The sequence below is a fragment of the Lepidochelys kempii genome, chromosome 4 (assembly GCF_965140285.1).
Source record: "Lepidochelys kempii isolate rLepKem1 chromosome 4, rLepKem1.hap1, whole genome shotgun sequence".
NCBI classification, from domain to species: domain Eukaryota; kingdom Metazoa; phylum Chordata; order Testudines; family Cheloniidae; genus Lepidochelys; species Lepidochelys kempii.
In genome coordinates, this window is record NC_136383.1 from 30,831,749 (window position 1) to 30,975,927 (window position 144,179).

Consider the following 144,179-nt stretch of genomic DNA (forward strand, 5'->3'; position numbering starts at 1 on the left):
TGGATTACTGGTTGTGAAAATACTTCCAACAGGCACCCAATATGAGAGGGAAACTTCCCTTGTAAAATTGACATAATGCTATACGTGACAAGAAAACAAATGACGGAAATGGCCCTTTTAAAAAACAGCAGTTCTCAGATTTCCACTCCCCATGGTGATCAGTGGTAAGAATAGAATTAATACTTGCTAATCAATCCAGCATTCTGTTGCCTTGAGCGGCACAGGTGCCCGAGATCTAGATGAAATGCAGAAATCATACGTGCTTTCAGAGGTTGTGGGTCCCCCCCTCTCCCCTGCGCCCCCAGTAATCTATAATACTCCTGGCTATAAATTGTTCCTTCCTAACAACCACATGCTATGATTTCACTGGCTATTTTTATTCATTAATACCAGCTGCTTAGCAGTGCCTGAAGGTAACAGAAAAATATGCATAGATGTTTTTACCATATGGTTTGTTAAAAGCTGATGAAGCCCTTTCATGTAAGCGTAGGTTTGTCCATTCATATTTGGTTAAATTTACTCCTGTACAGAGCATTAAGCACAAGACCTACTCACCGTTTGAGCCCTCGGTGGGTTATGATACTGTGAGCCAGACCCTCATCAGGCGTAAACTGGCATAGCTCCATTGATTTCAGTAGAGCTCCAATTTACATCAGCTGAGAATTTTGCCATTAAGAGGTACATTGGTCTTGTGCTGGCCCTCTGCATAAGAGCAAATTTCACCCACTGAGTTTGCAGTAGAAAACCTATCAAAGCTAGTGATGGATCATGCTGCAAAGTGACAAGTTCTTTTTGCCACCTTTAATTAATGATAGTCTTTGTACCACAGCAGTGAAGATGCCTACAGTGTTCCGATGCCATAATAAGCTTTGCTTTGAAATCACCCTACACATTATATGGAGACAAAGCGAAAATATGATGAGGTATTTGCTATGTTAAATATTTGAGTGAAGCTTGTTTTAACTTTGCAAAAGATTCTTTACACTTAAGATTTTGCCTTGGTTACCACTTTAAAAATAAAAGGTTTAACCAAAGCTTTTTGCATTTTTAAAAAATTGATTATTTATTAAATGTTTTCAATCTTTTTTTCTTTAACAAACCAAACAAATACTAGGTGCACACATATACAACAAAGTGCAGAAGTAGTATACATCAGAGAAGACCAAATATTTACACAATATTTGGATTTCCCATGTGTTCCCAGCACATGGGTTTTTATGGCACATATCAAAAACAAACAAATAAAATTAAGGAAACCAAGTCAACAGGGGAAGGTGTTGGGTGTGAATGGGCCACAAAGAAGAGAGGGGATGGGGAATGGAGCATGTGGATTTATCTTCTGCCTGTCATCAAGGCTTCCTACAGGGATCTTTAATTGGCCAGTTTTAGGCAACTGATCCAAATGGACTGAAATATTTCTGGGCTTTGCTGTCTACTGAATATGGTCCTTTTGTTCACAACCAGGTCAGCCAGCCCAGTTTTTTAATTATTTTGAATGTACAATGTTTCTATTGCATGACCTAAAATCCCTTCTATTGGCATAAGAGGCATTACAAAAAAAAAAAAGAGAGAGAGAACCTTGTGAGTTATTCATTCACCTCACCCCCCCCCTTTTTTTCTCCCACTCCCTTCCATTTTAAAAACGCTTCTTATTAATATGTCCAGCTATCAAGATCTGCTAAATCTCGAACATTCATTCATATTGTATCTTAATAATAAAAATCATCATAAACAAAAAATATGGGGTGGGGGGACAGGGGAGTAATGCCTTCAAATTTTCCAATGTCTCAACTTGAGAAAAACTAACTTTAAGGGTGGAATGCACATCAGTATTACTTGCAGCTAAGTTTTCCCAGAAGTCTTTACTAATGTCAAGAGGTAAATTCTACTCTATGTGGCACCAACTTCAGTTCTGCCAAGGGACTTAAATTCTATAAATACAGAAGAGTTAATTATGAACATTTTTTAGTATATTCCGCATAAATATGAAGCTAATTCAAACCATGATTTTTCTGTATTACATATTACTGAAGGAAAGAAATTAAAAACCTTTTTGAATTTAAAACAGGCTTTGTGAAAGCTGGAATAGTAATAAAAGCTTATTGCAATTAAAAATTTCTTTATCTTTGAGCTTACCAAGAAAACGTTACTAATCACAATTCTCCAGTATTAACTACTCTGTCTTTGCAGTTGGGTACACACAGAGTTTTTTCCAAGAAAAATCAATTAAAGTGAAGTATTGCAAAGCAGTATGTGCTGCCCTAGCTGGAGTGGACATCAGGCAGAATTCTAAGATGCTTTTCCTGGCAGTTTTATTAAGACAAATCAACTGGAAAAGAACAAGGATTCTGTAGGTTAGCACAAGTCCATGAAAAACATTGTTTTTCATTAACAATTCCTTATGTAATTACCAAATACAAGAATTAAAATATGCAGCATACTGTAGATATAGATCACATTTCCTTTAATGTTTTGTGTACCATCCTTGTGGTCCTTTACGTATAATTACAAGTGTGGAATGAGGAAAGGAAGAGAAGAATATGGAAAAGGAGGGAGAAAGAAGAACTTCTGTCTTCAAAGCTGCTGATTCTCAAACTACTGGTGCCATGAGAAAGTTAATTCTAGTTCAAGTTAAAAGATGGATTTATCTCTACAAGCACATGACAGCAACAATCTTTTTTTATGTTGACTTCAGGAATGTTACTAAAATCTGACGTACAACACAGGCCCCCATTAAATCTCAATCAAGGAGTCAACCCTGAAAAAGTGTCATTTCACCTTGTGGAAGCTTTCTATGTTTGTTCTCTTTCATTGATTTTCATACTGAAAGGAGTTCAATATACAAGCCAGAAGATTATTTTATTTTATTTTTATAATTGCTAGCACAGTAAACACAACCTGAGATCTGAAAAATCAGGTTCTGTTCTTTCTGTTTATAAAGATAGCACAATCAGAACATAGCTGGCTGTTCGATTAATAATGTAGAATGGAACATAGCTGGCTGTTCCAGAACTGTATTGATCTGCAGTGCCAACAGGAATAAACACTTGGTTTTGTTGCTAAAGAAAGCAGATGAGACTCAAAGGATGCACATCAGTTTGAGTAAGCAGATGCCATTAGACCAACTTAACATTGGCAGTAAAAGGTAGATCTAAATCTGATATGATTTGACATCACTGGTGCTCTGACTTAAATGGTGTTGCACCCAGTTTACCCTGGCATGAAATCGGTATCAAGCCTCAATTTTATTTGCCTACTCTTCTGATGCTAATAAATCTAATGTTTTGCTATTTTAGTCATTGCACAGAATCATAGAACTGGAAGGGACCTTGAGAAGTCATCTAGTCCAGTCCCCTGCACTCATGGCAGGACTAAATATTGTCTAGACCATTCCTGACAGGTGTTTGTCAAACCTGCTCTTAAAAATCTCCAATGATGGAGATTCCACAACCTCCTAGGTAATTTATTCCAGTGCTTAACCACCCTGACAGTTAGGAAGTTAGGATGTCCAGCCTAAACCTCCCTTGCTGCAATTAAAGCCCATTGCTTCTTGTCCTATCATCAGAGGTTAAGAAAAACAATTTATCTTCCTACTCCTTGTAACAACCTTTGACATACTTGAAAACTGTTATGTCCCCTCTCAGTCTTCTCTTTTCCAGACTAAACAAACCCATTTTTTTCAATCTTCCCGCACAGGTCATGTTTTCATGCAAGGAGATATATGGAATTTTGAAAATTTAGCTATAAGTTATGATCGTTCATATGAGCTGAGCTCTTAAAGAGAGAACTATATAAATTATTTTTATTACAGTAACACCTAGACACCCTGATCAAGTTCAGAATCCTATTGTGCTATGTACAGTACAAAAAGAGGCAGTCATAGCTTCTTCCCCCTAGGACTTACAATCTAAGGAATGGTAACTTTTATTCTAATTATTACAGGTATATTTTGATTTCTTTTATTACTGCACCATACTATGGACTTCAAACAGAAAAAAAATCAATGTTCGCAGCTTGGTCTTCAAGAGAAGCTGGATGACAGAAAAGGATAATGTTTCAAATGCTTTATTTAGTGTGCAATCTACAACTGTCTGCATAAAATGAAAACCCTAATTGCCCTGTAATCCTACTCAGTTCCTGCATTCTGATTTGGGCAAAAGATCAGAGTGAATGGAAATAAGTGTGTCACATATGAGTAGAAGGTCTGCTTAGTGTGCAATTATTGGAAAGACATTACAGTCCTGCTTGTTCAGCACAAAACTGTGTGGAGAGACTTTTATTCTTCCATGTAATATCGTTTATTGAGCATTTTATAGTTTTACAAAAACTACACAGAAAATAAGGCAAAGAAAAATTCAGCAAGAAAAAGAATGAAGACATTGCTGAGACTTTCAGGCAATATTCCAGCCTCATAGTTAACTCATTCCAATTTAGAAGAAAACAAAGCTTGTTTGGGAAAAGGTCAAGGATTGACTCTACCATTAGGACATTTTCCTCACATTTACAAAGTAGTAGCCTTTCCAGGGCCGGGGGCTAGATTCAGATGACTTTGCCAACATAGACTGCAGCAGACAACTCAAGTAGCTGAAAGTCCAAGAGGGATGAGTTTGTGGCAGCTGACGAGATTTGGGGGGGCCTGTGAGGAACAAATAAAACTCCCAAAATGCGAAGTGCTGAGAGGGAAGGGGCATGGCTGGTAGCTAGAGAATGCACTGATACAGCTATCGACAGAGCAGCTTCTGCCTATCAACTACTGGGCCTCATTAAAACCGAACATATCCGATTAATGCCTGCGGAAGGTACGGAGGATCAGGCTGGTACATGGGAAATTGACACTGCCCAGAAATGGCAGCAGCATTAGAGAAATAGAGAGGGGTGCTTTACACCACCTTTGCATATACACCTGCAGATCCAACCCTAAATTTGCAGACCAGGTTTAACACACTAGTTGTAGCGTAACACACCTTACTGCAAAATGTCCTACAGTTTTAGCCTGGTATAAAAACAAAAGGTAATTCAAAACAAAACCTTGGCAAAGAAATTCTCAGCCAAAACATAATTATTTTATTTTATTTACAGATTTAAGGGTGGGGGCAGGAGGAGAGAGGGAGACACACACACATACACACATACACAGTTTGGCTACTTTTAAGTCATACAAATGTTTAAAAAAGAAAAACCCCTTGCAAGTTTACCAGTTTCAGATGCATCCCCCCCAAATAAAATTTGACAGTGCTTAAACTAGAACTGAAAGCTAGTTTTAGAACAAGAAGTGGCAACACTCATGATATAAAAAAACAACAAAACAGACCCGCTCCTTCAGTCCTAATGTATGCAAAGTCTCGGTGGCAGTTTTGTCAGCGTGAGGCCCAATATTAGTCAAATAATTTAATTTGTTTTCTCTTTTATTGCATCTGGTATCAAATAGCCTTTAAGAAATTTTTAAAATATTTTGTCCCCCTTACTGACTTGGTATGTTTTCCGTCTGGAGCGCATTCTCCTTCCCTCTTTGTTTCTAATGAAGCTTGAAATGAAGATGGCTTTTTGATTACTTCCTGGTTTGTGCATCAGTTTCAAGGATGAGGTTAAAGCAGCTCTGGGAACATTTTGTCAATGAAGAGATGCTAGCAGGAGAATTAGCATATAACACATTGCTAATCCAGAGGATTTTCCCCACCACCATTATTATTATTTATACTTGAAGCCCCAAATCAAGGATCAGGGCTGCATTAGACTAGCACAGTACCAATAGGTAACATTGAAAATAGCCCCTGAACCAGAGAGCTCACAATCTAGGTATCAGACAGGACACAGTAGGGGGATGGTGGGGACGAGTTGGGAGGATGAGGCAACAATAAAATGAACAGAATTTAGTAGGAAAGCAAATGTCACAGCTAATCACCTGCCTAACCAAAACACCAGAAAGAATATGTTTAAAGTAGGTCCAGTTGAGAACTTCATCTGCTTCAGCATCCCTTAGACTTAGAAAAGCTGGTGCTGCTTTTCCTCAGCAAATCCAAGCTTTGAGGCCCACAGGAGCCTTTCTGATTTTTGGGACCAATAAATGACAAAGCTACATGCCAGGGTAGGAAGAAATGAAAGGACTTCTGCATTCTAATTCCAGCTCTAGCACCAACTCCTTCCTTGTACTACATTATTTAATGTTTAGATTATAACAGTGCCCCAAAGATCCCCAAAGGATCATGGCCTTATGGAGAGTGCGGGGAGCTACACAACCAGAGGTGGCCAAAGGCTCTGATTTGAAGAAATCACAATCAAAGATGAACAACACATGGAAGGCTGTGCAGAAGGAGATAGACAGATGTATACCATTTTTATATACTTACGCTGGTTTTACATAAATATTAACTAATTTTCTCCCCAAACTCTCAATCCGCCTATACTAGAGTGATGGGTTTCAGTGTACGAACCTGGGAAGAAAAGCCGTCATATGTCAGCTGTTTCTTGTAGATGTAGGAGAAGAAAAGGAGTCTGCGTTAAACAGAAATGTGTAATTAGCTGATGGATACTGCTTACTTCATCCACCTTCTGTCCTTCTTTATCTTTAATGTTTTCCCCTCTCTTTCTCTCTATTTTTATTTCTTCTACTGCACCAATTCCCTTCCCTAATTTTATATAGAAAGAACTCATAAACTGTTATTTAATAATAGTCTAGATGCCTCCACCAAGGTTAGAGCCCCAGTGTACTGTATTGTACCTGCACATAGTAAGAGACAGTCCTTGACCCTAAAAGCTCAAGATCTAAATAGACAAGACTGCTAAAAGGTGAAAGACAGGAAACGTTATCCCTGATTTACAGATAGGGAACTGCAGCACCAAGAAATGAAGCAATCTGCCCAAAGGCAGTCTGTGGCTGAGCTGCGAATTGAACATAGATCTCGTAAATCCCAGTTTAGAGCCTTAACCATGAAATCATCCTTCCTTTCATGAACTCCTCTCTTCCTGTCACCTACATTATTTTAATTCCCCTCTCCTAGGGTATGCCTATGCTGCAAGTAGATACCCGCGGCTGGCCTGTGCCTGCTGACTCAGGCTAGTGGGGCTCAGTCTAAAGGGCTGTTTAATTGAAGTGTAGATGTTTGGGCTCAGGCTGCTGCCCAACCTCTGGGACCCTCCCACTGTGCAGGGCTCTAGAGCCCAGGCTTTAGCCTGAGCCCAAATATCTAAACCATAGTTAAACAGCCCCTTAGCTAAGCCTCACAAGCCTGTGTCAGATGGCATGGGCCAGCCATGGCTATTTAATTGCAGTGTAGCCTTACCCTTACACTACATTTCCCCTATTTTTATAAACTGGGGAAATGTAGAGTAAGAGAGGAAAGTAGTCCCCTCCCTGCTGAGGCATTTTAAACTGTGCGGACAGTCTCTGTTTCCACTTACAGTTGGGTTTGATAATTACGTGGCTTTTTACAAGTTGTGAATCCATGATGAGAGAGACATAATTTGGTTGAGTTTTTCATAGTATACAGGATAAAACTCTAAACTGTGGTATTTTTCTTGCAGATATGTCCAAATTTAAGACGAACTTTCAGCCTGAAACAATAAAGGACTCTTTTATGAGAAAAGGAAGAGAGGATACAGGAGTGGAATGCCCCATGGGCACGTGTTTTATTAAAATTGCACATGGAGGTTGAATAAATATTAAAGATCCCACAGCAACCATAAAATGCACAGTGAATGTGTACAGTGTGGAGTCATCTTCAAAACAGGAATCCTTCACATTAAATGCATCTCCCCTGAGGAAATGAAGGCACAAAGAATTGTGGGATATGGTGGGCAACGGGACAAATTTTTGTTCATTTTGTGGGTCATGGACCAAAAAATTTAAAAAACCTAACGTAAATGGTATAGAAACTTCACTTAGCTATTTAAGCCAAGTTCATTACAATGAAGTTCCAAGCAATCTTGTCACAGTTCACAACTTGGTGGATTTTCCCATTTCCTGTCATCAAACAAACCCTGCATGATGCTAGCCCACTTTTAGTCACGTAAGAAGAGAACTAGCTCATTTGAGATGTTTTGCAGACACACTCAGTGAGTCAGAGTCACCGTTTGTCCGCAGCCAGCTAAATTTTTCTTTAAGCTGCCATTTTAAAGACTGAAGATAGCTGGTTGACTTCTTGCAAAATGTACTTCATAAAACTGGTGTGAGAAGGCTTCCTAAGCATCAATGTCAAATCTGTGTTCCAAAGATGTGACACTGGATGCAAGGTTTGAAGGTAGTTTGGGGAGAGAGAGAGAGATTACTATTGGTGGAGAGGCATGTGGAGGTTGCAGGATGAGAAAGGCAATGACTACCCGCATAAATAGACCAGAGACATTCATGCATTTCTCTCTTTTGGTTGCTTTTAAATTCACAAGAGAAACACACAAAAGAGTATTTGAGTGAAATGAGCAGCTTTTGGTTTGATCAAAGAGCTGTTGCAAGTGACGTCCATAGGTCAGTTCAGTGACAACATTCAGCAAATTCTCTCACTGATAATGATTCAACAGTTAGATGAGAGAAACAATGGAAGCCAGTAGCATCAAGGCTCATGTCCAAGTACAGCACAAGAGAGACCTGATCTAGTCTCAGTTATATGACTATTTTATGGGCTCTATAAAACACAACTTTTGCTGGGAAAAATGTCTTCTCCGGAGAATACTCAAAGGAGTAAAAGGAAGATTTTTCTATCAGGTATATATCCAAGAGACCAAAGGACATTAATTCTCCCTTTTTTTCCTGTTCAGTTAGAGATTGTTTTAAATCTAGAAATATGTATTTGTTTTGCCCTTGAAAATAAAAATCCTCCACAGGTAATTAAAACAGTGAGCTACAAACTATTTTCTTTGTGAAGATATAGCAAAAAAGTTCTGCATTACATGATGTGATCATTTCTTTAATTTATGATAGATTCTGTGTTTCACTGATTCAGTTTGAGGGTTTCACCCTCCCATCACACTTGCTTTTAAACAAGGCCAAAATCTTCTCTCCAGAGTATAGAACTGGTGTTTCACAAGAAGCAACTGCAACACAGAAAGTAAGAACACAGAAGGCACTGAGCTGAATACTTGTGTAAGAAGGAAATAATCAGACCACAACTGTTGACTAGTGGCTTCCATTTGAACAGTTTTCTGTATGCAAGCTAGCTATTCTCTGAATAAGATAGTTCGCCCTTCTAGAGAGAAAAATTATAAAACAAATGTAAAATGTGATCCAAGAGGGATGTTTAGTAATTGACAATGAAAAGTCTTAAATTGGTGCTATTGTTCACAAGAGCCTATTAATTTGGAGTTTAAGAATTAGCTATAAAAACCCTGCAGTTAGAAAAACTTGAAGCAGAACAGTAAACACGAGAGCTGAAAATAACTTTTAGCTAATTGCTACTCAACGTATCTTTAACTGTCCAGTAGATTGGCAATCTTCGGACTCAAGCATCTGTGCTTGTGGTTTAGAGAAATAACCAATAAAGCAATAGTAATAGAAGTTACTTATAAAGGCCTCTAAATAATTAACAATGATCATACAGAGCTTTTTTATAGTGCTTTTCCTGTTGGCATCGACGGCACATTCCACCAAAGGTGCCTCACTTCTACCCTGCTGGTGCTCTCAGCCAGTAAGCCAGGGAAGTTCCAGCCACAGAAGAGCTGCACAGTTGACCCACAGGCTCCTTCAGCTTTGGTTTTGGGTAACAACTACAGTGTAATAACTTGCATTCTTGCCTGGAAAGTAGGATTGAGTTGTATCTGGTCTATGAGGCCAAAGTATTGCTCAATTTCACAGCCTTCAAACTTCCACCTGGATGCCTTTTGGAGAGTAACATTTGCCCAACCTGACATTCACCCAGAAATTGTGTCTTAAAAGTAACTACAGACTTTGGGTGCTTCAGTTTCTAGGTGCTCAAAACTGACATTTAATGGGACCTCATTTCATAGTTCAGCCATTTCTGAGAGTCAGGTCTCTTTAGGGTGTCTCACATTAGGCACCCAAAAGCTGAGTCACCCAAAATCACTAGTCAATGAGCCTATGTCTGCACTCTGAGCTCGGGGTGTGATTCCCAGCTCACATACACACGCCTGAGCTAGCTCAGTGATAGCTAGTGTGAGGATAAATGTAGTGTAACCTCAGTGGCATGGACAACAGCAGCACAGCTCAGCAATGCCAAGTACACACCCACGGGGTTCAGGTAGGTTTGGATTCAATATGGCTCAACTGAGCTACCACTGCTCATGGTACCATGGCTACACTACTATTGATACTTGCACTAGCTGTCATTGAGCTAGCCCAAGTACGTGCACGGGAATCATACCCATCACTCATAACCTAGACATAGTCTGAAAGCGGAGAAGTTTTCACAAATCTTGGAGGGCAGATTCTGTTCACAGCTACACTAGTACAAATCTGAAGTAATTTCTTTAGTGCGTTAACTCCAGATTTACATCACTGAGTGTTTTGGATCAGTATCTGGCTACGCTTTCAAGTCATTCCGTGGAGTAAATGTTAATCTATGGAATAAAATTCACATTCCTAAAGTCTATGCCTGTTTTACAGTTAACTACTGTAGCCTGGTGCTCAGCACACAGATTTCTGGCACTTAAACTATTAAAACCAACACCTCCTTCTCAAGGTGCCTGATCCACAGCCCATTTGAAGTCACTGGGAGCATTTTCATTAGACTCAAACAGGCTTCAGTTCAGACTAAAAAAATATAAGGTAAGTTTAGTGGGCAAGTCCTGGAAGGCTTTATAGAGGAAGTTGTTAATGAAATATAAAATTAAATTGAATATAGAGTTATAGGGATCCTGGTCCATGACTAGGGCTCCTAGGCACTATGGTAATACAAATAAAATAATTATATATAGCAGAGTTCTCCTAATTTTTTGTAGTGGGAACCACATTTTATACGTCACTTCATGTGTGATTACATTTCATCCTTGTTGCAACTGCAGCAGATACTTAGATGGAAGAGTACGTACTGGATTCAGCAGCTAGAAATGAGGCAGAAAGGCAACACCATGTGACCAGCCATCTCTCAGCAGGCAACAAAGAAGTGCTCTATGTGTCACCAGACCTCCAGCTTATTTATAATGCAACAATGGATTTATGCAACACATTATACTTTGACTTCACAGTTCTCATCTGACATTTTAAGACCCCAGGGCTTGCTCTCATTAAAGCCAATGGGGGTTTTGCTATTGGCATCAATTGGTCATAAAGCCAATGGGGGTTTTGCCATTGGCATCAATTGGTCATAAAACCTGTGTGCTATTCACTTTCTCCATACCATTCATGATTTTATGGACCTCGATCATATCCCCCCCACCTTAGTCGTCACTTTTCAAAATTGAACAGTCCCAGTCTGTTTAATCTGTCCTTGTATGGAAGCTCTTCCATACCCCTAATCATTTTCATTGCCCTCTTCTGTGCCTTTTCCAATTCTAATATATCCTTTTTGAGATGGGGCAACCAGAACTGCACCTAATACTCAAGGTGTGGGTGTACCATGGATTTATATAGTGCCATTATGATATTTTCTGTTTTAACATCTATTTCTTTCCTATTTCCTAACTTTGTTAGCTTTTTTGACTGCCACTGTAGATTGAGCAGATGTTTTCACAGAACCATCCACAATGACTCCAAGAATCTTTATTGAGTGGTATGTATAGTTGGGATTATTTTTTCCAGCTTGCATTACTCTGCACTTATCAACACTGAATTTCATCTTCCATTTTGTTGCCCAGTCACCCAGTTTTGTGAGTTCTTTTTGTAACCCTTCAAAGGCAGATTTGGCCCTAACTATCTGGAGTAATTCCATATTGTCTGCAATCTTTGCCACCTCATTGTTTATCCCCTTTCCCAGATCATTTATGAATATTTTGAACAGCACAGGTCCCAGTACAGATTCTTGAGAGACCCTGCTATTTACCTCTTTCCATTGTGAAAACTGACCATTTATTCCTACCCTTTGTTTGCTATTTTTAACCAGTTACTGATCCATGAGAGGACTCTCTCATCCCATAACTGCTTACTTTGCTTAAGAACCTTTGGTGTGGGACTTTTATCAATGGCTTTCTGAAAATCCAAGTATGTTACGTCAACTGAATCATTCTTGTTCATATTCCTGTTGACCCCCTCAAAGAATTCTAATAGATTGGTGTGGCATGATTTCCCTTTACAAAAATTGTGTTGACCCTTTCCCAACTAAGTGTTTATTTACGTCTGATAATTCTGCTCTTTACTATACTTTCAATGAATTAATCCCAGCCAACCAGTAACCCTCAGGAAATGGCCCAGCAAGATGTTATAACTGCTGTTCTAATATGAAATGGGAAGAATGAAATAAGAGTATGGGCATTTTTAATGAGAAATGAAATTTCAAGTGGGATGTTTAGGATATGAAATTCCCTTGAGTGCAGAATAGCACAAGGCCTATGCACCACTTATGTCCCACTGGGATTTATGTTGAATAAGATGCCATTTTATATAAAGGTAGCCTTTGGACTACAACCACTCTGCATATAAATATTTTGAAAGAGGGAATCCTTTGACTGAATCTAAGTCTCATGGAATTTTATGGCACACCTCTGTACTCCGTTTTAACTTGGAACTATTTATTGTCTTTAAGAATCCCAGATGCACTTTAAAGCGCTGGTCTAGTTTTCAGTGATGCTGCCTTCCCCTTCAGCTTCAAAATGATATCAAGATGGTGTTTCCAGATCACTCAGTTCTGGTAAGGTCACAAGAGTGATACTGGTGCATGCGCACACATACTCCTACCCTCCCTCTCTATAAAGGCGCAAAATGTAACATTTTCATAAAAGCTAAATAATGAAAGGGACACATGTAAAAACCCCAAACATCATAAGGGCGGGCACGAGATTTGCAAGAGACTCAGAAACCTCATGTCCACTTTGAAGAATGTGTAAAAATCCAGCTTGTTTCATAATCAAAACAAAGTTTATTACGAAAGTAGAAAGCAAATTTAAAAGAGGCCCGCTATTTGAACCCTCAGGCTTTCTTCAAGGTAAAACAACACAGCTGTGCAGAAACTCTTACATGTTCCTCTCTCAAATCATGAGTTGACTAACAGCTGCTGCATTGTCAAGAGGTCTGTGGTATCTAACAGGCATACTGACAATAGGTTTACACTTTTAAAAATGCATGATACAGTCTAGTGACTTTTTTTTAACATTATACATTGGAATTAAAAGGGACAAATATCAAATATCAAATTAATCTTTTAAAGCACTCAGATTGAAAAACAAACAAACAACTTCAAATTCTGAAAAAAGAAAAAGGAGCACTTGTGGCACCTTAGAGACTAACAAATTTATTTGAGCACAAGCTTTCGTGAGCTACAGCTCACTTCATCGGGTGCATTCTGAGTAACTTCCAAGGGTGAATTCTTGTGCCAGGACAAAGTATTAGTTTTGAGCCAGCAGTTGCTCTCTCTTTCAAGCATCCATTAGAGTCAACGCACTCATGATCTTAAAGTGAATCACTTTCAGATTGAAATCTCCAGCTGCCTTATAGTTTTTAGCAAGATATTTTATTCTATTTATGAGTAGGTTGAACTCAATTTTTGCATACTCAGCCTCCAAGGATTTAACACTGCAGAGATGTTCAGATACTATGATGACCTCTATATAAGTGGATGGATGGATGCAGATTCAGACTGCATTGCATTTTTTGTGTGAATTTTCTGTATTGTTAACAGAGGAATGGTGCACATTGCCATGGCCCTTCCCCTCTTTATCTTTGGGGTTGGTGCCATGAGGCAGCTGTTTTCCCTTCTTCTGCTTGGAAAGGCTCATATCGACATGCAGAAGTAAGATTGTAGGCTCTTCAGGACACAGACTGTCTTTTTGTTCTGTGTTTGTACAGCACCTAGCACAATGGTGTCCCAGAGGTGCTAACAATATACAAATAATTAATGAAGACACAGTGACCTTATTTGCACACAAATCTCAGGAAGAACCTGAGGAGGGTAATTTATGCTTGAACTAGGGAGGAAGCAATGTTTTCTGAACAGTTCAGGGACCATCAATGGCACCCACATCCCAATACTTTGCCCACCAAAAGGGGCATGTGAGTTTGTGAATCAAAAAGGTTACTAATTCATTGTTCTGCAAGGCTTAGTGGACCTCAGAGGCAGATTCATGATTACCAAGACTGGAAACACAGGAAAGGTTCGTGATGCTAGAGTGCTGAGGAGATTGGGATTGTACCTCTGGGGTGGAAATGGGAATTTATTTCCCAAACATGACATGATTTTCTATGGTAGTCTGTGACAATGGTTATTTTGGGGGACCAGACACACTAGCTCCTAATTTGGATCATGAAATGGTACCCCAACATCCATGATCCAGGAAAACGTGATTTCAGCTACATACTGAGTAGTTGCAGAATGGTCATGGAGTCGGAAGCTGAAAGCTCATTGGCATCCAGACAGGTGTGTAGGCCTCACGAATGTGGCCAACACAATTTGCATAATCATGACCTGCTTTGCCCTCCACAACATATGCAATGGTGAAGGGGAGTATTTCTGCACAGAGTGGGCACAAGGCGGGATTGGTTTACAAAGCCTTTTCAGATAGCTAGATCCCACCCATGTGCACACTAGTGCTGGATTCCAGCAGACAAGGAAAATCTCGGATGCCACATGTACACACATCCTGGAACAGCAGGAAGACAGAGGGTGATTACTGCCTGTGCCAATGGGATACCATCACACCATATGCAGAGGCTGGAACAGCACAAGAGAGAACATTGGTACATAGTGTGCCAACATACCTTTGTGAAGGTTTTGTTCCCCTGTAGCCGATGTTTCTATAACCATGTGATTAGCCATCCATTTCTGTAACTACTGACTCCTGGTAGGGCATCTCCACGGGGTTAACACCTCAGAGCTTGGCTTTTGTGTTGCTGAGGGTGTTGATCCAGTTCTATTGGGATCATTGTGGAATGCTTTTGTGTTAATTCAAACAAGTGTTAACATTAACAATTTCAGGAGCACTCAATCAGTTTCAATGACCAAAATGTTGTTTAAAGGTCCTGAAGAACTTCAGAAATTCTCTCTTGACTGAGTGTGGTGATAACAGCACTCATCAGCTATTATGCTTGACTACAACCAAAGTTGAAACAGGTCAAATTTTGGTGGGGGTGAGGGGCCATTTAATCACTGTTCAGTGCCTGATGTCTTTACTGTTACATTAATTTAATTGCGTTTCCTGGTTCTGTATGTAACTTCTGCCAGGTTGAGTCATCAGCCATGAGGGCCGGGTTCAGTATCTAGGAGGTTCCTCTAACAATACAAAACAGAACCGGCTTGACCCGCAATAACTAATCTGGGAAAGTTAAACACCACCCCAGGGTGCCTCTAAGAGGCAATTCTTCCCTTCTTGCAAGGACTGAGTCTGTATGTAACAAAGAAAACTTTTAATAAAAAGGAAAAAGGAAGCCAGCTTTAATTTGAGGAAACACCACAACTATGATTCAAAAGCATATACCATGAGAAAAACACCCACCCCAGAGTATTTAGGGTAGTGTCCTTTGCCTCAGTTTCTCATCTTGCGGTGCGAAAGTCCAACAAACAAAAGTTCCTTTAATATGCCACTCCCCTCCCCCTCCACTGCACCCCATAGTTGCCGTCCTTTGTCAGCGAGAACCCAGAGTTCAGAGGAGCATTCACTTGTGTTCGTCAAGACCTCAGCTGCTGTGGCCACTGCTGCAACTGTCTGACAGCTGCCATTGTTCACTTTGCATTGCTGCCCACCGCTGCCACCATTGCCTGCTGCACTGTCATACTCTCCACTGTGCCTTTACTTCTTTGCTGCACCTGCCTCTCTGCTGCACCCCCTGTGATGCCACATCTTGAGGTCCCACCACTTAACGGAGCTCTCCATGATTTCACCAGTTAGTGGGGAACCTCACTGCTAGAGTGCAGGCTGTACAGTGTCTTTCATTAAAACGTTGTCCCACGCCAGGTCTAAAGCTTGGCTCTCAGACCTAGTTACAAGTGATTTCAGTTCTAATAATCACTAAACAAAAGGAAGGACTCGCAATTGAGTCTAATTAGCTCAGTCATTAAACAATGGAGAAAGAGAGAGTTAAATAGTGTCTAGGATATGTTAGGCATAGCCTACACCACCGGGTAGGAACAGCTGTCCCACCCTCTCTCTCTTTCACTGGGATTTGGCATCCCAACCACCTGATTAGCAAGTGAGATTCAGTTGAGGGTGACCCATTCAATAAGGGCAGAATAAGTACAGTTCTGCTGCCCATTACTCATACAATCAGGATAACATTTCATTACACCAGGAAAACTGATCACTTTAGCAAAGCAGTTCCCTCTGCTGAATTCCTAGGCAGAGTAGCTATGTTTATGCAAATACGGTCTGTTCCTGAAATCTTTTCCCCCAGCTCATCACTAGATGTTGAGGGAGTGGGGCGGGAAAGCTCATTCAGATCCTGCTTACGTGTATATGAACCAAGCCATAAATAAGTTTATTTAACCTTTCTCTGTTTTGTGACTTCTGCTTATGTTAAAACTACCTGTGCATTATGAGCACATTTCACTTTCCCCATCCTTCTGGTGTGTTCTTTGGAATTTGGATATTTATGGTCATGGGGGAGAGGGGGAGAAGTGGTTGGGAGGGAAAAATTATTATTTGCAGTGTGCTGACACCACAGAGTGTTACACAAATCAAAGTAAAAAGCTTTGAATAGGGGACCCTATACCAAAACAGAAAAAATGTCCCATTCAGGCAGGAGAGTCCACACGCAAGTCAAGGAAACTGTAACATTTATTAAATATGACACATGTAAGATAAAGGTGAAACTTTTAAAAGAGGAACTGCATGTCAAAACACAATAGGTGTCTCACTCCCTGAGCACCATACACTTATTATCATGTGAACCTGTATCCTTACCCTCCCCCTCCCACTCCCCCTGACATGAGGAGAAATGGCTACAGAAAACTGTTTGGGGGTGGGAGGAGGGAACAACTAGGGATGTCTACTGAATAGGGTTACCAACTTTCTAATTTCTGAAAACCGAACACCCTTGCTCCGCCTCTTCTCCTGAGGCTCAGGCCCCCCGCTCAGTCCTCTCCCCCCTCCCTCCCTCCTCTCCTGGGACTCACCTGCTGCCTGCAGAGCCAGGCTGGGAGGAGCTGACGTGGAACCTGCCCACCTGCTCAACTGGGGCACAGCGGAGCTCGGTCCCTGGAGCAAGGGGTTAGGGCAGGGAGGGGTCGGATTGTTCTGAGGCCCAAAGCTGCTCCCTGCCCGGGGTCTCCCGGCCCGAGCCTTGTGAACAGAGCCCATCGACTGCACAGTTTGGACTTTGCGCCACAGCATAGTGTCGCCACAGAGAAGGGCCTAGCAGCCTAACACTGCACACTGGAGGTGCCTGGAGCCACCGGCCCAGCCATGAGCATGCCCCGTGGCCTGTCTGTGAGAAGGCATCTTGCAGACCCCTCACCCCTGGGCTCAGGGCTTTGTCAGTTCAGCTGGGTGGCCGATATTGAAGTGAAAAACAGAACCCCACAGCTCGCATTCTATCAGCCGCGTAGTGAACACTGAGGCCTGACAGAGAGGGAGACCGATCATTCATTCGCGCACAGAGGCATTACATACACACACATGATTTTTGGAGCAATTGTTTGTGCAAAAAAGGCACACTCACAATTATGGCAGTTGCATGTTCAAATAATCAATTTGCATGCTTGTCCATGATAATTGCAATTGAGATATTGCTCTCTCCTCTCCCTCTTTTACAAGTAGAAAGCTACTGTCCTTGCTGTTTAGCTCTGAGCATTGCAGGCTGAGCGATGCAAGCACAGGGCTGATTACTACCTGGAACTCATAAGTGCAGTCAACTGCAACCAGGAACCTTGGGTTCTTTCAGGATGAGGCGTGAGCGGGGTACCCAGACTGCAAGGAGAAGGTGAGGAGCAGCTGCAGCCTGGGAGCAGGACCCAGGGAGGAACGGGGTCACTCAAGCAGTTTGACCCTCTGCGGAGTCTTCAGGGAGAGGCAGCCTGACTTGGAGGGAGTTGCTGCATGCCGATGCTGGGATGGGATGGAGTTGGAGGCTACTGTGGATGACCGGATGCTTCCAGCTTCCCTTTTTGACTGGATGTTCAGGTCAAAAACCGGACACCTGGCAACCCTACTCCTGGACAGGGTTTAGAGGCTGAACTCTTACTGGGCTTCAGGGACTGCCTCAGGCTCATCATTCCCCCATTGCACACTCAGGGGGGTTCCTTTATGAGGGCATTCAGGTGCTGATGGAGGGGTGTTTGTATAAAGAGTCATGCAGGCTCCTCCCAGTCACTCCGGGGGGTTGGGTCATCCACATCAGCACCCTAGACTGCAGCTGGAGGAGGTGGTGATGCCAGTTCCCACAGAGGAGCAGTGTTCATGGCAGCATGCAGGCTTCGAATTCTTTCAGCCACCAGTTGTATGAGTGGCCATCAGGGCATGCTCCCATTTTTGGGGGGCAAGCACTCATTCCCAGTGGCGTGCATCATGCTCCAGGAACTGGTTCATCAGTATCTCTTCCTGCTAAAGAGACCGATCCTCCTGTGCTCTGAGGAACTGAAACTGCTTCTGGTTCCTAGTCTCCATATCAATGAGCAGGTTCTCCAGGATCCTTCTCCCTCTGCCTCTGCTGTCTTTGGGGTGCTGCTCCTGGCCTCTTGGTGGAATTGTTCCCCTCTCTACAGCCAAAGGTCCTTCAGATTCAAAGACAAGGATAGCAATTTATTTTCAATTTTTTGGACAAAGCTAAAAATCCCCCACACATAATTTTGCTGTTGAAGGCCACATTATCAATACTTTTGAGCATTTTAGGAATGCACTTATTAGACTATCTTTGCTTCTCAGACAACTTTTGCAGTCCCCCAGGAGCAGAGGCTAATAATGGTAAGACACATATAGCAATACTTTTAAAAAAATATAATTCTTAGTGTCTCAAGTGGGAAGTTGGGATGGGGTTCAAGTCCTTCAAGGGACTACATTACCAACTGCCAATTTCTTCTTTAAAGGCTGGCCAGCATTTGGAGAACAAAGTAGTTTTCAAGGTACCAGAATGGAAAAAAGAGATGTGGCTTTCCAGTCCCATGGAGATGATTCGTCAATCAATGCCAGAGAGATGTTTCTGTTAATGATTAACCCTCTACGTATTGCTGAATGGATGGTTTTGGTCAGCTATGAAGGTGAACCACATTTGCATTGCCGCTGAACCTCAGGAACCAGCTGGAATTTCTGCTACCCCAGAAATTTGCTGAAATATGCATATGCGCGTGGGCGGGAATTTGACAGGAAATTGATTATATTCCATGCTAGCAGATGGAGTTTCCATGAAAGGAGAGAAGCAAACCACTATGAACATTCACCCATCCCCAACTGCCCCTTCATCACCAGAAAATCTGGCCCCTGTGTCCAGCGAACAGTAGTGAAAGAGGCAGGGAAGGAAAGAGACACACCACAACTTTATTTTGTCCCTGAACTTTGTGATCGACACTGCAAGCTACTCACCTTTCCACGGCAAAGGAACACTGCATTGTGTTTGTACAATTGCTGAAGCAGATACTGCACCCACCCCACACCTCTACTGGCTTCTGCAATAGAGCTAGGAGCAGGGAGAAGCCAACAGGGACTGGGAAGGGTTAAAAAACCTGTCAATCTTCAAAGGGAGAAAGAACTGCTATGACATTCCTTGGACAACCAAAGGATTCCCTTTCCCTTCCCATATCTAACCAACCCTGCACCCTCTTAGCCCCCCAGTTTCGTTCAACTTTCATTTGTAAGAGGACAGTAAGACAGGGCATGGAGGGGGAAGTGTTAATTCAGGTAAATCATTCAAAACTTTTTTGTAATCTTCACAGGAGACAAAGACAGCTGTAACTGTGGACAACCATTAGTTTTCAACAACTATCCTATCCCCAACCAGGCATTTTCCAAACCCATCCCTTCTCTTGGTCTGCATGGCCCCAGGACTATCGCTGACAGCACGCTGGCCAAGAAATGCACAGACACAAGGCCACATTGATAGTCTGCTAATAATCTGTTTTATAGCTTCAGGTCAGGAGCTAACGAACAGGAGCAGCAAAGAGGGGAGTTTCATGAGGGAGTTCTCCAGGTGAAGGAGGAGAGACTATGTGACCATTGGGGTGAGTTTGTCTGTTAATTTGTTTGTTTGCTGCATGCAAACTATAGTGTGGTCTCTTCTGGGGGCTGTGTGCTAAGACAAAGGGCCAGCAAGGCTGGGCTGAGAGTTTACTAATGAGGCTCTAGCCTGCCATCCTGCAATCCCTTGACTGGGGTGGGGCTAACTCAGAAGAACAGGAGTTTAAAAAGCCAGGAGCAGCAAACAAGGGAGTTTTGCAAGGGAGTGTGAGAAGCAAATACACCTAACAAACATACTCTAAACTTAGGCCAGTAACCCCACCCCCCAAAAGAACTGCAGGAGTACAAACAAAGCAGGCAGAAGTCCAGCAGCAGAGTGAGGGCTACCCAATTCATTGCACTAAATGCAGCATGTGCAATTATCTGCATTTTGCAATTGTGAACAGGTGGCATGGGACAAGCAGCTCATGGCCCTCTGATAATATAGGCTCTTGAGGCCAGAGTGGCTGAACTGGAGGAGCTAAGGGAGACAGAGGTACAAAAGGAGACTTTAAGGGACACAGTAGAGCAATCCCACCACCAGTCTGCCAGCCTCTATGCTGTTAAAGAGGATGAAAATCTCAGAGAAAGAGAACATCAAGCTGTAGCAGAGGGAAACAATCCCATAGTTTCAGAGTAGCAGCCGTGTTAGTCTGTATCTGCAAAAAGAACAGGAGTACTTGTGGCACCTTAGAGACTAACAAATTTATTAGAGCATAAGCTTTCATGGGCTACAGTCCACTTCATTGGATGCATAGAATGGAACATATAGTAAGAAGATATATATCTATACACATACAGAGAAGGTGGAAGTTGCCATACAAACTGTAAGAGGCTAATTAATTAAGATGAGCTATTATCAGCAGGAGAAAAAAACTTTTGTAGTGATAATCAAGATGGCCCATAGTTGGGACCCGCCTTCCAGATGTCACATGGTATCCTCTCGCACTAAGGATACCTCTCCCAAGGACGGAATCCCATTTACTAGGGAGAGCCAGGCACGAGTAATGGATTTGTGACAATCAGGAGAATCGCATGGTAAATTGTCTGCTGGGTGCAGAGGCTGCATATCTCACAAAACATCTAGACAGACTTATGTGCAGTACTAGAGAGGAGTGGTCATGGTACATGTAGGTACCAGAGACATAAGGAAAGATAGGAGAAAGGTCCTGAAAGCCAAATTTACAGTGTTAAGAGATTAAAGTCCAGGATCTTCATAGTAGCATTTTCTGAAAGGCTTCCAGTTCCTCGCACAGGGTCAGTTAACCAGGCAGAACTGAAGAGTCTTAATGCAGTGAAAGGGCCAGCCAATGGTGTAGGGAACAGGGTTTTAGGTTTATTAGGAACTGAGGAGCCTTTTGGGAAAGGAGAAGCCTATGCAGGAAAGATGTGTTTGTATGTGTATAAAATCATGTTCTGCCAAATACATAATAGTGCTTCATGGGAATTCAGTAAAATGGTTGATTTACAGCCATGTCTTGCTTGGGGACATTCTGGAGTAGAGTGGAGCAGGGGCTGGGTTTAAAAACCAGACATTTAGCACCAGAGCATGAGGGGATATTGGCAGGAAAAGGCAGGGGTGGGTCTATTGTAACTTACTAGCCTTTGGTACTTATTTCTGCCTTGGCTCAGGGTCCTCCCCAGGCTCATCAGTGGGTGCTTGCTCAGCTGTCTCCTCTAGGAGCAAAGTGACATGCTCTTCTTCCTCTGGGACTTCTGGGGTTTCCTCCACAGTCCCTGCTGCCTCCTTACCCTGACCCTCATTGGCATCCCAAAGGATGAGGAGGCTGTCAGGGTTTAGGGGAGGGGGTCATTAGCCACTCCAGGCTCTACACTGGGAACCTTAGATTCACTGTGTCCAGTTTATCATAGAATGGGCATGTATGATGATCCCTCCCAGAGTGACTGTTTTGATCTCCAGTACAGGTGCCTCAGGTGTTTCCAGCACTGGGATGGAGTCCAACAAATGCCCACCTCCTGCAGCCTTTGTGAAGTTTCCCAGTATAGATGAAAGTTCTCGCAGCTCTGGGAGAAATCGTGGAGGACGGGTGTATTCCAACTACACATTGACCACGCCCATGTGTGCTTGGTGAACTAGGCAGCTGCTCTCAGAACATGATCCATGTTCACATGTATTGATCAAAATAGTGCAGCGGAAAACACATTCTCAGTTGGTCAGCACAGTTTGCTACCCCCAGTGACAAGGGGAAGACAGGGACCTTTATAGATTGGATCAGAAAGGGGTTGGAGAACTACTGAAATTTAGCACCTGGTATTGGCCCATAGAATGGGTATGTGACTGCTAGTGTGAGGTGTGTATATACCCACACTCCTCAAGTGTGCTGGCTTACATGCCCTGTATTCACCTTCAGACACAGGTTTCAGGGGTCTAGATGTGGAAAAGAGGGGCGTTATGGCACAACCATGTGCATTGACATGTGTACAGTTGTTAGTGTAGATGTACCTTAATTCACATTCCATTAGGAATAGAGGGCCAAAACTTCCTGGTTAGCATTTCCTAAGTTACAAACACTAGGGTCTAGGGTATATTTTTCTTTTAGCTCATTAAAAGTCATTGGACCTGATCCTGCAAGGGGCTCCACTCATGGAACTCTCACTGAAGTCAATGAATTAGGGAAAAACTGAAGTCCATGGACGGGCCAGATACAAAGCACATGGAGGACTGGCCCAACAGCAATTAAGATCCACTTTAAGATCTATGATCACTCAAATCCTTTTATTCCCCATCCAAAACATTCAGTATATTTGATTCTTGCTGATTTTTATTGAAGAATTATTCCAGATGTAGAAGTTTGGGTTATCTCCAGGCTTTATGCAACCTATTCCACATTTTCCATGTCTGGAATATTACTGAGTTGTTAAGTGTTTAGATCCCTTATTGAAAAATACAGATAGGAGCCACTATCCTCAGTCTTTGTTGGCTGCTTTTCCATCACAAACCAGGGCATCTGATTTGGAACATTATCCCACACAATTTACACTGACAAGCAGTTTGGTGTAACCTTAAAATAGGCAACCTGAGTCCTCCATTCTATGCTTCCTTGTGACTCTACAGGAAAACTCATACAATTTTCTCAAGTTGCTCAATGCATGTTGCTGGAATTGGCATCATCTGGAATAAATAATGTCACTGAGGAGCTGTAATCATTTTGTAACACTTATTCAACCCCAAAAGACCAGGACTTGGTAAACTCCATCCACCTCATTAACTCTTACGTTTTGGAAAGCTGGGTCCAGTTTGTCCTTGCATCATTGATACAGCGTTTTAAAATCAGCAGGAAAGGGGTTTAGTTTTTTGGTGTTTTATTACTTTTTTAAGCCATTATACTCAATATGTCAGAATGATTTGATAGTGGTGAGTAAGAGTTCCAGAGATCTGCAAAAAATATGGGAGAACAGCCATATGGTCCCCCTGTGTAAGATCAGAATGGGAGGCCACTGCCCATTTGTAAGGATTTTAGCCAGAGAGTGAGAGCGGAAAAAAAGTCACCTTGAAATGTATATCTAATCCAAATTCTTTGAGTCAGAATCAACTCTGGTCCGTTATACTTCAGGAAGATGATCTTCAAAAAGAAGAACTTTGGATGGGTGCTCTTTTATGGTCAAGTAATAAACATCTCAGTAAATACATCTTTATCTTTTTGCAATTCAGAATTACATCAGTATTTCCAAAAAGTTGTTAATTTCACTTGTTCCTGAGATAAATAGTTCCTGTTAGCCTTTAACACCCTGGTCAGTCTTCAGTTACGTGAGGTGCCAAAAGCTATGTGGATAGGTCTGGGATAAATTTACCTCTGTAATTCATTAGTCCTGCTACTGCCTGTGTAAGGCACTTATTGCTAGTTTTTCCATAAGGCTCTCAAAGTTATGGCCCCCTGGTAGGTAGCACCCACTGTAAAGAAAAGGATGTCAGCGCCAGGCAGTTAAGGACACTGAGAAGCTCCTCTAGTTAAGCTTGAGAGCAGCTATAGAAAAGGTTCTGAATCACTGTATAGTCATGAATGTGACACCACAGAGGAGCCTGCAGCAAGGAGCAGCATTTCTGTTGTATGCTTCTTTACACAGAAAAAGCCTTCTGAAGAGACAGTTTGTCTACAGAGGAAAAGCAGAATTAATCACTCAGTTTCATTACTGGGAGGGGGAAAAAGAAAATTAAGGTACAGCCAAAGTGTCCCAGTCACAGTAAAATAGCCCCATGGGAATGTCCCAGTCACAGTTAAATTGCCCCCCTGCGGTCCCCTGAAAAAGCACCAACATTGTATATCGCTGACACCTATATAGGCATATGCATGGGAAAGTATTTTGGGAGGGGTTGAAGGTGTGAGTGTGGAGCGAAAGATTCCTTTGCAGGTTGCGAGAGGCCAAAGGGGGAGGAAGGAAGAAAGGAACGGGTTAACTCGACAATCCAGCTAGGTCCTAAAATAAGAAGCTGACTCCAGCCGCCCAAGGCCATCGCACCCAAGCAAACTTTCTGATGCCAAAAAAGACGGGGCCTGAATTCCAACCCCAACCAGCCGTGAGAATAGAGCAGCAAACTAAACAAAACGGCCGGGGATTGCAAAAATTAGTGAGACGGTGAAGGCCAGCGAGGGGGAAAACAGTTTTGCGTCCCTGAAGCTGGTGTGTTTTGGGAAAGCTGAGGAAGCCACGGAAGGCTGGTTCAGACTGGTACAAAGAGCACAGGGTACAGAGGTCCCTGAACAAAACGCCACACACAAATCCCAAGACTTAAAACCCTCCTGAAAGCTAAAGCAAGTCGGAGATGAACAGCAGACCCTGGACGGCCTGTGCACAGGACAGAATTCTTGTCCACCCTTCCCCCTCTTCTTCTTACTTTACACCCAGGCTTGGCCAGCCTCGGGTCGTGCGTGTGTGAGTATGAAAGTGGATTAGGGCTGGGGCACTAACGCTTCTTTCCTTCCTCTGAATGACGTGGTGAGCACCCCGCTTTAAAACTTAGTCACTTGGTGTGCTCCTTCATCTCCCCCCGTAAAGATCCTGTGGCCTCAGCCTGATCGCCTGACGCCCCAGGCAGATTGATAACATAAATCTGTCACAGTTTTGGTGAAAATGCGGGGGGTGGGGGAAGGGGGGAAAGAGCGACCGGCCCTGCAGAGTGCACCAACTGGTCTTCCCTTGGTATTTCATGTTTGCTCTGACCAGCACGGTTGGTATTTCATGTTGAGGATTTTATGATTAAAGGTGTGCCCCACCCTCAGCCGTAGCATGACTGAGCAGAAGAGAATTTAGAGTTTTTCGCTCTGCCCTGCCGGGGGGGGGGGGCGGGGGGGTTGGTATTTGGTGTATGAACCCTTTGCGGTAGAGGCCGAGTAATACAGAGGGAGGCTTAGCGTCCCTCCCTCTGGCCCACACTCACCGTTGTTATTTTATCAATAAAGCTTTAAAACTTAGTCACTTTGTGTGATCTTTCATCTCCCCCTCCTAAAGATCCTGCAGCAGAAAGTAAGTGTTTGTATTTCACTCTTCTGAGAATTTGCTTTTTGTAATTTTTGCAATAAATATTGTTTTGGATGCTGAATTTAACTAGTTAAATATTTTTTCTGGACCTCTGAAATGTGTGGGGCTTCATCGTTTACGCAAACTGGGAAGTTCTAGAAAAAAGGCTAGATTTTACTTCGCATCAAAAACTCTTGAAAAGATGGAAATAGGGAGTTCATATGTTGGGCTAAATTCTCTCATGAGACATGTATTTATATTGCAATAGTAGCCAAGACTTGAAGATTTTTTTTGGTGAGAATGAACTCTCTGCCTAAGAACATACACAGAAATATAAGTAACTAGAAAAATGGATGCAGGATTTCTGACATTTTTTTTAAAAAAAGTATTAAGGTCATGAGACAATAAGTGGCACCAAATATTGAGAAGACTTAAAATCCAACTAGATAAAATATTCCCACTAAGTACATATTACACCATTGGCAACAAGCAAATAAAAGAAATTCAACCACCACCCTAAACCTCTGGGATAAGCATTACATATAATTAATAGTAAAGCCTATATTTTTCTCTGTTCATGAGTTATGCATTTCTCTCACTTTGCTGCTCCAGTGCAGAAGTACAAAATAAAATAATAAACTCCGAAATGTAATACAGAAAGCAAAAAAGTTTAATTGAGCTTCATAAAGAAGTTTTCTCTGAGATTACATATAACAAGAACTTAAAGTTACAATGCTTCTGTGATCACTAGTTGACAGAAAAAGTATTGAGTACAGTTTTAAAATATTTCATTTACTTCCATAGTTCTAATCATTACTTTTATCCTGCAAACCATGGAATTAAAAACTACCAGACTGCTTAAATAGTGTATGAAAAAAATTTGCATCGATGTAACAGCTGCAGAGTTCATAGGACAGAGGCATAAAAATAATATTAAAAAAGACAAGAGTTAAAAATCCTACTGCAAGAGTATAGACTGTAATAAAAGAGAAGACATTAAAACCAGCAGTTTGTTAGGTGCCAATACATAATAGAACCCATAAGACAAGCAACGAATGATGCTAAGTTCGAGAGAAAGAGTCTGTTTCCAGGGAAGAACTTCCTGACAGACACCACAACAAAGCAGCATGAATGGTGACTGTGTGGTCCCCTTCTTGGTAATAAATCAAGCGTCAAAGATTGATCTGCAGTTAATAAGAGGCCTAAGCCTTCTCCAAGGATTTGTAGTACTCTGTCAGCACAGTCCAGGCTTTGGGAGCCATGAAACCTTCAGGAGGGTTTTGTCCTTCCCGAGCCAACTTGCGCATGCGGGTTCCTGATATAAACTCAAAGTCTTCATGGCTAAAAAAGTAAATAAAAAGAGAATGTAAATTGAAAAGATGGAAGTTATAGCTGAGACTGATCTTACCTCCTCCTTTTTTTGACAATGACTTTATACTACTTTGAGAACACAACTGTGGTTTCAGACATGCTGCTAATGAAGAGTACCAGAAAATCCTGAAAGTATATACACCCTATAGAATATATATATATATATATATATATATATATATATATATTCTTAAGATAAATTAGGGGTATGTGTGTATGTCCGCACATGCTCAAGATAGTTTCATCCTGGTCCACTGCCTATCTTCCTACAGCTATAATTCCTAAAGATAAAATTCAGGAGGAGAGATGGAAAATTGAGGGCAATCAGGATTATCTATCATCAGCTACTCAAGTTCAACATCCAACACAGTTGAAAACAAAGACACAATGTAAGAAAATCCACCAAGTGTTCCTAAGCAAAAGTGATTTATTGTTAAATTAAATATAGCAATTTTACTTACTTCATTTGTTCAACTTGCAACATGTATTTGTTACTCATTCTTCCCTAGTCTGTTTGAAATAAAAGCCAAATACTGACCTCACATGCACATGGTTCAGACTGAAACAAATGAGAACCAAGTGTGTGCATCAGAGGGCAGAGTTTAACTTTAAGTGCTAAACCATGCTCAGTATGAGCTGGAGGTTAGCAAGCTATAGAAAGAAAAGGAGGACTTGTGGCACCTTAGAGACTAACAAATTTATCTGAGCATGAGTACTCAAGTCCTCCTTTTCTTTTTGTGGATACAGACTAACACGGCTGCAACTCTGGAAAGTACAGAAAGCATTCCACAGTCCCCTTTCACAATGCATACCATACAAGCGGTTAGCAACACAGCTTTTTGATTTGAATTGTAGTCCGGTGCAGAACAGTAAAGCCTAGAATGAGCTTCCTGCTCTCAGTAGTGTGGATGCCCAGATTGCGGAAACAAAGGAGAAATATATATAAACGTACTTCAACTACACAGAATATATAACACCCATCAGATAAGAAACCTTAACTGAACTATTTTTTTAAAGGGAGGGTACTGGAATGGAGAAGAGCTGTGCTCTGAATTGGACTGAAAAATAGGGAACATTCATCAAGTTTCTTCCCCAGCATAGATAGGACTCTGGTGTCTATCAACCTCTCAATAACTGTGTTGGAAAGAGTTTTGTCCTATCTACACAAGCAGCTGTTTTCTCCAATAGTTTGTTGGAGGTGGCACCCAGATTAATTTCCTAGTGTGAATAAGATAGTACAGAGTTTACAGATTAAGATAGCTGTAAGAATGGACTCCCCACATTCTACTCTGTGGGGTGTTAATTCTGAAGCTCGCATACAATTTGTGTGTCAACACTTAGCTGTTTATAGGCAGGGAATGGGGTGGGAATTTGAACAGAGGCTCAGGTTCCCAGAAGGGATCAGAAGAGGGTACCAGCCTTTGGATTTAAAGAGACTCAGATATGCTATTTAAGTGCATCTCCATCAATGCATGGTCTATTTGACCTCTCCCTGGCCCTGTTTGTATAACAGCATCCCTAAGGAGCAGCCACATAGAGCACAGACCTGAAGATTTCAAGCAAGATGTGTCAGATGGCTAAGAAACTCCAATTAGAGAATTATGGGGAATATTATAAAGAAGTCTAGGGGTCCATTGCCGCATTAAAAAGTTCTAATTTTTTTAAGAAACTGGAAGAACTTTTACTATCTAAAAAAGATTTACACAAATCTTCATAAAATTAAATTTTGATTTGGTCAAGGAGTTATTTCTACTCTTCCTCACTTTTCTTTTTTCCTCCAGCAAACATTTTCTTTTATAATGCATGGCTTTCCTTAAATGCAGTGGGCCAGATTCTCAGCAGCTGGCATAAATAAGTTTAGCTAAACTGAAATGAAACTATTCCAATTTAAACCTGCTACTGATCTGGTCCAATAGTGTTTGCTTAGTCCTTGCATAGGCCTTGGTTTGAAGTTGTATGTGTTGCCAGAACGTTTTCCATTTTAAAACGGAAAATACTATAAAAGTAGCTTTAATTGTTCAACCACTCACAATTTGACATATTTATTAATGATAAAGATCATAATGCCATTGAGTATTAGCAATGGAGGATGTAACTAGCAAGAAAAGGAAGCCTTACCCAATACCATTACTGAAACTATGATTCAATAGGACCCAGCATTCTTTTGAAAAAACACATATTGGTAAACGTAGTTTGCTTCCAGTTGAAAAGGTGCTACTTGAGAAAAATAAATATCTTAAACAACGCAGATCAAGGAGGACTGCTAAGGAGGACTCCTGAATGCGTTAGGAATTCTTGTGCTCATTACTCGGTGGAATGGGAAGCTGGGCAGGAATAAAATGGGGCGACGAAAGGGACAGAAAGACACCTTTACCATAAGAGTAACGTTGATGTTGGGTAGACATTTCAAGGGCACATAAGTCTCATTTCCAAAAAAGACTTAGGCACTTAGAAACTTAAAGCTCAGTTAAATTAAGGGAATTCAGGCTCCTAAGTACTTAAATCACTTTTTAAAATAGGACTTAGGCACTCTGAAAATTATTTCTATGGGATGGAATTAGTTTCGGCTGAGCCAAATTATATTACTGTATATGCTTCCACAAGTTATTTAAAATTATTTTCCTGCCAGTTGTGTTTCAGACTGTAGCACTGATGTGATGGAGTACCTTTCACAAGAATAAAGGTTACTCACAGCCTTTTAGAAGTGGCCAACAACAAAAAAAGAAAGAGTGTGTCCTTAGTTTATTTCCCCCTTAGCCTGGTAACATTTAAATTATTTTGTTTTGGGGAGCAGCTATATGGATTGGTTGGTACAGCAGGGAATTTCATGAAGGATCTGCACAAGGATTAACAACTCCACTTAAATTTTACAATTTGTGGAGCAACAGCAATTAAACACACATTCCAAAAAGACAGGAATAAATTAGCTGTGAAAACTGTCAACGTGGCGTGGGAAACAGAAAACTTGATCTTCAAAATATGCACCAGTGAGATGATGAAAGTTTCTCCAAAGCATACTGTATTGCAGCTCTGTTATACTGAAGCTGTAAAATCACTCCATGAGAGTGCTATGAAATATGTTTTGTGAGTGGGCATTGAAGTTTGGGTTAGATTGCTCTATTAAACCCATAGCAGGGGTGGGGACGAGGGAGGGAGAAGAAAGAGCTCCATAGTATTCCTCATGCCTCCTCTGTAGCTGAAAGGGCATTTGAAGGTCAATAATGCTGCAGATTTATAGCCTGGTGTAAGCCTGAGACCCAAAAACAAGTACAGTCTGTTGCAGCTCAGTTCTAAAGAGCTAGGCAGTTGAATAAGGGGGAAATGGCAATAAGTCAATTAAAAAGACAAGATGGATAGAGAGAGAAAGAGCATTTTACATGTGGAAACCTATATTCTATTAGGATGCAAACAGAGAACAATTTGGTGCTGTCCACTTGGTCTTCACATTACTCACGTTGTATATCAGTAACACAACTGGACTATACCACTAATCACGATATAAAAATCAAACAAAGTATGTGATAATTGACAAACCAGACAAAATAGATTAACAGTTCATTATTTTCTTTCATTTTTCAAGACCAGAGTTCTTATCACTCCAGTAAAATGGGCTTCTCTCTCTCTTTAAAGATTACAAGTTTAACCATTCAATATTTTTTGAATTATAGTGGTACCAAGAGGCCCCAGCAGAAACCAGGGTCAACATCATGCCCTGCTATGAGCTTTACATACAAAAAATAGGAAGACAGTCACTAACCCAAATAGCTTACAGTCCACAGAGGGAAGACAAAGGGTAAGAGGAAGGAAATATTACCTCTGTTTTGAGATGGGGAATTGAGGCATGGAAATTAAGGGACTTGGCCACGGTCACATAGGAAGTCTGTGGCACAGGCAGGAACTGAACCCAACTCTCCTGAGTCTCAGTCTCTGTCTGGTGCCTTAACCTCCAGGAAAGTGTCTGCTCATGGCAGAATGATAGCAGGCTACTGAGAAAAGTGCAATGTTTAGTTTAAACAAATTGAAGTTTCCCCCCACACTTTTAAAGTAAGTGTTTAACATTTTAAGTTTCCTATTTTCCACTGGCAACACCAAAACCCATTATCAGGGCCAACAGAAGGAGCTAAAGAAGCATCACTCCTTGCATATGTAGATAGATTAGCTTCAAGCACATTTTAGAGGGAGGACAAACAGCCTGCTCTGGTAGCTGTATTTATGGGCTTCCTTTAGCTAAGAGGATCTCACAGCGTTCTCCGTCAAGACAGAATTATTATTTTTTCCAAAGATTGCTGTGGTTTCTTTCGATTATTAAACAAATTTCCTTTCTTAATAGAGTTTCTTCTCAGCAGCAGTCTGTGGCTGAATTTTACAGGAAAGTCTTCTTGCAAAGACTTGGGAATCTGTCCTCTCCCAAACAATTACTGTTATTTAGCTGCCAACTCCAGCCTTGCAAAGTTACACCTGACTGAAGTAACTAACTGTGTAACAGCTGCCTTTTCATGGTTATCATAGTATATTTTTGGCTAGCAAGCAAATTTTGCACCCACCTAGTGCACTGAATGATTACAATTCATTTGGAAGTTTTCTCCAAACCTCTTGCTTGTATTAATGTTAACTGATTCAGTTATCAATGGGTAAGTATGATCAAATTTTACATTAAAAGTTAGGGTTAGCACAGGACCATAGTACTGTACCATCTTGGTTTCTGCATGTAATAGTTCAGTGAAGTAGAATGTAGTCTTGTGAGGAAATTCTACAAAAGTTCAGCTTTGAGCAAAAATGCTCAAGTTTTCCTGCGGAAATGTAGGTGAGATCAGCTATCCAGCAATACAAAGAAATGGTAACACAGCACGCTAGACAATTCTGCTTTGATCATTTGACAAAAGGAAAAGCACAGAACACATTTAAGTCTGTTTTCCCTTCGCAATGCCAAGTTCTCTGAGTCCCAGGTGGTTGGCTTGCATTCCCTTTGTAAAAGGATTTAAAATTCTGCTTCCTAAGCACCTCTTTTTCTGAGAGTGCTTCACCCTACAAACTTTCTCCATCACATGAAATGGGAGTTCTGCTGTCACATTTCAGTTTTGCTGTCTGTTGCTGGTTCCCTTCCACTACAACTAAAGAAAACATTTCTCAGTTGCTTAATTCTCTAGTTCCTAGCCCCAACATTTACATTACCCTTTCCATGAACACTCCTCTTGACTTGCCCAATGTTTGGTTGGATAAGATGCTCAATATTAACTGCTACTGTATCTATTGCAAGGACCCTTAAATAGCAGGTTAATCTAATGGCCATGCCTGCATATTCATTCAATGCACTAGCAGTGACAGTACCTTATCAGTATAATATATGGATAGTCTCCCCAGGCACTATCCCATGTTACAAGTGGGTAGACTCAATGGATTTAACTTTCTTGCCATTGCTAACATTGCTGATTTAGGACTACATAGAACATGATATCACGATACAGGGACATCTTCAAGTAACAATATATTCATTCTTGTTAAACCCTGGATTTGTGCTGGAAATGGCCCACCTTGATTATCATACACATTGTAAGGAGAGTGGTCACTTTAGATGAGCTATTACCAGCAGGAGAGTGGGTTTGTGTGTGTGTGTGTGTTGGGGGGGGGGGGTGAGAAAACCTGGATTTGGGCTGGAAATTATCTTGATTATCATTCACATTGTAAGGAGAGTGACCACTTTAGATAAGCTATTGCCAGCAGGAGAGTGGGGTGGGGGGAGGTATTTTTTCATGCTTTGTGTGCATAAAAGATCTTCTACACTTTCCACAGTATGCATCCGATGAAGTGAGCTGTAGCTCACGAAAGCTTATGCTCAAATAAATTGGTTAGTCTCTAAGGTGCCACAAGTACTCCTTTTCTTTTTGCAAATACAGACTAACACGGCTGTTACTCTGAAATATATTCATGTCATTAGTTTGACTTTACTATAAAGCTTGTAGTTTATTTTATATAAATACAGAAATATTTAGGTGCTGTTAGTAACTTTTCAATATTAAGTAGTTCTACTGCTCTCAGTTATTATAAACAGCACCAGTCCAAACTATGCACATAATCCCTGTCTCTAATCCCAGGTTAGCATTTAAAATTAAGCCTTTTTTAAAAATAAACGGTGGTAAAAATTTACAAGAGGGATTAAGTCCCACCAGTTCAAAAATTGCTTAGACACTTAGGCGTCTAAGTGAAGAACCACTTACTACAGTGACAGAAGGGGTTCTTTCATCTACCTCTCTGAGAGTCAGTAGTGAGGTCGATGGAAGCATTCTTCCATCAACCTAAAATTGTCTACACTGGGGCTTAGACTGGCTTAATTACATCACACAGGGCATGACATTTTTCCCAGCACTGAGCCATGTAAATAAGCACGCCTAACTCTGCAGCATAGACCAGCCCTTAGTCTCACTGAAAGTCAGTGGGACTTGGGCGCCTTAGCACCTACAGCACTTTTGAAAATTACTCCACCTCAGTAGACACCCAAAACTACGTAACCATCCCAAATTGTTAATTAAGCATCATACAGGGCCCAGGTACAACATGGTTATACGGGCTGTCCAAATGCCTGCATAATTTCCCTCTGTAAATTTGCCATCTAATCCTTGTCGGCATTGCACAAGTACTCTCCCTGCTGCGAGGCTGAACATAACAGGTCTGTCTACCTTTTCCTCATCCCCACCCATAAGTTCAGCCAGCTAGCGTGAAGGGGATGGGAACACCTGCTCAACTCTACAAGAGTGAAAGCCATGGTCCTATGGAGTTATTTAGCTCCAGAAAAAACACAGCTTCGGTCACTTTCAGTTTTGCAGAGTTTAGGAGTTCTTCAGAATATCATCTTAAATCCTCCCTACTTCCATCTGGCCTCACTCCTCCAGTAAAAAAACCATTTAACCTCTCTCGTCTTACCAGCTGCCTGGGCTTGCAAGCACTAGCCTCAAACAAATGGTAGGAGGGAAAAAGAGTACTGGCCTTTTTATACGGCCCTCATCACCATGGGATCTGGGTGCCTCAAATCACTGATCGATTTTATCTTCACAGTATACCCCTGGATGGTAGGGAAGTATTATTCCCATTTTACAGAAGGGGAGCTGAGGCATGAGGTAGATTGAGTGACTTGCCCAAGGTCACACAGGAAATTCGTGGCTGAGCTGGTAACTGAACTCAGGTTCCTGAGTCCCAGTCCACTGCCCTGTTCCCTAGACCACCCTTCCTACCCTATAGAAAAATCCCAAGGGAGGGATCCTGCAACTTCAGCAATAGGCGCATAGTGGTCACATGCGCAGGCCCTACAGCACAGCCACATTTTTTCTATTGCCTGAACTGGACGGCAACAAGAGTTAGGGGTGGCTGTATGTGTACACAGAAAAAAGTTAGACCTGCTCATAGATCAGGTCAGTATCCAGAAGGGACAGGAAGCTCTCACAGAGGCCCGCCACTGGGGGAAAAGCAGCAGTGCCACACAACACCCCTCAGCAGGCCATGTGATACAGGCAGCTTGCTTGCCCTGATAAACCACATAGCACGTAGATGTAGGCCAGGGCTGGCCAGCCTGAGGAGGAGCCAGAATTGACCAATGTACATTGCCAAAGAGCCACAGTAATATGCCAGCAGCCCCCCCCCCCCCCCCGCATCAGTTCCTCTCCCAGCGCCTCCCTCTCCCTCCCCCTGATCAGCAAGGGAGTGGCAAACTCAGGGGAGGGGATGGGAAGGGGTGGAGTGGGGGCAGGGCCTGTGGCAGAGCCAGGGGTTGAGCAATGGGCACTCCCCCCAGCCCATTGGAAAGCTGGCGCCTGTAGCTCCAGCCCCGGAGTCGGTGCCTATACAAGGAGCCGCATATTAACTTCTGAAGAGCCGCATGTGGCTCCGGAGCCTCAGGGTGGCCAACCCAATGTATGCTATAGACATAACGTACCTAATTTATGCTCTCTTTTTGGAAAGACATCTACCCTTACAGCTTGTCAGCGATATCAACTAGTATAAAATGAAAGCAGTTGTGTTTTAAACTCCTGAAGAAAGTGGTTTGAAATGAAATGGTAAATGATCTCCACCTACAGTGGCACTGCACTGGTAAGCACCACAGTAATATATATAGAAACTGTTTTGGGACACACAGAGTGAAGAACAACCTCAAAAGAGGTGGAGGTTAAAATAATTTCTTCTATACGAAGATAAAAAACAAGTTAAGAACTGGTTTCAGAGTAACAGCCGTGTTAGTCTGTATTCGCAAAAAGAAAAGGAGGACTTGTGGCACCTTAGAAACTAACCAATTTATTTGAGCATGAGCTTTCGTGAGCTACAGCTCACTACATCGGATGCATCCGATGAAGTGAGCTGTAGCTCACGCTCAAATAAATTCGTTAGTCTCTAAGTTAAGAACTGTGAACTGAGACTAAGTGTTCCCAAACCAAACTGTCTGATCTCCGAGAAGCTTCTATTTAATCAAAAACTAGGTGATAAATTATGAAAGACTTAACAAAAATACAACCCAAACCTCACACATTACTCAGAAACAACTTACTGTTCAGAGTCATAATAATCCATGCCCTTCTTTTTCTTATTGTAAGCTGCAACTCTGAAGGGTACAATTTCCAATGTTTTGAGGCCTGGAGCCATAGTCAGCACTTTTGCACCATGGGTTGGTTCATAGAGATCTTTCCCAGTCTCAGGGTGTGGCATGCCTGCTGGATCCCGTCCCACGATGTAGAAATTAGCTCCTGCTACCATCCGTGACCTGCAATGCCACTGAACCTGGAACACAATTTGAGAAAAACAAACGAACAGGAGACAAAGAGAAGTTGTGGGAGGTAAGTGGGAGGACCAACAACGCTATTGCTACCGCTAAACTAACACTATTGCCTATAACGTAGAACTAGGCTCTGGTGTCTCATGTCCCAAGAAAATAAATAAAATGTGCATCAGTGTATATATTATTGTTATTCTACAGTAAAAATATAAAACAAGAGTTTTCTTGAAAGCAATATTACATACCAGTTTGTTAAGCAGTTCGCAAGCCATAAATCAGTGAGGGTTCAACAGAGCACTTGCTATTAGGTTCATGAAGACCTGACTGGTCACAGTGCTGGTTTTCCATTTCCAGCTGCTAAGTTTCATTAAAAGACAGTCAGGCTACAATGAATACTTTCCTCTTACTTTTCCATGTAACCAATTACTGTAGTTGCCCTAGGGATGTCATGTTAAGATGTAGGGAGAAGCTTCTGTAGGAGAGTAATAGGATGACACAACTTGGAAAGAATATGTTGACATGACGAATGAATGGAATGAATAATGAATAGAATGGTCAGCTGGGACCTCTAAATTTAAAGGAACTAAATAAAAAAAAAAATCTATAAGGGCAAACGCTAAGTAATATAATTAGCCTATGCAACTCCCTTGTGTAGGATAGCGTGGAAGTAAATAGCTCAGTAGGATTTAAAACAGATTAGTTATTCACGTGGATAAGAGTATTGTAGTTGTATTAACAACAATGAAGTTAAAAGAGGTGTCCTGTTTCAGCCTTCTAAACACAAGCTTATGAGTTAGGGAAGAAAGTTTCCCCTAGAGGTGAAAAATTACAGTGTTAATGTAGATATATTTCAGAGATTTTTTGACACCTTCCTCTGAAACATGTGGTATTGCCCACTATAAAAAGACAAGAGACTACAACAAAGAGACCTAATGTGTAAATCACTATGTTTTTAATGTTTAACAGCAGTGTCAAAATTAACCTGCCTGTAGAGAGCAATGCAGAAATGCTGTTCGGATAAGCCTACAAAATCAAGAAATGTAACTGAACTAACATGCTGTGACGTTGCACTCTGTATGATTTTATAAAAATATGCTAATGAGTGTGAATATAATGTAACTGTAATATGCTTCATGCAAGAGGTCTCTTGTAAGGTATCATTACAAACCTTATAATCTACTGAGTGTGGTCATCCTATTTTGTATAAATGTATCACTCTTGCATCTGAAACTAGAAATATGAAATATAACTCTGAGGTCCTATTGTAGTTATGCAAAGTGTGGGCCATTAATGGTGGTCTGGAATCTTAATGGCTCCCATTAACCAGGACAATTACCTGTAGATGGCTCTTTTTTACTTGTAAGTCTTCCTGTATACCTGTGGGCTGGCAAGTGGGTAATGAAGTCTTGCAGTGACATGTGATCATGTCACCTGAACTGGAATCCATCTTTAACCTTGTCTTTTTCCATTGAGAAGGGGGGTGGGAACCCAGAGGGACAAAGGATTCCCGCCTTATGCAAAAGATATATAAGTGGGTGGAAGAGAACAAAGGAAGTGGCCATCATGAGAAATCCCCAGCTACCACCTGAGCTGGAACAATGGCTGTACCCAGGGAAAGGATTGTGCCCAGACTAGGAAGGTGTCCAGTCTGTGAAAGAAACTTATAGAAACATCTGTGAGGGTGAGATCTTATTTGTATTCAGTGTTATTACTGTACTAGGCTTAGACTTGTGTGTTTTATTTTATTTTGCTTGGTAATTCACTTTGTTCTGTCTGCTATTACTTGGAACCACTTGAATCCTACTTTCTGTATTTAATAAAATCACTTTTCACTTATTAATTAACCCAGAGTATGTATTAATACCTGGGGGGGAGGAGGGGGAACAGCTGTGCATCTCTCTCTGTCAGTGTTATAGAGGGTAAACAATTTATGAGTTTATCCTGTATAAGATTTAAACAGGGTAAAATAGATTTATTTGGGGTTTGGACCCCATTGTGAGTTGGGAATCTTAGTGTCAAAGACAGGAACATTTCTTAAACTGCTTTCAGTTAAGTCTGCAGCTTTGGGGTGCATGGATCAGACCCTGGGTCTGTGTTGGAGCAGACTGGCATGTCTGGCTCAACAAGACAGGGTGCTGGAGTCCCAAACTGGCAGGGAAAGCAGGGGCAGAAGTAGTCTTGGCACATCAGTTGGCAGTTCCCAAGGGGGTTTCTGTGATCCAACCAGTCACACATGCCGTGTCAGAAGAGTGTCTCACACCCTCAAACAGTGGATGACCATAGGTAGGTAGCCTCTGATTGATAATACAGAAATGACTTCCACATCCTAATCTAAACAAACACACAAACACAAGTTTTTCCTCAAATATTTAAATATGTAAATATAAGCCTTCATCTAGACCTATCCTAAAATTAAAGTGGTTTTCTGCATCATTTTTATATGTATTGCCCATACAAGTGGTGCTTTATCTCCAGGCAATCCAATGACATCTAAGATTTCCTTGGGTCTTCTACATATTTAAGATACAGTAATTTTAGTATAGTGTTTGGAACACTGATCTGAGACATGAGGGAGCACATATCCTGGAGTATTCTTGAGGATACTAAAATAAACGATAGCAATAGTTTAGACCCAAGCACACACTATTTCTCCATTCCATAATATTACAATTTCTAGGCACAATCCTCAATACTCCCCCCAAAATTTAAAAGTTAATCTGATAGAGTAAAATGCACTTCCCTAAAAGATTATGCATTCTCTCACAACGTTGCTTTACAACAGCAAAATTTGGAAATGCATATTTAAAAGTGCACCTGTGTTCAAATAACTATGCTTCTTATTTGGTACTAAAAGACAGGGAGCGGGGAAATGATCCATAAGCTGAATATACAGTGTCCCAACAAAATGTTAAAAAGCAGGTAAGGTTGCTCAACTGCATATATCACCAATACAACAATTATTTAAAAAAAAAAAAAAAAAAAAAAAAGCCACCACAGGAAATCCCTAACTCAATGTTCACCCATCCACCATAGTTTTGCCATATGTATATTACCTCACCCAGACACGCCCACCATAATGCACATCTTTCCTCTTCATCTCTGCATAAAATGTGCAACACTTATCTCCAACCATAAATGCCAATTATTGAAAAAACAGTTATGCATAAACCACCACATCACTTAAGTAACATGGACAGGCAATAGTTTCCCATATTAATACACTACAACCTATTGCTACATAAAAAACTCCCTTTATTAACAATCACCCAATACAACATACTGAAACATAAACCATTAATTAAAATCTACAGGATTCACACATTAGCCATCTACTTCAATAAATCAATTCAACACTCCAACCAGTAAGAAGGTGGCTATTTCTAACACAGTTGGAGTAAACGTTGCACTGTTTTGCATGGAAGTAGGGAACTCTTAGTGCACAGATGGCTCAAGCACTCTGCACCCCTGGCACTCTTGCTTGGTTCGCTGAGACAAAGCCGGAGTGGAGGTGGCTACGAGCACCTCTGATGAGATTCTGGGCCCCCTGCTCCCAACACCTCTGCATATCACTGCTAAATCCAAAGCTCCCCAAAGCTTCTCTCACTCAGAAATCAATCGGAGTTAGGTGCCTAACCCGCTCAGGTGTTTTTGAAAACTCACTAGGTGATAATCTACATCTCTCAGCACCTAAATACCTTTGAAAATTGGGTCCTTAGGCACTTTTGAAAATACCACCTGCAAATCCTAATAGACTCTATATTAATTCTGGGGGGAGGGAGGGCTGAGGTGGGGAAAAGGGTTGTTCATTTGTGTTTAACGTGGTTGGGAAGAAAAATACGCAACCTTTAATTTTTTTAATCCTTTTTGGGAACACTTAGTTTCTCTGAAAATGTTTTATTTTTCCTTTTTTTTTGGCCTACAGTATAATGACAGATTAATACAAAGGAAGTCTTTCCATCAGTGAAATGCGATCTGGCTCCACATTTCCATTTTAAAATTAAATACGTTCCTCCTCTAAAAGAAATGCAGACCAGTAATTCCCTGCCAAAAATCCCATCAGAGCAATAAAAAATTACATATATAAACATTTTAATTGCAAGCATTACTATAGGTTAATCAGTACTATGAAATAAATATTTACTCACTTTCAGCAGTTTTACTTTTGCCAAACTGAAGTCAAACTAAAAACAACTTTCCATCTGCATTTCCCTGGCCTTCCAAACTACACTGGGTGGCCATAGTAGATCAGGAGGCATCTGGCATCTTGAAGACAGTTTGATCAATTAGCAAGTTCTGCAAGATGGCAAGAGACTAAAGAGACTGTGGAAGGCAGAGTGCCAAAGGACTGCATATTCCCCACTGTCCTCTTCTTTTATCATAAGGCATTTTCACAGTAGAATAAGTAAGCAAATGTCAAGAATTGAGCAATTAAATAGAAAAATGTTAACTTCTGATTAATGACTTTTAGGTCATAATCAAAGTTATACTGGAATGAGCAATTTCTTACCGATAATTTTCTGTTAACAGCTTCTCTCCTCATGCATCACTACTGGGTTAATATCATTTACCTAAGAAATTTGGAGGCAATCCAGTGTTGCTGTAGGCTCCAGCACTAAGTCCCACCCTGCAGCTCAGGCCACCAGAAGAGTTCTTCCAAAACTGTAAAAATCCTCCAGCAATGGATTAGCATTAAAATAATAACTTGATTTATATATAACAACCTTAAATCAATTAAATGGTCAAGTCTTTTTAGGGAAAAAAAATTTCAATTTGTTACAAATTGCATTCTAGTCATTTACCAGACCACCAGGGTAGGTTGAATAAGGAGAGAATCTGCTAACAAAGAGAATTACCAGGTCACAAATTTCTCATTCTGTTGCACAGCTTTTCTCCTCTTTCATCACTAATGGGAAGTAGTGTACCACAGAACGAGGGAGTGAAAGGAAAAGAAGAGAGTTTTAACTACTGTAATAGAATAACAGGCAGAAACAGACATTCACCCCATATACAGCAAGAGATTTGTAATTTAAAGGAATTATTTGGGAACCAACCCAGTAGCACCTCCTACGAGTAGATACCTCCGCAGGGGAATGGAAACCTACTTTGCAAATCTTCCGCAGATGAAGCTTCCCGCAAGGCCACTAGAAACACTGTAGAGGGAGCTGTGAATCTTTCTTCATGAACAGTTTTTCAGATGCCTAGCATTCCAACTGGTGCAGGATTTTAACATCTTGTCTGCAGCAACTCTGAAGACCTAGGCCAGGGGTGGGCAAACTTTTTGGCCCAAGGGCCACATTGGGATGCGAAACTGTATGGAGGGCCAGGTAAGGAAGGCTGTGCTCCACAAACAGCCTGGCCCCAGCCCCCATCCAACCCCTCCCACTTCCCGTTCCCTGACTGCCCCCCTCAGAACCCGCGACCCATCCAACACCCCCTGCTCCTTGTTCCCTGACCACCACCTCCCAGGACCCTCCGCCCCTACTGAAGTGCTATTTTGTTATACCACTAGATGCAGAAGATCTGGTGGCCTGATCTGAAGGGCAAGGCTTAGTCCTGGAGACTCCACGAATAACAACGGATCACATCCAAAATTCCACAGGTAGCATTACCCATTAGTGATGAAGGAGGAGAGTAGCTCTGCAGCAGAAAGGAGATGAACTCTCAATTTTTCAGGGCTGAAGACAGATTAGGGATTAGGATGAGACTTTCATGGGGCCAGATTACCCCATATCAACCTATCAAGAAGTTGCTTGCAGCTTTCTAGTGCTATCCACTAATGGAGATAGGATACTGAACTAAACAGACCTTGGGTCTGATCCCGTACGGCTATTCCTGTGTAAAAAGCAGCTCTCACCAAGAACTACTTCAAGATATACAGCAGAGCCCAAACTGACAAACACAGGCAAGGGAATGAACAGTTTTTCCATTTGGCATGCAAGTGGCCTATACTAGAACTGGAAAAGATTCAGAAAAGGGCAACAAAAATTATTAGGGGTATGGAACAGCTTGCGTATGAGGAGATATTAATAAGACTGGGACTTTTCAGCTTGGAAAAGAGAGACGGTTAAGAGGGGATATGACTGAGGTCTATAAAATCATGACTAGTGTGGAGAAAATAAATAAGGAAGTGTTATTTACTCCTTCTCATAACACATCTAGAGGTCACCAAATAAAATTAAGAGGCAGCAGATTTAAAACAAACAAAAGGAAGTCTTTCTTCACACAACGCACAGTCAACCTGTGGAACTCTTTGCCAGAGGATGTTGTGAAGGCCAAGACTATAACAGGATTCAAAAAAGAACTAAATAAATTCATGGAGATTAGGTCCATCGATGGCTATTAGCCAAGATGGGAAGGGATGGTGTCCCCAACCTCGGTTTGCCAGAAGCTGGGAATAAGTGACAGGGAATGGATCACGTGATGATTACCTGTTCTGTTCATTCCTTCCAGGGCAGCTGGCACTGGCCACTGTCGGAAGACAGGATACTTGGCTAGATGGACCTTTGGTCTGACCCATTATGGCCTTTCTTATAAAGATCCAGAAGATGTAGGGACACCATGTCGGAAGTGTTCAGTACTCAAAACTGGGGCTATTTGTTCTACAAACTCAGCACCTATTCAGGTACCTCAATGAAGTGACAAGATTTTCAAGAGTGTTCAGTACCCAGCAGCTCCCATTAGTCTCAACAGATGCTGAGCACAAATGAAAAATCTGTCCACTTTGTTTAGGTGTTTAAACAGGAGCTATTGCATGCAGGGTTCTTTTGAAAATCTGTCCCTTACAGTCTTAGAAGATGGGTATTCCTTATGTCACATAGACAAAGGAACAGTATTTCTCGTGTATTTCCAAAGTCACTGCTATTTCTGTTAGCAATATATTCAGGCAGACTAGGTTGTCAACACAAAGATTCCGGAACTTAAAAGAATAGAACATTACTACAATTACTTCCCCTACATCAAGAAAAATAGTTTTAAGACTGCAAATCTCAACAGTCAGAAAATGTGAAAGTTACAGTTCCCACAGCAATTTTAAACACGGCCAAACTGCATCTGTGCACTATTTCTGATTACTTGTCAGACTGAAATATATCCTGAATGAAAAAGGTAGGAAATAACACTTATTAGAAACTTTACCTTTGCATTCCTGACTTTTTGTTAAAATTTCAAATCTTAAAGCAGCATTTAAATATTAAAACATATTTCAGGGTTTGTTTGTTTTTAATATGCACTTATATACACTCACACATTTTAAAAACTGAGACATGCCAACATTTTTTTCCTACATTACTTTTTGTAAAGTTCATAGTTACAAGCTTCACTCATTCCATCAGCTCAACTTTGCCATTTTTTCCCCCTCTTGCTAAGCTATTTATTGAAGGCAGAAATTTTTTTCTTTAAAAAGCAAATTCTGTGTAGACTATGCCACATTGAACAGAACTGACATTCTTCTACAGCCAAACACAGAGAACTGTTTTTAGAGAAGTGAGGAACTTGTTTAATGTCTGTCTGTAGATAATCCTCATTAAAATAATAGGTGGATAGAAAGATTGCAAGTAATACTCACTAGATTCCAAAGTGTAACATATCGTGTGATTCCATGTATGTTTTAGATATTTTCCTAATATTCAAAATAAGCCTAAGGGATTTAGGCATCCAAATCCCACTGAATTTCACTGCAAGTTGAGCACCTAATTCCCTCACCTTTGAAATCCCAATCTAAGAGTAAGAGTAATGTTAAGAGTAAAACCACTTGGAGTCTTTTTATGATGTAATCTCTGATAGGACAAAGTAACACCTTTCGATTCATTATCTTCGGCTCTTATGGAACTAGATTTTTTTGTAACCAAGCAGCAGTTCTGTGGCTTCTAGTATAACCAGTTATACAATTAGTTCTTAAGCAAATTTTCTTCTTTCATTGTTAGTTGTAATATTTTCAGTGTGTGGCTTAGCTGTACACTATATAGTAAGTAATTGACTGAAAATGATAGAGAAGTTCAGCGGATATCAATTTATCCCCTTAACAGGAAATATTCTCATGTTTGTCAACCTTCACACTTTTTGATGGGAACGGGGGGTGGGGGGGGGAATTAAATACAGCTTAACAAGTACAGCACCTTGTGCATGTGCATGTTTTCATTCAGTGTACAATCCTGATGCCTTAAAATTCTACCTATCTTGAGGAAGAGTGGGTCTTTTATAGGAAATCAATAGAATTCACCCTGCAAGTTAGAAAATTCCCTGCAGGGCAGGTGACCTTTTAAGACTCCAAGGGTGTAGCCTACAGAATATTGCACTTGATAGTGTGAACACAAAATTTTTAAAACTATATTCTTATCCTCTCATAAAAATAACTATAAACTAACATACATAACATAAAATAGACACACTGAGTTAGACAGTAATTAAAATGTCTTAAAAGAAAAATACCAGGCAACCACTGAGAAAAAAAAGTGATACAGAAGATCAGAGTGAGACTGTTATGTTACTGTGACATTAGAAACATGCAACTTTAGAAATAAAAATTGCGTCAGCAAAAAGTTAGGTTTAAACAGACTTCTGCAGACACCTATAATCATCTTCCTATTCCAAACATTTACATGCAAAAATGTAAATTCGCATTTTTACAGTTTTAAGAGTCAAAGGCCTGCTTCTGCAGCTGCTTCATACACAGATCTCCTATTGAAAGATGAATATCCTGTGTGTTAGGTAACTATGCATGACACTGTATTCTGCATTAAATTATACTGCAAGTGTTAACATGGCAAGAAACACAGGATTTAACGTTTAAGAGGGGAGCTCATATAGTATCAAAGTACTGTGCAAATACTGGAACCAGGAACTAATTACAGAATTACCACTGTACAACTGGTATGAATTTTCACCTTGACCACAGCTAGACAGCACATGTACCGGATTCCACTGCTGATGAGAGCTATGGGTACAAACAAAGCATCTGAAGTCTATTTTACACATTTGCACCATGAACACACCATCACTTACACAAGCAACATGCAGATGGGCCACTATAGCTGTTGGGCTTTTCCTGATCTCTAAAGGAAAATTTTATGTTTTATACCAAGGGTGGCCAATCTGTGGCTCCGGAGCCACATGGGGCTCTTCAGAAGTTAATATGCGGCTCCTTGTATATTCCAGGACAGCAGCTACAGGCGCCAACTTTCCAAAGTGCCGGGCGGGGGAGGAGGGGTGCTCACTGCTCAACCCCTGGCTCTGCCCCCCCCCCCCCATTCACATCCCCTCCCCCGAGTTTGCCATGCCCTCGCTCCCCCGAGCCTCCTACACTCCACAAAACAGCTCATTAGGAGGTGGGGGAGGGAGAGGGAGGCGCTGATCGGCGGGGAACTGATGCGGGGCTGCTGACATATTACTGTGGATCTTTGGCAATGTACATTGGTAAATTCTGGTTCCTTCTCAGGCTCAGGTTGGCCACCCCTGTTTTGTACTATCATACTGCTAACAACAACCAAGAAATCTCAGCCACAATGAGACCTGGTGGAGGATACAACTGATGTTTCATTAGAATAATTTCAAAAAGCTTTAGAATCATATAAAGTGTAAGCGTGAGAGCCAAGAACATAATCAGCAACTATTGTCCAAGTGTGATGCATTCATATTCCTTGACAATGTGCTCATCTTCCCCAGTGGTTGAAGCAGTTAAGGTTTTTATATGGCATTTGCCCTTTTTGGAGTTGATTCTTTTTCTTCAGAGATAACTGTCAGGACTGCAAATATAGTTTCCTAGCTGGTTACCCAACACACCATAAAAAGAGGTTTTTAAAGTACAAAAATGTTAAATTGAGGCCTACAAAACATGCCCATTAAATCTTTACAGACTGGAAAACCATGTACATCCTGTTGATAACCATACTGGCTTAACAGCTGCCTGTTGTTCTGTAAATCATTTGCGCTAAAGAAACAAATCTGGTACCAATGTCTTCTAAATGACCTACAGAAAATGATTAAAGGAAGAGTGTTTTTTTTTCCCTTAGCTGGTTACAATACATTACTGGCAGGCTGCTTTCTGAGGTCATTGGAAATGCTGCATAAATTAGGGGATGTTTCTTATTTTATTCAGTATCACGACTGAAGGTTGTGGGTAGAGTTTTGTTCAAATCCCTCTTACACACTCAAGATTTTCACTTGGAAAACATGGAAACAGGGACACTGTATTCATAAGCGACTTAATTTACAGGTGTTTGGTTTTCTTAAACCACAACAGAGTACAAGTAGCAGCCAAAAGCAATAACATTGTTAATGTCAAAAGAGAGAATTTTTTTAAACTGCATGAATCTAGTTTTAGTGAAAGGTGGCAACATATCCACTGTAAGCAACAGCACAAGCTTCCCATAGTGCCTAGCTAACACGTCTCAACTGTGATCTGGAGCTACCTTTCTCTGTGGGTGAAAAGGCAGCTCAGTCTCCATAACTACCTTGCCTGCCAACGAGAGGTAACCGAACATTAAATGTGACTGCTGATTTTTGCTATGTGGACTCCCTGTCTACAGTAACTAGACTAAGTCCATCACAACGCCATCAGATGGTTAATTTTCAGTTACTATGAACCTAGTCAGGATCTGAACTTCCCATGGCCCGAAGGAAAAAAAAAATGGTAATGAGATATAGAACCAATGTCCCCTGAGCCAAATAATCTCCCCCAAATGTCAACATTTAATTCTCTTCACTGTATCCCACAACCTCTAGAGGGTTCAATTTGAATGCAAACCTCTAAATAAAATCTTGCCAAAAGTTATTTCATAGTCATTTTTATGTAACGCCGTAAAGCAATTCTCCCTAGATTAAGTTTGCCAAAGACACACACTCATCCACCCACCCCACTGTCCCAATTTTAATTGGGACATAAAACTAGGATCTCTAAAATCCCTGTTTTTTGGCAATTATTCAATATGTTAAAAGACTTTATAACTTCATCTAAAAAGAAAAGGTGAAGAGATATGTATCATCATGTCTTTTTAACAGAAAAAAGGAAACAGCATCTAAAAATTTGACACTGCTCTGTCTCCCATCTCCCACTTTAAACCCATTACTGCATAGAAACAGATATTTGCCTGAATAGGAAAGAGATTTCTGTGGTGCTGTTTGCTAAGGAAGAGAAGATTATTATTAAAGGCTCAACTGCCAGTTTAAAAAAAAAATACACAGCGCAATAATACAAAGCATTACAGAGTAACACTGGCATTGTTTTTATACTCTCACAATTTATCTACCTCCGTTGGTCCAGCATACATCATGGGAGATGGAAATATGGCCACCACTGTTGTTTCTGGATTCAATATTCCTTCCTCCAGTACTGCCGCATGTTGCTTCATACGCCACATCAGAGGAACATCATCCTCCTTTGTCCAGCCACCAAGTGGATGCAAGAGCAGAACTGGACGCCGGTAGCCCCGTTCTAGAAGCTGCTTATGGGTATCCTGCATTAACAGAGCATGGCCATTGTGCACTGGGTTGCGCAACTGGAATGCAAAGACAGCATCTATGGGAAGAAAAAAGGGCCAAAATGGTTAGAGTTACTATTTGTGAAGTTCAGACCATGAGCAGTAGACTGCATGATTCAACAATGTTAAATTGTGATCACTGCTTTATGTACTTTATCAGCATTTTCGAACTAGCCAATCAGCATGGATTCACACCTTACTCACAAGGCAGAAGCAAAAAATAACTCCAGGTTTTGGTTATCGAGTTGTGTCAATAATGGATTGCCTATACAATGACGTTAATCACTCAGAAAATTAGACTACTGCAATGAGCTCTACACAGCGCTACTCCCCATTAAATATATTCAGAAAAATAGACTGAAAAACAAGTCTGCTTACTGAGTGGGGCATCTCTCCAAGAGCACATTGCAGCTGTGATCCATGATCTGTACTGGTTACCAAGAGGTTCTCAAACCAGGGTCCATAGAAAGCTGGCTGGTCCCATGGTCCCTCCCACGCAGTGGTCTACATCTCCTGTCTGGGAGCGTGCTAGCCACTTGCATATACTAGCATGACCAGGGACAGCTCGCCCAGTGGGTAGGGCTAGGGGCGGTACAGCCATGCCAGAGGAGCTGCCCAGGCTCAGCACTCACAGAATATCAGAGTTGGAAGGGACCTCAGGAGGTCATCTAGTCCAACCCCCTGCTCAAAGCAGGGCCAATCCCCAGTTTTTGCCCCAGATCCCTAAATGGCCCCCTCAATGATTGAACTCACAACCCTGGGTTTAGCAGGCCAATGTTCAAACCACTGAGCTATCCTTCCCCCCTGGCTCCTGCAAGTGGCAGCTGACTTGATGCTGCAGTTCCTGTCACGGTTGCTGGCCATGGCCCTGCTGGACTTGCTCATTTACAGGTAGAGCCCTGCAACTCCGCAGATATCCGCGGATATAAATTTTGTATCTGCTCAAGGCTCTACCGATTGGATTCTGGATGAAATTTAAGATACTGGTTTTGGTTTAGGTATACATAATATCCACAGAAGAAAATGTTATGTAATACAGGAACCAATGCACCCCTATTATCTAGAATGCACAAACTTTTCTCCATAAGCAACAGCAATGGCATTTGTTGAACATAAAGCTGCCAGAGTGATCCAAATCTAGTAGCTTGCTGCTGAACTCTACCAAACAGGCATCACATTAGCAGTGATCCCAGAACACGAAAGTTCTTTGGACACGGAGGTCTTAATGAACTAGTCTACAGAATAACCAGATCACAAACCTGAGGCAGCACACAGTCTACAGGCTATCTGAGATGTCAGCAGAATTCTTTTAATATCCCCTCTCGTTTCCTGCCTCTTCCCTCCCTTCCTCCTGCCCCCACTATAAAAGGAATGTAGCCTACCTTTTACAAGGGGATTTGACACAACCTAATAGGTCTCTTCCACCTTTAATCACCATAGTAGAGTTTATGCAGTGTAAGCAGCTGACATAGGTAGACTACAGTTAATATTACCTTAAAGTCATTTCAACAATACATCAAACCAAAAAAACCACAGTGTTTTTCCTTCCACTGAAAATCAATGAAGGACATGAGGATCATGCATGACTGCACAGTAGCACCACCACCTCGTTATAAGGAAATAATGAAGCCAGGATAACAGGTTTTTCAGATGTCAGACAACTGTTTGTCTGCTCACTGGATAACTAAGACTTAAAGTAAGGATTCTATATCTCAAACTCTGTATAGCTGATTTGGGTTCCATCTTTTACCTCCCTCTCCCACACCTTACAGTGCTTTCTTAGCAGCCCGTTTGTTGTGGCTCCGCTAGAAGAGCAAAGAACAAACAACTTTACTGCCAAGCCATTACCACTTGGTCTGTTACTTATTTATCTAACAGGAACCTCTAAAAACGGAAAACAAATAAACTAACACAATGGTTACTTTTCTCTGATGTGAAGCTAGTAATTGGATCCCAAATACTTCTAAAAAAGTTCCAATACCTTTTGTTATGCTAGTTTCCTTGCAAGGCTCATGTGTTTTGTTCCCAAAGAGCAGCATGGAATAGATTTTAATTAAAAGAGTGTAAAAGGCAATGAAGATAATATGTAAGGAAAAACACTATAAAAGCATTCCAAAGAATTACAGAACACCAATAATATTTAGCTCATTTAAAAGGCAGTCATCAAAGGCGACCTGAAAAAAAAACTATACTTGTGCTTTTGGGGGGGTGAGAGGGAGGGCGGGTTCTTTATGATGTACAGAGGAGTCTGAAAGATTTTATTTTTAAGAAAGGGTTTGGTTTTTTTTGCCCTTCAAGCCATCAGAAATACCAATTGTCTTCCCTGGTTTTGCTGGAGGACTTCTTTGAGGACTTGGGAACTGAAGAGGGAGCATTCTTGGCATTCAACTGAAGGATCAGGGATGTCAAATCTTTCACAGAAAAAAGCCACGTACCCAACCTCCAACCCACCAAGAGTTTGTCAGGAGTCTGAGTTTCACAGGTATTAACACACCCACACAGCTAAATTTAGACAGCCTGACACAACATGGCTTCCTCTCCAACTAGTTCAGATTTCAGTCTTTAGTTAGTCAAGCTAATCCAGTCCTCTAAGGGTGGGTGTGTGTGTGGACACACATTATTTCTAACAAACAAAAACAAAGTTTTCAAAACAGTCAGGCTCTCTTTTACATCTGGAAGGAGAAAAAAGGCACTTGCTTGTTGTTGAAGATTACGTTTCTGGCTCAATATTGCAATGGCTTAGTGAATTCTTTCTGAAGAACTGAATTAAATCAATCAATCAGACTTGCACTCTTTTATCCAGCTGGGAACACACTGGGGAGAGGTTTAGTGTACATCTTCCTTATGATCATTTAAAATCATGCTGCACCACAAGCCAATGTTATCTCTTCTTTTCCTGAGTTGTAGAATGTAGTTGTGGAGCAGCCGTCTAGTGGTTTCTGAAGGGTACTGGGAAGACAGGTCTTCAATGGTCACTGACTTGCTATGATACCTTGGGCAAGTAACAGCTCACCCAAATTTTAAAGAATATGTCTGCCCATTTTTCATCTAGAAGACAGAATTTCAAGTTTTCCAAGATACTGAAAACATTTTCAAAATACATGTCCCACAAATGATGTTTGTCCCTCCTGGGCAAGAAGCCCATCCAGTCTTGCAGCAGTAAGCTTCTGGATAATATGGAGAATACTAGGATACAGCTACAAAAGTGACTCACCAGCATTCATTTCTTTGAATTTCTGCTTTAGTTCAGCAGGAGTGAGACGGTATTGATCAAGACCATCATTCCAATAAATACGGTCAAGGACTTGTAGATCTCCACCAATAAGCCAGTCCCCTTGCTCCATCACCATCTAGAAGAAAGAGTGGAAGAGGTTTTGTCAGCATATAAATTAAAACAAAAACACTTCAGTTACAGAAGACAGTTGTCAGCTGAACATCTAAAGGACTGCACTTCAATGCAATTGCTAAAATCTGTTTTGAGTTCATTCTATTTTATAGAGACTCTCTGAGTCTAAGTGGTAATTTTTAAAATCACTGAAATGTGATCTGAATCAGTTACATTGTAGGGCAAAGAAGGTGAGAATAACTAATCCGTGACTGGCACGTGTATTTCCCTTCAAAATGCTGCATAGAAATGAAAAGTAACTAACATCTTAACCAGTGTAATTATGCAACATCCACAGCCAAAAGGTGTAGATGCCTGGGAAGCTTCCTACTTCAGGACACATGCCATTTAATTGTTCAAACTTCTTACTCCCAGTATTGGAATGAAGCCTACAAAAGCTCTGGTCAACCCAAAATCAATAAGTAACAACAAGCATTTAGTAGCAAATAAAGAAATAAAGTTTTGATTGACTATTCATCCATTACAATGAATTACATTTGTGACTAAAACTGAAATCTTAAGGATTTTTAAAGTTTTTAGATTTATTTTGCCTTGACTTTTATTGATCTGTGTCATAACAGGTATTTACTTATTTATAACTTTTAAGAAGTAGTGTCATCTCATCCTTTATCACCAAATATTAATTTATGACAAATGTTAAGAAGACAGAGCAGAAGTGTATGCGTGGAAATCTAAGTATGAAATTCATATTCTTGAAAGGCTAGAGCTGCCTTTATGCAAGGATACACAAATGAGCAACTGAGCCAGTAACTGCCCAGTTGTTGTACAAAAGAGCAATTGTGTGAATAAATTTATCCTTAAATTCCAGCATTATGGAATTTGAAGAATACAAAATTTGTGCCACATCTGCATTCAAAATGTTACAATAAAGGATTTTTTTTTTTAAACCTACACAAATCAGGATATTGAAGTAACAAAGCCTAGAATATCTGCTCCAGCCAAGTTGCACCTGTTGGCAAATCTAACTTATATCGGGCTTCCAGTTCTCCAAAGGGACCATTCCAACAGCTAGGGATCACTACAGTTTAAGAATGCTAAAAAGCCTGCTGAAATGGAGGCCCAAGGGCAGAAAAAAAGGGGCATGTGAAAAACATAGGAACTGCTATACCAGCTCTGACACCTAGACAGTCCTCTTAACTAAGGGGAATTCTAAGGAGCCAGATCCACTGCTCTGGGCTGATAACATGGTGCAAAGCTGCTGAGCAGACATGAGAAGAGGGCTCATATTTCCTACACCAATCTTAACCAAGTCATATTGCGATTGGTGGCATACTATAAGGTGGCATTCACCTGTTGTATGCATTCCATTGTCTTGGATTTCTTTAACCGATATAATTGTCAGCTTTTACTGAACTTGCAATCTCACCATCCATCCGTCATATCCACCGGACCTGTCATTGTACAGGATGGAATGCATGATCATTGAAATAATTTTAGCAACAGCTAAATATGCAATATTCCAGATATAGTCATATTCCCGCAAGAATGTTCTATGGCACTATATTATTTAAAAGGTTAATGTAAAGTAGGGCAGTGTGCAGTTTTCAAATTTGTGCAAGTATTAGTTGTATAGATTTTTTAAATGTATCAATAACTTTTCCTTTTTTTAGGACAAACTCACAGTTAGTCTGAGTTTTTAAAAAATACATTGGTTTTGAGTCATCAGCATGCCAACAAGACTATTCAAAAAACATCTCAACTGGAGATAACCCAGGTAATCTTTAATGCAGTATCCACATAGAGCTTACAAACCCTAACGAACAGAGTTTACAAACCTTAAGACACAGTCACGAAGACTACTCAATGATCAGAACACGCATTGTGGTAGGCAGAGTGCAAGGAGACAGGAAAGTTAATTATCCCTATGAGAGGGAACACTAAATGTTTCAATACCTTCAAAACCATCCACTATATATTCAGGGAGGATAGATACACCCCATATGCACCATGTTCATCTGCTGCTTGAGTAGTTTTGATGACCCATCTGGGCCCACCTTAAACAGAAGGCTGCATTTCCAAAGTGTACCCAAGGAGAAAGTTCTCTTCTCTGATCTATTGCTGATTCTGTGGCACAGTCTATGCGTTTCACATGTAGATCATCCACTCATTTTAGAATGCCACACTAACAAGTGAAGAGTACGCAATAGAGATCAGCTGCATCGAACAGTAAAAGCTTTACTTCTGTCTAAAAATTAAACAGAAGAGCAAAGAATTTTTGGTCCAGGTAAACAGTTGCTGGTGTCAACTCTACTCCACTTGCAACTATAACTCTACAAAAAGGATAGTTTTAATTAGAGCTAGATAACACAGCTTTCAAACAACCTTGATGTAGGGATGTTCCTTGCATATTGTTCCCCACTGCCTGGCACAGCGTTCCTCTTTCCTGTGTTCATAAAACTCTGGGTTACGAAGAATGGCCACACGACGCCCCTCATACACCAGTGCAAGAGCTGTACATCCATCCAGTCTCTCTTTGTCTTCCTGGCTAGCTGTCAGCACTATAGGCACTGATAGGTTAATAACTCCTCCTGTAGGATAAAGAATACACACTTCACAAATGGTGACCAAATGGCATATGCAAACCCAATCTCCTCTTTCTAACAAGTTATAATACAAGCTATACATTCCATGACACATAGTTCAAGTAATTACACTTAACTGGTGCTAAAGGGGCAAATTTTAGAATAAAATACTTGAGATTGTGCTCCTCTATGAGATACAAGGTAGCTATACAGTAATTTAGGCACCAAGTCTTGAGAAGGAACCAGCGTGTTTAAAAATTGGTTGTGACACAATCAACATGTGCACTAATGAAAGTGGTACCAAAACCTTCTAATCTACACAGACAGAACTATCTGTCAAAAGATTGATACTAGACACAAATATTTGGAGTCTAAAGATAGTCCATGTTTTATGGCTGCCAGAACCGCCTTACATACTAGGGTATGTGGTTCCAAAACTGACATTCAGGGAGTAAAAGGAGGCTCTTCACTTCTTGTTCAATGTTGCCTTTTAAATCAGAAGATCATCTAAAAATCATTTGGGCACAAATCTGCATTTTAACCTCTGGTTCCCACTAACATTTTTGTTAGTTGTACTTCAGATGCTTGGGCAAGTTCAATGTGATGGAAAGTGGTCAAAAACGTCAAATCAGCTAGTGTATATTATTCAATTAATTCAAAAGTTAAGTTTTTACTACTATAATATTGAGAGAATCAACATATTTTCAGACTGAACTACCTGAACCCATATGTTTCAAAACAGATTGACAACTGAGTTGGTCAGACATTTAGCATATGTTTGTTTAGTTGCAATCTTATCAACTGTCAACTTCCCACAAAACTAGCCCAGAGCATGTCAATTCTAAAACTACATGTGAACTTCATTTTTAAAGATTTACTTCATTACCACATGCTGGAAGTCTTATTTTTCTTGACAACAATAAGGGAATTAGGTTATGAGAGACTAGTGGACTAGTTATTGTAAATTAACTGAAAAAGCTTGAAGTCTTAGTGTCATACTTACCATAATAATGAGAAACTCCAGGGTATTCACCTAGGGCAAAATCCTGTCCCCACTGAAGTCAACGGGAATTTGGCCAATGAATTCAGTGGGGTTAGGAATTCACCACTGGCCCTATGTAAACTCACATCTTTGGACAATACATTTTAGAAACCTTTCAAACCTGCCCCTAGAGTCAGAAAGTTAAAAATGATGAAGTTGGCTGGAAAAGAACATGCAATAATTTTTTATTCCCAGTCTCTCATATAATCTGAAATGAAAGGTGTGTCGCATACTTGCACTCAGAATTTAGTCTTAGTATCCAGATTCTTTGTTTTCCAAAGCAAACAAAGGATAAAATAGCACTTATTAAGCACTTAGTTGTACAAAAGAGAAACATTTACTGTGTTGCAAAAGCGTCAAACCTTTTATCAGCCAGTCTACTTGCCCACCACTAAGGTTTGGTTGCAAAAAAAAAAAAAACAAAAAAACCCCAAAAACACAATGTTAAATAATTAATATTTCACTTGACAGTCAAAAATTGCTAACCCTGATTTACTACAACTTTTCAAAATTGCATTAAAAAATGCATACAAACACCCTGGAAGTTAAGTAGCCTTTGGGCATAGTGGGGGCCGCACCCCAAAGATCCAGTGTAGCAGTGATAGAACCATGGGGTTCCACCTAGAGAGGTGAAGGCAGCATAGCCTGTTGCCTGAGGTGTGTACTCAAGAAGAACTGTAAAGGGGTCTAAAGCGCAGCTTGCTCTGTAACTATGACAAGTCTAGGGCTGCAAACTAAAGCCATGAAGGAAAAGTTTTGGGGCTACGGGCTTTGAAATTGCATTGTGCTGAAGTAAACTTTATTCGCACAAAGAATGGGGAAAATGGGGGAATGCATTTTGTTATTTGTTACAAAATAATTTTAGCTTGTAATTAACTGCTAATACACAAATGTAAGAAAAATGTAAGGAACAGAACAGGTGAACAGAAGAAGTGATTTGGGAAAAAGGCATGTTTCAAAATGAATACCACCAAACACACACTGCCGAATGGCTGCTATCACCTCCTTAGGCACTATATTTCCTCTCTACCTTCAATCTGAAAATTGACGTTTCTTTTCTTTTCTCACTGAAGGACCTGCCCTCAAATGACCATCTGTGATACTACAGGCCTCTGAAATGTTGAAAAATCTGTGATCAAAGGAAAGATTGTAGGTGTACTGACAGGGGTGCAGCTGTTTCTACCCCTCACCCCAACATCTTTCTTCCCACATGTTCCCTACATTGCTACTCTCTCCATGTGTCTGACCTAAATAAGAATCAAAGAAAGAAACAGAGGCAAAACTGAAAGCAGTTGCATTTACAGATACAACCAGACAAAAGAACAGAATTGCAGGACAGCTCTACACAGACAGAGATACATTCTGTTTCAAAAACAGTAACCAGATATTTTTCCAAAGAATATTAAAATACTCCACCATTTTAAAAAACTCTTTTCACTAAACTTTTTATCTGCATTTATAGTATCACTACAAAAGGATGTATGTTTTGTTAAACAGTACATTCAGTCATATACAAGATGCAAAAAGAAGCTGAAGTCTCTATACGAATGAGCTTTACAGGGCAGAGAGACAAAGAAATGGAATGGTATGGAAAGAAAGAAAGAAGTCTCAGAGGGTGGTGCAAACCTGAAGAGTATGAAATAATGGAATGGTGATAACATTTTATTATACAGGTTAGCATTTGAGAGATTTGTAAAAGAAATATGGGGATTTAAAAGAGGTATCTGGAACATTGGGATAAGACAGGAGTAACAATTGTTGGAGGCAGCATGGCAGACAAAGAATAACAGCAGGAAATGGTGAGACGGGAGTCAATTCTGTAGCAAAAGGGAGCTGTAAGAGGCAAAAGCAAAATCAGACAGGCTGGAGTCCAGCAGAGCTTCAAAGGGGACCAGAAGGGCCTGAACCTTCTTCTTGGTTTTGTCTGCCATGGCTCCAAGCCTCAGCAGAGAATCACTTTGCACTCTCTTCACTCTGGCACAGCCACAGAACATGTCTTTAGACAATCTTGGTCTAGAGCTACATACTAACAGTTATTTATCAGTAATCCTGAATACCAAAAATTAATGAGACTGGAGAAGGACAAAGTTTTTCAAAAGTGAATAGGAAAGTTTGAAAGACATATACACTGCTGAAGATAATTATTAATTGTGGAAGGTTTTCATTTATAAAACTAATCCAGTAACAAGAAGGCAGAAGCTAAAAGCAAGATATTATTTCATATTAAGTTTAATCATTTGCAAGTTTTGATTCTCTGTCCTCAGGAGAGGACACACATCTAATACAGTTCTCACATGGCAAATCAATGTACCACAACAAAGCTACAGAGCTGTGTGCTTCAGGTGGTTTTAAAAAGTATTTTTAAACTGAAATGCCTTACCATCCAGAAGGCAGTCAAAATGAAGGCATTGCAAGTATTCTCTCTCTCTCATAAAGCCATTAAGTGGTGTCGCCCAACCTTCTGCCAGTACTTGCACCCATTGCATATCCACCTGGTAAAGAGACAGACATACACATGCTGACACCAGTGAACTCCATGCACTGAGCCAAGTAACCTTCGAGAATTTTTTTTTCAGAATACAGATATATTCTCCATACTAAATCTGAAGTACAGATCAGCTTTTAATAGAGAGCATTAATCATCATTAGCACAGATCTCAGTCTCTTCACAGAAAAAAAATGCCTTTTTCCTCCTCACAATTTATAAATGAGCTACTTTTCACATTTCCAGCATCGTATTAGCTGAATTTCCAATGCTATGCTAGAAATAAATGAATTGCAATTAGTTTGCATACTGAAGGCCTTTAGTAGTTCAAATTAGCAGAATTCAGATAGTTCTGCAATGAACAAGACCATGTCTTATACATAGGGCTACTTACATTCTTAAGCAAGAGGATGAGGGAAACACATAAAACAGAAAAATAATCCTGGGCGTAACTGTTAAAAGTCTTTTAATCAATTAGAAGTGGTATTTTTATAGCAAAAAGCAGTTAAGACTCCGCCCCCTCCCGTCAGCCTCATAATAATCAGACTACCACTTATTTTAGTTTAAAAGACTGATATCAGTTTACAGGGAATTTCCTCCCTTAACACTTAGTAAAGGCCACACAGTGAGATGTATCACAACTGTTTTATTATTTCTGTATGCACATTAATGAGACTGAGTCAAGAGCTTTTCACAAGGAAGAGCTTGCTGAGCTTGGGCAGGTCCGTTGTGCAAGAGTGCATGTAATACAAGTACATGACTAATATTTACTACTTTGTTTACCTCATGTTGAGACAATTAAGATGCAGATTTCTCCCACAGCTTGTGCTGGTATTTAGTAACCAAAAAATAAAGGAGGGGGGGGATTTTTTTTCTAGATTGATCTATTTCTTACCAATAGAGAGAGGAAGCAATTTACAATACAAGACTAAGGAAGCTTGGTACTAGTGACCAATAAGCTACTTTAATTCAGAAAAGCAACAGATAACTTCACAGAAGGCAGCAGAGCAAGGAATCTAATAAACTGCAGTGAGAGGAAGTGTTAAAATCCACAGGTGTAGAAAAAAAAGACTGGAAATCTTAAGGCATCCTTCCAAGACAGATTGAGACCTTGATCCCACAAAGCACCTAAAGTTAAGCATATGCTTAAGCACTAGTAAGCTCATTAAAAAGTTAAAAGGAAAACTCATGTGCTTACAGTTAAGTCTGTGTTTAAGTGCTTTGCTGGCTCATGGCCCAATTCCTCTGAAAAAAAAGAAGAATACAAGGAACAAAAAGCAGCCAGTCTGTGTTTTCAAAAGACTGGCTCAAATATGAACTGGAAGAGTAGTAAATTAATCAAATAAGAACAGAGTAGGTCAAGGCATCCAGCAGGGAAGCCAAGAGGAGCGAAAAAGCAGCATGAGGTCATGATAGCTAAAAGCATAAAAGAAAAATAAGTGACAGGGAAAAAAAAATGTAACTTAGTTAATAAAAAGAAAAGGATGAAATTACAAAGAGTCACCTTCTATAGTATAAATCTGTCTTTAAGAAAAATAAAAAAGCCTGGACATTTGTAAAATAATTAAGAACTTGTACAAAAAGCTATCTATAAAAGGCAGGTAGGAGACTGCTTTGTTTAGGAAACTAGAAAACATATCATCCAGACCATCCGACTCATGTCACAGAGATGTTAAGGGAATTAACTAAATTTTTTTTAAATGCTAACAATTAGTTTTGAGGTCATGGAGACTCAAAGATAACAAAAGATCAGCAAAGCGGATGTTGTAGCAATCTTTAAAAAGTTACAGCGTGTAACTAGTTTAGGTACTGTGCTATACCTGCTGAATTGACAGATTAGACTCTGGCTTCAGCTTCAGAAATCAAATCACTGAAACACAATACCATTACTCCTCTACCTTATTTATTTCCAACGTTAGCAGAGTCTCTGCATCACTTTTGGCCAATTTCAGCTTGTTTTCTGGCACATACAGCTCTTTTACCTCATAAGAGGCATCCACCGGTACAATGTCCTACATAAAAAAAAAAAAAAGAATCATAATTCAGTACTCACTCAAAATGCTTTTCAGCTGCTGAACATATGGTCAAGGTAATATTTTATTGTTGCAGAATCTCTCTGAGCGGTATACATCTTAAATCATTTTTATTCAGTTGAAAACCAAATTTATTCTAAAAGTTTGATATATTGCTAGCCAACAAGTTGGCTAGAGGTATTAATTTTTGCATAGGTTAAGTGCCCTGATAAGGAACCTTTTTCTGAACTCTTATAATTATATAGTATGGTATAAACTCTAGCAACTACAGAGTAACTATTTATCACTGAACTGAATACAATTTTTCATTAGTACTGTATTTGTCATTTACAAATTTAGCTCGTGTCAGGGCATGTAAAATTTTTTTAAACTTTATTTACTTATGCAGAAAGAGAGAACATTCATTCATTTTGGAATTTAAGCAACTAATTGCACAGGAGACTTTAGCAAGGTTAACAAAGCAGTGCAAAATATGCTTCTCAAGCAAATTTGATTACCACAAAGCACTGGCACAAATTTAAATATTACATGTAAATAGTGGATAATACAAGTGCACCAATCCAAACGCTAACATGAAGTAGTTTTACACAAGAAGTTTTACTGAATTCAATGGAAACAAACAAACACTCTGTGCATACAGTTACACATGTATATAAGTGTTTGTAGGATTGGGACTTGAACTAAAGTCTTCACAAGAGAAAACTGCCCAAATGAAGAAATTTCAAGCTTCCTCTTCTGTTTCTTGGTATACTGATTGTCATCCTCCGTCTCCCCCTAGCCTTATCCTCCTTATTCCTCGTTCAAGATGTCTGACATGGCAGTCAGATAGCAACAATAAAAGTACTATGATAGACTTCTGCTATAACCCAAAATCCAAATCTACATCATTTAAAGTCTAAATAAAAATTAAATGTCTATTCCATGTCTCAGAGTAACAGCCGTGTTAGTCTGTATTCACAAAAAGAAAAGGAGTACTTGTGGCACCTTAGAGACTAACCAATTTATTTGGTTGGTTAGTCTCTAAGGTGCCACAAGTACTCCTTTTCTTATTCCATGTCTGTCTATTTTAAAAATGTATATTGTGTAACAGATTCCATGAGATGTACAGGACACACACAAGTGTCCATTCACCATCTTAGAGAAAAATGATAAATATTTAAAGGAGGAACACCATATAATTTCACTAGAAAATTAATTCCTCTCCAGTGATGGCTAGTTTCAGAATCCAACCAAGTGTTCCAGTCGTATTAGTAACTGAAGTCAGTGAAACATTCGTCAGTCAGCTATTATAATTTTTAGATTATGATGTCCCTTTTTGCAAAACTTTTAGCTGTGTTCTGTTTTTGACACAGGCAAAAAACTGGTGCAGACAGCTTTAAAATAAGTCATTTGCAAAAACATAGCATGAATATAAATCTATTCCTAAATTCTTCCATTTCCTGCAACTAATATACAGATTGGTGCTTCTGTAATTCGCTGACAGTTTGTTCTTAGTGTTTCAAAAAGGAATGTTCTCTGCATCTTATGCAACTGGCATCATTTGAGTAAACTGCATGACAGATCATAGGTATCATTTGCAGAAATCAAGGTGGGACAGAGAAGTGATAAAGCACCTGCAGTTATGGAAAAAAGGAGGAATGTCTGGCCAATTATTAGACAAGGAACTAATAAATCTCTATAGACAAGAGTGAAAATAATGCCATCTCTAAGAACTAGTTTACGTGAAAAGGAAGCTCAAACAAATATACATGGCACAAAAGCTGCTGGTTTTATTTGCTGTTCATTAAGATTTGCACAATACAAATACATGCCACTGCAGGAAAGAAGGCAAAATGAGCGTTCTCCTCCCCCACAAACGACCGAGCAGAATCATGGCTATGAGAGCTCTATTGCATAGTAAACCATCTTCTCAACCCAGACTGCACATCCTATACACCAGACTTAAGCATCGACTGATGTGAAGAGCAGTCTGCATACTTTGCTGACAAGGTCGACTGAATACATATGGGGCTACCTGGGAAAGAAGCTTCTAGCACTGACCAGATAGTATTATCCATTCCACTGCACCTGACTGAGTTTGGTCCCATCACACATGCCAAAGCTCAAGAAGCCCTGAAAAATACTGTAAGACACAAAAAAGAAAAAGGAGTACTTGTGGCACCTTAGAGACTAACATTTATTAGAGCATAAGCTTTCGTGAGCTACAGCTCACTTCATCGGATGCAGCTCACTTCATCGGATGTAGCTCACGAAAGCTTATGCGTTAATAAATTTGATAGTCTCTAAGGTGCCACAAGTACTCCTTTTCTTTTTACAAATACAGACTAACACGGCTGCTACTCTGAAAACTATAAGACACAGTATCCACATTCCACTGAAGGTACACAGCCACGATTCATCAATGTGGTAGAAAGCCTCAGGATACTTTGATGCCTCAGTAAGCTTGAATGAGCAGGAAACATCAGTTTCTAAAAAAATGTCTTCTTTCACCTCCAGCTCACAAGGAAACTTCATCCCTTCTTCCTGGATAATAAGCTGATCACAAGGGACCATGCATTTGTCACATCTAGGCTAGATTACAGCTGAATGTGAAGCCTTTGGGGTGAGGGATAGCTCAGTGGTTTGAGCATTGCCCTGCTAAACCTAGGGTTGTGAGTTCAAACCTTGAGGCCATTTAGGGATCTGGGGCAAAAAATTGGGGATTGGTCCTGCTTTGAATAGGGGGTTGGACTAGATGACCTCCTGAGGTCCCTTCCAACCCTGATATTCTGTGATTCTATGCACAAACTCCAGATGGTCCAGAAAGCATCTGCTAACCTTCTCCATGGCTTAGGCCACTGTGAGCATATCAGGCCCATGATCAAATCTCTCACCTGGCTCTCAGTCATCTTCTGATGGACAGTATAAAATGCTAGGGTATACAAGATTCAAGAGACATATGTTGACATTAGAAATACTGTGTTATCTTCCACTTGTCTAAAATGGTTCTTTATGCGCAATCTTGCTAAACCATGAGTCATTGACTAACCCAGGAACATAGCAGTAGTCCTCTATGCTTAAATCCAGGGTTTAACAAGAACGTCTGAGGAAGGGGGGGAGGAGGGGGGGTTAGAAAACAAGGGGAAATAGGCTTGAATAGAGACTGGGAGTGGCTAAGTCATTAATGCAAGGTAACCTAAGTTAATTGTATCCAATTTGCAAATGAATTCCAATTCAGCAGTCTCTCGCTGGACTCTGGTTTTGAAGTTTTTCTGTTGTAATATCGCAACTTTCACGTCTGTAATCGCGTGACCAGAGAGATTGGAGTGTTCTCCAACTGGTTTATGAATGTTATAATTCTTGATATCTGATTTGTGTCCATTTATTCTTTTACGTAGAGACTGTCCAGTTTGACCAATGTACATGGCAGAGGGGCATTGCTGGCACATGATGGCATATATCACATTGGTGGATGTGCAAGTGAACGAGCCTCTGATAGTGTGGCTGATGTTATTAGGCCCTGTGATGGTGTCCCCTGAATAGATATGTGGGCACAGTTGGTAACGGGCTTTGTTGCAAGGATAGGTTCCTGGGTTAGTGGTTCTGTTGTGTGGTATGTGGTTGCTGGTGAGTATTTGCTTCAGGTTGGGGGGCTGTCTGTAGGCAAGGACTGGCCTGTCTCCCAAGATTTGTGAGAGTGTTGGGTCACTGTAGTTGTAAGAATGCTTGATAGAGAGCTTGTAGGTGTTTGTCTCTGTCTGAGGGGTTGGAGCAAATGCGGTTGTATCGCAGAGCTTGGCTGTAGACAATGGATCGTGTGGTGTGGTCAGGGTGAAAGCTGGAGGCATGTAGGTAGGAATAGCGGTCAGTAGGTTTCCGGTATAGGGTGGTGTTTCTGTGACCATCGCTTATTAGCACTGTAGTGTCCAGGAAGTGGATCTCTTGTGTAGACTGGACCAGGCTGAGGTTGATGGTGGGATGGAAATTGTTGAAATCATGGTGGAATTCCTCAAGGGCTTCTTTTCCATGGGTCCAGATGATGAAGATGTCATCAATATAGCGTAAGCAGAGTAGGGGCGTTAGGGGACGAGAGCTGAGGAAGTGTTGTTCTAAGTCAGCCATAAAAATGTTGGCATACTGTGGGGCCATGCGGGTACCCATAGCAGTGCCGCTGATCTGAAGGTATACATTGTCCCCAAATGTGAAATAGTTAAGGGTAAGGACAAAGTCACAAAGTTCAGCCACCAGGTTTGCCGTGACATTATTGGGGATACTGTTCCTGACGGCTTGTAGTCCATCTTTGTGTGGAATGCTGGTGTAGAGGGCTTCTATATCCATAGTGGCCAGGATGATGTTATCAGGAAGATCACCGATGGATTGTAGTTTCCTCAGGAAGTCAGTGGTGTCTCGAAGGTAGCTGGGAGTGCTGGTAGCGTAGGGCCTGAGGAGGGAGTCTACATAGCCAGACAATCCTGCTGTCAGGGTGCCAATGCCTGAGATGATGGGGCGCCCAGGATTTCCAGGTTTATGGATCTTGGGTAGTAGATAGAATATCCCAGGTTGGGGTTCCAGGGGTGTGTCTGTCGGAGAACACTTCAATCTCTCTGGTCACGCGATTACAGACATGAAAGTTGCGATATTACAACAGAAAAACTTCAAATCCAGACTCCAGCGAGAGACTGTTGAATTGGAATTCATTTGCAAATTGGATACAATTAACTTAGGCTTGAATAGAGACTGGGAGTGGCTAAGTCATTATGCAAGATAACCTATTTCCCCTTGTTTTCCTAACCCACCCCCCTTCCTTCCTCAGATGTTCTTATTAAACCCTGGATTTGTGCTGGAAATGGCCCAATTTGATTATCATACACATTGTAAGGAGAGTGATCACTTTAGATAAGCTATTACCAGCAGGAGAGTGGGGTGGGGGAAGGTATTTTTTCCATGCTTTGTGTGTATAAAAACATCTTCTACACTTTCCACAGTATGCATGCAGACAGTTCCAGTTGAGCAAGATAGTACCTAAGAAATCTCCAGGGTCTATCTACTAATCCTTACAGTTTTCTAAACAAGATTACGAACTATAATAATCTGTTCATGGGAACAGTCTGGCATTTATTCTGTTATAAACCTGATGTGTTTGTACACATGAAAGAAATTAAATATTACATTCTTTATTGTTAATAAAAATCTTAAATTCCACAGCATGCAGCTTTGCAAAATCCATACATTTTTCTACCATAAAGTTTTTAGTAAAAATATTTTGTTTTAAAGTTGATCTACTGCAGATGCAGAATGCAAAACAAAAATGGAGATATTCAATTTTAATTATGTATATAATGAGAAAATACAGACTCAATTACATAGACCCAGCTAAGAATATGTCAATGATCTGTATCTATTATTGCTGCCAGATCTCTCATTATTAAAAATTAAATTTTGCAATGTTTATTTGGTCATCTTTCATACATCTTAATGCTTAGCCTCTGTTTTTATTTTAACTTCCATCACACGGCTATGAGAAAATTAAAGCTTCATTTAATGACAGAATTAAAACATTGCTCCCTCCCTCAAAATAATCAACAAACAAAAAAAAGCACAACTTTCAGTCTGCTCCATAAGCGTAAAAGGGAGGTGAAGGACACTTTTCCTTAAACATAAAAGCATTTTGGTATATTGTTAACAAAACACTGTGCTCTCACATAACAAAGTTATGACATTCCCCTCCCCCCTTTATTTTCTGCATCCAAATTTGCCTTTGAAAGTTAAACTTAGTCATATTTTATGTCTACTAAAAATCTCTATCTGAACTGTATAATGTGTATATTACACACACACGCACACGCGTGCGCGCACACACTCCCTCCCCCCATCCAAGGAGGTGCGCACTACCCAAAGATATATTTGACAGCACATTAAAATTTGTTTGTGAAAAAAACCTGTTTTTTTATGTGCAGTATAAAATTCACTTTGGAACATTAAACCATTTCACAAAGAGACAGACATTTAAATAACTTAAAGCATTAGTAAATCTAGTGTTCCTGGTAGATATAAAAACAGTATTTAAAACATCACTTTAGATTAAAAACAGCAGCAAGAAGAATCCATATGTCTTCAAACCATATGAAATTTCAGTAAAAAGGCTATGCTAGCAGGCCATCTAGTGACCACTTTAGGTTGATAAAGTTGCACTGAACATCCCTCAATGCTTATAAAGCATTTCCCTTTTATTTTTTTTGTACATTTATATAATTACATGTCAAACCAATACAAAAAAAAAAAAAAACCTAGGCATTTCAAGCAATTTATTAAGCACATCGGATAGTAGCGAAAAGCATACACTATTAGAGGAAGGAACAGTCAGTCTTCAGCTAATTTACACCAATAGATTGGCATTTGTAACACCAGTCATTCAACTAACATTGAGTTAAGCCCACAAAAACCAGATATTAAAAATACAGTAGTACAGACACCTGCTGTACTGCAATTACCATTAAAATTTTGATACTTTCAGCTTGGAATAGCATGTGCTGAAGTAGTTCAAGTACAGGGAAAACTGAGTCTCATGGACAAGGCCAGAATTGCATGCAACAACTGTCAAGATCCTAATGGTGACCACTATATATTCATATTAGTCACAAGCATTTTACAGTATTAAAAAGACATCAGTGTTCATTGGGTATTTTAAATGTTTTGGGGCCGACAGGTAGCAAGTTGGGTACATGACACTGATAATATTTTCTGCTTTAAATAGCCTTGGTGCACTTAGAGCCCTCTCCAATTATGGATCAACATTTTAAATACACTTTGTTTTTTTTGTGAAAATAATATTTAGACAAACAGTAAACATATTTTAGGTCAAAGCTGCAAACACAGTTAAAACCACAATGTATGCATATGTATAAACATGCATGTATATTTTACGGTTTTAATAGTTTTAAACATGTAATTATTTATTTTTTTAAATACACTGGGTTTAAATTAGGCACCTATGTTTTCAAAGTTACCCCATATTCTGTAAAACAAAGCAACTTAAGAGGAAGTGGAGGAGGGGAGGGGGCGTTTCGCTCCTACACCTTTTCTTTATTAGCAGTCCTCCCCTGATTCTTGTTTCTAGAAGTCATAGACAACATGACATAAATTGAAAGAATGTAGCAGTTGATAAAATAGAAACCACAGCACAACCTCATGAATGACTGGGAGATTCAGTGCAAGTTTTTAAATTAGCCAGTTAACTAACTCAAAACAATTATACCTGTATTTTATTGATTTGATCAACTATAGTTGTTTTAATTATACGAAACAGCTTACCCCATCAACACACTGTAGTATATTTCGTAAAGATAGAGAAAACTTATGCAACTTAAAATGTGCTGTTCAATTTTGCAGAGAGATATGGGAAAAGATCCACCTTTTGTGTTGACTATATGGTGTGAAGATTAGTGAAGTTTAATGTACACAAAAATTCCTCATCATACTTAATATTATGAGCACTTTTTATGATGATGCAGGCTTTTCTCTGCCCACAGTGTTGTGGAACATACTTACAATATGTGTTCAAATCTTCAGTTTAAAAGTATAAAAGTATAAAAATAATCATATTTTAGGAATTAAATAGAAGTCTCTTTAAACCAGTTCACCAGTGCTTTTCCCCTCATTTGTGTCAAAATATAGCTGTCATTCTTATGATGCAAAACAATATATTTCATTAAGATCAATATGTTAAACCATTCTCTCCCCCTTTTACTACTGAAACTGACTGCCAATCTTATTCTTACAAACTTACAAATCTCCTCAAGGTTACACCAACAGTGATCTTTTCTCCATTAGCTTATCTTTTTGATATCCGAGAATATGCAGCGCTGCACACACTGAAGATTTAGAAACAGGCTGCTCAATAGATTTCTTCCTGTGCATTACATTTTAATCCAGTAAGTCCTTCCCCCACCATTACAAATCTTTAACTCAGTTATCTTATGCTGAGCACTTTTTCTTATGACTCCAAAGAAGTCCCACCCAATCATCCTCTGTGATAGTTAGCTAAGAAAGGGTCTCAAGGATTCAATGGGGACTGCCTAGGAATACTACTAAGGACATTTGGGGGAGGGCATGAGAGACAGGAAAGAAGGTTTTAGGTAAAATAATTATTCAAAATTTACTAAAAGATGGGTATAATGAATTTTGTGTCAAATGCACTCTATTGCTTCCCTAATTTATATTAAAATGATGAAAATGCAGTAGATTCAAGATTTTGTATGCATGCTTTATGTTGATATTGAAAATATTAGGCTCCGATGCTTGAAATGGCCTAAGTTTCTCAATAAAAGAATACTGAAAGATGTATGTGGGCCTGTAATGATTCCATTTTATGACACAGGTGGCCATCCAGCATGCCCTTTACTCTTATTTTTCAATATCAAAGTACAGACATCAGATCACTAGCTCCAGGAACATACTGTGCTTCACATAACAGAATTCTATTTCTGTTACTCTAAACAGACAGGTACAAATCAAAAATATAGCACAGATAATACAGAATTTCTGTATATGTTTATGCATATTTACAACTGTGTATTTTTCAGGAGTCAAGTGAGAAACTGAGAGCCTGATCCTTCAGTTCCAGCAAAGTATCCCTATAGACCTCAGTAAGGGCTTCTACACATAAGGATTGGCTTTCGGGTTCCTATTTTCTTTATAAAGAAAGCCCTCCTGGGCGATGGCCACGCGTGACAATGTTTCACTGAGACAAGGCAGGCAGTTGTGCAGGGCCAACTTGTGTTGGTGGAAGGTACATGATTTAGAGCTACAAAAGGCTCCTCTTCAGTAGATCCAATAAAAGATATTACCTCACCTACATTGTCTCTCTTTTATCCTAGGACTAACATGACTACAACAACATTGCAAACAACTATGTTTCACTGGTTTAACATATATTAGCCAGTAAATTTTGCACCAACCAGTAGAATAAGTTCTATTTGTTAATATCTCTTTGGGGCTCCATGAGAGCAATAATCATTTCAACCAAGAATTCATTAAAAACCTGTCTGGTCTCAGATGGAGGATGGTCTTCCAATAGCAGATTTCTAATAAGATAAAGGCATCCAAAGATCCAACACAGACACTATATAAAGGGCCCCGTGACCGCTGCTTCCAGATGCAATGTGATCTATTAGCTCACCAAACTGACTTCAAGATATTTCTGGGTGCAGCAGCCACCCTGCTAATCTGGCTTCTTGGTATTCATATCCCCCTTAGTGTGCAGTCCACAGAGACAGGAAAGTTTGCTCTGCCCAAAACTGAAGAATCCCTTTCATAATAGCAGTGCAGAAAATTCTTTCAGACACATTGACTGTCATGATCAGAACAAGTCTTATCTATGGAAGGAGCAGTGCTCAGAGACCTCAATTAATCCTTGTGTTCCAGCAGGTGGATGCTAGGCTGAACTGGGTAGATGCCCCTTCAAAAAAATAAATAAATAAAAACCTGTTTCTTTGCATTCACCAGTTGTGGGAATGAAGACTATGCCAATGGATGAGATAGGATAATATGGGTGTAGAGTGGTGGGAGAAGAATACTGAGTTACTGGACAGATATATGTAACAGAGTTTTTTGACCCACTAAGGACCAATGGGCCTGGGGTCCAACCAGCCCTGTTCTGAGCCTATTAAGAACAGGTGTTTGTGTCTGGTACAGGGGATTATCAGATCCAGCTGGGATGTGTTAGGTGATTATAGGAATCAGGTGCTTATCAGGCAAAGACTGAAACTGCTCAGTTTCATGAGCAGGGGCTCCAGGATGCAGATTAACCCCTGTGACAGGAAGACGGGGAAGAGTTGCCAGGAACAGGGAATCTCTGGCAAGAAGCCCTGGAGTCAAAGGAAAGGTAGCTGTTTGACTTATGCTGAACTGTTTTATTTTGTGGTTTGCTGAAAGTTATCAATACAACGAATAAAAGGTGCCCTGAAGAAAAGGACTGAACAAACTGGGCATAGTATTTAACCCTAGGCTCCCTATACAATGAACGGGTACAGACAGGCACCTAAGAATGGGAACCACAAAAACTAGCACACTAGGCTGGGAGCCACCCAAGGTAGCCACTAGTAGATGCCAAGGAAAGGGGTGTGTCCTAAGCTCTGCCCCTTTCTGGGAGTTAGGCACCTGAGTCCAGGTTGTAGGTAGGTGCCTCCCTCTGCTTGGGATCCTCAGCTTCTCTCCTGGCGTTAGGCACCTAAGCTGTTTTTTGCAAGAAATGCCAGAGGAGGTGGTGGTGATTCCTCCCTTATTACTTCGAGCACTCACTCAGAAGGTGACACACCCAGGTTCAGTGCCTCCCTCAGCTGTAAGGAGAGAGGGTTTGAACAGGTGTCTCCCACTTCTAAGGACAGTGTGAGTGAGGGACGACAGCCTGATGGTTAGGACACTCTCCTGAGAGGTGAGGTCCAGTTGTCCTGCTCCAAGTGGCTTTAACAGCTTTAACAGGGGAGAGCAAGAGACCCACAGCAGAATACCCCATAGCTCAGTTTTAGGGCACTCTCCCAGTTGGTGGGAGACTCAAGTTCAAATACTTCCTCCCCATCAGGCAGTGGGGAGACTTGAGACGCAGGGAATACACACAAGATCAAACAGAAAATGATCTAAGTTGTGAGAAGAGGCTGTCATCCAGCTGCAAAACAGAATAGTCTGAGGACAGAAAATATGGGAATGCTTTAAACATAAGCCTTTGTTATGAAATTTTAGACGTTTCAGCGTCCTACTCTGCTTGTCCCTGGTTCTGAGGCTAGAAATAGGACGGGAAGCAGATCACAGTGCTCCAATCTTAAGTAGACGGCCTTCTGGTAGGTTGTTGAGACTAGGAATAGAACAACGCTGCTCCTGAAGTTCTTTCACATCTCTGCAACGTATCCCTCAAGACCGTGTCCAGGGACCTCAGATGACCAAAGCTACAGGTAGTCCTTTCTCTCCCAAACAGAGAGCTGGCACTAAGCAAGGGTCCAACTCCAGCTAAGGTGAGTTAAAAGATCTGTAGATTGCGCTAAGGTAAAAGAGAGCAACTTCTGGCCCTGATCTAGCAACTTGATCTAGCAATCACTTGCAAAGAGGTATTTTCTCCTGTTGTACTTCGGACTACTTCAAAAAATCCCTTTCTAGAACTGGCAGGGGTCAGGATTTTAAGTAGATTTTTCTAATGACTGAATAACCTCAGCTCTCCGTAAAGTCTCCTATTGTATCACACCAAGATAACTCAGAACTGATTGTTTGAGCACCTGATTTCAAGGACCAAAGCTCCATATATCTGCATAAAATACATCTGAATCCCATTCCCCCAACCTGCAAGACAGAAGCCCTTCGACTATGTGACTTTTCGACAGAGAGAGAGACAGACCATACTTGCAATACAGTCCATCCATGTTAGCGCTGCTTGTGAAAACATGTTGAGGCACATATTGTCAGAGGACAGTTAATATTTTTTATTAAATGGTTGCCACCTATGATTTTATGCTCAAATGAAAGGACAGAGAGTGCCTGCCTGGACTTGGCTGTCTACAAAGGGCCTGTATAGTGAAGATAAAATCTCCCCTTGCTGTTAAAAGATATCAAGTCCTTGACCACCATGGAAAACAGCCACATTTATCTTTACTACAGATACCAGGTTAAGTTTTTGACTGCACACACAAGAATCTTCTGGCCTTATACAATGGAGGCCAGGGTAGGAAAGAAATGGTAAGCAGTAAGGAAAGGGGAGTTAAGGGGACAATCTCTTCAAGAACCTAATGGACAAAGCTGGGAATTACACAGATATATTGAACTGAAATGTTAGTCTGAAAATTGGAAATGAAGTTCGGAATGGTCCTCAATAATGCTCTGCAACAGGAAGGTCCTGCTAAGCCATCGGCTGCTGCAGATACAGATAAAATTGTAGATTTCAGAAAGTGGGACATTCTCCTGTTGCCAGTAACTGACAGGTCTGGTTCTGCCCCCACGCTGCAGTACCTTTGTAATGGATCTGTGGACCTCAGCATGAAGAAAAATAGCTTTCAACCTACCTTAATATTGGTCTATCACAAAAAAATACTTCATTTTAGTACGTTAAACCATTTCTACCCTTAAAATAAATACAGCAGCAGGTTGGACACTGATCTATTATCCCTACATAAATGTCCCAGGGTGACTCTCTATGGCTTATTGGTGACTAGTGTTCCGCATCAAGTTAACAGAACGCACTGTTCAGTATTTCAGCAACACCCACAGGCTAAACACAGTGACACAAGGCAATTGTTTCTGTATTACAACTTAAACGTGTTCTATCCTGTAATAATCAGCCTTTTCCTGTATTTTTTTACCCCACACTGTGCATTCACAGTGACAGTTCGTGACACTCCAAAATAAATATTGAGTCAATACTGTTAAACAGTCTGTTTTGTTGTTTCACATTTGTATTTATGCTATAGAAGTCAGTGTCGTGCACATTCATATGTTATGTTTGTGGAAGGTTATTTGAGCAATTTTTAAAATGTATATCTTTGGATCTTTACCTTAAGAGGTATATAGCTCTACTGACTCCTTTGTGTAAAATTATAACATGCTGTACAGGATTAATAATTGCTTTGAACAAAAGCACCAGCTAAATGATTTGGTGGTGGTGATAATAATGATAATAGTAGCATTTGGCTCAGTTAGAATGCTGGCATGGTTCTGTTCCATGTTTAATATGTTTAAAGTCTAAAGACGTTCCTTACGGTAAATGAGACGTTTCTCAATTGAATAAAAAAAAAAAAAGATGGTTGTCTAAAACAAGTTGATTTTATCCACACTTTGCAATTCCCACTGTAAAAATCAGCCACTTATCAGAATTGAATCATCTGGGACAGTTCTAAAAGGAGTGCACTGTATGAGAATAGAACCAACACTAATCTGAACTCTAAGAGTTCACCCAGAGGTTTCCCTGGCATTTGTTTCAGTTTCAATATTAAACCTTCTGTCAACTATTTCTTAATACCACTATATTACTATAACTAAAAATAAATGAAATTATGTATTCTTTAATCAAAATTAACCCCTTGCATGCCATACATAGTTGTCCTTTATTTTGCTGAAAAAGGTGATCACTGCCCAAAGTGTGGCCTAATATCATCCTTTTCCAGCAGAAAAAGTGACACCACTGCAATTTAAATGTGTATTTTCTACATTTTATATACCAGCAGATTAATGGTTATTGTTTATAGAATGGGCAGCGTACGTTCTGCACGGTATTGCTGACCCAGAGGTGGCGAAACTATGATCAATAAGAAATTTGAGGGAGACCAAGAACCCTAGCGACAAATAGCTTCTTCTTAGAAACCCCACTGAGAAACTGGCTGGTGAGTAGCAATGAGGTTCTAAGCACCACAGCTTGTGTAAATTATAAGAAAGTAATTATCACCAAACTATGCTTTTCTGTATTTCCTCAAGAAGACAAGACTATTTTGCCACAAGACAAAATAAAGCCAGAAGTTATAGGTCCTGCTCTGTTACAACTCTTCGGATCAGGAGCCACTCCAGTAAATTTAATGACGTCACTCTAATTTTACAGTAATATGATAAAACCAAACTTATATTACAGGAGACGCAGAGCCATTTTTTAAAGCATCTCAAGGAAGTTGCTAGAGACAGAAGCTTTTCCTCTTGGTTACTGAATAGACAACCACAAAAAATGCATGTCTTTCAGACACAGAAGGTATATTATAAAACACTATTTCAGGCTATGCAAAACCAGAGCTAAATTTCAAGTGTGACAGCACTTTATCAATGCTGAATATGGGATGGGAGGAATTCTTCCTATTTGTAGCCAATAGAGAGTACCAATCTGTTGGCACGTATACTGACTTACACATTTTTGTTTAAAGGAGACCCTGACGTAAGTATCTTGACACTCAAGTGGATTGGAGAGTATGGGGCTTTGAGTTCTAAAGGCTCTTGTGATTTAGACTCTGCCCATATCTTTGTTTCTTTAGTTCACAGTTATTGTAATATTCTGAACCTCACAGCTACCATAGGTTTATTTGGGGGTTTTTGGGGGTGGTGGTTTGTTTTTGTTTTTTAATAAAGGCTAATACCTTTTTTGTTTGTCATGTCATAGAGCTCAGATAGTGCTTAGATCTTATTTGATTGATTTTGTCTTAATAGCTGTTCTTTGCTGTGAAATGTATAAAACACTACAGGGGATGGTGTTTCATACACAATGTGTTTTTTAAGACTGACAGAATCTAGGATGTCACATCCTGGAAAGTATGCCAGCTAGAAGGAGAACTTCCTCAGAACAGATTATGGGAACACGTGTAACTAAGCAAATGAAGGGAATGGAAAATAGTTAGCCCTAAACAATAAACAAAAGAAAAATAGCTAGCAACAATATTGCTGGTCAACTTAAGCACCCTTCAGGTATGTCTACACTACAATTAAAAACCTGCAGCTAGCCCATGGTAGCTGGCTCGGGCTAAGAGACTATTTAATTGTGGTGTACATGTTTGGACTCTGGCTGGAGCCCGGGCTCTAGGACCCATAGCTCGAATGGAAGCCTGAGCCAGAATATCAAAACTGCAGTTAAACAGCCCCTTAGCCTGAGCCCTGCAAGCCTGAGTCAGCTGGCACAGGCCAGCCACAGGTGTCTAATTGCAGTGTAGACATACCCTTAGAGAACAATTCAATACTTCTGGCTGTTCACATCACACACAGGCCAGTTCCCCTCCTGGTTTAACAATGAGAATATTAGTCTCTGAACCTTAGACAAAGAAGTTTGAGCAGTATGCTTTTTACTGATTGTTAAAACTGTATTACAGCAGAATGGATATTGGTAACGGGAGATCATATTATACTCTAGTTTGTCATTCAGGTTTCTTAATTTTAATATGTGGGGCAGTGGTGAGAAGGTTCTTTCTTTACAGGGTGCTTGAGGTTTTTTCAGCCACCAAACTAACTATAACCAAAAGAAACCCAAATTCCTACATTTCATCTGTGTCCTAACTCCTTTCTTTTCCTTGTCTCATCTCCTCTGCAGTAAGATTTCTCATCTCCTCTGCAGTAAGATTTCTTCAAAACCCCCTTTGATGTCTCACTTCTCTCCCGTACTGTCTTATTCTCTAGTCTCCCTCACTCCTTTTCTCCGAGGAGCCCATGGAGATATATTTTGTATCTTCTTCCCCCTCTACATGCACAGTCCCATTTCAGAGTCTATTTCTCATCAACTCTCCTTCCTGAATCCTACTGATGATATTTCTTCAGTTACTACAGCTGTATCACCAAAGAGAACATGAACCAAACCCAGCAAGAACTAACATCTTCCGCTATTTCACTACTACCTTCCATCTTTTTGTGCATCTCCGCAATTCAACTCTAAGTCTGAAACTCATCTTCTCCTTCTATTTGTAGCTCTCCATGCCCCCTAGTGGAGGACTGTACCAGTACTGATGTTGCTACATCCAGCACTTCTCCAGCCATGACAAGATTCACAGGAATCCAGACATGATTCAGTGCTCCAGAAACCTCCTCCTACTCCATTTCAAAAGCATGAGTGAAATGGAAGATGCAGGATTATGAGGAATCCCATACCAATTTAACACCTACTCCCCTAATTTGGGATTACATAACCCTTGGATAGCCATTAAACTACCAGCTTTTAGCACAGATTTCAGGAAGACATCAAAGCTGCTTGTTTCCCTTCAAAAAATTCAAGGAATACCAACATTTTGCATAAGGATTGCTCCATAACTATTTTAAACAAAATCAAATTTTTTAATCTTGTCTTCCCTCTGCTTTTCCTCTGCTAGTCCTAATAGATTGCTAAAAAAGAGAATCCACGTGCTTATTACAGGTAAAATACTACTCCTAATAGATTCTTAAAGCATACATAATTCACTTGAGACTAAGGCTATATCTACACTACAAATTACTTCAGTATAATTTACATCACTCAAGGGTGTGAATAGTCTACACCCTGAGTGACAAATTAAGCACTGGTGTAGACAGCACTATGTGAACGGGAGAGGCTCTTCTACCAACATAGGTACCGCCTCTCATGGAGGCAGTAGTTAAGCCGATGGGAGAGTTCTGTCCCATCAGCTTAGAGGGTCTTCCCCTGAAGCACTACTGATGCGCCACTGTAAACGATGTAGTGTAGACAGTCTCTGGCACATCCACACTCCCTTCTGGATTCACCCTCTTCGTCCTTCAGGGGAGGAATGGCAAGAAAGTCCCCCATGCCCTTCCCTGAATAGTTATTCACTCTCTCTCTTCTTAGTAAGTGCTACAGTATGGCCTAAGCAAGGGGCAGGGTAAACCGGTTTAATTGAGAAAAACGCCAAACCCTAGTCAGCATACCAGACCCAGTGCACTGAGCAAAGAACTGGAGACTCGTTACATGGGCTCACATGCTGCTGGTCTCTTGAATTATGAAGTTTTAGAACAGAGATGGCTTTTCCTAGTAGGAAGTGCAGAGATCCTGAGATCAAGTTATTAATAACATTCTATATATGGCAAGTAATGCTTCCCTGTATGTATTCCCTGTATATATTTAGACAATGATGGCCTATAGCTAGGGTGCTACCCTAGGACTTGAGACCTAGATTTAATTCCTTGCTCTGCCACAGTCACTTGGGGACCTGAGACACAGAGACTCTGTAAAATAAAGAGAATAGTACTGCCCCTACCTGACAGAGGTGCTGCAAGGATAAATACATTAAACATTGTGAGGTGCTCAGACGCTATAGTGACAGGGGTGGCTTTATGTGACATACTGGAGTAAAAGTCAGAACAGTGAGGGGCTGTGTCACCCTTGCCACATCACACCTAATCACATCATACCCCCAGTCCCAGATTCCCATCCCCTCCCCTAACCCCACCCCAAAATGTACGTCCTGTACTGCCCAGTTCTCTCTTGGACTGCTCAAATGTATTAACTCAATTATTCTTTTAAGGGAATAATATACCATCTTATCTTAAAAAGTTACCCAGACACTCAACTAAAACACACTGGATTAGACAAAACAAGTATATTAACTAAAAAGAGAGATTTTAAGTGAGTACAAGTAACGAGGCATAAAAGTCAAAAATGGTTACATGAAACATCAAGATAAAAAGCTTACTGGTGCTTAAACTATATTAGATTTAAGCAAAATTTCTCACCACACACTTCCAGAAAGATTACTAACCAAACTCTTCAGGTCAGGACCCACATCCCCTCCAGAGTCTAATGGCTGTTTTCCTCTGTCGTCTTAGGTGCCATGCCAGAGGCAGATGGGGGGGGGGGGGAGGTCCCTTGGGGTGTTTGCCCCTGTTCCTCTTTTAAAAGCTTTTCCAGTTGGAAACTAGAAGACTGCCAGTCTCAGGAAGAAAAAAATCTCCATGCTGTTTCTGTGCTAAAATGCAAGTCTTTGTCCCTGCACACCCTTTTTTGTAAATAATGGCCACTTGGTAGGTAATGGCTCATTAGCTTTGTTGACACCTGGCTGGGGCATTAACTTGCCCTTTGTCTTTGAGGAACTGGTTTAACCACTCCCCAGACTTAACTGGGAAATACTCTTCAGCCATGGATTTCAGTTGATGTTCATAACTTTATTTATAATGTTGCTATACGCACTATACCATGATATTACTGATGAACAAGTTGTGAGGTATCAGAAGAGCTCCTTACTTTTTGAGTCTCTCAGCTTAGACAACAAAAATGAATTAAGTTTCATTTTTGTTTGCAGTCTATTTCCCACTTTCAGGTTCTTACTGCTACAACATTTGTTTTTAAGACTCTGCAGGGTGAGTTTAAAGACAACTGTTCACAGTGGATTTTTTTTTTTTAATTGTGGAAAAGATTTTTATAGCTCTTTAGTTTCATAAAACTTATTTTTAAAAGAATTCAAATTTGGAGATAAATTTAAACCAAAACTTAAATCAATAGACAACACCACCACATCTCCTTACCCTTTCTTGAAGAAGTTCCACTACTTGTTGAATGCAGTCATTCACGTCACAGGAATCAGTTTTCAGCACTAGTTCTGGGGCCTCAGGCTTTTCATACTCCGAGTCAATACCAGTAAAACCTGCATGACAGAAGACAGAACTGAAAATTCCTCCATACTTCAGACATGCAGTATGGCAGAGTACTTAGTTTTAACTTCTTTGACACTATTTTGTATGGTGACTGACTTTTTAAATGAGGCCCTTTATTATCACTGTCCGATCTTTCTAAATGCACCCTTCTACAGTAAATAACAGAATATACCACGGATGAGGAAGGGAGTGTTGCAAAAGCACAATGTACAACAATCTGAAGTTACTAATTAGACACCCTTTTGGCTGTCCTTACTGTAATTGCTTTGATACGGAATGCATTGTTAAATCTTTATATATTTTGCTTATCCGCACTCAAGATTGATTAACAAGTTTTTGATTCAACATGCAGAACTCTAAAGGGCAAAACATCACAGCGGTTTTTCTAATACAGCTGAAAGTAGTTAAGTGAGTTGTTAAAGCCTGCTATACATGGCTATTACACTCCTAAAGACTGTATTTACATCCCAAATCAGACACCATATCATTTTCTCTGCCCTCTCTACTTAACATGCTACTCTGAAACAGAAGAGCTTCTAACCAATCATGCTATCATGCCTCTCCATCCAGGGAGGCAATCCCATTGTGAAGCTGCACTCCATATGATTTTATGAAAATATGCTAATGAGTGTGAATATAATTTAACTGGAATATGCTTCATATTCCCTTCATGCAAAAGGTCTCTTGTAAGATATCATTACAAAGCTTATAATCTACTGAGTGTGGTCATCTATTTGTATAAATGTATCGTTCTTGTATCAAACTAGAAATATGAAATATAACTAAGGCCCTATTGTAATTATGCAATGTGTGGGCCATTAATGGTGGTTTGGAATCCTGATGGCTCCCAACAACTAGGACAACTGGTTGTAAACGGCTGTGTTTACTTGCAAGCCTTCCTGTGAGTCAGGCTGGGAAGAATTAAAACTTGGGGTCTCACAGGACATGTGAGACCATGTCATCTGATACTGAAATCCATCTTAAACCTGGGGCTTTTTCATTTAGAAGGAGCCAGAGAGACAAAAGATTCCCACCTTGTGCCAAAGCTATATAAGGGGGTGGAACAGAACAAAAGAGGTTCCAGACATGAGAAATCCGCTACTTAACACCTGAGCTGGAGCTAACAAGAACTGTACCTGGGGAAAGGATTGGGCCCAGACTAGGAAGGAGTCGAGTCTGTGAAAGAAACTTATTGGAACATCTCTGAGGGTGCGATTTCATCTGTAATCAGTTTCTTAATGTATTAGGCTTAAACTTGCGTGTTTTGTTTTATTTTGCTTGGTAATTTATTTTCTTCTGTCTGTTATTACTTGGAACCACTTAAATCCTACTTTTTATACTTAATAAAATCACTTTTGCTTATTAATTAACCAGGAGTAAGTAATCAATACCTGGGGGAGCAAACAGCTATGCATATCTCTCTATCAGTGTGTGACATTATTGACATAAACTGTGACGGTATAGATCATTGTTGCAACCACTACTATATATTGTGACGGGGCAAGGCCAGATGGCTATGGAAAAGTAGTGGGAGATAGATATATTAGCTCCAGGCTAAACAAATTCCTAGTACCAGGATAAGTAAAATGGCAGCTGCTCCAGGTCAATTAAGACACCTGGGGCCAATTAAGAACTTTCCAGAAGGCAGGGAGAAGGCTAGGTTGATTGGGACACCTGAAACCAATCAGGGGCTGGCTGAAACTAGTTAAAAGCCTCCCAGTTAGGCTGGTGAGTGTGCATGTCAGGAGCTGTGGGAGGAAGTTGCGTTGGTGGAGAGGCTGAGTAGTACACACCATATTAGGCACAAGGCAGGAGGCCCTGAGGTAAGGGTGAAGTGGAGCTTGAGGAAGTGAGGGCTGCTGTGGGGGAAGTAGCCCAGGGAATTGTACATGTCATGTTTCTAAAAGGTCAGATACCATAGCTGATACTATTAGGGTCCCTGGGCTGGAGCCCGGAGTAGAGGGTGGGCCTGGGCTCCCCCGCACCTTTGCCCCCTGAGATAACAGAGACTGAGATCACTGAGATAACAGACTGTGCAAGGAAGGATAACTTCTCCTCACCTCCCTCGCTGGCTTATGATGAAAATGGCTCAGTAGACTGTGAGCCTTGTCTCTAGAGAGAGAAGGGTTACTTAGAGGGTCACAGTGAGCCTCTGAGGCTAGCAAAATCCACCAGGAAACGCAGGACCCACAGAGGCAAGGACAGAGTTTTGTCACAATATTTGCAGCAAATATCGTACAAAGGTTGTTGTGTGAGGTGTCTATGGAAAGGTTATGATTTGCTGGTTATGATTATACTGTGTGTGTATATCATTTTTGTAGCTGAAGTTATGAATATTGGCTATGTAGTTGTATCTCAATGTGTTTTGGATTTTAAGTAGCCTCAGTGAAGCATTTGGTCAGCTTCTTGAGAAAGGACTATTCTCAATAAGTGCCCAATCAAGAAACACTTAACCAACAATGCGCTTTGGGAGACGCCAATCCACATCTGAGCTTTCCTGGGAACGTTCAAACAAACATGTAAACAATGGCATTGGCCAGTAAATAACTGAGTCATGCATGGACATGTGACTTGCCTATGTGACTCCAAAACTCCATCTTGTAGCTGTGATTCTGCACAGGAGAACAAGAGGGTTTTCCTCCCACAAGAGAGAGAATATAAAAGGCCTTGGAAACCCCTCCATTTGGTCTTCAGCTGGCTCAGAAGATAGCCTCTCCACCCCAAAGAGATGCCCGAAAGAAACTGGAACAAAGGACAGTAAGTATGGGGATGTGAGTGATTGCTGGACCCAGACTAGGAAGGGGTCTAGTCTGTGAGAAACTTATTGGAACATCTCTGAGGGTGAGGTTTACCTGCATTTAGTTTCCTACTGAATTAGGCCTAGACTTGCGTGTTTTTGTTTTATTTTGCTTGGTAATTCACTTTGTTCGGTCAGTTGTTACTTGGAACCACTTAAATCCTAGTATTTATATTTAACCATTTTTTGCTTATTAATTAACCCAGAGCAGAGAAGCAAACAGCTGTGCATCTCTCTCTATCAGTGTTACAGAGGGCGAACAATTTTTGAGTTTACCTGTATAAGCTTTATACAGAGTAAAACAAATTGATTTGGGGTTTGGATCCTATTGGGAGCTGGGTGTCTGGGTGCTGGAGACAGGAGCACGTCTTAAGCTGTTTTCAGTTAAGTCTGCAGCTTTGGGGCACGTGGTTCAGACCCTGGGTCTGTGCTGGAGAAGACTGGCATGTCTGGCACAACAAGGCAGGGTTCTGGAGGCCCAAACTGGCAGAGAAAATGGGCTCAGAGGTAGTTTCACCACATCAGGTGACAGTCCCAAGGAGATTTCTATGATCGAACCTGTCACACCCACAATCGCTTCCACAGAAATCCAGATACGCATTAAGCGGTCTTTGATTCAGTAGCTTCATCATCTCTAGAGAAAAAGATGGCGGATTCTCTGTAACTTGAAGTCTTTAAATCAAGATTTCAGTAACTCAGCAAGAGATTATGGGCCTATTGCTGGTTTTGTGGCCTGCAACATGCAGGAGGTCAGATTAAACGATCATGATGGTCCCTTTTGCCCTTAAAGTCTATGAAATTGAGTAGCTGAAGCAGAAACTGTACAACACTGTTTTGCTTCCAAATACAGGCAGAATGACTATTGCCAATCACTACAAGTTGCAGGACTACTATCCAGCAAAAAGGCAGTTATGAGGTTATCCTTAAGCAAAATTGCTGACTGATTCCAATCCATTAGGATATTTTTTTCCAGCTTTTTAAATTTTTTCTAGCGGGGCAGTGGGTCTTATTTGGGGTATTAAAATGTAACAGAGCATCAGCACGCAACCACACCTTCTTCAGCACCACAAAAATAAATTTGTAAAACCGGTCTTCATGATGCAGCTTTACAGAAGGAAGGATTGCGAATGTACTACTTTTCCATTACTTTTTTGGCAGGCCATTATTAGCATTACAGTAGTGTCTACATATGGAAACTAGCTCAGGACCCCACAGTGGTTGGCACTGTACAGAGTGGAGAAACTGTTCCTGCTCCAAAGAGCTTATAATAGAGAAGACTGGTAAAGGGTGGGAGGAGAAACCGTCGAAGAGAGACAAAGCAACTTTCCCAAGGTTACACAGCAGGCTAGGGGCAGAGTACGGAATAGAAATCCAGTTGTTTGAGTCTCAGTCCAGTGTCAATTCACTGGACCATACTGCACCTTAATGAAACGTAGCCTGGAGTGTGCCCTTTTTTTATTTGTCCATTGAGCCAACCATTACAACAAGATCAAAGTTTAGCATGGAAAAAGATGTGACTATACTTAGATTCACCTTTAATTTCTCCAGCCCGGGCTTTTTTGTAGAGTCCTTTGACATCTCTCTTTTCACAGACATGCAGTGGAGCATCCACAAATACTTCAAAAAAAGGCAAACTTGCACCTTCATGAATTTGCCTGGCATTGCTCCGATCCTGAACAGGGAGGGGGGAAAGAATTAACAGATTTTAAATAGAATTTTGAAGCAGAAAAAATTAAAGAAGAATATTTGAAGGACATTAGCTTATTTAAGATTGCAATCACAAAATGGGCGGCGGCGGAGGGGGTGTAGGGGGAACATATGTTCCTTCCATGAAGTACAAACTACATATGATTAGTGGGTCTGCTGCTATCTGCATAGTAAAATGGACACCAAATTCAGAGGTAGTTTATACAGGACTGGATTTTTATACTCAAGTCATATGTACAATGGGATATTCTATTTCCCCCCCAAAAAAATATTAGGAGTAATACATCTACCCTATTTCATTGAAGCCATGAAGGGATGTCACTTACTGCCCATGAATCTTTCAACTCTTCTCAACCCTCCTCCCGACCTTTTTTTTTTTTTTGGCTTTCTGCTGAATATCAACTTTCCTTCTGCACACCTCAACCTGACTAGACTTGTGCAGCCCCAAATAACACACATACATTTTACAAATACAGTCCTGCTGAGAGCATACTATTAGTCACAAGATTCCCAATCATTAGCCATCATTAAAAAAGCAATTAATTAAAATATTAAATCTAGATTTCTTGATCTCTAAACAAATACACAATAGAGCATTTTTCTCATCTCTAGAACTTGTGGCCTGCTACAGGATCCTGAACTCTCCAAACTATTCTTTAAAGAATAGTTTGCAGAGCAACACCCAGAGAAATACTGAGGTAATTCTCACTTGGAAACTGTCACACTATAGACACCCTCCATAAAACCTATTTTGAAAGATGCTCCCTGGTGTCCATTCACCAGCTCTCTCCCCTTCATTCACTGAGTACATCTCCACAGACACAATGAAAAATTCTTAACAGTACAAAATGTACACACACATTTATGCTGTATTTCCAAAAAGCCACATCCAAATACACATGCAAAACTGCATGCAACAACAAACTGAACTAGTTGAACACAGTTACCCATTTTGCATGCTCAAGTGCATATTTTGCTTGCACAATTTAAGGAAGTAAAGACCATGCTGTATATTTGAGGTGGGTGGAAAAGAGGTTTTAACAGCTGAATTATGTTTTCCAGATGAAGCATATTCTCCATCTTCTCAGTATTTAAAAAACAAAGAAATCCAGATGGCTAACGTGGACAAGTGAAAAAACACACTGAAATTTTGGTTTGTTTTTTCCTTTTCCCCCCTTGTCCTAATGCCAAATTTGTTTTTCTCAGCTGACAAAATTACACTAAAAGACAGCTCCTATTTTAAATTTAGCAGACACAGGGACTGCACTAATACTGAAAAAAGTTCAACTGGGCTAGGAAATTCATGAGATGTCACCTACAGTTGTATCTCTAAGGCAACTCAAAGGAAATTCAAGCTTACATACCAAAAATGTATACTATATTTATCAGCTGAAGAGAGGCTAAATGGATGATTTCTAAAGCTTAAAAATTTTCCTTGAGAGACACTGACATATTTTGCATGTGTTTTCTCCAGTGAGACTGGTGATATGAACACATTTGTGGCACAGCAAAACCATTGCATCCTGTAGCACCATAAATATGTATCAAGGCAGTATGCTTACTTGGGTATAAGGAGAGATAAAACTAGCGATGCACACCAAACCAGCGTCTGCAAACAACTTAGCAACCTCAGCAATACGTCGAACGTTTTCTTCCCTGTCTTCCGGACTGAAGCCCAGATTCTTATTAAGGCCTTGGCGAATATTGTCACCATCCAATGTGTAGCATGGAATATCATGGCACACTAAATACTCCTCCAGTGCCATGCTAACTGTGGTCTTCCCAGCCCCAGACAGCCCTAAACAAGTCAAAAACAAAAAAGTTAGACCAATTAGACATTCAACATATACCACTTTAAGAAATGGGAGAAAAATTATGTTAAACTCCATCAGCTTCCTCTATTTATATTCAGTCACTCTCTCACACCCCCCCCTCAAATATTTTTAAGCAGATGAAGGAAATTTGAGCCAGAGATGCCATATGAATAGGAGCTCCATGGTCTACAATAAGAAGCTGCTTATTGCGCTGCTACTTTCTCCTTCCAGACTTCGACTACTGAATGAGAGAAATACCAGAGACAGATTAAGCAGTGCTCACACAAGTCTCTAGTGCAGTTGCCGTCTTCTGCAAACTAGATAGTAGTAGCACTGAACTCAGTGAAGACTGCTCATGAAGGCTCCAATCCATCAGAGAACTTAAGCACATGCTTAACTTTAAACTTAACTGAAGTCAGTAAGACTACTCATGTGCCTCAAGTTAAACATTTAAGTACTTTGCTGGATCAGGGCCTGTGACTGCGTGTTGTATGATTACGTAGATACACATGACAGATTCTTAAAGCAGACAAAGTCGGAGGGCCTGACTGAAAAGTAACTTGAGAAAACAAACAAGACAGCAACAGGGTGAAAAAATTTAAGAGTAACAGTCATCTCAAAGAGCAACCACTTGAGGGGGAAAAAAAAGACTAAAAAAATCTTAATCATTGACTCAGAAAATTCTTAGTTTTCAAAAAAGGGAGGCAGAGATCCTACAAAACAGAAGAGCAATACCTATTTGAGTGGTAGTGAACTCAGCGATATGACTTGCCTGACACTATTGATATGCTGGTTAATGTACTTCTTTAACATTCTGGACTGAGACCATAAGAAAGAACAAAGAGAATGGTACACTATCACATAACCCTGAAGAGGAACTATAATTTTCTGCAATTTACAAAGAGGGGGATATCAAGTGAAGGAACAAACACTGCAATTTAGAATCTTGACAAGTTGCAGATAAATCCATTAAAATATAAGAAAGAATCTCATACAGTAAGGGCCTGACCCAAAGACTACTGAAGTCAACCAAGAGAGTCAACCCATCAACTTCAGGGTAGTTAAGCTCAGGCCCTAAAACCTTGGGGGATGGGGGGGATGTAAACAGTACCTAGACACTTCATTGCTCAGAGAGCCCTAGTTTTTCCTCTTAGCCATTAATGGGCTACTTTGGACATCTGCCTGAAAGATTATGTTGAAAAGGTTGCCATGTAAGATGTAAACCTGGTGGTACAAAAAGAGATTAATTTTGAATAAAGAAGCCAAATTAAGATGATCCAGTAACCTAAGACTTTATTTGCTTTTCACTGCTCTGATCATGTGCTGTAGAACCTGTCTTTAATGGCTTTGATTCACTACTCTGCCTCTGAAGCACTTGACAACGTATTGATATCATCTATGGGATCCAACAAGACTTAGGTTTCCACTGTATTGCCCAAATGAGGGAGCTCATCATCTGCAGAACCTCTGAAATCATGTATCGTTTTGTGCACAGAGATATGCAAAAAAGTTTAAGGCTCTGTTATAGACTTTTAGTGGGATTTTCAAAAGCGATTATGCGCCTTAGGAGCACATGTCCCATGGAGAGTCTTGTGATCCTAAGTCACTTGCCACTTTTGAAAATCCCATCCTTTTGTAGTGCAGCTTCAAGGTTTTTCAGAAACAGCCGTTCCAACTCTCTACCTGGAGCCTAGACAGGCAATAAGGGGCCAATTTCATCCTGTGAATCCTGACAGAAATCAGTACTTTTACTTCTGGTTTTCCTCTAAGTCTGCTTACCAAGGTTCTTAGAATTTGCCATATTTATATTTGGAAGCAGCAGTGAGACTTAAATCAACAGTGCCATTTAAAATGATATTTGAAGGAAGTTCTTGATCCTGGCTGTTAGGATATAGATATTCAGGCTTGTCTGTAAAGGCCTATACTCTAAGAATTTAGATGTATTCTTACCACTTGGCTAGTTATAGAGGTATAAAGGAAAGAATCAAAATCACTGTCTGCCAGCATAAGGTCCTTCTCTTACTGTGACAGTCTGAGGCCCTGTTCTTAGGCTAAGGCCTTTGGCTAAGCAACAGAGACAGCCATAAGCTGGGAAGCGACCGGTCACATCCTCACATTCCAAACTAGTCACACTGAAATAAGGTGCTATTGGCCTGTTCGGAATACAATCCTGTCCTGATAATGCCTATCGCCTCCAGAGAAAGGGAAGTGCCTAGAAGATGTAAAAGGAAACTTAGTTTGATAGCATCCTGTCTGGCAAGAACTCACTTATCAATAGCTGGGATGTGAAATCCTCATTTCTGTGTTTGTTCTATCACTGTAGTCCCCATTTCCCCATTGTTTGTCTGTATAATCTCTGTCTGGTTCTGTGTTTGTTTCTGTCTTCTGTATAATTAATTTTGCTGGGTGTAAACTAATTAAGGTGGTGGGATATAATTGGTTAAATAATCATGTTACAATATGTTAGGATTGGTTAAATTTCAGTAAAACAATTGGTTACAGTATAGCTACGCAGAACTCAAGTTTTACTATATAGTCTGCAGTCAATCAGGAAGTGGGTGGGGGAACAGGGAATGGGGGTGGGGACAATCTCTACGTAAAAGGAATAAATGGACACAAATCAGATGTCAAGAATTATAACATTCATAAACCAGTCGGAGAACACTTCAATCTCTCTGGTCATGCAATCACAGACATGAAGGTCGCTATCTTAAAACAAAAAAACTTCAAATCCAGACTCCAGCGAGAAACTGCTGAATTGGAATTCATTTGCAAATTGGATACTATTAATTTAGGCTTAAATAGAGACTGGGAGTGGCTAAGTCATTATGCAAGGTAGCCTATTTCCCCTTGTTTTTTCCTACCTCCCCCCCCCCCCCCCCAGATGTTCTGGTTTAACTTGGATTTAAACTTGGAGAGTGGTCAGTTTGGATGAGCTATTACCAGCAGGAGAGTGAGTTTGTGTGTGTATGGGGGTGTGGGGGGTGTGAGAAAAACTGGATTTGTGCTGGAAATGGCCCACCTTGATTATCATGCACACTATAGGGAGAGTGGTCACTTTGGATGAGCTATTACCAGCAGGATAGTGAGTTTGTGTGTGTGGTTTTTGGGAGGGGGGTGAGAGAACCTGGATTTGTGCAGGAAATGGCCCAACTTGATTATCATGCACATTGTGTAAAGAGTTGTCACTTTGGATGGGCTATCACCAGCAGGAGAGTGAATTTGTGGGGGGGGGGGGGTGGAGGGTGAGAAAACCTGGATTTGTGCTGGAAATGGCCCAACCTGATGATCATTTTAGATAAGCTATTACCAGCAGGACAGTGGGGTGGGAGGAGGTATTGTTTCATATTCTCTGTGTGTATATAAAGTCTGTTGCAGTTTCCACGGTATGCATCCGATGAAGTGAGCTGTAGCTCACGAAAGCTCATGCTCAAATAAATTGGTTAGTCTCTAAGGTGCCACAAGTACTCCTTTTCTTATTGGAATCATGTTTGGCTAAGGGCAGGAATGGGAACAGAGACACAGGTGTAAGGCTCTCTGGATTCAGAGCTGGAAAGGGGAACACTAAGGAAGGAAACTGGAATCATGCTTACTGGAAGTTCACCCCAATAAACATCAAATTGTTTGCACCTTTGGACTTCGGGTATTGTTGCTCTCTGTTCATGCGAGAAGGACCAGGGAAGTAAGTGGGTGAAGGAATAAGCTCCCTAACACTGGCATGGTGCTGTCTTGTTTACACAAATGTAAGCCGATATTTGGCCTACTCAAAATCACGTTCAAAGCAGAAAGACCATTTTACTGTCTATCCTACAGTAATTTCCTGCAAGCCTGACCAGGATCCCACTGCACAGATTTAAAGAGAAACATTTGCTCGCCTACACAAAAACTTTGTATATTTTATGAGACCTGTGATTCTATAGAACACTTCCCTTTCCAAGAACCTCTCTTCAAAAAAAACAAAAAAAAAACACCACCACCCCCAACAAAGGACTGAATATCTCCTTTTACAGGCAACACTCAGCGCTCTCTCTAGGACATAAGCAAACTTTTCCCTACTCCATGACTGTGCAGTCAATAAACTAGCAGTAGCCCTGTAGCAGGGTGGTCACCCCTCCTGCCCTGAAGGGCTTAAAACAGCCCAGGAGAGGGCTGTGGCTGGGAGCCAGCAGTTCCCAGGCTGATTGGGGGAAGCAGGCTCAGCTGTGGCCACACCCCAATCAGGGCTCAGCTGGCCCTTATAAGAGGGCAGTGGGTCAGGAGCAGACTGAGCCTCCTCTAGTTGTGGAGGGAGTTGGACCTGGCTGCTAGGGAGCGTACGAGGGCTGGGGAAGGCCAGAGGAGCTGGGAGGCTCCAGACTGGAAAAGCCCCAGGATGCAGGCCTGGCAGACGGCCTAAGACAGGGTATTGGGGTTGCAACAGGGCAGCCCACGGGTAGGAAGAGGCAGCAGGTCCAAACCCCCCTTGCCTGTGATGATTGGCTTATACGCTGCAGTCCGCCCCAGTGTGCAGGCTCAATGGTGACTGGCAGTAGCCAAAGACTGAGGCGAGGTGGGGATAGTAGGTTGGGGTTCCCTGGGGAGGGGAGACCCAGAGACTGTGGGGGTACAAGGGGCACCGGGGTCCGGGAGGGACACGAGGGCCAGCGGCAAGAGGGACACCAGCCTCCAGAGGGCGCGCCGGAGGCTGGAAGAGCTAAGTCCCTGAGAGGCCAGCAGGAGGCGCCGCAGGGGCAAGTCTCGCACCGTGACAAGCCCCTTTGTTTTAATCTAAGCCTCATACCCACATTTAGCAAGAAAAAGTTGAAAAGAAGAAAAAAAAGATACAATGGGTAAACAAAAATGAAGAAAACCTTCATAAATCCATGCACAGGGTTTGACTGTACCTGTTAACCAGACTGTGCAGCCGCGAAAGCCACCTCTCGTCCCCACCACTTGGCCTCTCTTGTTCCTGCTGACATGGTGGGCTTGATAAGTGACATTGGTAGCTCTCTGCATTCCCTGTAGAAAGGAGAGTTAGTTAGGTTAAGTTATTCACACATACAAAGCGAGACTGGCAGGCAAACTAATAAAAGCAAAAGTTAACACTGAATAGATCAGCAGCTCCATAAAGCCAAAGGGTACAAAGGAAATTAAACAGACCACCTGCGTGAACCGCATACACTGAACTCCCCACTTTCCACCATAGGGATGGCTGGACTAGTCAATTATTGCATGCAAATCTGACTGGCTAAAAGTATGAGGTCAGATGCTAAAATGCCCTTATTTAGGTAATTAGAACACCAGTTAGATTTTTTTCAGCACTACTGTAAATTCTTTAGATTAAGGGGAAAACTATTCTCACAGGATTGTAACAAGGCTCCAGTTATAAGGCTTAATGCTCCTTTCTAAAATTCCCCAAAAGGGGTCCTTTCCCCTGTAAATTGTGCATGTCTGGTCCGATTTCCAGTTTTGCACTCAAACATCTAGACCACCCTGCCTGTAGGTAAATCTTCTTTCAACTTCTAAAATACCTTCAACTATCATTCCAATTCCTGACTATTCAGTTAGAGGAAAAGTTAGCAAAATGCTTTAAAAAACTATGAAAAGTTATTAAAAGGAATTAGGATTGTGTGTGTGTGGAGGAGGTGGGGGTCCCCCATCATCAAACAAATATAGTCTACTGAGGACCATTGCACCAGCCAGACTGCCAAGATCCTGACGAGGGCAGTCAGGACAAATAGTTGGAGCAAGGTCAAACCTGAGGCTGACAATAGTGGAGGAGTTCATAGTCAAATTCCAGGACAGGATCAATACCAAGGACCAGAGTCCAAGTCAGGTTTCAGGTCCAGGTCAAGAGCCAAGGTCTAAATCAAGCCAAGGTTGAAGCCAGGAGTTCAAAAGCAGACATCAGGAATAGTCACAGCAGCTACAGAAGATCCACACTGGATACTTCCTGGAATGCCCCTGGGTGTTATATGCGGTGGGGAGCCAATCAGGAGCCATGAGGTTACTACCCTATGAGGTGGGACTTCCCATGGTCTGTGTCTGCAGCAGGTGATGGGGAATGGAGCGTGAGCTGGCTACCGCTGCTGCTGGCTGCAACAGGGAGGTGTTTGCTGCCTAGCAGCTCTACAGGCCTGGGTTCGAGATCTGATGGGCCTTACACAGAGTGACTACCATTGGATGATGTTGCAGCTGTTGTGCAATGAAGTTCCCAGATATGGCTCAAAATCCAACAGTGTCTGAGGTGACCCCACAGGCAGCATCAGGTAGAGTCAAGACTATGCCTCCGTGGGTCACAACTGAGAATACCAAATTCAGGACAAACTGCTGAGAAATAGGGCAGACACACCCCAAAACTGGAGGTTATTCTCCCATGAGTTATACCAAACCAGCAACAAAAGTAAACTTATTAGCCAGTGTGGTGAAACAGAAGAAGTCAGAACAGCAGTTCCGGCCCTTGTATCACCACCAAAACCACTAAACTTAGAGATGGGTGGTTCTTTAAAACCAGTGTCATCAAATAAAAGGTGGTTCTCATCCCAAAGGACCAGCCACGCACACCCAGGTCAATATACAAGTCAGATCTTACCCAAAAAATCATGCTGTTTCCAATCTTTTAGTATCTAAAAAATCTAAAGGTTTATTTCTAAAATACATACAATAACTGTGAAGTTCTTGGTTCAGGCTTGTAGCTGTGATGGAATAAACTGCTGGCTTAAGTCAAGTCTCTGGTTGCTTCCAAATCATTGGAAGATCCTCAGTCCCTTGGTTAGAATGCGCCCATTAGTGTAAGTTCATAGTCCAGAGGCTTGAGCAGGAAAGAGGCAAATTGACACGTTTCCAGCACCTTTTATAGCTTCTGCCACGTGGAGAGAAATCCACTGTGTCAAACAAAGCCCTCAGCACAGCTAGTAGAAAATTACAGGTAAAAGATGGAGTTTGGAGTCACATGGGCAAATCACATGTCCATGCATAATTTCGCTTAGTCACAGAAAGAAAGTTCATTATCTGTAGATAGGCCTCTCCCATGGTCCACTGTGAGATAAGTGTTCCTTGATGAGCCACTTAATTTGAATAGTCCCCTCAAGATGTGCAGGCTAAATATCTTGTGGGTGTTACCCCAGGAGCAAACATTTGAAATCCAGGTATAAATACAATACTCATAACTTCAAATACAATAATGATACGTGCATACACATAGCATACTCATAACCTTACATGCCACATTTTGTACAAGATTTGTTGCAATTATATAACAGTGGTAGCAACAGTGATCTACATGGTCATACTTTATCAGATAACGACACAAAGGCATGCACCCCTTTGCATGTCAATGGGAAGTGTGACAGCACAGTGTGCTGGGATGTTTTTGTCTATCCTAGTGGCATTGGCAAAGAATATGCAATGAGGAGACCAGAATGCTGGAAGATTTTGACTGCACTAAATGTCATACCACTTTACGCTCAGGATCTGCCAATAGACCACATATGAAATGCCTCTAGGCGCTCCAAGCCCGCTTGTAAGAGGATCCAGGTTTCTGACCCATATTGCCATACAGGTAGCACACGGGGTTAACAGATCCTGAACTTTGCCTCAGGGAGACAAAAATGTCTTTGTGCTAAGTAAAACACAAACTTCACATAGAAGGCAGCAACTCTTTTTAGTCTAAATGTCCAGTTTGCTGCCATCATTTGAACTCTGTTTGCAACCTAGATAGATGAACTGGACAAGTTTTCTCCATGGTACTTGACTCCACCTGCACCAAGGATTCTGTAGGTCCAGCTACATCTCATGGCAGAAGACCAGTCAACTCCAAAGTGCTGGTGGTGTCTTGGAGACTTTGAGGGGCAGGGCTGAAATTCTCTGCCTTCTCCACAAGCAAGGAAATGTCAGTGGCATAGTCTTGATTAGTGGACGCTTCTTGGCCAGCCTTGATTCTAACATGTGGAGCGGCAAGTCCTAATATCCAGTCAGCTGCTCAACAGAAAAGTGATAGGGTTAGAATGCATCTCTGCTGCACACCTGAGATTGTGCTGAAACACAGCAAAAGCCATGAATCAAAGCACACTCCTCACACTAGTACTGGTGTGAAGATTGCGTGCCAGGTTTAGCAAAACATCTAGAATGCCAACTCCTTTCAGTGTGAGGAGTACTGACCTGTCAACCAAATTGAACACTGTTTTTATATCGACAAATACCACGTGAAGCAGGAGGTTAAATTCTTGGCACAGCTCAGCCAGGAGCTGGAGGATAGGGACAGCTTCCACTGTTAATCACCCATCAGTGAAACCTGATTGCTGTAGATGACAATGTCTGTTATGGAGCAGCTGCATCCTACTAAACAGAATGAGACCAAAGACCTTCCCAGACACTGACAACAATGAGATCAGCCTACAGTTGCCAGACTCGGTGTGAGATCCTTAGCCCTTGTACAGGGACACTATGATGCCAACTTTCCATTCTGGTGGTAAACTGTCTGATGACTGCACTTTTAAGAACAGTCGATGCAAGCTGATGCTCACTGATTCTCAGGCACTTTTGCGTAGCTCAGATGGAATACCATCAGGTCCAGCAGCACTGCCATTCTGCAACTTTGTCAGTGAGGAAGTATGAAAGGCTATCCCAGATGATCAGTGTTTTCCCCTAGGTCTGCACCCACATGATTTAGCAGATCACATAGCTCTGGACAGCTGTCAGCAGGTGTGTGGTTCAACACGCTTTCATAATATGTTTTCCATCTGTCTAGGACATTGTTCGTGGATGAGAAGGGATTACGGGAGATGGTTAATAGTTTTGGCCAAAACCTTTCATCCAGAATTATTTTATAATTAAAAAATTTAAAAATAACCTACTTATATAGCACTGTAAGCATGTGTGACACAATCTAGTCAAAAAAGAAGACATTCCTGTCATGGTGACCTTACAATCTAAGGCCCTAAACCAGCAGAGTGATCAGCATGGCAATCCCTTAGGCCTGGTCTACACTACGAGTTTGCCAGATTTAGCAGCGTTAAATCGAACTAACCCTGCACCCGTCCACACAACGAAGCCATTTTTTTCGGCATAAAGTGCTCTTAAAACCGATTTCTGTACTCCTCCACAATGAGGGGATTAGTGCTGAAATCGACATCGCCGTTTCAAATTAGGGTTAGTGTGGATGCAATTCAAACATATTGGCCTTCAGGAGCTATCCCACAGTGAACCATTGTGACCGCTCTGGACAGCACTTTGAATTCGGATGCACTGGCCAGATGTACAGGAAAAGCCCCAGAAACTTTTGAATCTCCTTTCCTGTTTGGTCAGACAAGCTCATCAGCACAGGTGACCATGCAGTCCCAGAATCGAAAAAGAGCTCCTGTATGGACCAAACAGGAGGTACTGGATCCGATCGCTGTATGGGGATAAGAATCCGTGCTACCAGAACTACATTCCAAAAAAATCTCCAAGGCCATGAGGGACAGAGGCTACAGCAGGGACGCAACACAGTGCTGTGCGAAACTTAAGGAGCTCAGACAAGCGTACCAGAAAACCAAAGAATCAAACGGACGCTCCAGGACAGAGGCCAAGACAGAGGCTGCTTCTACGCTGAGCTGCATGCAATTCTAAGGGGGGCCGCCACCACCACCCCACCCCTGTCCGTGGACTCCGATGATGGGGTACTCTCCGCCGTGCCTGAGGATTTTATGGATGGGGAAGATGAGGAGAAGGAGGAGGAGCTTGAGGAGAGCACACAGCACACCGTTCTCCCCGACAGCCAGGATCTTTTTATCACCCTGACTGAAATACCTTCCCAACCCAATGAAGCCGGAGAAGTCTGTTAACGTGTCTGGGGATGGAATTTCACAAAGGTGTAGAGGGCTGCTCATGTGAATCACTGCAAGATTGAGGCCTAAATTAGGTAATTAGACAATAGATCATGAGAGATATGACAATAAAGGGGAAAAACAAACACACAAAGCACATTAGAAAAGGATTCTCAAAGGATTCTCAAAAAATGCTGAATTAGCTTAAACAAACACACTGACATTACTAAATTCACTTTCTGGATTCAGCAATTTGATAGTTTTAAAGTGAGGTTTATGGGAGACAGGTAGTTTGGAGTCCAAAGTGAGATGTTTAATTAAGAGAAGTTCAGAGATATGATACAGAGTACTAAAAAGGTGCACTGCAGAAACTATAATGGGAAAATACCAACCATCCATATTTAGTATGTTCATCACCACGGCGCTCTTAGGCCATGTTTACACTTACCGCTAGATTGGCGCTGCTCAATCGATGCAGCGGGTGTCAATTTAGCAGGTCTGGTGAAAACAAGCTAAGTCAATGGCATATTACTCTCCCGTCGACTTCTGTCCTCCACCTCCCCAAGAAGCATAAGGTAAGTCGGCAGGAGAGCATCTCCCGTTAACACAGCACAGTGCAGACACCGTTGTAAGTCAACCTAAGCTATGTCGACTTCAGTTATGTTATTCACATAACTGGAGTAGTGTAACTTAGGTCGACTTACCGCGGTAATACAGACAAGGCCTTACTTTTGCTTCAGATATCTTGAATGGCATAAGAAACCTTATTCTCCCTGCCACATACATCTCGCACAGTCTCAACTTGGGAGGGGATGCAGTGAGTGGGATGCAGCCCAGAGGCATCTTCTTTAACAATAACCTTAAGTATTAAAAAATTAAATATTTTTGCTCGGTTGTATGTAAGAAAGACCCTGTTTAACCTATTAAAAGAAGCATTCATTCATTATGACTATTTCCAGTAGCACACACAATGCCATCATTCTCGCTTTCCCCTATTCCCCAACACACTCACAGTGCCAAAGATACCTTTCAAAACAAGAACCCAGGGCACACTATTCCAGTGCTTCTGCTGCTGGCTCTCCCAGGCTGCAGCAGCAGAAGTCCTATCAGTTTTCTTTGGTGTCCTAGAGAAAACTGTAGGCAGCAATGAAAGTGACAAAGATCAGGTCATTATCATTCTGCTGCTGCTTGAAGAACTGTGAGCTGCAGCAGAAAGAGGCGCTGCAGTCATTCGCTAGGGAGGAAGACTCAAAATCAGAGTCTGGCCAAGGATAAATTAGCAGAAACACTCCACAAGCAAAAAGAACGAGGAGTACTTGTGGCACCTTAGAGACTAACAAATTTATTTGGGCATAAGCTTTCGTGGGCTAAAACCCCCTGCATCAGATGCATGGAGTGGAAAATACAGTAGGTAGATATATTACACACACACAGAACTTGAAAAGATAGGGGTTGCCTTACCAACTCTAACGAGACAAATCAATTAAAGTGGACTATTATCCTCATGCTGATATATATCTATACACACAGAGAACATGTATCAGCACAAGGATAATAGTCCACTTTAATTGATTTGTCTCGTTAGAGTTGGTAAGGCAACCCCTATCTTTTCAAGTTCTGTGTGTGTGTAATATATCTACCTACTGTATTTTCCACTCCATGCATCTGATGCAGGGGGTTTTAGCCCACGAAAGCTTATGGCCAAATAAATGTGTTAGTTTCTAAAGTGCCACAAGTACTCTTCATTCTTTTTGCTGATACAGACTAACACAGCTCCTACTCTGAAACCTGTCACCATGCAAGGCACTCCACAAGCAGAAAGCTGAGGGAGTGGAGAAGAGACACACACACCCAGCACAGCAGCCAGTGGGCTCTGGGGGTGTACTTTCAGTGTCAAAAACCTACCGGGTGCAGCTGTGAGTCAGGAAACCATAAAAAGAATCCAAAGGTTATGAATCCCAGAATACACCCCTTTCCTAACAACACAACTCATTTTTTATTTTGCAGTTCACCTTTAAAACCAAAGGGCTCAATACTATTCCCTCTCACATAAATGACAAAACCCCCATGACTCCAAATAAAAGCTGGATCTAGACTAAATCTCTTGAGAGAAGCTTTTAATAAAGAGTTGCACTAAGATTTAGTGACTTTGTTAATTTGTTCTCAATTGAACATAATTGGGAAATTACGACAGTTTTGATGCAGTACAAATTTTCCTAGTCTAGACAACCTACCACCAAATTGTGCAGCCGGTATTACAGAAAACGGGATCATCAATAGTGAATGATTCACAGTAGCTCTAGCACCATTGCCCTAAATAATGGAAAATTACCTCCGTTTCTGTACGACATCTTAACCATGGCTTGTTTATTTTGCTGTATATACTTGGCATGTTGCATTATGTTTGACAAACTATGATTCTCTAGCATTTTTGGCTAGGGAAGGGTTGGGAGACACAGATCTCTGTGTTCAGCTTGATTTTTGGTGAAGAATTTTCAACATTTGTACACTTGGACATTTAAATACCTCCAGAACAAAAGGGTTTTTCAATAATTGTGTGGGCATGTTTTCCAGGTGACCTCAGGGCTCCAGAAATTTACCAATCATATGAGTCAGAGATATAAACAATCAGCTAAGTAATAGCACAAAAAAAGAGAGGGGAATAAGATGTGAGGCAATGGCTACCAGCCTGGTCCACAGCAACAGCTCTAGTGCTTGGGATCAGCTGCTTGGGAATGCGGAGCAAAATTGTCATGATTCCTGCCAGTTTTAATGCTGCCCATACGGTTGCACTAAGATGCAAAAGCATCCAGTCACTTACTGTGCTATCAAAACTAAGAACAGCAGCAGGAACACTACGGCTGTTGTCCTTTCTAATTAAAGACAACAACAGTGCCCCAATGTACATTTGAATTTTTTTTAAATGAAAGTTTCAATTCCACACTAACTAATGGTTCAGACTGCTTCAGTTTCCATGTAAGTTGAACAGTAAGCAAGTGGGTTTCCCAATTCTTGCTCTATCTGCCTGCGGAAGTTAACAAGGAGGCTTTTATAAGGCTGCAACCAATGTATTAATTCAGTAGCGAGACAACTTTGGAATAGATTCAAGAAACAAACCAGTTCAGGTACATATACTAAATTGGAGATATTCCATGGCTAGACTCACTTCCTGATTTCAAAGAAGAAAAAAAATATGTATTTGGAACAGCTGGCACTGCAGTAGAGGAGAACAAGAGTATCCATTCAGCCCTGCCCACCCAGTCGCATTTAATAGAAATAAGCCATTCACTTGTGAAAGAGTAAATGTTCTAACAGAGACACACGATAAATACTGATTTTCCAGAAAAAGTTTATATACCATTGATTTAAAAAAAAAAAAAAAAAATCTATCCAATGACCAGAGAATATTACATTCCTTAATTTCAAGGACAACTCAGTCTTAATACTTCAAAATAATTTTCTTTTGTAAGGAAAAAGTCTCGGGGAAGCATGTAATATACACTTACTATCTTAGGTAAACATACTCATAACACTTGTACATTATTTATTTAAAGTGGGATTTAGAGCAGATAAGCCACTGTAGGTCAATAAGACTTGTGTTCTTAAGTCACTTGGGTGCTTTTGGAAATCCCACTTTTGGGATCTTAAAGTTACGCAAATCAATATTACTGTTGCACCACTATGCAAAATTAAAACTATTGTGTATCACAATTAAATGTTATGAAAAATTGACAATGATCACTCAAAATGTGCAGTTTTCCAAAATATTAAATTGATTTTAAATGTAAAATTTCAAATTATAGACAGAAGGGTTGCAAAAAGACCAAAAAGTGCTAAAATAATAAGGACACAAAGTCTAAAGACAGTCAGTTTTTTTGGCTCTACTTGAAGACAGTGTTTCCTGGCAATAAGATTATGTATGTCTAATTTCAGTCTGAAGAAGCGATCAGTTAATTTAGTCAGGGATTTATATTTTACAATATAAATGCTGAGAAAGCCTTTATGTATATCAAAATGAATGGTGCCAATATAATAAGGTTTATCTACAGATGTGAATCAGTACTGAAGGGATATAATTAGATTTATATAAATAAGCCATTCTTGGTGGCCAAATTCAGCAGCACCTTTATAGCTATAAGTTTTTTAACAGCCTAAAGGCCATAAATGCATCACTGTTACTGGGGCTTATGCACTGCTGTTCCTTCTTGGGGGTCTCAGGAAGTATCAGGCCTTTCTTTCTTCTGAGGTTGAATTCTGCACATTGGCTACTCTTGGACCAGAATCTGGGCTACAGCTTGCTGGGTACCAACCATGACTACTTCTGCAGGTCCAACTGGGATTTGGAATCTACAAGTGTTTCCCTTCAGAAGTCTATGAGAGCAGCTAATTAAAGTGAATGAACAACAACTTCAACACAAAGTACTGTTTATTCTTTTGCCCAATAGTATACAGCAGGCAGAGCCAAGATATAAAACAAAAGAATCCTACACTTATATTTCTTTACCTAAGCTCAACCACTCTATCCCTATAATTTGGGCAGATGTGTCTTTTTTCCCCCGCTCTGAATTGGGAGAAACAGTCTGCACCACTTCCAACATGATCCTTTAGTCTGATTGAGTTTTCCCAAACCATCAACTTTTTCCACTGATACATCCAGGTAGCTTCTCTCAGCTCATCCAAAAAATCCCATACAGGTTGAATCTTGCCCCATTGATGGCTCAGCCATTGTTATCCCAGGCCACGTCTACATTGCAATTACAGGCTACATCTACACTGTACCAGCTTGGAATAAGGGGCTGTTTAACTGCGGTGTACGCCTTCAGACTTGGACTGAAGCCCATGCTCTGGGAAGCCTCCCACCCCTGCAGCACACTGCACAATTGGTCATCATATCAATATAAAGAAAAGGAGTATTTGTGGCACCTTAGAGACTAACCAATTTATTTGAGCATGAGCTTTCGTGAGCTACAGCTCACTTCATCGGATGCATACCGTGGAAACTGCAGAAGACATTATATACACACAGAGACCATGAAACAATACCTCCTCCCACCCCACTGTCCTGCTGGTAATAGCTTATCTAAAGTGATCATCAAGTTGGGCCATTTCCAGCACAAATTTGTGCTGGAAATGGCTATTACCAGCAGGACAGTGGGGTGGGAGGAGGTATTGTTTCATGGTCTCTGTGTGTATATAATGTCTTCTGCAGTTTCCACGGTATGCATCCGATGAAGTGAGCTGTAGCTCACGAAAGCTCATGCTCAAATAAATTGGTTAGTCTCTAAGGTGCCACAAATACTCCTTTTCTTTTTGCGAAGACAGACTAACACGGCTGTTACTCTGAAACATATCAATATAGGAGATTGATGAACATAGTAGGACCTTAAAGAAACAAGTATGTTTTTAAGTATCATGCTGACTTCCACAACAGCCTGGTTTAGGGAAACATCCAGCACACATTGGTGAAGTTAACAGTATTTGCTACTTTACCTTTGCAGGTTAGTTACATCACCAGTTTTAAGTGTTACACAGTACTAGAGAGCAGCAAAGAGTCCTGAGGCACCTTATAGATTAACAGACATCTTGGAGCATAAGCTCTCGTGGGTGAATACCCACTTCATCATCCACTACATGCATCCGATGAAGTAGGTATTCACCCACGAAAGCTAATGCTCCAAGATGTCTGTTAGTCTAGAGTCCTGTGGCACCTTATAGACTAAGACGGCTACCCCCCTAGTACTAGAGAAAAACAAAACAACATACATGGTCTATTGATATTAGCTGTTTAAATGAATAAAAAACATTGCTAAAATTAAGTGACACTGCTGAGGCAAATTTGCCCCTGACAATTTAGATTTGGTGAGTGAGCTTATACAACCCTAAAACCAACAGAAATGGAGGAGGAGGGTGTTAAAATTCCAGATGAGACCCAAACAAAAACATCCCCAGCAGTGTTTAGAACTCAGGCAATGCACTACTCAGGAAAAAGTGAAACTGTCTATAAAACAAAGATAAGAGGGACTAGCCTTACATTTCTTTTCAGTTAAACAAAACACCAGCAGGAACAGTGACCAGCAGGTTTTGTTTGTTTAAATGTTTTAAAATCATATGGAGTTGTTAGTAACTTGTTTTGTTTTTTTTAAATATTTGATTTTAACCAGTATTCCCTTAATGACACTGCCCAGAATGTCATAAAATACTAGGTGAAGATCCTTATAATACAAAGGACCAAATTCATTCTTGCGTAAGCCCATTGCAGTCAATTACAACAATTATTCTGGATCAGAGGGTTCTCCTACTCTAGAATCCAGAATAACTGAACACACACAGTTTAAGAGCAAAAGATTAAAATATGTCACGTGCTCCTCATTCTTGACACAGAATTAAGAACTTCCAACAATTTGATACAATAAGTTAGTATGGAAACAATTTACAGGCACGTGTTTTGACCAATAATATTATCTCTAAATAATACAGAAGGAACAGAGATCCCACCTGTTTTGTCTAACATTCACCAAGAAATACTACACCAAGAAATACTAGTTTTCAATTTTGAAGTTTCCTTACCAAAAGAATGTGTGGGAAACTACAGAGCAATACTTTGACACTAGCTACTTGATTTCTACAATATTAATGGCACAGTAAGAAATATCTAATATTTATTATGGCAAGGAATAGAGGCCCATCTCTCCATATCACATCTGCTTAAATATAGCATTATTTTCAGACTCCCAATCATTTTCTTCACACACAGTATCAAAAACAACATAAGTGTTCTCGGGGAATGCTTCTTTCTCCCTAGTTTGCTAGTCTGGGGCCTGCACTGTAAATTGATTTGCCCATATGCCCACACCTCTATGAATAAGAACCATGGTTTTCATTGTTTGGCTTAAATCTTACTTTGACAGCTTTCTATTTAGCCACCACATTACAAAGAACCTCTGTCTCAAGCTGCCCCAGATTTATGAATGGTTACATTGTACATTGAATTCTTCATCTTTCCCTCTTCCAACATACTTGAAGCAGAGGAACCAAGGTGCAAAAGACAGGAGTGAAAGCCTGAAATCTGCATTTTTCCCTGTGCAAACCCTCCTTCCTACTTCTTCCCCCGGAGCCCAACTTTCAAAACATAAAAGAACGACCCCTGGAGGCAGATCCCTTGGGAATGAAGAGAGGTGCTGTTACCCAGTCTCACTCGCCTGCGGGAGCTACACTTTCACAGGTATATTCATTTTAAGGCAACGTTTATAATCTCTCAATGAGACATTTACAATCCCATTGCACCACCACCCCCTACCCCAGCCAAGTACCAAGGATTCAAGTCACCCTCGCTCGAAACACCCCCCTTTGTGCAAACGTGCCGTGCACATCCTCCCTCGCCGCCCCTCACCTTTGGCAAACTGCAGACCCAGCCTGTGCAACGGAGACCGCGAACCGGACACACAGGCTGCTGCCTCTCTCGAGCTCAGCGAGCAGGTCTGCAGACGAGCAATGCCACATCAGCACAGGCAGGCAGAGAGCCACCAGCTTCCCCATTGCTCTCCCTCCTTCCCCCCCCCCACGCTACCGGTGCAGCTCCCCAAGCCGCTCACCCAGCTTTGTACCGCGTTGCTCAGCTTGACTTTCTTGCTCTGACTCCCAGGCCGCTCCATCTCCAGGAGAGGAGGGGGCGCGCGCGCACTGAGCGGGCGGCGGGGCGGCTCCAAACGGGGGTGGGGGGGGGGGGCGCGGTGAGTGGCAGAGATGAGACTCTTCGAATGCGGCCAGGGGGCTCTGGACTCTCAGTCGCTCGTGCGCGAGCGCCAGCTGCGGCGGGGGGGCGGGGTCCGCGCCGATTCGGCAAAAGGGAGCTATAGGAGGAGCAGCCGGCGCGCGCACCAGCCTCCCGCTACGCACAGGGTAGAGAGCGCGCGCGCCGGCTGCCCTACGCACACAAAACGGAAGAGCAGGGAGGGGTTTGGGGCGCTTCCGGTGTTGCCGCTCTAGCCCCGCGGCCCTTCACTCTTTTGTCCCCTAGAGCTGGGCAGGCGGGAGACGGTGGGAGGCGCCAGGCCCGGGGATAGAGGGTGGGATGCGTGGCTGACGTGCTGCTGGTAGCCCAGTCCTCGCGCCCAGGGCCATCCTCATGCGCGTCCCCGGGCAGCTGGCTGGGTCTCTCCAGCCTCCCCACAAAGCAGCCTGGCGCGGGGGGGTTGGCAAGGGGGGAGGGATCGCTCAGTGGCTTGAGCATTGGCCTGCTAAACGCAGGGTTGGCAGTTCAATCCTTGAGGGGGCCCTGTAGGGATCTGGGGCAAAAGTTGGGGATTGGTCCTGCTTTGAACAGGAGGTTGGACTAGACGATCTCCTCAGGTCCCTTCTCACCCTGATATTCTATGGGGTAACCCCCCAAATAGGGGGCAGCCCTCTTGTCCTCCCCAAGCCTCTGGCCTCAGGTGTGGCCAGAACCCCAGCCAGGGACCACGGCACAGGGGGTTGTGCCAGCTCAGTGAAGCAGTTATGGGGTCTCCCCATCAGCACATAGTATCACAGCTCAATGATTTAGTTACACAAGGTGTATTGCAGTACTGTCAACAGCCATCAAGGCCCTGTGAGCTAGGCCCTGTACATGCAACCAGTAGGAGATAGGGCCTGCATTGGGCGGTGTACAATCAAAACAGACAAGACAAAGCTGGGAAAGGATCCAGAGGCAGAAAAGGGAAGTGAATGAAGACATGCTGCTGTAACACCCGACTGTTGAACCACAACATTGGCACACCACATGAAGGATTTTTTGGCACATGTTGCTTCATGTCATCACCATGTTACATCATGAGATGATGAAAACATGTCACAATACATTGCACCATTGTCACATTACACTGTGACACCTTCTGTCGGTGCATTGTAACATCATTTTGTTTCAGCACATTGTGTGATTCTGCTGCACTGTCCTCGGGTTGTAGAATGACAGCAAGCTATATCCTGACAGGATGATATTTTACTACACCACCATCACTTTGCAATACATTGTGCCAATGCAGTGTTAGGAATTCGTGACAAACAAATTTGCTTCTTAAGACTGATTTACAAAAGTAGCAGCCCTATTTTGATTGTGCCCAAAAGAAGAAAAAATGTTAAAAAATGCATCTTAAAATGTTTATTTGTGATATCATCTGACATACCATTAAAAGCTGGGGTTGTAGAGAATCTGAGGGCAGTGAATTCACTGATGCCTATAAGCAAAGGTCCAGCTTGTGTGATTTGTACACCGATTAGAATGATGCACGCTCCTAGCTATAGCTGGCCACCACTGCAAACAGGTGGAGAGGGAGTGGTGGGGCCAAGGGAACTTAAAAATAGGAAAAGAAGAAAAGCAAAAAAACCCAAATAAAATTAAAAGCAATCGCTGAAGTGTTCCAATGATAATATTATGCTCTCACAGTATCTTACTGAAGTCAAGTCCCCATTGGACCCCTGCTTTTCTGTTATTTTATATTCTAGGAACCTTTTCTTAATGGAAATTGAAAAGAGAGAACTCACAGGTCCCTAAGTAACTGCTTTATCACTTGTGCTAAATGTAAGAGAAATGATAGTGACAATCTGTACTTTGAATCACTGATATGTATTATATTTACTATATAAATTAGACATTTTATAGATGTCTGTACATTGTATGTTATCTGACAAAGGCCCTATTCTAAGGAGAATGTTTTACTCACAACCACAAGTTAGAAAGATACCTGCTCAGAGGTACCAACATGCAAGGTTTATGTATTCATCTAAAGTTTAAATCACTTACACAAGTTAAGAGTTCTTTGAAATGGGAAAATGGTTGTAAATGTGCCTAGATAAATTATTAGCAAGTAAGAAATAAACAAACAATTATCAAGTAAGTATTAATAAATGAATGGAATTAGGAAATACATTTATTGTAGTTGTGCATTGAGTTCTGAAGTGAATGATAAGGTAACATCCAACACTGGGGATGGTGGGGGGAAGCTTTTCAAGAACTATAAACAGGCATCTTTTAAAAAGTGGAAGTCAAATCCTAGTGAGGTAAGTACAAAGGAGCATAAACACTGTGAAATTAAATGTAATAAGAAAAGCCAAAAAGGAGTTTGAAGAAGAGCTAGCCAAAAACTCAAAAGGCAATAACAAAATGTTTAAGTACATCAGAAGCAGGAAGCCTGCTAAACAACCAGTGGGGCCCCTGGACAATCAGGATAGAAAAGGAGCACTTAAAGACGATAAACTCATTGCAGAGAAACTAAGTGAACGGTGGCCGGGACACAGGCAGTCTGAGTGCCACTGAAAATCAGCTCACATGCTGCCTTTGGCACATGTGCCATAGGTTGCTGACCCTGATCTAGACATTGAGGAGTCAGCTACAACCTTGGCTTAAGAGGCATGTGGCTTTCAGCTCATACAGTCAAGGCTCGTACACTAAGATTCAAATGTCTAAGGTTCAGTCCTGCCTGCTGACAACTAGGGACTGTTGGCATTGCACGTGGGGGCTCGTCCGAGATGTCAACTGGGAAGTCTTTGAAGCTCAGAATGTGCTTCAACATGTCCTCTCCCAGAAGTACACCCATAGATGTTTACCTCTTCCAGGGGCCATGGAGTAAGTGTAGATCAGGGGTGGCCAGCCTGTGGCTCCAGAGCCACATGTGGCTCTTCAGAAGTTAATATGCGGCTCCTTGTATAGGCACCGACTCCTGGGCTGGAGCTACAAGTGCCAACTTTCCAATCTGCCGGGGGGTTCTCACTGCTCAACCCCTGGCTCTGCCACAGGCCCTGCTCCCACTCCACCCCTTCCCGCCCCATCCCCTGAGCCTGCCATGACCTCGCTCCTCCACCTCCCCCCAGACCCTCCTGCATGCCATGAAACAGCTGATCGGGAGGTGCGGGGACGGACTGGGAGGCGGAGCTGCCGGTTGGTAGGAGGTGCTGGGAGTGGGGCGGGAGCTGATGGGGGGCCTGCTGAGTATTACGGTGGCTCTATCTTTGGCAATGTACATTTGTAAATTCTGGCTCCTTCTCAGGCTCAGGTTGTCCACCCCTGGTGTAGATAATAACACCCAGACACTTTGCACAGGATTCTAACACACTAGTGCTATTTACTTAATCACGCAGAAAATACACAGATTGGAAGAAAAATTGTAAACCCTACACGAAATTCCCTATCTCAGTTTCCTCAACACACCAAGCCTTTCTATGGGCCTGGATCAGGGTCACCCAACATCCTTCTGTTGCAGTGCATCACTTAGAGGCACAAAAACAGAGCCTTCTCCCCCAGCTCAGATAACCTGACCTTTGCCAGTTTATCCTCTTCCTTCCTCTTCCCCAAATGTCCTGTGGGTCTTCCCCTAGTGATTTCTTTTAGAACCTTTTATTTTTGTCATCTGTCTCTTTGTTGACCTTCAGTAGGTTCCATTCCTAACCCCCATTCTTCTTAACACCACCTTAGCCAAACTGCTTCCCTACTTAGCATAAGTATGTTGTGTTTAGAACATAGTTTTAAAGTTAAGTGTTTCCTATTATCCTCAGCCTAGTGAGGACCTGCAGTAGGTTTTCTCCAAGAGGATGGATACACAGAGAAAGAGGTTTCCTATGATTAGGAAATTTCATGACAACAACTTCATAATATCAACTGGTTTCAGAGTAGTAGCCGTGTTAGTCTGTATTCGCAAAAAGAAAAGGAGTACTTTTGGCACCTTAGAGACTAACAAATTTATCTGAGCATAAGCTTTCGTGATCTACAGCTCACTTCATCGGATGCATTCAGTGGAAAATACAGTGCAGAGATTTATATACACAGAGAACATGAAACAATGGGTGTTACACTGTAAGGAGAAAGAAAAGGAGTACTTGTGGCACCTTAGAGACTAACCAATTTATTTGAGCATAAGCTTCCGTGAGCTACAGCTCACTTCATCGGATGCATACTGTGGAAAATACAAAAGATGTTTTTATACACGCAGACCATGAAAAAATGGGTGTTTATCACTACAAAAGGTTTTCTTTCCCCCCACCCCACTCTCCTGCTGGTAATAGCTTATCTAAAGTGATCACTCTCCTTACAATGGGTATGATAATCAAGGTGGGCCATTTCCAGCACAAATCCAGGTTTTCTTCCGCACTCCACTCTCCTGTTGGTAATAGCTTATCTAAAGTGATCTAAAGTGGCATCAGATCTAGTGAGGATTCACCTCTCTCCCAAGTTTTGTGTAAGTGGATAGTAGTTCTGAAAATACTACTTGGCACTGAAAGGACGGGGGCAGGGAATCTAATGGGACCAGAGCTGAGACAGATGCTGCAGGTTTCTGTGTTTTGGATCAGAGCCAAAACCGTAGAATCTGCTGAGTCTGCAGATGGAACGACAGCCACTTCCAGGAGGAAGTTGTCAGATGAACCTGCCCCTCCTTCCTCCTGCCCATGAGTGGAAGGATGTGGGAGAATCTCAGAGGGAGATATTTACAAATTTTTCCTCTCTTCTAATAAATGTGAGCTGGGATTCCCCACAGACATGGCTGCTCCTTATGAAACTGGTGATATTGTCAAAGAGCTCAACTGAAGCTCAGTTCAGCATGTTAAAGGTGTGATGGAATGAAGGGGAATAGTTTCAGCTGAATAGGTTTGGGGTTGTTAGACTTTTTCAGAAGAATTCCGTATTTTTCATGTGTAGTAACTGACTGACATATTCCAACAAATGGGGAGCTGCATTTTAGAGGTGACAAAGAGAAACTTTGATAATCCTAATACAAAATGGTCTATTCCTGCTCTTATTATTCACATGTAATTTTGTTTGTGGTATACACCCAAGAATGAATTTAGCCTGGGGGCACACAGAGGTAATGGGATGAGGGGGTGGGACCACAAACCTGATAAGAGTGCATGTGATCACAGACTTACTATTGGGGGCAGTGATAGTAAATGTATTCTGGGTAGGTGCTGGATACATGCAAACCTGATTTGATTTTGGTGCGGGGAGAGGGTATGTGAATGCACATCAACCTGATTGATGGGGTCTGGGCAGGCTAATTACAAACTTACAATTGATTACAATTGTATTAAGGGATGCATGCAATCTTGCTTAGTGGGGGAAACGGCACCAATCTAGCCTCTTCCAACACAACCATCTACTACACTAAACATCCAAATTGACAAGTTTTTGCGGGGAAAAGTAATCTGGTAAAAAGTAGAATAGGAAAAGGTGGCAGAGTTCAGGTGTGGTGTGTGGTCTGTTTGAATGGAAAGGCTAATTATCATTCTGTACCGATTATTTTTAATATGGAATTACTGTGAACTGGGACACTGATTTGTCAATGTATTTAAGCATGTTCCTAGTTCGAGCACGAACAGCAGCGGGATGGCTCACAAACTTTAAGTTAGTCACGTGCATAAGTACTCTCTGGAATTGGGGTTTTAAGGCTGAACAATTACAGGGCTTTTTTTATTCTCCTTTTTTCTTTTTGGTTCAATAGGTATTTAATTCAAATCATGATTGCTATAGGTTGCCATTTTCTATCAAATAATTATTTATTGATAAGTAACAAATATCTATGATAAATACATAAAGAGGAAAAATACATAAATAATAGATTGACATAAATATCCTGTTACAAATATCGTAAAATGAACTGAAAATATTTTCACGGTGCACGGATAGAACAAATAGTAACAGCTTTTAAAATTCCCCTGCATCTCATTATAAATCCTGTGTATAATATTACTTGATTTCAGTTAGTACTTCTTCAAATGTTGGTATTTAAATTTCTAAACTTCTTTGTGAGTTTGTCCTATATTTGAAAACCCCACAATTCCACATGGATTCTCCTGCTAGCACTGAGGCCAAACTGCTTGTCTCTTATGAAACAATTGGTATCTGTTCACGTTCATCCTGGGAAACTGTAGGTCCTTTCTTCCTGGTCAGGGAGTCCCATTTTCCATCACTGCAACCAAACATGTCTCAGGATGCCCAACTTGCCGATGAGCCTGTGTTGGAATCTCTGAATGGAACTCTCACCTCAGGTCGTTTCCCACCTCAGGTCATTGTGGCCATGAAAGTCAGTATGTACAGCTTTCCTCTGGGTGTTTTCTTAGAGAAAGGACCCAGAATATCCACAGCTGTATGCTGAAATGGAACCTCAATTATGGGGAGTGGCTGAAGAGGGGCCATGACCTGGTCTTGGGCTGTCCCACCCTCTGGCACACCTCACGATACAAGACATAGGTAGAAATGTCCTTGCCGATTCCCTCCCAGTGGAATGACTTCCCCAAATGGTCTTTGGTCCTATTCACCCCAGCATGGCCACTAGGGTGATGGTGGGCTAAGCTCAAGAGCTTTTCCCTATACTTAGTTGGAAGCACCAACTGTCTCTGAGGATGGCAGTCCTCCTTGTGCCCACCAGAAAGGGTCTCCTTGTGTAAGAGTCCTCCTTCTACAACAAACCCAGACCTATTAGAAGAGCTGAGAGGTGGTGGGTTGCTCCGGGCCGCCGTCCAAGCTCCCTTGAGGCTCTCATCCACTTCCTGCTCTGCGTGGAACTACTCCCTTGATGCTGGAGACAGGAGTTTCTCATTGGGTTGTGGACTTGGGCTTGGTCCCCCTGGAAGTGATGCAGGCGACGGGGGTGTCTCCGTTGACTGTGAACTGCTCTCCGCTGGCGCACTAGGTGGTATTTCAGGCTCCGGTTGAGCCCCTTGTGCTGGGTTAGCTGCTGCTGCAGGTTCAGGCTCCGTGGCACCCCTTGGTGCTGGCTCCCCGGACTCTGGTGGGGTTTTAAGCATGGGTTCTGGTGCTGACTGCTCCGCCCGTTCCAATCCTTGGACCGATTCTGGCTGGGTCCCACGAACTGGATCTACAACCGCTGTCATAGACTCTGGTCTGGGGTCTGGTTCCACCACGTCTGGCTGGGTCCCTGGCCTGGTGGTATCTGGGGACACGGACCAGGCCCTAGTAGGAGGCTCAGAAATGGAGTTAGGTGTGGAGGCCTGTTTAGCCTGGCTACGGATGAGCATCCCCACGCTTTCTCTTAGCCTCACATGATTGGCTAAGCCTTCTCCCAGCAGCATGGGAAGGGGATAGTTGTCATAGACTGCAAACGTCCATATTCCTGACCAGCCCTTGTACTGGATAGGCAACTTGGCTGTAGGCAAGTTAAAAGAGCTGGCCTTAAAGGGTTGCACCATCACTTGAGCCTCTGGGTCAATGAATTTGGGGTCCACCAGGGATTCATGGCCGCAGCGCGGACACCTGTAAATAGCTGACACCTGTGCTCCCTTGTCTCTCCACGCAGTAATCTTCCTCCCATCCACACTCAGTTTCCCTTTGCTCTGGGGGTATTTGTGAGGCATGTGGGCCTGAAGACTCTCAGTGGGACCCTGGGGTGATGAGTTGCAGTCGGCTGGTGCTCTTGGGGCAGCTGGCCTTCACGTGCCCCAGCTCATTACATTTAAAGCATCGCCCAGCTGACTGTGGACTGGGGCGAGGTGGGTGGTTGGAGAGGGAGGGTGATGGGATGAGAGGGCATCTGGGAGGTGTCCCTGGCTGTGTGCAGGTCTCCTCCTTGCAAGGTGGGGCTTTGGGCTGACCCTGATGGTGGGGTGTTGATCCGGGTTGCCCCTTCTGGTATCCCCTCCGACTGCTACTAGCTTTCTTCTTCTCCGCTACCTCCACCCATTTGGCTCCGATCTCCCCCGCCGCGATTACAGTTTTGGGCTTCCCATCTAGGATGTACCCGTGATGGGTTAAAAAGAAAAGGCATACTTGTGGCACCTTAGAAACTAACAAATTTATCTGAGCGTAAGCTTTCGTGAGCTACAGCTCCTGGGTTTGGGAACTGCCAACTGATGTGCCGAGCTTACCTCTGAGCTTGTTTTCTCTGGCAGTTTGGGACTTCAGTGCCCTACCTGGTTCGAGCCAGACACGCTAGCCTGCTACAAACCCAGACCCAGGTCTGAACTACGTCCCATAAATTGCAGGCTTACCTGAAAACAGCTTAAGAAGTGTTCCTGTCTCCAACATTCTGATGCCCACCTCCCAGTGGGTCCAAACCCCAAATAAATCCGTTTTACACTGTATAAAGCTTATACAAGGTAAACTCATAAATTGTTCGCCCTCTATAATGCTGATAGAGAGGTATGCACCGCTGTTTGCCGCCCCCCACCCTCTCCCAGGTATTAATACATACTCTGGGTTAATTAATAAGTAAAAAGTGATTTTATTAAATACAAAAAGTAGGATTTAAGTGGTTCCAAGTAATAACAGACAGAACAAAGTGAATTGCCAAGAAAAATAAAATAAAACACGCAAGTCTAAGCCTAGTACAGTAAGAAAACTGAATACAGACAAAACCTCACCCTCAGATGTTTCAAGAAGCTTCTGTCACAGTCTGGACACCTTCCTAGTCTGGGCACAATCCCTTCCCCGGGTTCAGCCCTTGTTCCAGCTCAGGCGGTAGCTATGGGATTTCTCATGATTGCAACCCCCTTTGTTCTGTTCTACCCCCTTATATAGCTTTGGCACAAGGTGGGAATCTTTTGTCTCTCTGGGTCCCCACCCCTCCTTCTAAATCGAAAAGCACCAGGTTTAAGATGGATTTCAGTACCAGGTGACATGGTCGCATGTCCTGTGAGACCCCAAGCCTTCCTGACTCACAGGAAGGCCTGCAAAGAAACAGAGCCATCCACAGTCAGTTGTCCTGGTTGATGGGAGCCATCAAGATTCCAAACCACCATTAATGGCCCACACTTTGCAAAACTACAATAGATCCTCAGAGCTATTTTTCAGATTTGTAGTTTCAGACACAAGAATGATACATACATACAAATAGGATGACCACACTCAGTAGATTATAAGCTTTGTAATGATACCTTACAAGAGACCTTTTGCATGAAGCATATTCCAGTTACATTATACTCACAATCATTAGCTTATTTTCATAAAATCATATAGATACAGATAATTGCAGCATATATGCAACTGACATTTGCAAAATTCACGGCATATTTCTCACATCATTTCTCCTCCTTTTGCTCTCTCTCGGTCTGTGTCAAGCTTGCCTGTACTTTTCCTTTTATGGACAGCTTCATCCAAAACTGTGCTAGATAACCAGTAAGGGCCCTCAAATAAACCCCTTTAATCCCAATTTCCCTTGAGGGGCTTTCCAATTTTGGGGAGCTTTTTGGCTAAAAGACAAGCTTCCTTGGCGTATATTCATCTGAACTTCTAACAATGTGACAACCCTTCAACACAACTCCTTTCACAAAAGAACAATTTCATATCTAGTGGGGTGATTGTTTTCAATTACTTGACTGTGTACATGCTGGTGATGGTCAAACGCACAGATAATTGCAGCATATATTCAACTGACATTTGCAAAATAATAAAATGTTGAAACTATCTTCTATGTTGAAATGTTGATTTTCAAAAACATATACTAACTACAAGTCAGAATGCATCAATTCTCCCCTTGTATAAATCTGTGTGGTATAAATCTGCTCCTTGAACATCTGTCAGATACTTCTTTGCACTTACATTTACTCACACATTACACAGTGATATGACACACAGGATCACAACACAGACTGACACACAAGCAGAAGGACATAAATAGACAAGACAGAGGTGCTACCATTGTTACCTAAACACAAAATCTTGCATAAGGTAAAGAACCTCCGCAGGCTATGGCAAAGGTGATTCCAAGCTACAGGATCGATGTTTTTCATGCTCATACTCACAGAGTAAAACATACTCTTCAGTCTAGATTTGTTTTCATTTCAGGTCAAGGAAAAACATGAAAGAAAGGGCTTAACCCTAAGAGGCACTAACCGCTTCCTGCAAGGTACTGAGCACCCTGAACTCCCACTGAACTAGTGGATGCTCAGCACTTCTCCGAATTGGGCCCAAAGACTGAACAAACAGAAATTTTTCATGGCAGAGAAAGCATAGTGACTGTAACATGCTGCATTTAAGGACAAGATGGCAGCTGCATTAGGCAGGGAGAAAATCTACTTTTACAAGTGTAGTATTTAGAAAACAGCCTTTAATTTACATTGCTATGTGTAGAAAAAATAGTTAGATGTAATAGGCAAGATTCTGCCACTCCTACTCACACTGAGGAATACCTCACTCTACTAACACTGATTTCAATGTGGCTTGCTTGTAGCGTATTGTACTAGTCAACATAAGAATGGCAGAATCTGGCCCAACATGAGAACAATGGGCCAGATCCTCAGCTCATAGAATGCAGCATGGCACCACTGGCTGGCCCAATATCATTAGAAGAAAACAGATAATCCTAACTAGAAGTCAGTCACAGTGATTGGTGTAAGAGGGTCAGAGCCAGAGCCTGACAATAAAATTCATATATATAGAGAGAGAGAGATCAACACTAAGAGATCATCCAGAGCTCTGAGATAATAATAGAGAGCCCCTGACTAAGCCAGCCCTGATTACAGAATGGGCCCCACCTGAGAGAAATTAGGTGATTCCAGGTTTAACTACTGAGTGGGCCCAGCTGAGGAAGGGCTGGAGGAAAGAGAATGCAGAGAGTCAAAAGGTGCCTGCAGGGCCTTGAATGAGCACCCAGGGAGTAGATGGGGGAGACCTAGAAGATAAGTAAAGAGGTGAGGAAGGCAATGGTGCAGGGAATGCTGCACTATGGGTGGAGGATTTGACTTAGCTGTGCAGTACAGGGCCTGGGGCTGTAACCCAGAATTGAGGTTGGGACTGGATTCCCTACCAGCCCCAAGGAAGGGGTGTACAAGGGTAGGTGAGCCCAATGAGGGGGTTGTAGGCTGAATGTGACTGTGTTAAAGAAGAGCTGTGCAGAGGGTGGAAGCTTTTGATTTCTGTTAAGAGGGTTTTGAACTTTAGTTTGGGTAGCTGACCCTGGAAGGAATGGGCTAAAGACTGTACCCTGGCTGGAGGGATATGAGTTTTCTGAAAGAAACCACCACAGCCCCAGAGTGACTGTTGACAAGGGCTGCTCCCCTACAAGCACACTGTCATGCCATGCCTGGCCATGAGGAAGTGCAGAGTGGTGAGTAAACCCTGTTACAATGACAGGTTTCAGAGTAACAGCCGTGTTAGTCTGTATTCGCAAAAAGAAAAGGAGTACTTGTGGCACCTTAGAGACTAACCAATTTATTTGAGCATGAGCTTTCGTGAGCTACAGCTCACTTCATCTTTTTCTTGCATTACTTTAACTGCTGCATGTCTGAAATGACTACATTTTTGTAGTTTTGCTTGTCCCCTCTCTCTTTCTATGCCTCATGGCAAGCATTGTATCTCAGCCCTCGTCTACATCCAGCTGATAAGAGCACCTTTGGCAAACAGTAAATGACTGACTGTCCTTTGGCCATAAGTCTTTTGGAAGAAATTTCATAGGCAATGAAATCAAAGATTGCTTACTTGAAACTTCTTTTTTGGATGGGATAAGTATTGCTTGTAAGTCATATAAATAATTGTGCTGCTAAGATTTGAATTTACTTAGTGCCTGGCCTAGCCCAAATTTGGTGGTTGGTTGGTTTTTATTCTACATAGATTGGGCTGCCTTGAAACAATAAAAAAAACTCCAAACTAGAAAAGGCACATTCCTCTCTCCTGACTTCAGTGGGAAACTTTACTCCTTCTAAGACACTAAAAGTGTGTGCTGTAGCAGAATTGATCCCTTGTTGCCACATTTTCCAGAGCTCCGTTCCCATTTGGGTGCTTTTGTGAAGTGGCCAGACTTTCAAAGGTGCTCCATACCTGCCAGCTCCCACCATTCTAGCCTTTTGAAAATCAGATGCTAAATGTTTGTCAGTGCCCTAATTATGTTCTTCAAAGGCAGAAGGAATGTGGGACCTTTTATGGTAGGGTACTTCTGAGACATTGTAGCTCAGGATAATAGAACAGACTTGATGCTGCAATTCAGCTAATTAAAATGATTGTAGTCCCTTGAACTACATTTCCCAGGATTATTTCAACTGAAGATCAGAACTCTTCCTCTGCCCAGGTATAAAGGCCAAGTCCTGGAAAGTCTTGATAGAGGATCTTAAACAGCATAGTGTAGAGACCATCCAACCAGGTATGCATGTATGTCTAAATGACAGAGTTTCATTAGCCCTGATTTTATCTACTCCCTCCAAAAACTGTGTAATTTAACTTTTCCTGTTGTGCTATGCTTTCTTAAATACTCCTTTTTCACCAATTCACTACCTGTCTGAGGTCATGACCTACATGGTTCAGGATTGCTTGTATGTTTGTCACTCTCAAGATGCTGGAGAACAAAAAGAAGTGGGGGGGGGGGGTATGGCGGGAAGGAGGTGAAGCAGAACACATTCATGCAGACATCAAGTCATTTGTCTACACGCATGTGTCTAGTCCATATGTGACCGGAACCTGAGATCACCGGACTTATTTGCTCACTGGCATAGCAAGCTGTGATTCCCCAAACAAGAAAATAAACACAAATAAATGTTATACCAATAAACCAGCAGGATCCTATTAAAGGGAAAAAGACAAAATACCACATCTATTGTGAATACAGAAAGAATCATAGTAAGCAGTTATAGCTATAACATTCCATTCAATCTCCTATTTATTCACACGTTCATTCATACAAACACACACAGGTTCTGCAAGGTTGTTGTCATAGTTACCAGCCTTAGAGTTGCTCATGCCAAGCCACTGGCCAGGTGGCCTGGACATGAGGAGGGAGCAGGGCCTTGTCAGATGCTCATCTGATGCTCCTGGAAGTTGGTTTGCAGAATCAGACCCCAAGGTTCTCACTTTTTAGAGTCTATTTGGCATAGGAAGAAATTCCTATAAAGTCTATGGGAATTGCTGCTTCATGCTGCTGCTGAATCAATCAGCAGATAGCACATTCCTGACGGCTCCGTGCTCCAAGATGTTATCTTGTTCTTTGGCTCTCCCATTCTTGAGGCTTTTGGGTGGATTCCAGTCTACCCTCCGAGGGGGGGGGGTCCTCTGGTTATTTCCACTTGACACCTTCTTCAGCCGATGGACACTGGATTCTTAGGCTGGCACCTCCCTGATCATTCAGTTATTATCCACACCAAGCATCCATCCACATAAATCCTCTATCTCTATTTTAATCACAATTCTTAATACAACAAAAGGGTGGGGAGTCTCTGGGTGCTGTTTCTGTTGTTAGAGTATTGCTTTGAGTCTCTCTCTCTGTGAATTTGAGAACAGACTCTGTCTTAGAATGTACTAACATAATCAGCAGCTTGCAAGTCTCACACATAGAGGGAGAGAAACAGTACCAAAAACCAAGAGACCTCTTAATTAGTAATACCCTGGAATTTAAACTCTGGGGAATCAAACTAATTTGTGATTTTAATACAGAACTTCTTTAATATGATCCAACATAAAGGATCACATTTCTCCCTCCCCCCCCCCCCAGTCGGATTCACAAAATAGAAGCACTAGGTAATTGTGCGTCTGGTGCCTAGCCCCACTGCTGCAGAGTATGTATCTACCCTAGCCATGAGTAAAACAACCATCGCCATAGTACTTTAGATAGGTGGGTAACACCATTACTTAAAGAAAAGAATTGTTCATTGCTGTATAGAAAATGAGCCCTATGGGATGTACTGTGTATTTGAAGCTTGCCCCCATTGTCCTCTATTGGGGCCAGGCCTTCAAGGATGTTCCAGCATTTTATTTTGTAAAATATATGGGCTCTTCCTGATCCCCAGCAGAGGGATGCTCCATAGGCGAGGGCCCTTGGCTCCAGAGTGAAGTGTAACTTGAGCAGTGAGCGTTGTTATAACCCAGCTTACAGCTTGGAGGGGAAAAAGTACAAGTTTACATAGAGTTTTAGTGCCTGGACAATCCTATTGTGAGGTACTTATATGACTCCCATCTTCATATATGATATCTGGGCATCTCCAAAGTATTTAAAATAGATTGGAGCTGGAAAGGGCTAAACTGGGTCAACCGGGTAGCTCTAACAGTCCTCCTCCAGGTACCATTCCCCACCTAAAAGGTAGGTGATGATACAGAGGTCTTCTTAAAACATTTTGAAAGGGCCTGCCTTGGGTACAACTGGTATATGGTGAAGCTGAGGCCACAACTCAGTGGACCTCTAGCAGAGATGGCAGCTGAAATGCCTAAAGAACACATGAACAAGCACAAACCTTTTAAACAAAAGGCCAGAACTAGAATGGGGCTAACCCCCGAGCATGCCCATCTGCGGTTCAGAGTCTGAAGGTGGAAACCAGACGTGGCATTTTCCCAACACGCTGACCACATTGTAAAAAATTGGGATGCCTGGATATCGGGAGCCATTATCCCAAATCTCTGCATTACATCTGTAACTATGCTGGCTCTGGCGGGACCTAACTGAGTGTGCCACTTCAGGACAAATTGCTTCAAGCAGGGCAGTTACAGCCCACGGCTGGGGTTTCTGTGCACACCAAGGCAAACCAAACCAGCCAAACAGAAGACTTTGGTTTTACCCCACTGGCTAACCACAAGTCACACAAGCAATTCCCTTAGACACCCCAGTTTCCCAGTATCGCCACCAGTGCCACTCATTATGGGGACAAATGGTTATGAAAACCGATACCCCAGTAAAAGAAGAAAGATTCTGTCGATCCCAAAGGACCAATCCCCAGACCCAGGTCAATATACAAATCAGATCTTACCCACAAATGACACTGTTGCCAATCCTTTAGAATCTAAAGGTTTATTCATAAAAGGAAAAGAGATTGATGAGAGCTAGAATTGGTTGTATGTAATTGATTCCATTTAGTAATGGCAAAGTTCTTGGTTCAGGCTTGCAGCAGTGATAGAATAAACTGCAGGTTCAAATCAAATCTCTGGAGTACATCCACAGCTGGGATGGGTTTTTCAGTCCTTGGTTCAAAGCTTCAGAGTAGCAAAGTTCCTCCAGAGGTAAGAAGCAGGATTGAAGACAAGATGGAGGAGCTGCAGCAGCTTTTTATATTCTCATGCCATGTGGTCTTTCTTTGTTCCAAAGACAAGCAGTACACCACATGGCCTGGAAAAACCTCAACGTTCTATCCATAGGTATGTCCCTGCATACCTTGCTGAGTCACAAGGCATGTCTGCCTTCTCTCAGTGGGTCAACTGTATAGGTGATGGCCCTTAATGGGCCATCAAGCAGGCTAGGCAGAGCTGACACCAACTTGTCTGGGGTGTCACTAAGAAGCATAGCATAAGTTTGAAATACAGACAGAGCCAATATTCATAACTTTAATTACAAAAATGATACACACATCTAGACAGCATAATCATAACCAGCAAACCATAAGCTTGTCTTAGACACCTTGTTTGACCCCCTTTAGGCAAGATTTGGTGCCACTACAGGACTTTGGTTGCAACAATGATCTATATGGTCCCAGCTTATGTCTAACGTCACAACATCCATTTATAGTATGAGATCATTAAACAACTTTTAACTGTTGATGTCTTCACAGAATGATGGCTTCTAGTGAAAGTATAAGACTAGAATTAGTGTATGCTGAATTTGTCAGGCCAGTGGAAACTCACTACTTGGTACCAGTGAGTCCCTTGCCCTCTTGCATTGGCATGCTGTTAGAATCACAGAATGCTACTTTGTATCTATTTTAAATACTTTGGAGATGCCCAGATATATCATATATGAAAATGGGAGCCATATAAGTACCTCGCAACAGGATCTTCCAGGCACTAAAACTCTGTGTAAACTTCTACTGAAACCAGTTATCAAGACCTGTTTAAATCTGTACTTTGATTTCTGCACCAATAAAACCTGTATTTGTGTTTGTCCCCCCTCTCTCTCTCCTATATATTGCCTTTTCTGATCAAGTTTACAGTATTCTTGCCAGCAAGTTATAGTAGTATGGATTGGATGAATGGACTATAAAGTGGATAGAAAGCTGGCTAGATTGTCACGCTCAATGCATAGTGATCACAGCTCGATGTCTAGTTGGCAGCTGGTATATCAAGTGGAGTGCCGCAGGAGTTGGTCCTGGGGCCGGTTTTGTTCAACATCTTTAATTATCTGGATGATGGAATTAATTGCACCCTCAGCAAGTTTGCAGATGACCCTAAGCTAGGGGGAGAGGTAGATATGCCGGAAGGTAGGGATAGGGTCCAGAGTGACCTCAACAAATTGGAGGATTGAGCCAAAAGAAATTTGAGGTTCAACAAGGACAAGTGCAGAGCCTGCACTTAGAAAGGAAGAATCCCATTCACCGCTACAGGCTGGGGACCAACTGGCTAAGCAGCAGTTCTGCAGAAATGGACCTGGGGATTACAGTGGATGAGAAGCTGGATATGAGTCAGCAATGTGCCCTTCTTGCTAAGAAGGCCAACTGCATATTGGGCTGCATTAGTAGGAGCATTTCCAGCAGATCGAGAGAGGTGATCATTCCCCTCTATTCGGCACTGATAAGGCCACATCTGGAGTATTGTGTCCAGTTTGGTCCCCCTGCTACAGAAGGGATGTGGACAAATTGGAGCGAGCCTAGCAGAGGGCAATGAAAATGATTAGGGGACTGGGGCACATGACTTATGAGGAGAGGCTGAGGGAACTGGGGTTATTTATTCTGCAGAAGAGAAGAGTGAGGAGAGATTTGATAGCAGCCTTCAACTACCTGAAGGGAGGTTCCAAAAAGGATGGCGCTAGACTGTTCTCAGTGGTGGCAGATGACAGAACAAGAAGCAATGGGCTCAAGTTGCAGTGGGGGAGGTCTAGGTTGGATATTAGGAAACACTATTTAACTAGGAGGGTGGTGAAGCACTGGAATGGGTTACCTAGGGCAGTGGTGGAATCTCTAGCCTTAGAGGTTTTTAAGGCCCTGCTTGACAAAGCCCTGGCTGGGATAATTTAGTTGGTGTTGACCCTGTTTTGAGCAGGGGATTGGACTAGATGACCTCCCTCCTGAGGTCTTTTCAGACCCTAATATTCTATGGGTCAAGGAATTTATTTCAAGGATGGCTTTAGAAAAACTTCAGTGTTTTCTCTGAGGCAGTGCTACTTGTATAGCCAGAATAGCTTAACGTACCGTGGAAGAGTGATAAGAAAGGTGGAAGCATAGTAGTAACTGAGCAGGTAGGTAAAGGCAGGGGATCTACAGGTCCCTCACCAATACTTATGGCAAGGAAACTTGCATAAACAATGTGGTTTTAGGGAGAGCCTGAAGAGTTTTAGATGGATTATAGGTACAAGCTATCCTGGCCATACAAGTAGCATTGCTTCAGAGAAAACAAACCAAGAAAACATATGAGGGGGGAGAGATTTAGATTGCCACATAGCAGATAATCAGCAACCCCAGCAGAAATCAAAGTACAGATTGTATTTAAACAGTTCTTGATAACCCGGTTTCAGTGCAAGTTTATGTAGAGTTTTAGTGTCTGGAAGATCCTGTTCCAGTGAGGTACTTATGTGGCTCCCATCTTCATAATATCTGAAGATCTCCAAAATATTTAAAATAAAAATAAAGTAGTATTCTATGATCCTAACAGCACCCCAATGCAAGAGGGCAAGAGCCTCATTGGTATCCAGTAGTGAGTTTCTGCTGGCCTGACCAGTGCAGCCCAATTCTAGTTTCACAACTTAGCTACAGACCATCTGTGACACATGGCTAGAAAGGGTTAAACATCCTGCAAAATAACCCTCAAAAGACAGTGGGGAGATCATGTTTGCATTTTTGTGTATTTACATATGTATGAGTAGGGTCAACAATGTAGTCAACAGTCCCCATCTATGCTGTATTCTGATATCATTTAAATGAATTGTGAACATGGGATATCTCGGTATTCATCTCTCTTTGAAATGTACTGTTAATGGTGGAGGAAAAAGCAAATGGCTTTAGCTATATGAATTAACGTAAGTACCAGTGATGGACCTCTTTCAAGGTCCTCCTAAATTACCTTTTGTTCCCTGAGGAAATTCCAACTTGTCAAAGAGGACAAGAAATTGTATAAAAGATCCGTGGGTCCTGATTCTGTCATCTCAGATCTGCTTAGACTTCATCAGGGGAAGTTTGAGTCGCAAGACTGAGGTCCCAGTTATGCTGGTACGCCTTGAATATGAGATTGGGACATTTGGACTATGACCCATATGCGCTAACTTTTCCTGGCGCCAGTGAGTGCTTGCACCCCGACTCCACCCTGGCCCCACCTCGTACCCTAGCGCACTGTTTCCCCCTCCTCCCCTGTTGGATCATATTAAAGAAGTTCTGTATTAAAATCACAAATGAGTTTGATTCCCCAGAGTTTAAATTCCAGGGTATTACTAATTAAGAGGTCTCTTGGTTTTTGGTACTGTTTCTCTCCCTCTGTGTGAGACTTGCAAGCTGCTAATTGTGTTAGTACATTCTAAGACCGAGTCTGTTCTCAAAGCAATTCACAGAGAGAGTGACTCAAAGCAATACTCTAACAACAGAAACAGCACCCAGAGACTCCCCGCCCTTTTGTTGTATTAACAATTGTGATTAAAATAGAGATAGAGGATGTATGTGGATGGATGCTTGGTGTGGATAATAACTGAATGATCAGGGAGGTGCCAGCCTAAGAATCCAGTGTCCATCGGCTGAAGAAGGCGTCAAGTGGAAATAACCAGAGGACCCCCCCGCCCCCGGAGGGCAGACTGGAATCCACCCAACAGCCTCAAGAATGGGAGAACCAAAGAACAAGATAACATCTTGGAGCCGTCAGGAATGTGCTATCTGCTGATGAAGCAATTCCCATAGACTGGCATAGGAAGAAATTCCTATAAAAATAGACTCTAAAAAGTGAGAACTTTGGGGTCTGATTCTGCAAACCAACTTCCAGGAGCATCAGATGAGCATCTGACAAGGCCCTGCTCCCTCCTTATGGCCAGGCCACCTGGCCAGTGGCTTGGCATGAGCAACTCTAAGGCTGGTAACTATGACAACAACCTTGCAGAACCTGTGTGTGTGTGTGTGTGTGTTTGTATGAATGAATGTGTGAATAAATATGAGATTGAATGGAATGTTATAGCTATAACTAACTGCTTACTATGATTCTTTCTGTATTCACAATAAATGTGGTGTTTTGCCTTTTTCCCTTTAAGATCCTGCTGGTTTTTATTTTATTGGTACAACACCCCCCTCCTTGCCACACAAAACAGCTGGGAGCTAGTGGGGGGAAAAGCGGGCATGCAGCACACTCAGCGGAGGTGGAGGTGAGCTGGGGCGGGGAGCTGCCGGAGGGTGCAGAGCACCCACCAATTTTTCCCCATGGGTGCTCCAGCCCCAGAGCTATGACCTATGAACTGAATTCTAAAGGAACTCTTAGCAAATACAAAGTTCACAATCTCTGCCATGAATCTGAACCTCAATGAACTGAACTCATGTCTGTATGTATATTGATCTTTTAACCATTCTCTCGTTTTTGAATACATTTTAGTTTAGTTGGCTGTAGCGTGTATTTGGGTAAGATCTGAAACATTCGTTAACCTGGGAGGTAATGTGTCCAATCCTTTGGGATTGATAGAACCTTTTCTTTTATATGATGAAATAAGATTAACAACAATTTTCATCATATTTGACTTGGGTACCTGGATGGAGGCCTGAGGCTGGATCACTTTAAGGAAACTGTTTGGAGTTCTGAGTAACCACTAAGGTAATAAAGAAGCCGTTTTATGCTGGTTTGGTGAATCTTAAATATTGGAATATCCACCAGCTTTTGGGGGTTTGGCTTCCCCATTCTTTGCAGTTTACCCTAATTGAGTGACCACAGCTGGCCCCCACTAGGACCTGATCACACCATCCTTCTGTGAAGATGTTGACAGTTTACAGCTGTAATGATCTCATGCTATAAATGGATATACCACAGATATGGGATGAGTTTTAAAAATACTATTTAACCAGGAAAACTATAGGGGGCTCACTTTTAACTTTTAGAATAAAAAATACTAGCTCTGCTCATAAATTATATGCAAATAAGTTTTCCAAGTGGATTATAATGCTGGGAAGCAAGATGTTAGAGCTAGGTTTTTTTATACTATCTATCCGTCTCCCTTGATGGTCACGAGTGTAACACAGGATTAGAGCTAGGAGGATTGAGTCATCTTTCTCAAGACAACATCGGGTTTTCCAAAGACCAGAAAGTGCTGGAATCCATCTGTCATAATCTAGCTTCCTTTTGAAAAGTGAGTTTTGGTATGTCTCTGTCTTTAGAGAGTGGGTTTGCCATTTTTCACATTACAAGATTTCTGAAATACTTTATTTATTCTACCATTGTAATATTGGTTGAGCAGGATGAATTAAAATGAACAATGAACTGCAAGAGAATACACACCTTTGAAAAGGAAACCATTTGGAAAAAGGCTTATGTAGCTAATTGAAGAGGGTTTTCTCCTATTCACTAAGATTGAAGAATCAGCAGCAGCCCCTCTTGGGAGCATCTTTAACTGACAAAAATTAAACTTAAAAAAACCAAGACAGTTGCACGTGTCCACTATTTTATCACATCAAACTGTCAGTTAGCAAAAGTGATTTTTATTCTTTAGGTTATCCAACTATATCCCCTCATGCAGATTATTTTAGGGTCTGTAAAACCCCTAGTGAGAAAAGGGAAGCTGTTTGGGTGGGGAAGTTGAGGGTTTGTGCATTTGGAGTTTGTTCTACAATTAGTTCTCAAAACTATGTAGAAATTGGAGCCATAAGGGGGAATCTAGCTAGGTGGTGCCTTTGTACACCTGCTTGGAAAAACTACAGCTCGCAGGGAAAGGACATCCTGCAAATTTTCAGCCCAAGTTGTGACTCTCAGCCAAACCTCTGGCCCTCCACAGAGCCACATTCCAAAATGAAGGTCCAGGAATGCATCTATACTTTTATCTTTCAGTGGGCCCTTGTATATTTCCCCCAAATTTGTTGGTCAGCTTTGTCATAATCCTAGCTTAGTCTGTGCTACCCAAACTCCACAGAGTTCTGGGTGAGTGGAAAACGTTGAAGCCAAGGAATAGTCATTCTCTGCAGCAGGCTCCCTTCAGGACATTGCCAGTTTCTGACTAGAAATCCATTGTGAAGGTAATGTTGCTGAAAACATTAACTCCCAGAGATCCCTCCAGAGCACCTGATGGGTATCCAATACCAACATATGCTAGAGTCATGATGCCAGTTTGCATGGGGGGCCCACAGAGCAACGTAAACAGGTAGGCCTCAGGATTCACAAAATTAGGAACTGATTTTCTTGATCTCTTGGGTCTGCCAACTTAGAGAGCAATGCCTTTTGCAGCTTTGCAAATCCTTTGCTGCATTTCCTCTATGGATGCTTTCTAAAGTAATGAGAACCTTGTTTAATTAGTTTTCTGAGTCTTCTCTTAAATATTTTTCCATATTTGTTAAACTGAGGGGGGAGATTTTGCAAAATATCAGACAACCATTTCTCAGTGTAACACCAAGATAAACTTTGTTCAAGTTGAAGAAGTTATCAAAACACAACAGGGGCTGTCTACGCTAGAAAGACTGGGGCTCGTAGCTTACCATTAGTACTTATGCATTTTTCTCTGGAAGTATGTTAATTTAAAGGCCTAACAAACTTAATTTCTTTTTACATTATAGATAAATTAATTGGAATTCTGCCATCATGACATGAAAAATCAAGCTGGCCAGATGCTGATCAGTGTATATCAGAAATGGAGAAACTTTATTCGCTTGAACAGAGTTATTCTGAATCAATTCATCTTAGAGTTCTCTGTCCTTGGGGACAGTAAAATCTGAGAGAGGCCGTTTACTAGTTAGGGGAAAAGCCTAGGCTATGGGAGACATTTAATTCAGTTTCCTCTTCGTAGAGGAAGAATCAATGAGTGTCATCTGTCCCCCTCCCCACCTTTTGGGGATTGGCTAGCTTTTCAGTGTAAAATAAGGAACATGGGAGAAGAAGGGTTTTGGTGAGGGACCAAGGAAGCTGGCAAAGTAGGAAGAAAAATGCTGTGTGTTCACTGTCATACTGTCTGGAGTGGCTCACAACTGTCAGTACCTACCTCAGGGCAGACTGTCAAAAACAGGGCAGACAAGTCTACAATTAGACTTCACCAAGTCAGTAACAAATGTGAACTCCTGGATCACTAACAGTCTTACCATGGAGCTACAGACAGTCCCCTTAGACTCTCCAGTCTATCTTGCCACCCAGGCAAGCTGGACTTAATCACTTACACCAAAATCATAAAATATTCAGTTTGGTTTCCACTCCCAAGAGACCAGTCACTTATCCCCGATCAATTGGTAACTAGATTTTACACCAAAGGCAATGCATGTAGCCAATCCTGTAATAAACTAAGGTTTATTAAATAGGAAAAATAAATAAAAGCATTATTTACAGCTTAAAACAAGCAAACATACCCATAAATGAGTTGCAATCTAAATCCTAAGGGTGACAGAACTGGAGTGATCTGACAATTCAAAATGTCTTTCAGGCCAACCTAGGGTAACCCCAGGGAATATCTGGCTTCAGTTTAGTGTCTCTGGCCCTGTGAGAGTTCAAACAGCAAAGAGATGGAAAACTTTCCTGTGACATCCCCCCCCCCCCCCCCCAAGTGCCTGCCTGTCTGGAAGAACTATCAAAATAAGATGGGCTATTAAGGAACATCTCAAAACAAAGGATTGGTTAATGGCTCTACTGCACCTTGGAACTACTATGTGCAAGGAAGCTCTTCCTATGGACTTGGAGGCTGAATGAAGGAAATAAAACGATCTTCCCATCTGAGTTCACAGCAAATATTTTCAAAGTTATAAAGCAAAACTTACATATTTCCTTATAGCATGGAATACAGACATTGCAAATGCATGCAGTAACATTCTGTAGAGTTTAAACACTAAATACATTCCTATAAGACAAATACCTATTTTGAGCTAAATCCTATTGTTTTAATGAATAAGTGAACTGGTCTGGTCTCCAGCTATGAGCTTGACAGTACTTAGCTAATACCTGCCCTGTAGCCTTGGCAAAAGCTGGCAGGAGGCCTGCCAAGGTCACACATTCTTACCACACTCCCCCTTTCAGAATGGAAAGCTGGGATACTTTACTATAAAGGGAAGAAACCAGCATTTATCCCTGTGATCCTTTCACTTTTCTCTCCTTCTCCCAACCTCTTCCCCCTCCATTCTAGCTATTATCATGCCAATTCTCCCAATACATCACAAATTCATCCACACTAATCTTCGTCCACCTACAGTCATCCCAAATGATTCCAGTCCCAGCTCAGGTCTTCCCTCTTCTCCCCCCCGCCCCCCCAAGTTGCCTCTGCTCCCTCCAATCCTGCATCCATTTCCTACCAGACCCTTGCCTCCCTCAGTCAACTCTCACATTCAGCCATATCAAACTCAAAAGCCTCTTTCCTCCTTAGTTTTAAAACACCCCAGGCTCAGAACACCTCTTTCTGCCCAGCCTTCAACTTAAGACTCTTTCTCCTTCCCACCTCACTCCCTCCCCCCCCCCCCCTTCTCTCCCCTTCTTTGTCGCTGTGTCCGGTTTTCAACTGGAACATGCAGTCGAAAAGGACCCTCCCCAGTCTGATGCAAATGAGCAAGTGAGTGAGGGTGGGGGGATGGAGTGAGCAGGGTGGGACCTCGAAGAAGGGGCAGGACAATGGTGTTTGGTTGTGTGCAATTAGAAAGTTGGCAACCCTATGACATTGTCTTATGATGACATTGCTGCCCTGTAACCTCACCATGGGGTTAACTGTTGAGAGTCACTCTTGAGAATGGGGAAGTCCAGGTAAAAGATTTGAGCTGGTAAAGAAGAGCATCCCATTCTGGCTTCATGTAAACACCAAAGATCATCACATTAGGTGAAGGGTGCTTGAAAGAAAGACTCAGCACAACCATCTGCCTTCTTTGTTGAAACAGGAGGTGAACCAACTGTGATTAGAAGGGAATAAAGATTAACTCCATAGCTAATGAAAGGGTGTCTGGACACAAGAATCTGTCTGTAAAATTAGAAACTCAGACACATGCGGAATTTTAACTCCAGATGTTTTACAGCTATAATGATAGAATAAGTTGTAGCTCTAAAATACAGTAGACCAGCAGAAAGATGCCAGCTTTGTGCCAGGTGGCATTCAAATACAGTGGAGCATCATTATTTCATTAGCCAGTGGGCTCTCAAGGTGTATAAGAGTTGGGTCCCCATTACTAATGCAAGATGGTTGACTGCAGCCATTTACCATGACAGGATGTCAGATTCTGAAGTTTAGAACTTGTCCACACATGAAAGTTACTTTGAAATAAGATAGAGTGTGAATTTAAAGCAGGATACATATTCTGGGATATCTCAAACCTTTCTTTATGTCTCTTGACTCTTATTTCCATTGTTGTACGCAGTGTAAATATAGCCATGTCGGTCCCAGGATATTAGGGAGACAAGGTGGGTGAGGCAAGATCTTTTATTGGAGCAACCTGTTGGTAATAAGGTTATAACTTTTATTGGACAGAAGATATTATCTCACCCACATTGTCTCTTATTCCTCTGGCAGTTATGTTCCTGGAAATGTCATTGGGCTTTAAAAACATGCAAGGGTGGCCCTGGGCCTGCGTGAAATTAGGGGATAATTAAAAACTCAAAAGAGAGCTCTGTTCAGGGGCTTGGCAATAGGAATGCAGACCCCTTTTCCCCTTGATCGGTAGTTCAAATCTTCCAACTACATTTGGTAGTGTCCCAAAGTCAGTACCATGTGAGAGCAGCTTTCTGTTTAAAGATGTTGAGTTGCAGAGGGAGCAAGTGAGCAGCTGATGCAGGGGAGTATAGGTGGAGAGAGTGACAGATGTGCCGAGAGGAGCAACCAACTCTTGAGGATGAGCAGTGGAGATACAAGGGGTAGTGGTACCACACAGCAGGAAGAGGTTGACACTGAAAGGAGCAGATGACATATGGGAAGTAATAAGTTGCCCCTACTAAACATCAAAAAAGAGATTGGGAGAGCATGGTATTGAAGGTGAGTCCTTACTTGACTTTTTCTCCTCACCCAGCATCTCAACATGTCCCCATAGACCATTAGATGCTATAGAACACCCCCTGTGAAGGGTCTCATTTAGTAACAGAAGAACCAATGCAGACTATAAATAGAACTTTCACCCGAATATTTCAGCTGGATGACTAGGTCATTCTTAGTCCATCTGTCTCCACCTGAGTCCAGTGTTCCCCTCTATCCAGGATTTTCCCCAGGCATTCTCTCAGTTCCAATCTCTGTCCCTAGTGTTAGGCCTCATGCCCCTACCAGAGTCAGATCCTTCTTTGGACTCAGGGGCCCAGGGAGGTGATTCTTCTCCAGGGGTGGGTGGTGGGTGATCCTTGCCAGGCATCTGGCCAGTGTCTGAGAGACCCCTGTCTGAGACCAGGGCCTCTTGGATGCCTGCAGACTGCAGACCTCCATCTAGGAGGCTCTTCTCTCTAGGAGTACCTCTTACAGGTCCCACATTGGAGTAGATTTCCCAGCAAGCTCACCCTTGCTCAGCCCTCTGGCCTCAGACTTCTCCTGGGAGTGCTTCTCCACAGGAGCTTCCTGTCTCCCTTTGGAGTTCCCCTCTAACTGAACTTGGGTAACCTTTATAAGTCCAGGTGCTTGTTTACTAGTTAGGAACCTGGGACAGTCAATTAACCTCGGTGGGACCTTGATAAGACAGTCACAGGCAGGCTGAGCCCTAGCTCCCCATAGAGCAGCTGCCCCATGACAGAGAGTTAAGAAATTTGGTAATAAAACGTTTCAAAACTTTTTGGTCAAAACTATTCTATGAACTTGACACAAATAGTTTTTGCTGACCCAAAACTGCTTTTTTTTTTGGCAAGTAAAATATTAGCTTGAAAAATTTCTTCCAGCTCTAGTTATGATTTCACAGGAAGTGACAATGTCCTGGAAATAATGATATAAAACATAAGGGAGCTAGTCTAACTTCTTCCAACCCATGATTCATCCCCACCCATCCACAGGAAGGCCCATCACCTTGCTTAGACAGGGAAAACAATGGGATTTAGTATATGACCCAGGAGTCCTCAGTAAGTAGAACCACCCTTAGAAATGATAAACTACTATAGCTAGAAGCCTGGGGGGCAAAAGCTAGAAATTCAAAAGAGTTGTTTTTAAAATACATGCAGAAAACAGAAAATGGAGGCTTGTAAATCTTGATGTTGACTAAAAGCACAACCTGTTTTAATCACATGCACAATTGGAGAGGTGTTGTGTTAATTTCAATAGAAGAAATGAGCCCAGAGAGTAAAAGTTGTGAACATGATCCTGTCACTATGCAACATTCAAAAGTTAAACATTGTTTGTGGTTACAAGTATGGAGACTTCTGCCTGCCATGGGCCTAAGCAAGTTACCATTTACCTTTCAATAAAGAAACAAACAATTAAAGCCTATGAAATATACAGTATTAAGTAAGGCTTTCGTTTTAACAATATCCCTAATTCCCTTAATCTGTATACAGTTTTTATAGGGAAACTGCCCTGTAATGGAATACCATACTGTATTATACTGTTCAGCCACTAGATGACCCCATGTATAAAATACCTGAGTTGGTAATAACTATAGCCTGCAGTGCATGAAAGGCTCTTATGGAAGAAACCTCTCTGCTGTATTTCTCTAGGAAAGAAGCTCTGTAGCCACTTCTTACCTGGTACAAGAGCTTGACCTATTAGTAGCAGCCCTGCTACCTACACATACAAAGTCTAGGACCTCTATGGTACCATTCTCTGAAATGCTTCCAGTTCCACATGCGGGTCAACAATCGATGTTGGGAGGGATTTAAGTTTATTAGGAACTATTTGGGACAGGAGGAGAGGAAGGATGGGCTCCACCTAAACCAAAAGGAACCAGATTGCTGGCATGTAAAATTAAAAAGGTTATAGAGGAGTTTTTGAATGAAAAGAGCTAGGGAAAAGCTGACAGTTGTGAAGGAGGACAAGGTTTGGACAAAGACATCCTTTAGGGGAGGATTTGTTAGAGGGGATACTCTATATCCTAGTAAAGAGGAAAGGCTAGAAACTGATAAAGGTAGGAACTGAAGAGAAATAGTCAAAGGAAAGAGTCCCATTCACTGACATCAGATGAAGGCAGATAACTAAATATTCACAAATGTTATAAGTACTTGTATACCAATACTAGATGTCTAAATACTAAGATGTGTGAACCTGACTGCCTAGTATTAAATGAAAATATCGATATAGTAGGCATCACAGAAACTGGGAACAATGATAAGCAATGGGACACAGTAATACCCAGGTGCCAAATATATAGGGTATGTCTACACTACGGAATAAGGTCGAATTTATAGAAGTCGGTTTTTTAGAAATCGGTTTTATATATTCGAGTGTGTGTGTCCCCACAGAAAATGCTCTAAGTGCATTAAGTGCATTAACTCGGCGGAGTGCTTCCACAGTACTGAGGCTAGAGTCGACTTCCGGAGTGTTGCACTGTGGGTAGCTATCCCACAGTTCCCGCAGTCTCCGCTGCCCATTGGAATTCTGGGTTGAGATCCCAATGCCTGATGGGGCTAAAACATTGTCGCGGGTGGTCCTGGGTACATATCGTCAGGCCCCCGTTCCCTCCCTCCCTCCGTGAAAGCAAGGGCAGACAATCGTTTTGTGCCTTTTTTCCTGAGTTACCTGTGCAGATGCCATACCACGGCAAGCATGGAGCCCACTCAGGTAGCCATCACCCTATGTCTCCTGGGTGCTGGCAGACGCGGTACGGCATTGCTACACAGTAGCAGCAACCCCTTGTCTTGTGGCAGCAGACGGTACAGTACGACTGGTAGCCGTCATCGTCATGTCCGAGGTGCTCCTGGCCACGTCGGCTGGGAGCGCCTGGACAGACATGGGCGCAGGGACTTAATTTAGAGTGACTTGACCAGGTCATTCTCTTTAGTCCTGCAGTCAGTCCTATTGAACCGTCTTATGGTGAGCAGGCAGGCGATACGGATTGCTAGCAGTCGTACTGTACCATCTTCTACCAGGCAGCCAAGAGATGAGGGTGGCTAGCAGTTGTACTGTACCATCTTCTGCCGAGCAGCCATGAGATGTGGATGGCATGCAGTCCTTCTGCACCGTCTGCTGCCAGCCAAAGATGTAAAAGATAGATGGAGTGGGTCAAAACAAGAAATAGACCAGATTTGTTTTGTACTCATTGGCTCCTCCCCTGTCTAGGGGACTCATTCCTCTAGGTCACACTGCAGTCACTCACAGAGAATGTGCAGCGAGCTAAATCTAGCCATGTATCAATCAGAGGCCAGGCTAACCTCCTTGTTCCAATAAGAACGACAACTTAGGTGCACCATTTCTTATTGGAACCCTCCGTGAAGTCCTGCCTGAAATACTCCTTGATGTACAGGCACCCCCTTTGTTGATTTTAGCTCCCTGAAGCCAACCCTGTAAGCTGTGTCGTCAGTCGCCCCGCCCTCCGTCAGAGCAACGGCAGACAATCGTTCCGCGCCTTTTTTCTGTGCGGACGCCGTACCAAGGCAAGCATGGAGGCCGCTCAGCTCACTTTGGCAATTAGGAGCACATTAAACACCACACGCATTATCCAGCAGTATATGCAGCACCGGAACCTGGCAAAGCGATACCGGGCGAGGAGGCGATGTCAGCGCGGTCACGTGAGTGATCAGGACATGGACACAGATTTCTCTGAAAGCATCATGGTGCTAATGGGGGCAGGTTCATGCTGTGGAACGCCGATTCTGGGCTCGGGAAACAAGCACAGACTGGTGGGACCGCATAGTGTTGCAGGTCTGGGACGATTCCCAGTGGCTGTGAAACTTTCGCATGCGTAAGGGCACTTTCATGGAACTTTGTGACTTGCTTTCCCCTGCCCTGAGGCGCATGAATACCAAGATGAGAGCAGCCCTCACAGTTGAGAAGCGAGTGGCGATAGCCCTGTGGAAGCTTGCAACGCCAGACAGCTACCGGTCAGTTGGGAATCAATTTGGAGTGGGCAAATCTACTGTGGGGGCTGCTGTGATGCAAGTAGCCCACGCAATCAAAGATCTGCTGGTATCAAGGGTAGTGACCCTGGGAAATGTGGAGGTCATAGTGGATGGCTTTGCTGTAATGGGATTCCCTAACTGTGGTGGGGCTATAGACGGAACCCATATCCCTATCTTGGCACCGGAGCACCAAGCCGCCGAGTACATAAACCGCAAGGGGTACTTTTCGATAGTGCTGCAAGCTCTGGTGGATCACAAGGGACGTTTCACCAACATCAACGTGGGATGGCCGGGAAAGGTGCATGATGCTCGCATCTTCAGGAACTCTGGTATGTTTCAAAAGCTGCAGGAAGGGACTTTATTCCCAGACCAGAAAATAACTGTTGGGGATGTTAAAATGCCTATATGTATCCTTGGGGACCCAGCCTACCCCTTAATGCCATGGCTCATGAAGCCGTACACAGGCAGCCTGGACAGTAGTCAGGAGTTGTTCAACTACAGGCTGAGCAAGTGCAGAATGGTGGTAGAATGTGCATTTGGATGTTTAAAGGTGCGCTGGCGCAGTTTACTGACTCGCTTAGACCTCAGCAAAACCAATATTCCCACTGTTATTACTGCTTGCTGTGTGCTCCACAATATCTGTGAGAGTAAGGGGGAGACGTTTATGGCGGGGTGGGAGGTTGAGGCAAATCGCCTGGCTGCTGGTTACACGTAGCCAGACACCAGGGCGGTTAGAAGAGCACAGGAGGGCGTGGTACGCATCAGAGAAGCTTTGAAAACCAGTTTCATGACTGGCCAGGCTACGGTGTGAAAGTTCTGTTTGTTTCTCCTTGATGAAACCCCCCGCCCCTTGGTTCACTCTACTTCCCTGTAAGCTAACCACCCGCCCCTCTTCCCTTCAATCACTGCTTGCAGAGGCAATAAAGTCATTGTTGCTTCACATTCATGCATTCTTTATTCATTCATCACACAAATAGGGGGATGACTACCAAGGTAGCCCAGGAGGGGTGGTGGAGGAGGGAAGGAAAATGCCACACAGCACTTTAAGCACAGCACTTTAAAAGTTTACAAATTTAAAATTTATTGAATGACAGCCTTCTTTTTTTTTTTGGGCAATCCTCTGTGGTGGAGTGGCTGGTTGGCCGGAGGCCCCCCCACCGCGTTCTTGGGCGTCTGGGTGTGGAGGCTATGGAACTTGGGGAGGAGGGCGGTTGGTTACAGAGGGGCTGCAGTGGCAGTCTGTGCTCCAGCTGCCTTTGCTGCAGCTCAACCATACACTGGAGCATACTGGTTTGGTCCTGCAGCAGCCTCAGCATTGAATCCTGCCTCCTCTCATCACGCTGCCGCCACATTTGAGCTTCAGCCCTGTCTTCAGCCCGCCACTTACTCTCTTCAGCCCGCCACCTCTCCTCCCGGTCATTTTGTGCTTTCCTGCACTCTGACATTATTTGCCTCCACGCATTCGTCTGTGCTCTGTCAGTGTGGGAGGACAGCATGAGCTCGGAGAACATTTCATCGCGAGTGCGTTTTTTTTTCTTTCTAAGCTTCACTAGCCTGTGGGAAGGAGAAGATCCTGTGATCATTGAAACACATGCAGCTGGTGGAGAAAAAAAAAGGGACAGCGGTATTTAAAAAGACACATTTTATAAAACAGTGGCTACACTCTTTCAGGGTAAACCTTGCTGTTAACATTACATACATAGCACATGTGCTTTCGTTACAAGGTCGCATTTTGCCTCCTCCCACCGCGTGACTACCCCCTCAACCTTCCCCCCTCCCTATGGCTAACAGCGGGGAACATTTCTGTTTAGCCACAGGCAAACAGCCCAGCAGGAATGGGCTCCTCTGAGTGTCCCCTGAAGAAAAGCACTCTATTTCAACCAGGTGACCATGAATTAGATCTCACTCTCCTGAGGATAACACACAGAGATAAAGAACGGATGTTGTTTGAATGCCAGCAAACATACACTGCAATGCTTTGTTCTACAATGATTCCCGAGTACGTGTTACTGGCGTGGAGTGGTAAAGTGTCCTACCATGAAGGACGCAATAAGGCTGCCCTCCCCAGAAACCTTTTGCAAAGGCTTTAGGACTACATCTAGGAGAACCGCGAATGCCAGGGCAAAGTAATCCTTTCACATGCTTGCTTTTAAACCATGTATAGTATTTTAAAAGGTACACTCACCAGAGGTCCCTTCTCCGCCTGCTGGGTCCAGGAGGCAGCCTTGGGTGGGTTTGGGGGGTACTGGCTCCAGGTCCAGGGTGAGAAACAGTTCCTGGCTGTCGGGAAAACCGGTTTCTCCGCTTGCTTGCTGTGAGCTATCTACAACCTCATCATCATCATCATCTTCTTCGTCCCCAGAACCTGCTTCCGTATTGCCTCCATCTCCATTGAAGGAGTCAAACAACACGGCTGGGGTAGTGGTGGCTGAACCCCCTAAAATGGCATGCAGCTCATCACAGAAGCGGCATTTTTGGGGCTCTGACCTGGAGCAGCCGTTCGCCTCTTTGGTTTTCTGGTAGGCTTGCCTCAGCTCCTTCAGTTTCACGCGGCACTGCTTCGGGTCCCTGTTATGGTCTCTGTCCTTCATGCCCTGGGAGATTTTGACAAAGGTTTTGGCATTTCGAAAACTGGAACGGAGTTCTGATAGCACAGATTCCTCTCCCCAAACAGCGATCAGATCCCGTACCTCCCGTTCGGTCCATGCTGGAGCTCTTTTGCTATTCTGGGACTCCATCATGGTCACCTGTGCTGATGAGCTCTGCATGGTCACCTGCAGCTTGCCATGCTGGCCAAACAGGAAATGAGATTCAAAAGTTCGCGGTTCTTTTCATGTCTACCTGGCCAGTGCATCTGAGTTGAGAGTGCTGTCCAGAGCGGTCACAATGGAGCACTCTGGGATAGCTCCTGGAGGCCAATACCATCGAATTGTGTCCACAGTACCCCAAATTCGAGCCGGCAACGTCGATTTAAGCGCTAATCCACTTGTCAGGGGTGGAGTAAGGAAATCGATTTTAAGAGCCCTTTAAGTCGAAATAAAGGGCTTCATTGTGTGGACGGGTGCAGGTTTACATCGATTTAACGCTGCTAAATTCGACCTAAAGTCCTAGTGTAGACCAGGGCATAGAAATGACAGAGCAGGTCATACTGGTGAGGGAGTGTAATGGTATATGTCCTCCACTAGAGGTCATAAATGAACGAGAAATAATTTAAAGCTGCTGATCTTTAGTTTTCTTTTTAAAAAAATTATAGCTAATGTTTCTCTACTATTTTTCTTCCTTTTACAAAAGTCAGGCATGGCAAATTAAATAAAAATTTTGGATTTTCATCTGCCATTCTGATGGTATAAAACACAGATTTATATTACCAGGGTGAAAAAGTAACCAAGATCTGAAATGTCTGATAAAAAAAAGACTAGGTTTTCCACAGGTCATTTTAATCATGCAAATATGGATTAAAAGATGTCCAAGTTTTCTCTCACAGAAAAATTCAATTTGAAAAGTGCAGTAGAAATACCTAGGAAAAATGAAAATTCTTTTTTCTCCTTTCTACGAACAGTGTAATTCAGCTAAATTAGTGCCCTTAGTTGTTCACACAACATATCAGATGTTCACAAAAATGCAGGGAGAAGCTGGTGAACTTCCAAACATCCACTGAACAATACTTCATCAAGCCCTTCATCCTCAAACATATACTCATTAATATGTTAATCTGCTCCAATATTATTATGTATCTCATATCCACTATGGAAACTGCCTCTAGCATCTTCTTCCTCTTCATCCAAAGAGTAAGACAAACCAACAGGAGGTGAACCTTATTTTTAAATGATACTGGGACAAAATGGTTATTCAGCTTAATATGTTTAGATCTCATATTCCCATTCCTTTCACAGACATGACTGATAGTTTGTCATAACTATATCTCTGAAATATTTACTCCTCCATAAGAACTCTTTGTTATTAACAAGATAAAGGGTAACATTAACAAAAGAGCTAAGGGCTAGATTTATAAAGGCATTTAGGTACTTAAAGATGCACATAGGAGCCTAGTAGAATTTTCAAAAACACCTTTAGGTGCTTACATGCCTCTTAAAATCAGCCCATTATCTCGTTTTCAGAAGTGACCTAGGTACTCATTAAAACTCATTAAAAGTTTAACTCATTAAAAGTCAAAGAGACTTGGACTCCTAAGTACTTTTGTCAGGTTTGAAAATGGGACTTAGGGAAGATATTAAAAGTCATTTAAACATCTAAAGATACAGACAGATGCCTAGGTGCTGTTGAAGATTCCACTAGGCACCAAACATCAATGGGAGTTAGGCACCTAAGTCACTTGGGTACTCTTGAAAATTTTACCCCAAAGCATCTTTTTTTCTGTTCTCTCTCATTCTTGGTCAAAATGCCTACAGTGAAAATATAGGGTACTGTAGGAGCAGTATAGGCCAATTTGGCAGCCTATTCCAAATGTACTGTAAGACCTACAACAAAATTGAGGCTCTCTGTCCATGACTAAAAGTTCTTTACTGAATTGTGCTGTTAGATTAGAGATGTTAGATTAGAATATGCTGTTAGATTAGACATGAAAAAAGCGTCTTTAAGAGTGTTTGTTAGACAGCGAACTGTGTTTCTTAGATCATGTGGGCCCAAATGCAGAAGTCCTGGAATGCAGGATTTGGCTGTATTTATTAAATACTAAAAGAGGCAGAGGAAAAGAGACAAAAAGACACACTAGAGAAAGTAAAGGAAGTCGATGGAATTTTGCTTATAAGATTGGACCAAGGAATTTAATAAGTTAAATAATATATATTTATAGAAATTCTGTATGATAAAGTCAAAATTAGATATAAACATGGTTAAATTTACCAATATTGTGTATGTTTCCTGGGGATATGAGGACTATGGATATTTGGTATATTATTTCTTTAAATCTTTAGTGGGAAACCAGTCAGGGATGAGGATAGGGAAGTTTCTAGACAGAACTCTATAGTGAAACGGAGAGACAGAGAAAGAGACTTTTGACTTTTAAAATCTTTTTAATAAAATCAGTACAGAAACAATAAAAACAAGACAATAAATTACAAATTCAAAAGTAATTGCCCATCCTGAGCAGTACAAAGTGCATTTCCCATAGCCCACCTCTGAATAAATTGATCCAAATTGCTTATGAGTATAATATCCAAATTCCAAACGAACACGTAAAAGCACTAAAAATAAAAAAAAGCAAGCATAACATCGGCAACCCCAGTATCATATAATTTACATCATCTCCTTTTTAAAATAGCCAGACCCCAAAATAAAGTTTGCAAGGCATACCATAGATCTATTTGTGAACCTATATTTAACAGTAAAAATAAATACAGTCAGAGAAAAATCTAGCGACAATAACTGAAAAATACCCTGAAGTAAAACAAATAATGAAGTAAAACAAGTAAGAAACATGTGAAAACCAGTCTCCTCAGTGTCACAAAAAAGACATGACATGGACATATGCAGATTCAAATGATTCGCAAACACATTTGTGGCAGTAGCCCTGTGAAGAATTCTCCATTGGAGATCACCCATCCTCTTCTCAATTGGAGGCTTGTATACAGTTTGCCAGGCGGAATGGAGTCTGTCACCAGTAGCTGTCTTCTCTTAATCCTCAACATTTCCATTGGTCAAAGAGACACGCACTTTGGTCATCAGTTTGTTCAGTCTATACTGCTTGTGTTTGTCAAATTCAGACGCAGAGAGACATCTCGTAGCATAGTGAGCTGACAACAAAAACAGATTAAGATCAGGAAACCAATCTGCCACCTCTATTCCACATTTCCCCTTAGTCTCATCCAGAAACCTTCCAATAGCATCTGATGTATACACCCCCTCAGGGAGTTCAGGACTCAAAGAATCTGAGTTCATCATCCCGCACGCTCTCAGACTCAGAGTCACAACTGACCTCAGAGATACCAGAGAGAAGGCACTTCTGGGACCAAGGGGGCAGAATGACAACCTGAGAATTCTCCATACCCCAAGCCAAAGAACCATCCTCAGCAGCACCCCAGCAGCATGCTTCCCAACTGCACTGACCAAACTAGCCCACTTCTCAGCATCCCCAGAGTCTGGAACCCTGTCCTCCTTTAATAGCCATTTTTTACTTTGGGCTTTGCCAGCAAGCAAAATCCACAGCCAGGGCCCCAGATTCCATAGCAACAGGCTCAGCCTCCATCTTGCAGTCAGGCTCAGGCCAAGAGGCCACTGAGTCAGGAGCCACAGAACCAGTAATACTGCCTCCCCCAGGTAATAAAGGGGGCACTAACTGCCAAGAACCAACATCCATAGAGACATCTGGAGCCTGTTGGGGCTCAGGGCTTGTCTACACTTGCAGCGATGCAGCTGCGCCACTGTATTGCTTCGTGAAGATGCTACCTATGCTGACAGGAGACCTTCTCCAGTCGACGTAGGTACTCCACCTCCTCGGGAGGCGGTAGCTATTTGATGGGAGAAGCCCTCCCAGAGACATAGCACTGTCTAGACTAGGAGTTAAGTCAGTATAACTGTGTCACTCGGGGGGTGTGAGTGACATAGTTATCTCAACATTAATTTGTAGCGTAAACCAGGGCTCAGTCTCTGCCACGGCCACTCCACCCTATGCTTTACTCTCAGAAACCCCCACATTCCCAGGTACAGGGTCACCGTTCCCAGCGACAGCCTGCCTCTTCTTCCAGTGCTGATTAACCAAATTTGTCAACAGACCAATGAAAACAGGCCATGTCCTCAGTGGCAGCAAACACAATGTAGTCATGGTCCCCAATCCTATACTTCAGGAAAACTTTTAGAACTTTGGAAGCATTGTTTAATATCATATGAACCTGCCTATGAAAGGACAAGACATGCCAAACCTCTGGGGCTTTACAGCCCAAAGAATCCTCCTAACAGGAGTGATCTGACCATAACTCACCAGGTCTCCAGCCAGCTGCTCATTTTCTAGAAGAGGAGGAACATTAGAGATGGTGACTTTAACAGCAGGTGTTGAGAAGGGCACTACAGAGACAAAAACACTGTACACTGATCCCCTCCCAACCACATGCTCGACAAGGCTACAGCCTTGTTCATGTGGGAGGCATACATCATATTTTTAAACCCAGTCACCTTCCCCACAGTTAGAACACTTTCCTCTACAAAGGCAGGGCCTGGAGGCAAAGCCCACAAGACATGGCCATAGTTTAAACCCTCAGAATCCACAACAAACTGAGGTCTCTGTGCCCTTGAGCTGGCCATTTAATCCTAAAATTAAACCAGTAACCATCACAAAACTAAACAAAACTCAAAAAAACCAAAAACCCATTTCTCCAGTAGAAAAACACAGAGAAAACAGCAAAGCACACCCACTCTCAGCCTTGTTCCCAAATACTCCTACAATCCTCAGGAAGAGAGAGAGTGGGTAGCTTTAAGGATACTCTTTTCCTTATTCCAATAAAATTCCTTGAAGAAAATTACACTTTCACAGAGCATTCCTCCATGGAATTTCCTGTGTCAATTTTGTATAGAAGCTACAGCTCTAGGGAGTGTGAGGAGGGTGGGATGGAGAAGTCTAAGGAAGACGCAAGTAGGATCTTTGGTAAAGACAGTTGGAGTGGCAGGAGAAGTTTGCTGAGTTAGGACAGAGAAGACAGAATGAGGGGCCACTGTTCCACTTTCCAGCCAAGTGGAGACCAGAGAAGGCAAAGCTCTGTAACAGCAGCAGCCCTACCCCCATTTCCACCTCAAGCTCAGCAGAATGGGCACTGGCTATGTTCCCAGTGGAGAGGGGGACCCAGGGAACAGAGAAACTTGAGATACTAGTTCTTTTTCTAGGGAAGAGGAGAGGGCTGACACATCTGTTAACAATGCCAGAACATCACTTCCCTGGGACCTCCCTTTTCCCGACCAGAGCCATTGGCTGTATGGTCCTCCAGACAACTGACAGTTAATGATTTTTGACTCCTTGAAGTGAATGTCTCTCACAGTGATCCCAGGATTGCAGCATGGACCAGTACAAGTGACAATAGAGGCTGCAGTACAACCCAGGGAAAAAAAGTACCTGTCAAGATTCAGCTTCAGAAAGGCTATCTAGGAAGTGCTTTGCCTTTGAATTGCATGAATCCATCTGTAATGTTACTCCAACATATGAGCATGATGAAGAATTTGTCTCCTGGTATGGAAGACTGCCCAAAAGCATGCGGGACACTCCGTGTTCCTGGGCCTTCAGAACAGACAAACCAACAATACTCTGATATTCAGAGCTGTTTGACCTGGATCCCTTTGGTGAAGAAACCACTGGGCTTGGGGAAATGCTTATGAGCGAGATTGGAAAGGAACAGTGGAGAGAGCAGATTAAAATAACAAATCTGTGTCATAATAGCAAAAAAAAAAAAAAAAAAAAAAAAGCATTGGTCACCATTCGTAAACTGAACCTGGATGGATAACAACCAACTTACATTGCCACAGACTCTTCAAACCAAGTTGCACACCAACTTATTCTAATTGGTAAACAAGCCCACAAAGCAAAATGCAGAATGAAACAAGTTAGCTCACTCCTCAGAGACAGCAAAGTCGACAATGAGCAGCTGAAAATTAAGGGGCTGACAACAGCCATGAAAACGCTGAAATGTGGAAAGGTAGCTGGACTCAGTGGTCTATCTAGTGGACTATTACTACTCTGCAGGATGAGAGCACAGAAGTAGCTGTATGACTTCTTTAACTCTTGCACAGAGACAATGCAGATACCCAGGCTGTGAAGACAGGTCAAAGTGATTGATTGATAGCACCACTACAACGACTTGAAGACCCTAACTCTTTTTAGAGTTTCCACCCAGTATCATTACTTTGCTCAATCCACAAGCTATAGGTAGAAGTAGATACTGATAGGTAGAATAACACCAATAGTGGAAGGGCAGCTGACAGATGACCATGCAGGTTTCTGTCCAGGACATTCATGCTGCAGCCAAGTTGCAAACCTAACTCAATACATCAAAGATGGCTTGGAAATCTGCAAAATTACAGGGCATGTGTTTGTTGATCCTTTGGCTTCTTACAACAATGAACCACAGTACACTTTTACTGAAATTGGCAAGAATTTTGAGAAATAGCAAAATGGTCCAGGTCCTCTCCTGGTCAAATGGATTACCCGAAGGGTCAGTGCTATCACTCTTGCTGTTTAATGTCCACACAAATGACCAACCAGAATTCCCCAATGTGTGAAGATTCACTTAAGCAGATGATCTTCGCATCACCACACAGCTGAAAAGATTTGAAGACACTGAGCAGATTTTTAAGTGGCTCTTTGAGTGTACTTGGAAAATACTATCACACATGGTTTCTGAATGCCAGCCCTATCAAGACAGAAGTGTGCATCTTCCAGCTGAAATGCCATCAGGCCAAGCAAAAACTCCAGATATTGCCCAGTACAATCTTTGAGCTCTATGAATATCTGGTGTACCTTAGGGTCACTGACATTCAAAGAGCACATCAAGAAGCTGAAAAGGAAAGTGAGCTCCAGGAATTGTATACCTCAGAGACCAGCCAACACAAAGTGGGAAGCTAACACCAAAATACTCTGAGCAACCAGTCTCACCCTGTGTTTATCAGCTGTGCAGTACTATGCCCTGATATGGTCACATTTGAGCCACGCTGTGATGGGGTGTACTCCCTACACCAGTCCTGAGAGAGTTGAATTAGGCCAGATGGGTCCAATCAACCAATTAAGCTGCAAACAGGAGGGAGATTTAGGCTGTGTGGAGGGTGCTAATTTAGAAGGAAACTCACCTGTGAGGGAACAGGTGGGGCTTCTATAAAGCCAGGAGGCTGGGAAAAGTGTAGGAGGCTGTAGGGAGGAGGTATACAGTCTCTCTCCTGATCATAAAGGAGAAGGAGGGGGGGATAGGAACCCCTGAGAAAGGGTTTACCTGGTAGGCCAAAGAGAGGGGGGTCTGACTAGGAAGGCTAGAGAATGAAAAGCTTGGAGAAGCATGGTAGGAAGTAGTCTGGGGCAAGAGCAGTAAAGTTGACATAACCACAGACCTTAACTGCTTGCTATAGGGCCTGGGACTGGAACCCAGAGTAAAGGGTGGGCCCGTACCATCCACAGCAGGAGTGACATAGTCAGGGCAGTGGGCTTGAGGACTGCCTGAAGCTGCTTGTGGAGAGAGACTTTGAAAGACTCTCCCAGTAGGGGAATCACAGTGTGACCTAGCCGGAGGGACAATTCACAAAGCAGCTGTGCTGCGACTCTGTGGGTGGAAGGAGAGCTGCAACGGTGACAGAGAAGAAAGGGGGTGCTGAACTGAGCAGAGCTTATCCCCAGAATTGCCAGTGGGAGGCATCATCCAGTTGCACCCCATGACACATGCATGCAAAATTGACATTCAATCAATCCTGTAGCATCATCACAAGGACTTTGAAACTGACTCCTGCACTGGCGCTATACTGCCTTGCTGGGATTGTACTACCATCAGGGAGGCAGGATGCCTTCATTAAAAAGGAGAGACATCAACAGATGTATGATCCAAGACGCCCACTGCCTGGGCACATTCCAACACCCAAGAGGCTGAAGTCCAGAAAGAGCTTTGCCTTTGAGAATTCCTTATCACAAAATAGCAGAAAATGGCAGGAAATGCTGATGATCTTGGAGAACCTCGTTCCTTCAGAAAAACTGCCCCCAGACTCTGACCTCAAAGTAAAACAATGATGTGCTCTAAATCAAAGAAGAACTGGTGTGGCAAAGACTGGTGACAATATGACCAGGTGGAAGCTGAGAAATGGTGCCAAATGTGAATGTGGAGAGCCCAGGCAAAAACTGTCTGATGTAGTGCTCCTGTGAACATTGTGTCCCCCTGAGTAACTATTTGAGATAAGTGACGATACCAGGTCTTTGCTGAGGTTTTGGAGTGACTGGTTATGATAAGTACTTGACATTCAATTCTACTTCTTCATTTACTGGTTCTCCACTGTGCCTTCTTTCTCTGGCTAGCTAGGGGGAAATCACTACTGAACTCATCCTGTTAGCTAAAAAGTCTTGCTTGTCCCATATCTCTAACTAATCTAAACTTTGCTCATAAGACCAAAATGTTACTCATTTTTTATTTTTCTTTCATACTTTGTTCATAAATCTGCCTATTCTACTTCAGAAAATTACAAGAGTTTGTCCTTATCTGGAGTCTCTGCTATAATACACATTTTATGCCCTCAATATTTAACTATTGCAGTTTCCCTCTTTCTAAATCTTAACTCTCTAAATTTAAAGTGGTGTAGAATTCTGAAGCCAGATTACTCTCACTCCCTGAAAACAGGATCATATTATCCCTATTCTGCATCACTTATATTGACTTTCTACTGCATACTCAGGTAGCAACAGTAGTGAGAAGTGCCTTTGTCTGCCCACAACTTGCCAGGAAACTACTCATCTTCCTCTCACTCAAGGATCTATATGTTCATCATACCCAGGTTAGACTATTCTAACTCATTCTGTCTAGGGCTGAAGCAACATGGAAACTCCAACTAGTGTAAAAATGCAGCAGCCCTCCTTAGCAAGAAGAAAACCCTGAGAACATAGCATGCTGGTTTCTGACATCTTCATCAAATTCCTAATGCAGTTCTGGTGCCAGTTCTTGGTTTTCAAGGCCTGGTCGTCATCTTTAAAGATCCTCAGGCTGAGGGATGGTTGATGGGATTACAGACAGCATCTCCCTTTGTGACCAACTGAAGCAGCTATAGTCCTCTGAGACAAATACAGCTAACACTAATCATGGTGTCAGATCAACTGAGGAGAGAAAGCATTCTCAATTGAAGGTGGAACAATATATCAGATAAAAGACTGATCCCACATATGACCATTTCAGAGTATGTGGCAAGACTCACTTTTTTTGCAAAAGCCTTCTTGCAATAACCTAACACACAAAATTATAACAACAAGCAACAATAAGTTATTGGGAGTTATATATGGTCAAGGTGACTGGAAGCTGTGAAACTCAGGCCACTTATTTGGATTCAGGTGCTTAACTTGATGTATCCACACTTCCATTCTGATCGGTAAGGAAAATCAGAATGCTACAAAATCACTACGATACGATAAAACCAGAATGCAGACTGGTCATCCACCCAGTTGTATGGTCATGATTATTGTGTCTGATGGATATCAGTTGGAATTTTTCCAACAGATGGAATTTGTACCTGTGTTCCTGGCTATAACTTGACCAGCTTAGCATGTGTTAAGCCATGCACTGCTTGTTTACACTAGACTTTTAGAACATGTTAGTTCAAATGTGTCGCTAACATGTTCGAACAACACATATTTAAGTTCTACCCTAGAACAAGGCTACGAATCTGCTGTCAGAAAGACTAGAGCAATGAGATCTTTCTGAGAAAGTTCCCCCACCCCCACCCCATTGTGAAAGAAAGGGCACAGCTTACTTCGACACAGTCAGAACCTGATAGAGTAGTTGTATGACTTCCTTCTGGAAGTGTCTAATGTGGCAATGTGCATGATGCGTATACAGAACACATTACCATGATCACATTTATTGTATTATGTTCTTTTGCTCATGACTTAGAATCATAGAATCATAGAATATCAGGGTTGGAAGGGACCTCAGGAGGTCATCTAGTCCAACCCCCTGCTCAAAGCAGGACCAATCCCCAATTAAATCATCCCAGCCAGCGCTTTGTCAAGCCTGACCTTAAAAACTTCTAAGGAAGGAGATTCTACCACCTCCCTAGGTAACGCATTCCAGTGTTTCACCACCCTCCTAGTGAAGAAGTTTTTCCTAATATCCAACCTAAACCTCCCCAACTGCAACTTGAGACCATTACTCCTTGTCCTGTCCTCTTCTACCACTGAGAATAGTCTAGAACCATCCTCTCTGGAACCACCTCTCAGGTAGTTGAAAGCAGCTATCAAATCCCCCCTCATTCTTCTCTTCTGCAGGCTAAATAATCCCAGCTCCCTCAGCCTCTCCTCATAACTCATGTGTTCCAGTCCCCTAATCATTTTTGTTGCCCTTCGCTGGACTCTCTCCAATTTATCCACATCCTTCTTGTAGTGTGGGGCCCAAAACTGGACACAGTACTCCAGATGAGGCCTCACCAATATCGAATAGAGGGGGACGATCACGTCCCTCGATCTGCTCACTATGCCCTTACTTATACAAGTGATAGGGGTTTGTTTGGCTTTTGTCTAAATCTGTTTTTAAAGATATGTATGTTACCTGTGCACAGCATTTAAATTTATAATCACTTACATGCTAATTCACACAGAAAACTCAGTAATCGACAATGGGTTTCCTCATTAATAGAAGAAATTAGAGATTTTACTGGGTTCCTATAGAAATTCTCTTATCTCAATGGATAATTTTTCATATCAAAAATTGGATTGCAGTGATGTATAGTATGGCCAGGTAGGGAAAAGAACATTTTAATAGTGAGTTTTTGTTCTCTAGGGAATTATACCATAGAATCACATTTCAAGATGTTAGGGGAGAATGAAAAATAAAGCTCCCAGTATCTAGGAGCATCTGGAGAGGAAGGACAGATTGGCAGAAAGGAAGAAGCTGCTAAAAGCTAAAGAGGGAGAAAACAAAGAAAGCTTTGAATCTTAAAGCTAAGTGTAACGCCATCAGAATCAACATATTTGTGTCCATATTTTCCCCTCCATGCTCCCTCTCATCTCAATCTGCTCTTAGTCTGGTCATCTGGGCAGTTCATCAGGATCAAACTGCTTGAAAATCGCTCTTCCCAAGTAAATTTTATAGACAAGTGGCAGTGATCCATAAGCATCATTACAACTCTTGCAATGCTTAATACACTGACATCTGTTTAAGGCCCAAAGAGACCATCATGATCATCTAGCACCTCCTGCATGTTTCAGGCCACAAAATTTCATCCATGAAGCCCTGTATTAGGCCCATCCCTCTGGCTGAGTTCCCAAAGTCCTCAAATCTTGATTTAAAGGTGTCACATTACAGGGAATCCACCATTATTTCAAACTGGCAAGTGACCCATGCTGCAAAGGAAGGTAAAAAATCCCCAGGCCCTCTGCCAATCTTACTGGGGGCAAATTACTTCACAACCCCACATATGGCAATTAGTTAGACTCTGAGCATGTGGGTGAAACCTACCAACCACACACCTGGCAAAGAATTTTCTGATGTAGCTCAGAACCATCCCCTTCTTGCATCCTATCTCTGGCCATTGGAGATATTTGCTAATAGCAGTTCCAGATTAGCTATATGCCATAGAAGGCAACCTCATCATACCATGCTCTCTGTTATCAAGCTCAGCCTTGAAACAAGTTAGGTTTATTGCCCTCACTACTCCGCTTGGAAGACTGTTCCAGAAATTCATTCCTCTGATTATTAGAAACCTTCATCTAATATCAAGC

General features: G+C 42.0%; 1 protein-coding gene across 3 annotated transcripts; it reads right to left on the reverse strand.

Moving 5' to 3' along the window:
• Positions 1–26,299: 26,299 nt before the first annotated feature.
• Positions 26,300–100,742, reverse strand: PAPSS1 (3'-phosphoadenosine 5'-phosphosulfate synthase 1). Of its 3 annotated transcripts, none has more exons than XM_073340852.2 (12): positions 100,488–100,734; positions 87,994–88,108; positions 82,859–83,094; positions 81,123–81,261; positions 76,664–76,782; positions 58,604–58,717; positions 56,601–56,712; positions 52,979–53,184; positions 50,465–50,600; positions 47,020–47,288; positions 35,552–35,781; positions 26,300–26,991 (listed from the first exon to the last, which is right to left on the reverse strand). In XM_073340852.2, the coding sequence occupies exons 1-12, from the start codon at positions 100,545–100,547 to the stop codon at positions 26,853–26,855; spliced, it is 1,875 nt and encodes a 624-aa protein (XP_073196953.1). In that variant the 5' UTR covers positions 100,548–100,734; the 3' UTR covers positions 26,300–26,852. The 3 variants fall into 3 exon arrangements, with proteins under 3 accessions (XP_073196953.1, XP_073196954.1, XP_073196956.1); XM_073340853.2 differs by lacking the exon at positions 100,488–100,734 and adding an exon at positions 100,286–100,413; XM_073340855.2 differs by lacking the exon at positions 35,552–35,781 and having other exon boundaries at positions 26,904–26,991; positions 100,488–100,742.
• Between the last annotated feature and the right edge of the window lie 43,437 nt (positions 100,743–144,179).

Excerpts from the sequence above, each read along its gene's own strand:
- PAPSS1 (XM_073340852.2), bottom strand. The coding sequence starts at position 100,547 with ATGGAGCGGCCTGGGAGTCAGAGCAAGAAAGTCAAGCTGAGCAACGCG. Across the intron at positions 35,782-47,019 it reads TGTATGCTGGACCAACGGAG|GTTCAGTGGCATTGCAGGTC; the intron begins GTAGATAAATTG and ends ATTGTGTTCCAG. Across the intron at positions 26,992-35,551 it reads GATTATTATGACTCTGAACA|CCATGAAGACTTTGAGTTTA; the intron begins GTAAGTTGTTTC and ends TTACTTTTTTAG.